This window comes from Ictidomys tridecemlineatus, chromosome 10 (assembly GCF_052094955.1).
Source record: "Ictidomys tridecemlineatus isolate mIctTri1 chromosome 10, mIctTri1.hap1, whole genome shotgun sequence".
NCBI classification, from domain to species: Eukaryota; Metazoa; Chordata; class Mammalia; order Rodentia; family Sciuridae; genus Ictidomys; species Ictidomys tridecemlineatus.
Window position 1 is genome coordinate 98,170,879 of NC_135486.1, and position 144,179 is coordinate 98,315,057.

Sequence of the window (144,179 nt, forward strand, 5' to 3'; positions counted from 1 at the left end):
GGAATCCCATCAAAAGCATTCTGTCTGTGGCCCTTCCCCCTCCCAGGGACATCTATTCATCTGTTAGATGAGTCCTTGCTGATGTGACCTTGCACAGATTGCACCCACAGCCTTTCCCCACTGACTAAGTATAGTCCAGTCAGTGTCCCAGGGGAGCCCACATAGAGCCAGCACTGCCACTGGCCACATTTTTTCTCCACTGGAAGTCAACCTGTTTATTTTATTTACTCTGCCTCCATTATTTCTCTGGCACTAACACGTATTTCCTGACCAATGATCAAGTTCATGCAGGATGGTAACATACAGTCTATGGAAGGGGAGCCTCCGATGGGCATGGGCTGGGTTTTGCGTCTAGTGATGGTCGCCATTAAAAAGTTTCTTTCTCCACAATGCCCAGGGGATAATTCTTCAGCAGGTAACAAAGTACTGATGAAGGTCATAATAAATGGCAATGGCAGGAACAAGCCACCATAGAGGCTGGGCTCTGATGCCCCACAGAGCTCTGATTTCCTCACTGATCCCATTTCTAGGGACAGTTCCTTCCCACATGGGCGTGGTGAGTGTGGTTTGTGTGGTTCTGAAGAAGTGTGCCTAAAAGTGGTTCTTTTCGAATGCTGTACCCCTCCTTCTCTACAGGGGAAGCTTGACCCACTGTCTTCCTCTATTTCTCCAAGGGGCTCTAGGACTCCCAAGGCTAGGGTTCCCAACCTTCCTGAAGCAGATGCCAGGAGTTCTTTGAAACATGCCCTTGGTCTCTGGAGTCCTGACTCTTAGGCTGAGCCTTCTCAATAGCAACTCTTTGGGATGTTGGACAGGCCACTTCAAAACTGTCCCATCCAGGGCCCCTGACTAAAAACTTTGCTTCTTTAGAGGTTTGCCAGGCGCCAAAAACATCTCCGGTGCTCCAGTCAGGAACAGCCAATGGAAACGGCAGCCAGGACCCCTCCCACCCTCCCCCAGTGGCATCCTGGCCTCCTGCCTCTCTCTTCCTTCCCTCTTGCCTGTCCTGCCTGATTCAGAGTGAGGACCAGGCGGGAGACAGCATCAGCAGCATTAGGAGCTGCAGAGAGACTCAGCTTCTACAAGGATGACTTGGCGACAGGTCCTTCTCCTGTCCTGCCTCTCGACCATGGTGCTCCTGTCTAGTGAGTATATGGGAGGGTTAAGGGGGACTGTGTTATCTAAATAATGGGTAAGACTTACCTTCCACAGGTAAGTGCTCTCAGCTGGCACAGAGAGGCCATTCTTGGTGTGTGTGTGTGTGTGTGTGTGTGTGAGAGAGAGAGAGAGAGAGAGAGAGAGAGAGAGAGAGAGAATATAGCAAAGAAAGAAAAAACCAGGAAACACTGTAGTTTGCCTCATGGGTTCCTAGGGAGATTGGCCCCATACCTGGCATGTGATGGACAGAGGACCCCACATGAGGCCTGGCAAGCCACTAAGCCTAGAAGGACTATTGAGGCCTTGCTCAGGGCCTGGGCTCCCCTCCAATGCTGGAGCCTTCCCTCTGTGATCTTGTCCTCCAGTGCTGCGGGAGGGGACCAGTGCATCAGTGGGCAGCCCTCAGGAAGCGGGAGAAGAAGCCCAGGAAGGTGAGTCTGGGGACAACCCTTGGGTTCAGGGCAGGTGGAGCCCACTCCCCCAACATCCCTGTCCCCAGTGCTGGTTGTGACAGGCCTCTCTTGGGTTTCAGGTGTGAAACCGAAGATTTTCATGCAGGAATCAGATGCCTCAAATTTCCTCAAGAGGCGCAGCAAGCGGTCCCCCAAATCCCGAGATGAGGTCAATGGTAAGGATGCTGAGTGGTCTCTTACCACCACAGGGGATTAAGGGTTGCAGCAAAGCCCTTGAACATCAGGATGACTGTAGCTCTGAAGTAGAAATTATAATGTTTCCTTGATGGTGGGTCACGTGTTGGGGCAAATGCATTGCTAGGGTGAGGACCAAAAAGAAACAGTGATGCATCAAATGTATCTAACAATTATGAGATGCATCCCTGCTTCAGAAAGTGAAAAATGTAAAGGAGGAAATGTTCTCTGGTCTAGAAAGCACCTAGCCCTTTAGTGGGTGTTTTGGAGTATTGGCAAGGTGCACAGTAGAACAACAGAATCACATGTAGGAAAAGATCCCAGGGGACAGGAGTGCTGAGAAATGTGGGCTTAGTGACAGCTCTGTTGCTAAGTGGCCTCAGCCACTTCCTGTCTGTGGTCCTAATTCCCTTACTTATAAGCCTCTGAACAAACTGTGTTTAGCCAGCTGTGCTTTCTTGAAGCTTTATTTGCAGTGCAGTTGGTGAGCACGTCTCCCTTAGAGCCTGGGGCCTGGGGTCCACACTGCAGGGCCCTCATGTTCTTAACCTATGGCCTTTGAACGCATTTGAGTTTCCTACCTCTAAACTTGATTCTTCTTAGACTCCGAGCTCAGGCTGTCCTGGCCAAGTTGACTGCTTGATTCTTTCCTTGTGTGTGTAGATGAATGAACTCTTTGTATCCCTGAGCATACGCAGTGAGGTGACTTTCTCAGTGAAAATAACAGGATTATTTTCAAATGATGAGAAAGATCAGAGGTGGAAATGCTTGGAGATGAGAATTTTTTTTTTAAATTGGATAAGTGTAGTCAGATTAGTGAAATCTCTAGACCTCACACAATTTGGGATTTAAATTTGGCAAAATCAAAAAACACTGAAAGGCTATGATGGATGTTGGGCCATTCTTGTCTGAAATCAGAGAAGCAGCTTTCTGCAAATTTCCAGGGGAAAACAGGCAACTTTAAGACAGACAAATATATCTGTCCTCTGAAGCTGACTCAGAACCATAAGATCCGTGATTAGGCTGAGTTCCCTGACCTTAGGCAGGAGCTCAGTGCCTCAGGCAGTTGTGGGAGGCCCAGGACAGCCAGGTGAACCCCAGGACTGCACGTAAATGCATCTGAGGATACCTCATCGATTAGTATAGATGAATGGGCAGAACTGACAGAGCTCCAGAGGCCCAGGCAGTAAAATCGCAAGTTCTACACCAGCCTGGATGAATTAGTGAGACCCTTTCTCAAAATAAAGACTAAAAGGACTGGTGATGCAGCTCAGTGGTAGAGGATTCCTCAGTACAAAAAAAAAAAAAAAAAAAAAAAAAAAAAAAAAAAAAAAAAACAAAGGAAAGAAAATAAAATGAAAAATAAACAGATAAATAAACAAACTTCTGGAGAATCTTTCCAGTGGTCCTTAAGTTGGGAACAAGGAAGGTGGTATTTTGAAGCAATTTGTATTGGAATCCAAGGAGATGGAAAAGTGACTTCTTTAAGTTTCTGAGATCCAGGCTCAATTTACTTTAGGGTGAAGGAGAATCTGAGGGATGCATGTTCTTGGCAGAAATGCATGTAATGCAGAAGGTGATACCTAGCATAGAAACACCGTCTTAACTGGGCCTGGTGACATAACCTGCAATTCCTGCCACTCTGGAAGCTGAAGCAGGAGGATTACAAGTTCCAGGCCAGCCTGGGCAACTTAGGGAGATCCTGTTTCAAAATAAAATAAAAAGGGTAGGGATGTAGCTCAGTGGTAGAGCCCTTTCCTAGCATTGTGCCAATCCCTAGTACCTAAAAACAAGCAAACAATCAAGAGTTAAATTGTTCTTCTTTGTTGCTACATCTAACACCCTAATGGAGGTGCAGGACTATAATCCTAGTGCTCATGAGACTGAGGCAGAAGACTCGGTTGAGTCCAGGAGTTCGGAATCATCATGGACAATACAGTGAGACTCTGTCTCAGATAGAGGGAGGGAGGGAGAGAGGGAGGAAGAGGAGGAGGAGGAGGAGGGGAACAGAAGTAAACGTCCAGTTTTTGGCACCTCTGAAAATGCAACTTGAGGAACCAAGGAACTAGGGGGTACTCTGGGCAAGTACTAGGAATCTAGTGTTCTAGCTCTAGCCTCAGCTCCACCCCAACAGGCTGTGTAGCTGTGTGACTTCAATGATGTCAATGCACTTCTCTGAGCCTGGATCCCCTCTTGAGAAATATGTGCTGTATGAAGATGGATTGGATCACAAACCCCTTATGCCAGACTAAGCTTTCCTTCAACTGTATAGGCAAAAAGGCAGGAATCTGGGAGAAACAGAGGACTTACCTCAGGGATTCTAAGACCAATTTACAGACATAGTGATTTTTAATCTGAGTTAAATATTATAATTTCAACATAAATAACTCATATTTATAGAATTTACTGATCAGTGTAGGCTCCTTGGATTTGAGGTGGTTTCTGATGTTACCATTGTGCATAGGAGAACTTGTTATTTCCTGAATGTGGGATGGGGCAGGGGCCATGGCCTCCCATGGTTCCTCTGCTTCCCTCACCTCCCCCACCTGCTCTTGCACATCAGAGTTGTGGGGACAACAAGAGCGCCTCAGTCCCCCAGGAGAATGTGAGGTTTCTGAGGGGCCTGTTCTTCCTCCAGTAGACATGACCCGCAAGTCTTTGTTGATTTTTCTAGTTGAAGAATGTGCCAGAAGTCCTTGAAGGTAGAGTTGTAGATACTGTCCTCCCAATAAGTCATGTTCTCCAGAGGACCACGGCTCTCATAGAGTTTAATTTCACAGCCAAAAGCTCAGTGAAACTTTTTTTTTCTTGGTGCTGGGAATTACAGTCAGGGCTTTATGCACACTGGAAAGCACTCTGCACTGAGCAACACTCCCAGCCCCTGAAACCTGCTTTGAGGGCTCTCTCCTCACCTGGATGACAGGCATCTTAAGTGGAGGGACAGCATCTTTCTTACTTACCTTTGTAATTTCAGTATTCAGTCTATATCCTGGTGTGACAGGTGCTCAAAAATGTTGACTAGACTTGAAGGTATTAATCAACTTTAAATTGGATAAGTCCTTCATGAAGTTTGTTTATTTACCTATTTATTTTTCATTTTCTTTTCTTCTCTTTCCTTTTTTTTTTTTTTTTTTGTACTGAGGAGTCCTCTACCACTGAGCTGTATCACCAGTCCTTTTTAGTTTTTATTTTGAGACTGTTAGGTGCAGGGCAGGCTGAACTAAGTTGTCCACAGGACAGGCTGAACAAATGTTAGCTGCAGGATAACCCATTAACTCAACCCCACTTCTAGCCCCTGCCCCACCCCGTCTGCCTGAAGGCAGATGACACTACCATATGATCCAATCTCCCTATGCCAACAAGGCAGCTTGCAGACCCAGAGACCCCATTAGATTTGGGCTATAAAAAACTCCCTCCTGCCGGGCCCCTCTCTCTCTTGCTCTCTCTGTTGCTCTCTCTTGCTGTTGATTTCTCTTCTCTTGCTTTCGCTCTCCCTCTCACTCTCTCCTCTCCTCTTCTCTCTTTGCTCTCCCCCTCTTTCTTCTCTCTTTCCCTACTCTTTCTTTCTCTTTTTCTCCTCCTTTGCACTGCTGCAATAAAGATCTCTTGGTCGCTTCAAGTGTTGTGGTCACTTTCCTTTCAGAGACAGGGTCTCACTAAGTCATCCAGGCTGGTGTAGAACTTGCGATCTTACTGCCTAGGCCTCTGGATCTCTGGGATGACAGATGTGGGTCATCGTACCCTGCTTGTGGAGTTTATCTCTGATTTCAAATGTCAAAGTGGCCTGGTGTACTTGGATTATACCACTAACTTGATGACTGGGGCTAACTCACTTTTTCCTCTTGGGGCTTCAATCTCTTCACCTGCAAAATGAGGTGATTTGGCCTGGCATGGTGTGCACATCTGTAATCTCAGTGACTTGGGAGGCTGAGGCTGGAAGATGGCAAATTTGAGGACAGCGTGGGCAACTTAGTGAGACCCTGTCTCAAAAACCAAAAACCAGAAAACAAAACAAAACAAAAAAAGGCGGGGCTGGGGATGGAGCTCAGTAGTAGAGTGCTCCTGGGTTCAATCTCTAGTACTGTTCAAAGAGAGGGGATGTGGCAGGGGGTGGGGGGTAACTGGGTAGGATCATCTCCCAGGTCCTTCCAGTTTAAAGCCTCTGCCAAGAATAAACCATTTCAGTGGAGTCTCCCAACCTAAATACCTCCCAAACCACTTTCGGCTTCTCAGGTAAAATGTTGGTGTTCCCCTAAATGTGAGCCCTCAATGCCCCCCTCTTGGGGGCAACTACCTCTTTTCCTTCCACAGTGGAAAACAGGCAGAAGTTGTGGGCTGATGAGCTACGGAGAGAATATTACGAGGAACAAAGGAACGAATTTGAGAACTTTGTGGAGGAACAGAAGGATGGTAAGGGTTCTTGCTCATCTGCCATTTATGCCCTGTTTGCCAAGTCTTGACCTTTCATCTCTTGTCAATAGATAAATAGTAGAAAAGGCAAGAGGGCAAGTGACTCTAACCAAGCAATTAATGTACCATGCCCCTGCCCTCAAGGCTCCTTTCTTCCCTCCAGCCTTGCTGGCTGCATCAGGGCTTCAGTAGGGAGTGGGTATGGATGGGGATGAGATAGAGGGAGGCTATATCTCTAAGCCAATGCCTTCTACCAGTGGGATTTGACCTTGCTGTCTAGTGTCATCCACAGCAGACATCTGTAGCAACATTTAATGAGGATCAAACCAGTAGGCCTGATTCTCATTATGTGCTGGTTTCTTTCTTTTTTGGTATTTCTCTAACTTCAAGATAGAAATGGTCCTGAGCAAGCTCACTTGGTACCTCCTGGTGCATATGAGCTTGGAAACAGGACCCCGGTTTGGGGTACTTTTGTTAGAGCCAACTCTTTTGTTTTATCCTGACTCCTTGACTTTGATGGACAGAGGAAGTATGATCCTTTAAGGGCATCCTCCAGTGGAAAGACTACTGCCACCAGGACCCAAGGGCTGCAGGCTGTGCCTATAGCCCTTCAGGTGGCATCTGGTTGAGCCCCACAAGCAGGTGTTGGGCTCAGATCCTAGCAAATCAAACTTTAAATTTTTTTTAGTTGTTGATAGACTTTTATTTTTTAAAAATTTATTTATATGCAGTGCTGAACCCAGTGCCTCACACATGCCAGGCAAGTGCACTACCACTGAGCTCCAGCCCCAGCCCCCAAATCAAACTTTTTTGGGAAGATACTGTGAAAAACTCAGGCTGTCCTAGCTTAGAGGCCAATGCTTATTACCTTGGTGGATAGCTTGGGAAGAGCTGTCTTAGTTTTAAGAAATGAAAATATGATTTTTAGTCATACTACTCATCATAATTTTTCTTTTGTGTGTATTTGTGTGTGTGATTTTTTAAAAAGTTTCAGGTCCAAATCTCTAGCACATGGGTAGAAATAATTTGCTGTTTTCTTTTTCATGATGAATTACGAAGGAGGTCAGGTACCTATAGGATGATGTGTCTTTTTGGAGGATGCTAAGATCAGGGTCCTCAGGCTTCATCCACAGAGATGGAGAGGCCATTTTTAGAAGAGGCCACAGGTCTTTGGGAACTGAAGTTATAGAAGCTGTTGGTGCAGAACACTTGTTCTGCCAGGTACTGTGCTGAACCATCTAACCACTACAAGCTTCATCTGAGACTGGACTTGTGAGTTTCATTTTAGAATTTGGAAAACAGGCTTAGAAAGGACACATGAATACACAAGGTGACATACTAACAGGCTAACTAACACAACAGGAGCAGGTCTAGCCTGTTTGAGGATAAAGTTCTGAAAAAGGTGGAACTTTTCTCAAAATTTCTTTCTTTTCCAGAACAACTGTTGCTATGGCCTGATTGCCTGGGGCCATGTTCAAAATCTCCATCTTCTGGGATTTTTTATGAGGCCCGTGACATTCCCCTTTCATAACCCTGGCTTTAGTTAGCTGTCTTATCTGACAAAGCCACGTGTTCTAAGAATAATTAATAGCAGTTGAATGTTCAACCTTTTTCAAGGTATTTACTTCATGAAAGGGATAGCCAATCAATTTCTATGGCAAAATCACACTCTCAAAGAGGAGTTGGTCCACTGAGCTTGAGCAATGTCTGAAAGGGCTGAAGGCTAATGAATGAGTTCTAGTCCAGGAGTTCCAGTCTATCTCTGGGGTACCAAGTACCTAAGAATATTTTTCAAGGGGAGCACCATCTCCAGGGTGCCATGAAAGGACCATGGTGCTTCAATGTGCAGTGGTAACAGGGTCCTTCCTCCTTGGTCCAGGCATATGGCTCTCACAGGTGCTAAGGAGCAGAGGGACATCCATTTTGTCCATACCACCAGTTTGTCCTATTAGCCCAAGGCCATAGAGAATGCTACTTTCATTAGCACCAGAATCAAGTTCATAAACTTTTTGGAGAAGTTCACATTTGAGACAATAGAGAGGCAAGGAAGACATTTTAAATTTTTAAACCTCGACATCATCTTCTGTCAGTATTTCCATCTTCACAATATTTTTCACAAATTCTTTTCTTAAAAACAAAAACAAAAACAAAATAAACAACTAGCATGGTGGCACATGTCTATAATCCCAGTGGCTCCAGAGGCTGAGGCAGGAGGATCACACGTTCAAAGCTAGCCTCAGCAATTTAGCAAGGCCCTGTCTCAAAGGAAATGTAAAAAAGGATGGGGATGTGGCTCAATGGTTAAACACCCTGGGTTCAATCCCCAGTACCGAAAACAAACAAACAAAAAACCCAAAACAAACTTGTGGTAAAATAGAGATAAGGGAAAATTTGCCATTTAAACTATTGCTAAGTATACAGGTTCATGACATTTAGTACATTCACACTATTGTGCAACTATTACCACTAGTTCCAAATGGTTTCATTATTCCAAACAGGAACTTTGTACCCATTATACAATAACTGTCCATTCTTCCTTCCCCCTAATCTTGGTAACCTCCATTATATTTTTTGTATTCATGAATTTTCCTGTTCTAGATATTTCATATAAATGGAGGACACAGTATTTTGTCTCATTATGCATGGTCTATTTCATTTAGCACAATGTTTTCAAAGTTTATCGATGTTGTGACATGTATCCATTCATTTCTTTTTATAGCTGAATAATTTCTCTTATGCATGTTTACATACGTATTTGTTTATATATCCCCATAAATAACACATTTTGTTTATCCATTCATCTGTGGGTGGACATTTGGGTCATTTCCACTTTTGAGTGACTGTAAATGTTGTTGCTGTGAGCATTCCTATATGTACACTTATCTGAGAGTCTGTTTTCAATTCTCTTGAGTATAAGTCTAGGAATAGAATTGCTGGATAATGTGGTAATTTTATTAACTTTTGGAGGAGTCTCACTAACCCTTTTCAAATATTGGAGGTCTTATGATATCTGCCAGTGACTTAATTGCAATTAATGGTAGCAGGCATCTTGAATTGGCACCAGGAGCCTAATTCTACAATTACAAAAAGGTGTTGTCTGGAAACATATCTGACCAAACACAAGTAAAATTACAGCTTTCTTAACTCATTAAAAACTTTCTTCATCCCTTTTCAGCCTTTTACTATGAAACACTTCAAACATATGGAAAAGGATCAGGTTAATGAGCCCCATAGAGCCAGTTATCTAAGTTTTCCCACTTTTAGTTCATCCATCCTTTTTCCAGTTAGTTTTAAAAATGGAAATTTATCTTTGAAGCTTAGAAAATACAGAATGGTATAGAGGAGAAAATCTGTAATAATTCTGTCATTCCAGATCCACAATAATTTCCATCCAGGAGCTTTTCAAGGCACAGTGCTTGGTCTCTGTGTTACCACATTGTTACTTTTAGTGCTTCAGTTGTCATCTCTTTGAGCCAGTGGCTGCATAGGCTCTTCCCCACATAGGCAAAGAGTTCAGATGCCAGACACTGGTCTCAGTTCTCAGCAGCCAGCTGTATGGCTCTGATCCACAAATGGAGGCCGCTGGACTCACATTCTCAGGTCCCTTCGGAAGCTCTGATCTCGGATGTCTCCAGGGCTCATAGGCACACTTGACTCATGTCACCTCAGGGTGGGCCATGTGGGCTGATGGCTGCTTGTTTTCAGGTCAGAGTCCCCTTCATCCTCATGTGACTTCATCTTTCCTCTCCAGAGCAGGAAGAGAGGAGCCGGGAGGCCGTGGAGCAGTGGCGGCAGTGGCATTATGATGGGCTGTACCCTTCCTATCTCTACAACCGCCATCGCATCTGACCCCATCCTGAAGCAACCCAGGAAGACAGAGCATGAAACATAGCTGCTCACCCGCGTGTACCAGCACCTCTTTCCACACAAATGCCCTAATAGGGACCTCAGCTTAGGGTGCGCTGTGGTCAACAACCCTGGTAAATACACATGCCTTTCATTCTGATGCATTAAATGTCCTGGCTTTTGCTTTTTTGTGGATGATTTTCCAAGGTGAGCAACTACCTGTGGCTCATCCTAATCCCTAATCTTCATTGGTTTCCCCTCACTTAGTCATTGTCTCCAAAGCAGATCTCCTGTCTGATTGGACAGGAGAATCACAGTAAAGAGAGAAATTTTGTGTTTGCTTATAGCTTACAAACAAAAACTCTGACTTAACCATATGTATTATCATCTCAAGTCTCCAGTTGAGCAAGGTATAGACTTGATCCCCGCTCCCCCCAGTGACAAGGTTAATGTTGCTGACTTGGTTGTTAGAAAGTTTGTCCTTGGGAGTATCAATCACTCCTCTATTATGTCTCAGTAGTTAGTTATGTAAGTGAAAAAAATACTAATACATTTGTTTTGGTAAAAGCCTTCAAAGGATTGCTGAGTCCAGGGACTTCCTTCTTCATCCCACCAAAGAGGGTTAAGGTTCATTCCTGATTTCTTAATTGCACCCTTCAGAAGCCAGAGTTACAGTAAGGCCAGTTATATATAACAAAATGAGAAACCCTTGGTTGGCATCATCTCACTTTTCTTCATAGTGTCTTATATTTGTTTCCCTCTGCTGCCATTAACAGAGTACCACAAACTAGGTGACTTGAATCAATGGAAATTTATTCTCTCACAGTTCTGGAGCTGAAAAGTCTGGAACCTTGGTGTTGGCAGGGCCACGTTCCCTCCAGAGCTCTAGGGGTATCCTTCCTTGCTCTTCCTGCATCTGAGGGCACCAGGCATTCCTTGGCATATGGTGGCATGATGCCACCCCACGTCAGCATCATATGGCTGCCTCCCTGTGTGCTTTCACATCACCATCCCTCTCATGTATGTCTCATGTCTCTTCTTCTAAGGACACCAGTCATATTGAATCAAGGCGTCACTCTACTAACTTTGTCCTAACTTGATTAGGACCTAAAAACCCTATTTCCAAATAAGATCCCATTCACAGGGACTGGAGGTTAGGATTTCAATGTATCAATTTTGAGGGGCACACAATTCTATCCCTTCCTTTCCTCTCAACCACTTTGCTTTCTGGTCCCAGGCTCATCACCCCTATTCCCATTGTTGCTCCCCACTGACATCCAGAAATTGCACACTAAGAATGGCAAAGAGTCAAAACAACTTAAGTGGGCTCTGGAAGATAAAGAGGACTCTAGGTGAAGAATAAGCACCCACTCTTCCCCAGATTCCCATCTCACCTGTGAGTCCTTGCTTCCCTGATGCCTGGGGTACCTGGTCAGCTAGCCCCCACCTGCTTTTGAGGTTGGGCTTCCAGGGCAATATAGGGTGATTTTATATAAGGGTTGCTGTGAGGAAATTTTACCTTCATGGTGGCAAAATATTCCACCAGAGCTAGGGTGATCTATCAGGTTAGGAGACTTAGTAACAAATGCATGTATTTTTAAGTTAGTTTTTTAAAAAGCCTATAAAGTCTTGAAAAAAGCTCCATTTATTAAGTGATTATGTGCCAGATTACCTCATATTTAACAATTAGTGCTATTATTTTCCTCCCACAAACTCCAAGAAAGAGCTAACATGACCTTGGGAAGATGAGGTGGGCAGTGGACAAACTCTCATACTAAATATAGTTTTATCTTTTTTCAGTGCTGGGGACTGAATCTTGGGCCTTGGTCATGCTAAACACATGCTCCATCACTGAGCTCTACCCCCAGTCCTATCATTAAATGCTGTTTGTTGTACAGAAAGATAGAAGGAACTCTAGGGTTCACAATTTGGAAACTAGAGCTTGAGGACAAGTCAAGTCTCAGCATAAGAAAGGGCAAATGTCACTGTTTTTGGTGGCATAACTAAGGAGAATATTTTGAGTTAGTCTTCTTTACCTGTGGCCCAGGTGTACCTTCCAGATACTTCTCTGTTGGATAACAGGTGCTCAGGAATTATCTGTGCTCCTGTTTTCCCTCTAAGGTCTATTTGATATTTATACCATTAGTGGCGGTACTGGGGGGTGAATCTTTGCTCCCTCCACATGTCATTGAACAGGCTAGACTTTGTTCACCCATTTCTTCATTAGTAAGATATAAGAAATGTGAGTTGCAACTTTTATGCATTTCAAACTGGCTGCATCAAACTTCCCTGTGAAGAGGTTAGGTGCTTACTATCACTGGGACATCTTTGCTAGTCTTTTTATAAAGCAAGCAAATTGAGAATATTTGCAGAAAAATTCATGGTTGGGGGCCCTTGAATTATTAACTATTTATGGATCCCCTTGGACCACTGCTGTTAGATTTAATCAAGTCAGATCTAAACAGGTGACTAGCGCTCACTCCTCTGCATGATCTGTGTATTTTTACCCTAACACCTTTGGACCTGGTGCAACAGAAAGTTTGTTTAGGAACTATAGTTGCTATAGTTTGGAGTTGGAAAGTCCTCGAAAAGCCCATGTGGTAAAGGACATGTCCTCAGCTTGGTGCTATTGGAAGATGGTGGAAACTCTAAGAGGTGAGGCCTAGTGGGAGATCTTCAGTTGTGAACGTGTCCTTGAAGGGGATTGTGGGATCCTAGTCCCTTCCTCTTCCTTTCACTTTCCAGCTACAATGTAGGCAGTTTTGCTCTATTGCATGTCTGCCATGGTGTGCTCCTTGCCCAAAACAATGGGGCCAATCAGTTATGGACTGAAACATGACTGTGAGCCAACATAACCTTTTTCTCCTTATAAGTTGCTTATCTCAGGTATTTGTTATAGAGATGAGAAACTGACTGACACCTCATTTCTGTCCACCCTCCCAGAGAGTGTCATTCTGGAAGAAACTGATATAAAATAAAAACTTGGAAATGCCTCGGCTTTTCATTGCTATTTTTACTGTTACCTGGTGAGACTGATATTACTTGGGAGGGACAAGGACTTCAATGTTTCCAAGCTTAAATCTCAACAGGAAGGAGCTCTGCTGCTTGCCTTCCATTGCCCTAGTCTCTGATCCAAACTAGAGAAAACAATCAGTTTGAGTACAACCAAGATGAGAGATGTTCCTTCCTGAACTACTGGTCAAGAGCCACACATGAATCTCATTTGCTTTGTATCCCAGCCCCTAAAATGAGACAGAACTGGAGCATTAGCAAGTTAGTGAGATATACTCCCAGCTCAAGGATATTCTAGGTCTGTTCTTTTGGGGCTGGAGCTCCTCAGCACTTAATCCATATCTAGATTATAAATTCTAAAGCAGCATGTGCCTATTCTAGATTGGCTATCAAGTGAAGTGGGCGAGGGTGAGTCCTCAGCTGGGGTTGGCATGTGAGCACTGGTGTGGGTTTAGCTCAGGTGATCTCAGATTCTGAGTCTGAACTGCAGATTTTCTGGCCAGTGGTACAAGCAAGGATGAACTCTGGCCACATGCAGTTGCCCTTGAGCCTGTTCAGGAGTGTGATGGGCCTTGAGGATCCTACACCTGTAAGGCTGGTATTCTAGGACAACAGGTGCTTTTTAAATAAATTATAGTCGTTCCTTGAAATCTGAGAGGGATCAGTTCTAGGACCCTCCTGGATACCAAAATCTACAGATGTATTCAAGTCCCTTAGGTATATGGCATGAATTTACATGTAACTTGCACATATCCTCTGGTATACTTTAAATCATCTCTAGGTTTATTAAAATATGAAACACAATGTAAATGCCAAGTCAAAACCTCTACTGTATTGTTTGGGAAATAATTACTATATAGACACAATTTTTTGGTCTGAAGTTGGCTCAATCTGTGATTACAGAATCTGTGCATACAGTAGGCCAACAGTATTTTTATTACTGTGCAATAGAAAAAAAAGCAAAGGACTGTTCTTACTTCAGCTGCAAATCAAAAGGAGCCACAATCTGGTTCATATCAGTCGGGATAAAACAGCCTATGCCTTCTGGTGAGCCACCTGCCTCTCCCTTGTGCTAGTAAGCAGGTGGATGGCAGCAAATAGATTCTGACTCAGGGCCACACCACACAGCCACCTGCCTGTTGTGTCTGTAGGAAGGAATGTTGGGGCCATACAGATGTCAAAACCAGAATGGTTTGGAGGAGAGATTGTTTAAAAACAGAACAAAGTAAGTTTGTCCTTGCCTCTTCAATGACCAAGCTTGGCAGGCTGGCTCTAAATATTCTAGCAGAAAGGGGCTAAATAAGAATTTGATTACTCGCTTGCTCCCATCCCTAACAAGGCCTCCATTATACTTCAGGGTTTTCAAATTTGGCCCAGAATTCCTTAGCTAAAATCCAAGCAAAGTAATTTCCTTGGCTGGGAGAAGGATGCCAAAGGTAACATGACCAGGAATTTGAGCAGCCACATTTAATAGGAAATTAATGACAGAAAAATTTGTATTTTTGGACACTGACCTTGTCCAAAGTGTGGCCTTTGGACATTCTTTTGCTTACTCTTCTGTTCTTTTACTACTATCCTGTTGTTCTTAAGGGCTTCCAGGTAAGTGGTGGCAAACAAATTTGTTAAAGATTAAATTTGTTAATTTTTTATCACCAGTTTTACAGAGTGCCCACGCCCCACCAACCGAATAATAGCTCAGTAAAGTGCGTGCTTAGCATTCTGGAGGCCTTGGGTTTGATTCCCAGAACTAAAAACAAACAAATTGTGCGTGTGTGTTTGCTTGTGTGTGTCTGCATGCATTCCAGGGGAAATTTTGCAACTTCTTATCATCTGCCTTTATTTACTTAAGGTTTTTTGAAAAGAGATGATTATTTTTGTGAGTTTCAGAATGATTTTTAGTTTTTGAAGTCTTGTTAGGAGAGTTTCATTTCTAATTTATTTTCAATGATATTCTAATGCTCCACAAGTTTTCTATAATTTAGAAGTTCTGTTTCAAGCTTGTAAAAGATTTGTCTAAAGGCAAATGGTGCCGCAGTCTTGGCTGGGCACTGAATCACGAGCCACCACAGCTTTGTAGATTCAAACAGCAATTCTTTATTCCCGAACTCACACCGGCCTCTACACATGTTCTGGGGAAATCCCTGTTCTGCCCGCCAATTCACATCCCAAAATACTTTCTAAATTCCAGGAGAACTCAAGGGGAACTCAGGCAGCAGGAACACCCCATTCCCAGAAGGAATAACCTTAAACCTGGAACTTCCCTAAAACCAGATTGTCTTAAACCGGGAATGCCCTAAACCCAAGGAGTGGGATACTTCCTCAAACCTGCAGGATACACCTTAAACCTGGATCCACCCTCGTCCTTGAGCAGGGTCACTTTTCTCAAACACACATGCAAGGTCACAGCGGATTTCCAAGGCAAGTCCACTTAACATGGGGTATGCTGGCAAGGAAATTTCGATGTGTCATTCCTACTTGGCAATGGCCCTCAGCAAAATGGGTTGAATATTAATGTTCTAGTTCACAGTTGATAACTTTGGCATACTCTGTGATCCTATAACATATCAAGACTTAAAAAAAAAAATCCAAAAGATGCCTATTGAGATGATTTCCTGCTCACCTCAACTCAGGGTGCTTTGGGTGCTGCTTCCTCTTGAAGGACCACCCTCCAGTAAGCCTGGCTTTTCTTCCTGTGAGTTGGCAAAGGACAGTGAAATGGGCAACACACAAAACTACCCTTTGTGTGGCTGAAGACTGGTGATCTTACAGCATCCTGGGCCTGTTGCATCTATGGAGGGGGAATGGGGCTCTGTGCCAGGTGCTTTCCTCTAGAAAGGGCTGAAGGAGATCCTTCGTTAGAGGCATGATATCTTGGGAGGTTTGTCACTGCTGGAAAGCTTTGCCCCTTTCCATATTACCTTTTTTAAAAAGTTAAAGTTTGAATACCTAGCATGTGTGAGGCCCTTGGGTTCGATCCCTAGCACCACACACAGACACACAATGTGAACAGGTAATCTACATACATGCTTTCAAACTTACAAAGGACAGAAAGGAACACACTAGAAAGTACATCCCTCTTGTCTCCAAAGGAAACCATCATTCCCACATCTTGAGGATTCTGAAGGTAATCTGTGTACACCTAAGAATCTACAGAAACTTTTTATTTTTTAAACGTTAAAATTCATTTTTGTCCAGTAATACCTACTTTACCTATTGAACCATTTCTTTTTTATCATATAAACAAGATGGTATAGTTAATTTATAGTTAAGCAGTTTTCAAAGTTTCCTACAGGAACAGCAATTTTTGAGGTTTCGGATATGGCTGGAAAATAACTGATATGAAAACTAAAGTGAATATATTTTCTAGACAACTCATTGATTTAGACAACATAATACTTTGGGGTCTTAAATATTATACTAGTGATTCTGAAATCTTTCAGTGTGTAGACTCCTGTCCTTAAATCTTTCCCCAAATAAAAACAATAACAACAATGTCATTATTATAAAGCACTGGCCTTGCAAAAACAATTTCTTTCTTTTTTTGGGTAATACTTGTGATTGAATCCAGGGTCTCACACATGCCAGGCAAGTGTTCTATCACCGAGCTACCTTCCCAATTCCATCTGGTTATTCTCAGGCAGGGGCTTGCTAAATTGTTGATAGGCTTTGAATTTGTAATCCTCCTACATCAGCCTCCCCGGAAGCTGGGATTAGAGGTGTGCACCATGGTGTCCAGCAAGCTTGTGATGTTATCAGTTCATGGTTGATCATTCATGCACTCAGCAGAATTATGGCACCAAGAGGCAAGATATTTAATATTCTGTAAATTTATTTACATGAGAAACAATCTAATTACACCATTAGATTGCTCTCCTAAAGTCATTATTGAAAAAAATAAAACAGTACAGAAAGGACAACCTTTCTTATGCCTTTAACACATGAACAAGTACCTGTCATAGTTTGGATCTTCAGTGTCCCCTAAAGGTCCCTGTGTTAAAGACTTGGGTTCTAGCCTGGTGTGATTGGGATAAATTTTCAGAGATGGAAAGAGTGGGAGGTCTTGGGTCACTGGGGTTGTGCCACTGAAGAGGACTGTAGGACTCTGGTCTCCTCTTCCTCTTTTTTTGCTTCTCAGCCATGAGTTGGTTTTGCTCCAACATGCAATCCCAACATGATACACTGCCTTGCCACAGGCCCCAAAAGAAGGGGGCCAACCATCCTCCAAAACCGAGCCAAAATAAACCCTTTTTCTTTATAAATTGGATATCTCAGGTATTTATTATAATGATGGAAAACTAACACAGTACCTGAATAACATACAACTAGACAATACTTCCAATTTGATATATTTGCTAATTATGTAAAAATAAATCAAAATAAAAAAACCCAGGAATTTACCAAACCCAGTACTTGAAATGTTCTCTCTCAAGGTCAAACCCACTGTGCTCAGCTGATTACATCACTCTGGGGAATTATGAGGAGAAAAAACCCAGACTATTTTCATAGATCTTCTGCCCAACATTACTCAAAACACTTTCATGATACTTAATGGTGAAAGAAAGCACTTGTATCCAGAATATACATAACTCAATCCAATAATTAAAAAAAAATATAAATGGATGAGTAGACATATGTCATAAAGACACATGAGGCTGGGCGTGGTGGCAAAAGCCTATAATCCCAGCAGCTTGGGAAGCTAAGGCAGAGGGACTGCAAGTTCAAAGCCAGCCTCAGCAATTTAGCAAGGCCCTGAGCAACTCAGCAAGACTCTGTCTCAAAATAAAAAGGTGTAGGGATTTAGCTCTATGGTTAAGTGGCCTGGAGTTAAAAAAACAAAAACCAAAAACAAAACAAGGACATGAATGGACAGTACATGAAAAGATGCTCAAATAGTATTGGTTACCAGGGAAATGCAAACCAAACCATAATAAGATGCCATTACACACACATCAGAATGGCTAAAAAGACAATATCAGGTATTGGGACAGTGGAGCAAACGGAACCCTTGCACATTACCAGTTGGTGTATAAAATGGTACAACCACTTTGGAAAACAACTTGGCAGTTTCTTATGAAGCTTCCCATATAACCCAGAAATTCCACTCCTAGGTGTTTGCCTGAGACACAAAAATACTTATATTGCTAAAATAATTTTAGCAGCTTTATTCATGATAGCCCCAAACTAGGGACAATCCAATCCATTATGAATATCAACAGGTGAATAAACAAACCATTTACAGGGAAGCCAGCAATAAAAAAGAAAAAAAATTGATAACACACTATAATATGGATAAATTTAAAAAATTATGCCATGTGAAAGAAGCCAGATACCAAAGTATGTCCTGTAAGATTCCATTTATCTAAAACTAGAATATAAATCTGTAGGGGCTGGGGTGCAGATTGATTGGCAAGTGGTTCAAGGCTACCTTTTGGAGGAGAAAGCAACATCTTGCTTTAGGTTTGTGGTGTGGCTACATGGGTATAAACACTTGTTCAAATTTTTCAACTTATACCTTAGGTATGTGCCTTTTACTGTATGTAATCTATACCTTAATATAATTGATTTTAAAAAATATTGTTAGCTAAGTCTTTGCTTAAGAAACCTTACTATGGCTGGGGTTGTAGCTCAGTGGTAGAGTGCTTGCATCACATGCATGAGGCCCTGAGTTCAATCCTCAGCACCACTTAAAAATAAATAAATAAAAATAAAGATATTGTATCCATCTACAACTAAAAAAAAAAAAAAAAAAAAAACACACACACACACACAATTAAAACAAACAACAAAAAAAGAAACCTTACTAAACTTGGTTCAAATAAGTCTCAACCTTATTTCTAAATTACTTAACCAATTTCTAATCTGCAAAATAGAGTATACCTGATCTGGTCGTATTTGAGGAAATACTATATAGTCATTGGTTATTTGTGGTTCAATGTTTGCAAATTCACCTAATTTGATTTATAGCTTCTAAATCAGTTCTTCAAGTGCTTTTGTGATGACTTGCATGCAGAGTAACATGTCCAACAGTGTAGCCATATTTTTAATTTTCAAAATTTCTAGGCTTTTTTCACAAATTGTCGTCAACCTAATAAGCTAACCGATCTCTTTTACCTTTAATGCCACTTAGTTTGTTGCTACTAGTGACATACCTAAGCAAACAGATCTGTGCTCCAGATTAGAACAAACAAATGTCATTAGACATTAATTAACCTGCTATAAACAGCATCAAGCTTTTCTTTTATCATGAACTTTTCCACAGAAATCCAGTCCATGCACTCTCTTCCTTGTCCAATGTGAAGCTTTTCATATTTTAGGTTCCCTTTGGGGAAAATTCTACACCAGCCATTCAGAAGTTCCTTATTTGCTATTCTGAATGGTTTTTACCTAAAATACTTGTTTTATTTTTGTTGTTTTGAAAGTGAAAACATTTTATCATTATAAAACTCAATGAAAGGTGATTTTCTATTAAAAAGCCAAGTTTTTTTTTCCTCCAAAAGGAAAAATGCACAACAAGAGTACCAAAACCAACCAAACAACCCCCCCCCATAAAACCAAACCAACCAACCAACCAAACAAAAACTATTGTAAAAATTATAATCTCCACACCAAGTTCTCCATAAAGGACAAACGGCTACTGCTCAACCCTGCTCCAATGGCCTGTAATGACACAATACCCTACTAATGACATGTTAAAAAAAAATTTAACACCTGTTAGGTTTGCATGAAAGCATTTAATACATGTTGATAAACAGGATTAAAAGACTGATCTCATTAGGAATGTTTTCAAGGCCTACAAGTAAGTTCCCCCACCTGTGCTGTACCCCTGGCCCACCCATTCATTGCTCAATGTTCTAAAACACCTCAAAGGAAAGCCCTCCAAGATTTAGTGTAACTAAGGAGTAACTCCAAAAATTTATGTGAATGCAGTAATGCGGTCATCTAAAGTGAGAACAGGAAAGCTCAGGATATCTTGATTTTCCACCGGTAAGTCAGTTATATTTGGTGTAAAATTAATACAACAGAGGAAAGTAATTAAGGAAAGTGGATGGGCTTATTAACAAGTTTTTGTTTCTAATGGTGTCAATCAGAAACATGGGCAATGCAGAGCGAGTCCCTTGCTTTTCCAGACTCACAAGAAGCAAGACAGATTGTGAAAAAAAATATCTGAAGTTAGGGTCATTTAAGGCTATTCAGAAATTTAGCATGTTCTTCTCCTCTTGGCAATAGGGTTTCTCCTCCAATCTTTGGACCAGTCTTTTCCTAGAAAAATGAGAGTACTTAATAAGAACAGGTTTAACATTATTTCCCTGGATCACTAAAATGAGTCACAAATAAACACTGAAGTAATCCACCTCTATAGTTGGATCTAATATGTACCCCAAAGACCCACATGTTTAAGACTTGGTTCTCAGCATGGCACTGCTGGAGGTGTGGAACTTTTAAACAGGTGGGGAATCACAGGAGGTCGTAGGTCATTGGGGTTGTGCCTTTGAAGGGACTATGGAACCCAGGCCTCTTCTATTTCATTCCTAGCCTTGAGGTAAATGGGCCTCCTCTGCCATGTATTCTCACCACAATGTGCAGTTTTACCACAGGCCCCAAAACAATGGGGCCAACTAGCCATGGATTCAAATCCCTAAAACCGAGCTGAAATAAATCTTTCCTCTTTTTCAGTTGATTAGCACAGTGGTTTGTTACAGTAACAGAAAGCTTATGAAAACACCTACCTTTAGCATTCCATCTCGTTCCCATTTGTAGAGGCCACAATTACTGAAAGAGAAAAGATGGATTTACTCAGTGGTGAGGTATATGCCAACACACTTAAATACAATGGGGCTTACTGTGTAATTAAAGAGAAAAAAAACAATAGGAAATTATCTATGTACTTTTAAGGTGGGGATGGGGTAAGAGAAAAAGAAAACAACTAGAAAAACAACAAAAACCATAAAAGTACAAAGCTGTGAGATTTAAAAAAAAATTCCCTAATGATTCAACTTATAAATCAATAGTTTGGGAATATACTTGCGATGATTAAAATTATATGGGACTGCTCTAGCCCTCCACTGAGCCAGCTGCCCGAAGGAAGCTGAATTTGTGTTGCAGTTTGGCGAAGACTCCCACATAAATGGCTTGAGGAAGTTCAGCAGAGGAGAGATAATGAAAAAAAGACTGAAGATAGTGGAGTAGAGAAGAACTTGTTACTGGCGTGACTCTCTGTGAGTGGTCGGACACTTTTCAGCATAGGAGCCCCCATTCACAAATTTAAGCTTCATGGAGCTTGTGACAGGATTTTAAACAGTGGTTTGTTACAAGGGCAGCCCAAAATGCAAGAAGTAGTTCTGTGCACAGAAGCCAGCCAGCAGCCTGGGAACCAGTCTGGCAGTGTAGAGACACAGGCTCACAGATCCTTTAAGATCAGAGTGCGCCAGACTTTGACCCAGGTCACTGCAGGGCACCAGACCGAGGACAGAACTCGAGGCATAGTGGATAAACAGCCTAGACCCCCACACCTCACCGGACACCCTGGTGCCCAAACGGGCGGTTGCCATCTTGGAAAATCTACCGCATCAGCTTTTGGCGGATGTAGCAGAACATCGAGATTAGCGAATGAACAGGTGTGTGATACCTAGCTGTGATAACTCAAAACCTTTTTTGCCAGCTCTCAGTGGGCATGAATTTCAGAGCCGAGTGAAACTGAAAAGGTGCCAGATCTCCCCCTCCCCCCCAGCTGTGATAACCTGAAACCTTTCTCTCCAACTCTTGGTGGGCATGGCTATCAGAGAGAATACAGACAGAACAGGTTGCTGGTTTCCAACTCCCCCTCTCCACAGCTGTGAAGACCTGGTAACTCCCCAACACAGAGGTAGCCCCCAGTTGATCAGGAGCGCGGGGTGGCCAGGGCGCCCTAAGTCCAGAGTAATCCAGGGCTGCAGAAAAGAGTCCCAGTATTTGGGGCCTGGTGGGCAAGAGAAGTGAGGGGGGATAGAGACCAGGATTGGAGAGGCACCCGGCAGGGCAGGGAGAGCTGCCCCATGCGGATTGCTTCCTATATCCTGAGGGCAGAGACTCAACCTGGAATGCACAACACCACCTACTGGAAGAGAAGAAAACAGAATTCTAAGAGTGCATTATTTCTTTCTTTTCTTTTCTTTTTCCTTCTTTTCTTTTTATCTTTCTCTTCTCTCTTTTCCTCTCTTTTTTCTTTCCTTTTTCTCTATCGCTTCCCCTCCCTTTTTTCTTCTTCTTTTCTTCCTCCTTCTCTTCCTCTCCCAACCTCCCAAATGTTATTACTTCTACTACATGTAAACTACTAAATGCAAATAGGTGATTATTTCTATGCTTCTTATTGTCCTCCCACGTACTTAGCCACCCTAAAATACCTCCTGTCTATTGTCCTGTTAATAACCCTCTTCATTAGAGTTCTCCTCCAAAGTAGCTAAGATATATTAGGCCCCATACCCTCACATCTTTCCCCCTAAACATAAAGTCCTATGACTGACCCTCAGTTCTCTATACGTCACCAGAATCTGTATGCCTTTGATGAAGCTAATGAATATATTGTAAACTATAATTGAATCCAACATCTGTAGACATTGTCTCCCATAACAAAGGAGAGATCTCGGAACTACTCAAGAGCAATACAAAATTATAGGAGAAAAATAATAACACAACAGTTAAACAGAGCTGGAAAGAAGTGTGAGCAACATGAAAAAACAAGGAAAAAAAGGGCCACAAACAATGCAGGACAACTAAAAAATAGAGGAGATAAAAGCTGCAGCAGAAAAAATGTCAGATAGCAAATGTAGTCTTTTTAGCAGGACATGTTGTCTTTCCAAACAAAACTGGGTAGAGGGCAGAATGGATAATGGAGTAGACCACCAACAACCTCTGCCACCTAAAGGATTCTAAAAGACACTGAGAAAGGAAAGTAGATGTATTTTATACAATAGATGTGTTACTAAAGATTCCTGAAAGCATATGGTTATTATTTTGTGCATGGAACCATAATCTGAATACATGGAAGTCCTATCAGGAATAGGCTGGTGAATAACTTTCTGAATTGAAAATACATAAAAATTGTATTTTGATTAATCTAAAAAAAAAAAAAAGATTTCAAGATATACATGGTTCAGATGAACTGGAGTCTTAAGGAAGACTTTAGACGGCAAATGCAGACAATGAAAGATCACTTTGACAATGAAATACATAAACAAATACAATAAGCAAAAGATCAACTCTACAGGGTAATAGAGTTTATACAACAAAAACCAAACAGAAATCCTGGAAATGAAGGAAATAATAAACAAATTAAAAACTCAAATGAGAGTATCACAAGCAGAGTAGAACACTTAGAAGTCAGAACATCAGACAATGAAGACAAAGCATATCATCTTGAATGAGCAACCTCTTCAATGAAATAATTTTAGAAAACTTTCCAGACATGAAGAATGAAATGCAAATCCAAATCCTAGAAGCCTACAGAACACCAAATGTACAAAACCACAAGAGACCCACACCAAGACACAAAATAATGAAAATGCCCAACATATAGAACAAGGAGAGATTTTAAAAGCCACAAGAGAAAGGAAGCAGATTACATTTAGGGGTAAACCAATTAGGTCAACGGCAGATTTTTCAACACAGACTCTGAAAGCTAGAAGATCCTGGAACAATGTATTTCAAACCCTAAAAGATAATGGGTTCCAACCAAGAATCTCGTATCCAGCAAAATTAAGCGTCAGGTTTGAAGATGAAATAAAAACCTTCCACAATAAACATTACATGAAGAGGAAATGAAAAATAACAATGAAAATCAACAGTGGGAGGTAGTACAGTAAAGGAAAAACTAATCAAAGAGGAAAAACAAATCAAGTCAAATAACAAAAATAAACAAACATGGCTGGAAGTACAAACCATAGCTCAATAGGAACCCTAAATGTTAATGGCTTAAACTCACCAATCAAAAGACATAGGCTAGCAGACTGGATTTTAAAAAAAAGATCCAACAATATGCTGCCTATAGGAAACTCACCTGATAAGACATAACACAGACTGAAGGTGAAAGGTTGGGAAAAATCATACCACTCACATGGACCTCGGAAGCAAGCAGGGGTGTCCATACTCATATCAAATAAAATAGATTTCAAGCCAAAATTAACCAAAAGGGATAAAGGACACTACATACTGCTAAAGGGAACCATTCACAAACAAGACATAACAATCATTAATATATATATGCCCCAAACAATGGTGCAGCTATGTTCATCAATCAAACTCTTCTCAAGTTCAAGAGACAAAGAGACCACAACATAATAATCATGGGTGATTTGAATACACCTCTCTTACCACTGGACAGATCATCCAAACAAAAGTTGAATAAAGAAACTATAGCTCAATAACACAATTAATAACTTAGACTTAATTAATATATATAGGATATATCAACCAACATCAAGCAGATACACTTTTTTTCTCAGCAGCACATGGATTCTCAAAAATAGACCATATATTATGTCATAGGGCAACTCTTAGCAAATACAAAGGAGTAGAGATATTACCATGTATTTTATCCGATCATAATGGAATGAAATTGGAAATCAATGATAAAATAATGAAGAAAAATTCCTACATCACACGGAGAAGGAACAATATGCTACTGAATGAACAATGGGTTACAGAAGACATCAAGGAAGAAATTGAAAACGTAGACACAACATATTGAATCTCTGGGACACTATGATAGCAGTACTAAGAGGAAAATTCATTGCATAGAGTTCATGCCTTAAAGGAAGAAAAAGCCAACAAATAAATGACCTCACACTACAACTCAAAGCCCTAGAAAAGGAAGAACAAATCAACAGCAAATGCAGTAGAAGGCAAGAAATAATTAAAATCAGAGTGAAATCAATGAAATTGAAACAAAAGAAACAAAAAAATTGACAAAACTAAAAGTTGGTTCTTTGAAAAATTAAATAAGATCGACAGACCCTTAGCCATGCTAACGAAGAGGAGAGAGAACCCAAATTACTAGCATACGGGATGAAAAAGACAATATCACAACAGACACTATAGAAATACAGAAGATAATTAGAAATTATTTTGAAACCTTATACTACAATAAAATAGAAGATAGTGAAGGCATCGATAAATTCCTTAACTCATATAATCTACCCAGATTGAGTCAGGAGGATACACAAAACTACAGATCAATATCAAGTGAGGAAACAGAAGAAGCCATCAAAAGATTACCAACCAAGAAAAGCCCAGGACTAGACAGATATACAGCCAAGGTTTATAAGACCTTTAAAGAAGAACTAATACCAATACTCTCCAATCTATTTCAGGAAATAGAAAAAGAGGGAGTACTTCCAAACTCCCAAACTCATTCTACAAGGCCAATATCACCTTGATTCCAAAATCAGACAAAGACACCTCAAAGAAAGAAAACTTCAGACCAGTATCTCTAATGAATACAGATGCAAAAATCCTCAATAAAATTCTGGCAAATCGGATACAAAAACATATCAAAAAGATCATGCACCATGATGAAGTGGGATTCATCCCTGGTATGCAAGGTTGGTTCAACATTCGGAAATCAATAAATGTAATTCATCACATCAATAGACTTAAAGAACCACATGATCATCCCCATAGACGCAGAAAAAGCACTTGACAAAATACAGCACTGCTTTATGTTCAAAACACTAGAAAAACTAGGGATAACAGGAACTTACCTCAACGTTGTAAAAGCTATCTACGCTAAGCCTCAGGCCAGCATCATTCTAAACTGAGAAAAATGGAAGCATTTGCTATAAAATCTTGAACAAGACAGGGATGCCCTCTCTCACTAATTCTATTCAACATAGTTCTTGGAACACTGGCCAGAACAATTAGATAGACGAAAGAAATCAAAGGAATAACTATAGGAAAAGAAGAACTTAAACTAGCACTATTTGCTGATGATATGATTCTGTACCTAGAAGACCCAAAAAAACTCCACCAGGAAACTTCTAGAACTAGTAAATGAATTCAGCAAAGTGGCAGGATATAAAATCAACACCCATAAATCAAAGGCATTCCTTTATATCAGTTACAAATCCTCTATAAAGGAATTGAGGAAATCTAATGCGCATTCACAATGTCCTCAAAATAAAAAAAAAATACTTGGGAATCAACTTAAAGAAAGAGGTGAAAGATTTACAACAATGGAAATTATAGAACCCTAAAGAGAGAAATAGAAGAAGACCTTAGAAGATGGAAAGATCTACCTTGCTCATGGATAGGTAATTGTAAGAATTAATATTATTAAAATGACCATATTACCAAAAGCACTATACAGATTCAATGCAATTCAGATCAAAATCCCAATGGCATTCCTCACAGAAATAGAAAAAGCAATTATGAAATTCACCTGGAAAAATAAGAGACCCAGAATATCTAAAGCAATTCTAAGCAGTAAGAGTGAAACAGGTGGTATCGCTATACTAGATCTTACACTATACTACAGAGCAATAGTAACAAAGACAGCATGGTACTGGCACCAAAACAGGCTGGTGGACCAATGGTACAGGATAGAGGACACAGAGACTAACTCACAAAACTACAACTACCTTATATTAGAGAAAGGTGCTAAAAGCATGCACTGGAGAAAGGATAGCATCTTCAACAAATGGTGCTGGGAGAACACTGGAAATCCATATGCAACAAAATGAAACTGAATCCCTCTCTCTCACCATGCACAAAAGTTAACTCAAAATGGATCAAGGATTTAGGGATTAAACCAGAAACTCTGCGTCTAATAGAAAAAAAATTAGGCCCTAATCTCCATCAGGTAGGGTTAGGCCCCAATTTCCTTAATAAGACACCTATAACACAAGAATTAAAACCAAGAATCAACAAATGGGATGAATTCAAACTAAAAAGTTTTTTCTCAGCAAGAGAAATAATGTGAGGTGAATAGGGAGCCTACATCCTGGGAACAAATTTTTACCTCTCACATATCAGATAGAGCTCTCTAGGGTATACAAAGAACTCAAAAAGCTATACACCAAAAAAAACAAATAACCCAATCAACAAATGGGCCAAGGACCTGAACAGACACTTCTCAGAAGAGGATATACAATCAACCAACAAATATACTAAAAAAGGCTCATCATCTCTAGCAATCAGAGAAATGCAAATTTAAACTACTCTAAGATATCATCTCACTCCAGTAAGAATGGCAGCCATTATGAAGTCAAACAACAAAAAGTGCTGGCGAGGATGCTGGGAAAAAGGTACACTCATACACTGCTGGTGGGACTGCAAATTGGTGCAGACAATTTGGAAAGCAATATAAAGACTCCTTGGAAAGCTGGGAATGGTACCACTATTTGACCCAGCTATTCCTCTTCTCAGACTATACTCAAAGGACCTAAAAACAGCATATTATAGAGACACAGCCACATCAATGTTTATAGCAGCACAATTCACAATAGCTAGACTGTGGAGCCAACCTAGATGCCCTTCTATGGATGAATGGATAAAAAAAAAAATGTGGCAATGGAATATTACTCAGCACTAAAAAATAATAAGATCATGGCATTTACAGGGAAATTGATGGCATTAGAGCAGATTATGCTAAGTGAAGTTAGCCAGTCTCAAAAAAACAAATGCCAAATGTCTTCTCTGATATAAGGGGGATGACTCAAAATGGGGAAGAGAGGAAGAGCATGGGAAGAAGATTACCTCTACATAGTGAAGAGGGGTGGGAGGGAAACGGAGGGAGAAAGGGAATTGCATGGATGGTGGAAGGAGACCCTCATTGTTATACAAAATACATGTATGAAGACGTGAGGAAAAAAAAAAGAATAGCATTACCCTAGATTAGGTAGAGAGAAGTGATGGGAGGGGAGGGGAGGGGTTGGGGAGATAGGAAGGATAGTAGAATAAAACAGACATTATTATTACTGTGTATATATGTGACTGTATGACCAATGTGATTCTGCAACCTGTATACTCAGAAAAATGAGAAATTATATCCCATCTGATTCAAATGTCAAGATCATTGTACTGTCATATGTAACTAAGTAAAACATATAAAAAAATTATATGGGACTAAGATCTTAAATATTTAAGACACATCTATAAATAAAGAAGAAAAAGAAGCTCCAGTAGGGTAATTAATAAGAGACAGTAACAGAAAATACAAAAAAGAAAAACATATGAACTGATATTAAAAATATCAATACCCAAATACATAAAATTTTAACAAACTATCAGAATGCCACTTAGTACTCTGGCAAAAATGTGTTGAAGACAGGGGGATATGGAGGCCACTGTGTAGGCCTGATGGAGGGATGACTGGCCTGGTCACTATGGAGAGCAGCCTAATACTATCTGGTCAGTTCTAATCCTGAGTACACGCCAAAACATCTCCTATACCAGACTCTATGAGGACCTAAGGGGTGAGTAAGGGGTATGGAAATCTATGGATGAATGTGATGAATGCTAGTCATGGAGCAGTATTATCAGTTGGTGGAACACACTAGAGCACAGAGAGAGCAAACAGAGGTATCCTAAAAACACCGAGTGAATAGAGACATTAAGATGAGACATTTAATATAGTGCCATTTCTGCAAAATAAAAGTGCATAAAAACAGAACATTTTACAAAAAACTAAAACATAATATTAATCATGTGAGAATGGTTGATTATGTTAGGAGGTGGGAAGAGGGGGTGAGGAAGGGGATAAAAAGAACAAATAAATAAGACGAGGAGGATGGTGAATGGACCAGAGATGGAGGAGGAAGGATTCCTCAGCCTCCCCAAGAGGATGACATCACCGTATATGTGACCCAGCCAGCTATGCCTTTGTATCTGAGCCTGCCCACAAGTAAACACAAAAACAAATAAAAGAACATTAAAACATGTATACTTTCTCATGTGTTAAAAGAGACTTAAAGTGAAGAAAAGAATCCTTGGAAAGAGAAAAACAGTTCTTTATCTTAGTCCCTAATAAGTATATATATTCATTCACCAGCCCAACCTATACATATTTCATTTATTCCATGAACATTTCTGAGAACTCTATGGGTCAGACACCACATTAAGGTTGGGGATATAGCAGTGAAAAGGAAGTGTCCGTGCCTCCCAGGGATTCCAACTGACAACTGTAGTCTTGGGGATATCCAGAAGTTCTAAAAAGGCATGGAATAATATTCCTCTGATCTTTTCAGCATCACATTGTAACACCAAAAGACTTAAGGAGCCCTGCATGCGACAGAAAACCCCAAGCAAAGTTCATACCTGCAGTGCTTCTTTGGGAGCCTGTCAAGGGAGATGCTTCTGTTTCCACAGGGACACTTGAAAAACCTCTTGATGCCATCATGCCAGTGGTAGTCATGTTGCTCACTGACACAGGTCTCCAAAGGTTTGAAGTGGGTGTAGGCGCACTGCACAAACCAACAGACCACATGTCCATGAAGAGCTTTTAAGGAGAAACTGGGTAGCCACCCTCTGTTCCAAGTACACGGTGTCATCCCCTTACTGCCCAGGTCAATGCTGGGGATGTCACCACTTTATCTTCTAGCTCTGTGGATCAAGTGATTTCTTGACACTCCCTCATATTGATTACTACTTTTTCTAATGTCTACTTGAACTTCTAGCCAGGCATGAAGTACCCATTAACTTCTGTGACATTAGGACAACAGTGATGGCCAAAGGAGCCCAGTGTTGTAAACTTCTCAACAGCTTAGGATGGTCTGTCTTAGACTCCTCCTTATGGGCTACTGATGATAGATGAGGCTTGGGACTTATTTAGAAAGGCTGATCCATAGCTCTTTCACTTTCTCCTATAAGGTCTATGAAAAATACATAAGCTTGTTATCACTCCAACTTTATAAACAAAACCAAAACATAATTCATCTTTAGTTTTGATCCCTGAAAGGAGTGAAGAGAAGAAATGGTAGAAAGTTGAAATGGGCACACTCACTGTCTTACACGTCACTACTCGACACTTCACTTCTCTGATGTTTCTCATCTTTTCTTCCATTTGTTCTTTTTTCATCAGTGGCTCGAAATAGCATTCCTGAAGCTCAGCTTCCAACTGAATGACAAAATAGTCAGGAGTATTTGCACAAATTCCAACATATGCTCAGATAGTTGTATAATAAATAGAAATGAGCTCTTAAAATGTATATCAGGGAGAACCAAAACCATGAAAGCATTTGGTGATTTGTAAAACACCAAATGCAAATAAAAACAGCTAACATTATTAACACCATCATTAGGTCCAGTGTGCACCAGCAGACAGTTATTTCTACTGTTCTAACAAACTCTATGGGGGGAACATGCTCGAGATCTCCAGTTATGACAGCCCCATTTACTAGGTACTGGTCCCAGATTGAGCACTTGGCAGAACTTCCTGGGTGCTGGGAATAAGAGAAAGGATGAGGGGAGGGAGGTGTTTAATATAGAATGTGGACACAGCTTGAATTGGCACAGCTGCACAAGGCAAAAGAGTTCAGTATCTGAGGCCCCATGAGGAAGGAGCTCATCTCTACGGCCTTTAGGAGTTGGCTCTGACATTTCAATTGCCTGAGTTTAAAGTCCAGTGGAAAGATGGTTTATAACCGTCTTGTTACTTGTTAATCAAGAGTGAAGATCATCAGGCATATCAGCACCAAGTGGAAACAACACTAGCCCCAGAGACATTTTGAGAATGTGTGTGGTGCTTTTTTGTTATTGTCATGATTGCTATCTCCACCATTGGCAGAGAAAAGGGATGCTATGCTGTCTGCAATGCACAGAACAGTCCCCTACAAAACAAAAGATTGTTCCTTATCCCATTTGCTTCTGTGTATTTATGGGACATCCATGTGCATGAGAAACCTAATTATAGGTTTTACATATAAATCCGTTTTATATATAACCCTAAGTTATTTGTGCATGGTTTTAACATACATTATATATTCCAAGAGCACATCTAGGTAACTTTGTGTACACTGAGGTTTTTCCAGGATAATTCACTGTTTAAAAAAAACAGGCTCATGGTACTTAACAAGAAAACATAGCTACTACGTGAGTTCTCATTTCCAGCTGTGTCATATACATTTATAAATTCAAGCCTCTAACTACTTCATTATTTCTTTTAGGGTAACCTATGCCCAAGCATTTCTAAAAACATTATTTTCCTCTTTTTAAAAATTTTTATATTATCTAGGATACCATACTAATATCTTTGAAATTTTAAGTATAGGTAATACATTTCATGAATTTTATTTTATGATAAAGAGCAATAAAAAAGTACTTCTGATTAAAATGGTCTTTGGAAGTAATGAGGTTAACTATTGATGTAGAGCATTTGAAATGTTAACATTAAAATATTTGAATGGAAATAATACCTTTCCATATTGCAAGGCAGAAAATATTAAGCAGTATCGGGCCATTTACACATAATCTCATAACCATAATTACATGAAAACAATTTTAGATACTGAAGTCTGTTTAAATAATAAACAAACTGCTATTCTTCAGTATAAGGACAAGAGCAAAGCTAAAATTATTTGAAAATATTCCTGCCTTTTAAAGCAAACCCAAACAAACTGCCCTAGTTATTTCTTGACATATGTACAAGAAAGTTCTTTGTTGTACAACAAAGCACCTCAGGTTTAAAGGACATTGACATCTTTCTGATTTGGGGGGTTCTTACCTCTTTCTGGATGCCTGTGTGCTTTGACTTTGCTTTTAGAATTTTCTGGAATTCCTCAGATTCCAGGTAAGAGAGCTGCTCTCTCCTTTTTTTCTTGGCAGGCTCAAATTCATCCTCAGCTAGAGCAGAAAGAAAAAATGTTAAATGTAACAGAGAAATCTGAGACAGCATAGCATCCCTGTTCCCTGCCAATGGTGCCTCAGATGTTTAGCTTCCTCCGACTCTCTATTGGGTCTTTCAACCTTGAGATCAAAAGCTCAGGGAGTGAGCCAAGCAGTAGAATATAGGGGTGATCTGACCGCTGGATCAGAATATCTCTTTCACTTTAATATAAGGATCTGATTATGATAACAGATAATAAGAAAAATCCTATTTATAAACCAATTAAAAAATGACATTACTAACTACAGAGTTTTAAAAATGAACTGCAATTTAAAACAAAGGATTTCTATTTATTTCAAAGTAAATTTTCATGCTAATGCATTCTGCAAAGATTCGTGAGGAATCTTTTTCCTGATGGTTCAAATTGTGTATTAATTTCATTCCAATTTAATGTGGTTATAAAAACACAATCAGTTTCAATCTTAAATCTTATGTGGGGGAAATGCAAGTGAAAAAATGACTTGGGCTGGGCATAGTGTTGCATGCCTATAATTCCAGTTGCTTAGAAGGCCAAGGTAGAAAGATTGCAAGTTCAAGTCAACTCAAAATATAAAGGGTTGGGGACACAGCTCAGTAATAGAGCGCTTGCTTCACATGTGTGAGTCCGTGGGGTTGATTCCCAACACCATCACCAAAAAAAAAAAAAAAAAAAAAAAAAAAAAAAAAATACTTAGCATCAGAGCACTGGTTATGGTTACTACCTTGAGGAGAAAATGTATTGTTCTTTTCTACACGATTCTTCACTTCCAGGACATTCTGGGAGTCCTTTTGTTTCTTTGTAATGTTATTTGGATCAGTTTTTGTAAGAATCTGGCCTTTTGCCCTTAATTTGGAGATAGCAGCCAACTAGAAAAAAAAGAGAAGAAGATAGGAATCTAAAGATGAAACAGGCACCCAAAGCATCTTCCCCTTTCCAGATATTAACCAGTGGAGTCTCTCTATTTTCTGATGGAAATTGACAGAGTATTTCTTCATCTTACCTAGAATTAGTAATAATTATTAGAATCTAATAACAGAGAGACAGGTCTATAAACTGATGAATGACATTTCAGTTTACTTAAATGAAACAAATAGCTTAATATCACAGACTACAGGCTTCAAGATCTATAAAGGGGATCACATGATCATTTTGTAAGTTTTAGAATCAGAATTCAGGTAGAATTCCAGCTCAGGCCCTGAGTAGCATGTAATATTACTTCATTTCTCAGTCTCAGTTTCTACATTGATAAAAGGGGATGATGATAGCATTGACCTGTCTTATTATAAGGTTCTACTTGTCTGGATTCAATGAGACAAGGCATATACCTGCACATAGGATGAGCATGGCATGCGCAGAGTAATATTACTCAATATGTGCAACTGCTGTTATTATTGATGTTACTGTGATTAGAGAAAAGCAGAAAGAAGTTCAATCAAGGGACTAGGGCAGTGTTCTATTTAGCTTTCATCTATTGACAGACTGGACTTCTGTATAAGGTTTTTTTTTAAAGAAGAATTCTTTTTTATTTTTTTGGTTGCTGGGATCAAACCCAGGGCCTTGTGTGAGCTAAATACACACTGTAGCACTGAGCTACACCCTCACCCTAAAGAAGGAATCTTTAAACCACTAGTTTTTAGTCTTGCCTCAAAAATTCTAATTTTTTCCCTAACAGCAATGTCTCTAGCTGTAAAGCAATATTTTCCTGGAGGCTATTTCCTTTAGCCTAATTAAGAATAGTTGAAACAGGACTCAATTTTCTTAGATTAAATGAATGATATGTGGATACCATTATCATTTAAAGTTCCTTTTACTCTATACAACACGATTGGTAAATAACCACTAGGAATCTAGTGAACATGAGTATATAGTTTGACACCCAAGCTGTGTCTTACGGAATGCAAAATCAAGCACTAAAGAAAATAGAAGCCAGTTACCTTTTTAGCTTCTGCAACTGCACTCAGTTTTGGTCTTGGTGGTGGTGACTCATCAAAAAAGAGAACATCTTCCCCTTCTGAGATGCCTCGGCCAAGCTTAGGCACTTGTGTGGCCACTGTGCCTTCCAGCCCTGGGAACTCAGCCCCTATTCTCAGAGACTGGAAAGTGGGAAGCTGAGATGAGCATGGAACAGCTGGTCTCTGGTCTTTGCTGGAGCTTTGAAGAAATCTTTAAAGAAACATGCAGAAATAAAACATACACTCGGTTTTACACAGATGGAAACTCCAGAACTCAAACTGGACTGAGAGACTCTAGGCAGGCCACCAGCTCATAACTAGTTTGTTTTTAAAATAATTTCTTCCTAGGTTAATCATTCAAGTTACACACAAGAACAACTCTAACACTTAGATTAATTGACTTTTCATTGAATAAGCTCTGACTGTTGTATACTTTAGAACTGATGAACTCTTTCACCACCAACTGTCTTTCCAATGGGTGTCTTCTGCAGGGCTCAGTCCTGAAGCTAAGGTGTGGACAGAATCCCAGCCTGTGGTTAGCTCTAGGACCTGGAGGACCTCACTGAATCCCTCTGCATTTTAGTTTACTCAACTGGGAAGACAAAAAACATAGGATGCATTTGGAAGTCCTTAATAGAGAGGCACTGTAACCTTTATGGTGATTACACATGGTTTTAAGAGTTATTTAAAAAGAGTGAATCTCCAAACTAAAAAGCTTCTTCTCAGCAAAGGTAACAATAATATGAAGAGAGAGCCTACAGAATGGGATAAAATCTCTACCATACACATCTCAGACAGAGCACTAATCTCCAGGATATATAAATAACTCAATAAACTTAACATAAAAAAAAAAACACACACATAACCCAGGCAATAAATAGGCTAAGGAAGTGAACAGATACTTCACAGAAGAAACAGAATTGACCAACAAACATATGACAAAATGTTCATCACCTCTGGCAATTAGAGAGATGCAAATCAAAACTACTCTAAGATTTCATCTCACTCCAGTCAAAACAACAATTATCAAGAATACAAGTAATAATAAGTGTTGGCAAGGATGTGGGGAAAAAGGCACACTCACACATTGCTGGGGGAACTGCAAATTGGTGCAACTACTATGGAAAGCAGCATGAAGATTCCTCAGAAAACTGGTAATGCAACCACCATTTGACCCAGCTATCCAACTCCTCGGTTTACACCCAGAGGACTTAAAATCAGCATACTACAGTAATACAGCCACATCAGTGTTTTATAGCACCTCAACTCAGAATAACAAAACTATGAAACCAACCTAGATGCCCTTCAAAAGATGAATAGATAAAGAAAATGTGGTACATACACAATGGAATATTACTCAGGCTTAAGAAGAATGAAATTATGACATGGCAGGTAAATGAGAAAATCATGCTAAGTGAAATAAGCCAAACTCAAAAAACCAAAGACCAAATGTTTTCTATGATAAGCAGATGCTGATCCACAGTGTGTATACATGGGCAGGAGGGAATGGCAGGGAAGGGAGTTTGGGAATAATGAAGGAACTTTGGCTTTTGCAGAGGGGAGTGAGAGGAAGGGAGGGAGTGTAGGGACGGGAAGGACAGTAGAATGACAGTCATCATTGCCCTATATACATGTATGATTACACTACTGGTGTGACTTTGCACCATGTACAGCCAGAGGAATGAAAAGTCATGCTCCATTTGTGCACAGTGTGTCAAAATGTATTCTACTGTCATGTAGAACTAATTAGAACAAATAAAAAAATTTTTAAAAAAACCTTTGGTAGTCTTCAAATTCTTTTTGTAAAATGCCCTTATGTTTTAAAAAAACAAACCTACAATTTAAGAATACAACAACATCAAAATAGTGAATCTCAAAAATCATTTCGTTCAAACTCTTCATTTTTAGATGAAGAAACTGAGGCCCAAGATCACATTGCTTACAAATAACAGACTCACAACTGGTAGCAGGTAATCTCAGACCAGTATTCCTTTCTCTATCAATGAGCACTCCTATGAGGTCTAAGCTAGTCTGCAAACCACTTATCAAATCCTGCCCGAAGGTTATGTTTTGTTTTGCCAGCAAAATCCTGAAAAATGCATACTATAATGCCTTCTAGCTGACTTGTATTATTTATTTCCCACCAGGCTCACAACCCAATATATTTTCATGTGCATATATATATTTATGTTACCTGGAGGCACATGATAAATAACTTCTGTAGGTATCCTATCAGAATCTCAAACTAAGCCGCCTGAGACCAAACCCTTCTTACCTTTCTCTTATTTTTCCAAAGAATTTCCCCTTGACTTTTAATTGAGTTTCCATGTAACCACCCACCTTTTTAGCAGCCCAGACTTTGGATAGCAAATTGGTTAAAACAGTGGAGTAGAATGGGTGGAGGCTGAAACCCGGCTGTTATCTTCAGTTTCATCATCAGTAAAACCAGGACCATAAAACCTTCTCAGGTTATTGTGAGGACTGAATGAAATGCTATATTCAGGAAGTGACTGCTTGGTGCATGTTAAGCACTTATAAACAGTGGTTGTTATCACTATCCAAACAACCTGAGTTCAGGAATTTCTGATTTGTCCACTCTCCCTATTTCCACTTGATTTTACTTCAAAAAATGATTCCTTATTTTTAGTGCCTCATTTTTCTCATTTATCTGAATAACTAAGTATAACAATTCACTCATTGGCTCTGCCTATATTTAAAAACCTAATTGTAACAAAATAAAAAAAACGAGAGCCAAATAAGTGAACATGTCTTCCCTTTCTATAAAAATCCTCTTCATGCTTCACTCCTTTCTCTTTTTCCACAGTGGTACTAACTAATCTATATCTGGTTTCAGGAGTCACTAGCCTAAGTTAGAAATGTAGAGCCTTCAGTGCTCTTCGGGTTATGACACAAACGTATCCAACCAAATCTGAAGTCACATTTTGAAATTGAAATCGATTAAGAAATTCAAAGGATTCCCAAGATAAGTTACCGAAACAGTGAATGTTAAATCTGCTCCTCTTACCGTTTCTGAATTTCTTCTGATTTCCTCTTCCTCATCTCCAACATTTTCTGCTTCTGCTGTTTCAGGAGGGCTGATGCTGAGATAGACTGGATGGCAGGTTTTGAGCTTCCCATGAACCCTGAAACACAAGCCCATCTTAGGGGTTCCCTGAGAACCAAGAACTAGGGCCCACACTGCTGCCTGTGAGCTGACTGTACCTGAAGCCTTGGCTTTCACTAAGTGTTCTTTTAAGTTTCTGGCTCCAAATGTTGGCAGGTCCATCAGTTCCCTGAACTCCTCAGAGCAAGACAAGGCCTTCTGGGGTATTCCTGGGATGTGCAAACATCGGCTTTAGAAAGGATCCAAAATTCAGATGGTTTGATGTCATAAGATGTGTCATTTTAAAAAACCTGTACTCATCACTTAAAATAAAGCAAATGGAATGTCAAGAGAAAATACAGAGCCCTTGACCCCTAACATCTGTCTAGGACTGCAAGGGTATCGTAAGTATGTTATTTCTAGTAATAACTAGAATATTAGGCACTAATATCTGTGGGGTTGTTTCAGACACTATTTCTATGCTAGGCCCCGGCCATGTTAAGACCAAAAGTACACAGTAGGCTGGCATTCTCTGATTTAGAATTAACAAAAGATAACTGATAGGACTAACCAGGAATTTAAAACCACTGATTCTAATGCTGGATATTATTAAGAGTCTGACCCAGATACATTAGGAAATCTTAAAGCACACAAAGCCAAGGCACAGCTAAGACCAACATGTACATTTCCATTATGTCTTGCTACTGGGCTTCATGCCTTTAGCTTAGGCCATATTATGCATTAAGTACAAGTGACGGCTGGATATTCAGCACTTAAGAGTATAAGCCAAATAAAACATATTTCAACTGGAGAAAGAAATTTATGAAGAAGAAACTAAGTTACCGAGTTTTTGCTGAGTTTCCTGAATGATCAAGTTTGTGCCCTTCACAACCAGATTACTTAGAGTAGTTTGAACCTTCTTCTTAGGAGCAACAGCCGCAGCACTGAAATGAAAAGAGCCACACCATGAAAGAAAAAGCACCAACTCCAATGCTCTGACGAGTAAAGGTCACAGAAATAAATATTCAATGTATTTACTACTAACTGTTGAAGTCTCTCAAAGCACCATGTAAGTAGGCTTTACTAATGCCATGACCTGGCAGTGTAACTGGTTCATGTGGAGACTAAGAGGCAACCTACAAATTTGCCTGAGCCCATTCTGGAAGGGCAAAAGAAATACAAAATATGTCAACATTCTAGAAGTCCAGGAATTTGTCTTAAGATGATTAAGCTTTGTGTCAAAATTGAGGAAAATAACTAAAAATTGAGGATAGCTTAGTTTATGATGTTATAAAGTAGAATCACCATAAATGTTCCTCTAAGTGTTTAAAAGAGCCAAGAATAAGAATAGCAGGTAACCACTAAAAATAATGACATTAAATATTTGACTAGGAAAACATTATTTTGTGAGGAAAAAAAGGATTCACAAAGAAATGTATAATATGGCTCACTTAATATTACCAAAAATTCAAACTTAAAAAAATAAAAACCCGGGTGCTTAAAAACCAAACAGCTAATCATTTTCTAGGTGATAGGATTATAGGTGACTTTTACTTTCTTCTTTTGGTTGAATTGCATATTCTTGTTTTAAAATAATGCACACATATTGCTTCTTAGCAATGTGGAAAAAAATACTGTAATTATTTTAAATCATAAAAATATGTTTGATATTATTAAATAAACAGGAGGTGTGAATCCTCTTGCCTAATTCCTGTTGTATTGGGAACAAAATTTGTTTAATGATAAACCAACTAAAGCTTCTTTGTGCCAAGTCCCACCTGTCATATCTTCTGATGTGCTCCTTACAATATAGTGACAGGGCCATTGACCATCTATTTCAGGGACTCTATAGACAGTCTGAGATCCCCAGAAAGGGGCCATGAGTGTCTGACTTGCAGCATCCCACCCCATGTGAGACTTCACAGGGTGTGTTCACTAAATTTAAATTGGGTTCTAAGAGGTCTGCAACCTCGATCAAATAGTCACAACAGAATTGACTCAAGGGCTATTAAGACTATGATGAGCTTACTCTTAATGGTATACCGACAGCCCCCACAAAATCACACCATTTGTGTTAGAAGCTAAAAAAAAAAAAAAAGTACGGGCTCTGTGTTAAAGACCATGACTGCTTAATCACTCCCTTTTGTATGCTTTGCTCTCTAAGAATAGAAGTCCTGTCTACCACATTGCAGGCAATAAACTATGAAAGATAAAACCTGGACAAGTATCCTAGGTCAGTTACAGAAAAGTCCAACCATTGGATTTACTCTTAGAAAACAAACAAAACTCTTGCCCCAAAAGAAGCCCTGAGAATGTCTTACACGGAAGCGGCATATGATGCAGAAGACACTCCTCCATAGTAAAAACCATCTTGACACAGGCGCTCTTTTAGACTGGCACCTTTGCGTGCAAATTTCTTTGGTATACGTCCTCCGGAGAAGGTGGATTGCAAATCAGCTCGCTTTGCACTGAGTTTCTTGTACTGAGCCTGGATATGATACTGACAGTACTCACAGTCATTCTGCAAAGAAGAGCAGCTGATGAGGACTAGGGTTGAAGCCCTGGGAGCTGCAGGCAGAAAGAGCCTCTTTTCAGCCTCACAACACTATCTACATGCAGAGTCCCCTAAATGTTTAGAGCAGCATTATTCATATCTGCCAAATGTAGAAACTCAAATGTCAAGCAACTGAAGAATGGATAAACAAAATGCAGTCTGTTCATGCAAGGGAATATTATTTAACCATAAAAAGAAATGAAAGAATATTACAATATGGGTGAAACTTAAAAGATGTGGTAGGCAAAAGAAATCAGTCAAAAAGGTCACATTCTGTTTCACATTCTGTGAATTATTTAGAATAGGCAAATTCAGACACAGAAAGTAGATTAGTGCTAACCAGGGGGTAGGAGAAGAAGGACTGGGGAAATGACTGCTATTGGGTATGGGTTTTTTTTTGAAGTAATGAAAGTATTCTGAATTACATGGTAATGATGGTTGCATAATTCTGAATACACTAAAAAATTACTGATTGTATATTTAAAAGGGTGAATTGTATGGTATATGAATCACATATCAATGAAGTTATTTTTGTTTTCTTAAGAGTCATAAGGAAGTTATATAACAGTATAAGTTCCTGGTATATTTCATCATTGTTGGCAATGATGAAATATACCTATCCTTAGCTTTTTAAACTGGCAATTATTAACCACACATTTCACTTTCTCATTTTGAGTATTCCTGTTAAGTAGGAAACTCTATTCCAATTTAATCATTACAGTTAAATACCTAAACTCTAATCCTAATCACTTTTCTTTAGCAGAAGCCATCTTAGGTTTGAAACCAACCAAATTAACAGTCTGTGTACAAGGCTCTCCATTTCTCTTCTTGGCTTTACATGTTCCCAAGTCAAGAGCTTCACCCATAATTAAAACCTTCTGAGGATGATCAATAGACAAGCACACCTAAAGGAAAAAAAAGGCAGAGTTAAAAGCAGACAAAGACAGGGTCTTTTAGTAGCAAGAATGGATAAAAGAATGGTTGGTACTGATTTAAGACTTTATTGGTCCAAAGGAATTTAAGACGGGGGCTCTACAAAAGAGATTTAGAAGTGAGAAAACATTCAGCTTTCTTCTCAGTAATGATCTCTTCCTTCTTCTTGGCTATCAGAATTGTTTCTTTGTTTGGACTTGCAAAAGCTCAGCCTCAGAAAAGGGATCCCACTTTGCTTTCCCAGCACTCCTTATAGCTAGTAATGGTCTAGCTTTAAGTCTTGAGACTTAGCCAATGAGATTTCAGCAGGAATTGGTAAGAAAGCCCTTGCTTTCCTAGTAGGAGATAGTGGCCGGCTCATCCTTCCTCTTCATTAGCTTCCTTGAATGGTGATATGATTGCAGGAGGAAAACCAGTTCTCTCCCTTCTTGTTTGCAATTCTCAGGCAGAATGTATTATGAACACAGGTCCTAATATAAGGAGGAACTGTCCTGAAGAGCCTAGATTTTATCCTTATAATATTTGAGGTTGGTGTGTTATACAGTCTAGAGTAGAGTACTTTTGGAAACTGGCTAGTTTTCCTAAGTCTTAGGGGGATCAGTTCACTATGGATCATGGGCTTCTATGGATTATTAGAACCTATCTATAAGTAATAAAGTTACTTTGCCTGGCTTGTGAGAGCATTCAGCATCAATGGACTCAAACTCTGGCAGTCAGGTTTGTGCATAAGCCTCTCTTGCCTAGCAGAAACTGGCAAGGTGTTTCGAGTCCTTTTCTGGGAGTAATATCTGATACAGTATTCTGCTCCACAGTGATGACTGTAACTTCAGTCATCTTGTAAGTAAGGGGGAAAGTCAGAGACTCATAGAGTCATTGCCATGACATTACTATACTGCCCATGTTTAGATTTTTATCATGTAAGAAAATCAAGCCCCACCATTTATTGTTAAAAAACAAACTGTAGTGAAATTTTCCTATTATCTGTAGATAAACACATTCCCAACAAACAGATAAAGATCTGATGCTATTCTTTTTGTTAAAAACAAGGAGTGAAATAACTTTTTTTTTTCCTTTCCTTACTTTTGAATTTAATCTGACATGAAGGCAAAGCTTGCTGGATGAGGGTAAAGAAATTACTTGGTGCTAATTCAACAAGTAATTTGTAATTTATTAGAGAAGCAGTGGATGGTACCAAAAAGTCTAATATGGCTTGAGAAGAGGCTTTGATTCTAAACTACAGTTATGACTGTAATAATTAATGGAGCAAAATTCCTTGAGGCTACCATGAAAATTTATAAGGGATCTAAGGAAACCTGAGCATAAGAGTTCAAAAAACTCTAGGAACCTTGGAACTAATTTGAAAAGATATAGTAAAGGTAGTTGTTACAAAACACTTTGGAGAAGGTAGAAATTCAGAACACTGTGGATGATTAACAAACACCAGATTAATGGAGACAATAATATAAAAGCATGACTCATTTTTGGGGGGTAGACCAATACAAACATTTTTTATAAAACTCAGCTAATTTGTAAAGACAATCAATCAATATAATCACAGACACATTCTTACCTCCTCTGAACCATCCTTGGGCTTCATGGGATTAGCATTTAGCAATCCGATGACAGTACCTTGCTCTGTTTTCCAGAGTCCTTTATGAACTTCCCCAAACAAGAATAATGACACATATCGCGTGAGGTCACGAAGATCATTTAGTCTCCAAATGCTAAATGTTTTCCCCTGAAAAGAATTTTTATTCTATTTTTAATTTGAATTTTTGAATTGTTGATTACCCTGTCTCTATTTATGGTTCAAGTGCTAAAGTACTCTTTTTGATACCAGGGATTGAATCAACCACTGAGCCACTTCCTCAGCCCTTTTATATATTTTATTTAGAGACAGGGTCTCACTAAGTTGCTTAGGGCCTTGCTAAATTACTGAAGTCGGCTTTAAACTCACAATCCTCCTGCCTCAGCCTCTAGAGCTGCTGGAGTTATAGGTGTGTGCCACCATGCCCAGCAGTTCAATTGTTTCATTGTAGGAAAATACAAAAATATAATGAATCCCAAAAATACAATCATCAAATGTCTGCTAATCCTATGCAGTGGGCACAAGACTGCCTTTTTAACCCTCACCCCCAACACACACCATTAAGAGGACAAGAAGCTACAGTGTTACCATTTAATAACTTACTAACATAAACTTTACTATGTAAACAACTTGGTATCTATTAGTTAACAAACACCAGATTAATGGAGACAGTAATATAAAATTAATAATATTATTAGCAGTAATAAAGAGGTTCTGCTGTATGCTACTAAATGTCTGCTTGGCTTGGAAGCAAAAAGCATTGTTTAACCTATTATGCCCATTTTCCCATTTATGAAACACCTAGAAAACCTAAATTGAAATGATGGTGAAATGTAATGATCATTACTATCCAAAGTACATGTATGAAGACATAAATTGGTGTGAATATACTATGAATATAACCAGAGATATAAAAAATTGTGCTCTATGTGTAATAAGAATTCTAATGCATTCTGTCATATATAAATTTAAAAAACTTACATTAAAAAAAAACTAAATTGAGCAACAAATATACCACTTATGGTAACTTTCACATAAATATTTGTTTTTGGAGATCCATTCTTTTGAGAAAAGAAAGTGAATAACTAATATCCATTAATATTATTGACATAGTTAACATTATTAATGATAATAAGGTATATAATAAGCTCTAGATTATGATTTCCAACCTATTTTAATGCTGCTGTGTCAATTTCATTGAAATATTCAAGAATTGAAAACCTGGGACTTAACTGGTTAAAGAAAATTGGCTGAGCTTTAAAACTTCACAAGTATTAGAGAAAACAACTCAAAATGTGAATCACTTATAACATGAATAACCTTCAAAGACACATTTTAAAAAAACAGAACTGTTTGAATAACACTGAAACAAACTATTTCATCAGGGCTGTCCCAGGACAGGTCTATAGGCTATAGTGAGTTAGTGCCTGTATTATTAAGCATTATAATTATTCTTCCATGGGTTCATGCAATGTCTTTCTTGGAAGAGCTGAGATAAACTTTCATATCTACTGTTTCAATGTCATTCTAGCCAGTGTGAAACAATTAAGAACTTAATTAAATGAAAACCATATTTGTTCACATTTATCACAATAGTAACAGGGCACACTAATCTAAAGCTCAATCTTGGTATCAGATCTTATGAACAATCCATGGTTGGAAAATTCTAAATTGGAAAATAATAACAGATTGGTCCTGATTAAGCACAGTATTTTAAAGCTGGAAGGGATTTTCAATATAACCAAAGCCAGGCTTCATTAAATGGATAAGAAATGGAAGTCTTTCAAGAAAGATTAAGGGTCAACCTGAGGATCTACCACTATTTAAAGAGAGAACAAAGCTTAGAACTTAGGTTTTTTGCCTTGCTAAGTCACAGAGTTTTTCTTCCACACTATGCCTCAGTCAACTGCAATTTTGAAACTTGGGAGATCTTTTGGAAGAGCCACCAACTTAAAGATACCATATTGTGATGGCATAGGCCAGAGATTTCAGCACTTTCGTGATTGATAATTTGCATTTACAGGGATCTCCAAAAGATCTGTGAATTCAGCCTCTCTGATCACTTGCCCTTCTCTCACCCACAGGAAGGATTACAGTGTCACATGGATGTTCACATGTATAAAATATTATGAGAATGATTTGAACAATGAAAAGCCCAAGAAACCTATATAATTAGCTTTTTAAAAGATAAGGCATTCTTTACCTATTCTCCTTTATACCAACACAAAGGATGGTGAACTAGATTTTTCAAAGTGAAATACTGACAAATAAAAAGTTAAAGATATAAGTTCCATTATCAGTTTTCAATGAAGTAGCTCAGAAATCAATAGCATGGCTTACATTGTTAGTACTCTGTGGAGTGACTTTCTTCACTATAACTCCAAATGTCACCCAGTCCATTTCTTCCAGTTTCTCACTTGCTATCTTTTCCTTTATCTGGGACAGTCTGATTAATTTTCGGCCAGTCATTTTCTTGTTCATTTCTGTGGAGGATACTCTAGGTCGCCTAAGTTAAGAAACCAGCAATAAACAGATTATAATTCTAAAAAGAGATTATCTGGCATTTTAACCAGGTGATAAGAGGAGGTGTTATGGGCACACACCGCTACAGTTTCTCAAGGGGTTAAGTTATATAACATAAACAATACACACATTTTTACAGCAAATAAACAAAAATCAGATAGTTTTTAAAGTGAGGTTTGCCTTTCTCCAAATATAGATCTGGGATTTACATAGAATAGGAAAAAAAAATCACAAATCCTTTAAGTGCTAATAAGTTATAACATGTTATAATATTCTTTTTAAAATTTTTAGAAAACTGAATTGATATTTAAAGCTCATCAGTTCTTGAAGAATTTCAGTTTCTACAATTTCCAACCAAACTTTTTAAAAAACAAATACTCTAACAACAATAAAGGCTTTTGAATTTAGCTTTGATGAATACATTCTCTTTTTTATGGTATTGAGGATTAAAGCCAGGGGTGCTTAACCACTGAACCACATCCAAGCCCTTTTATATATTTTATTTAGAGATAGGATCTTGCTAAGTTACTTAAGGTCTTGCAAAGTTGATGAGGTGGGCTTTGAATTCTTATTTCCTCCTGTCTCAGCCTCCCAAGTACTTGGGATTATAAGCATGGATCACCATGCCCAGCTTGATGAATATATTCTTATTCCTAATCATTAGTCAAAATCTAGTTAATTTTCAAATTGTTCTTCTCTAATAGAATATGAACATCTATTCTGTCTCTGACCATACTATATATTCATATAGAACTCTATTATCCTCATTCACCTATATATCCTAATATATTTTTAAAAATCTATAACCACTAGTACAACAAAAATAAAATGTAGACTAAATTATACCTAAATAAAGATGAAAAAAAAAACACCTCAAAATAGTGAATATCCCTGTTCCACCTGTCAATTTCTGATTAAATATATTTCCATTTTCTTCTTAACAGATAAATATTCTTTATTCATCATGAAAACAATAAGTCTTCCTTAAACATTTCATATGCAACTGTCCTGAGTCAAACCAAGTGCTACTGTTGGTCTTAGTGCCAAGTTTTGTTCAGCTCAAGAGCTGTTGGTATTCTGTCAATCTGCTGCACCAACATGCTACTCCTAGAAGTCTCTGTCTTTTGAGCAGAAGAGCCACCTAGTGGTGCAAATGAGGGAAATAAGAGGATTGTTATACATACTGACCTGAGTCGCAGGCCAGAGAAGGCTTCCACAGAGACCTGCTGAGCTGGTAGTGCTCCAGAATTCCCTGGTGTCCCCAAGCTCTGCTCTCTAGTTATCCTACTGGGTTTGTTCCCAGGAACAGTTTGGAGTGGCTGGGAGGGTGCACTTGTCATCCTTGAAAATGAGCTCTTGGCCTCTAGAAAGTTACCTTAAGAATTCAGTAAAAAGAAAGCCATGTGGATAAATGCAAAATTTGTTTTTAGTTTCTTTTTTAATTAACTAATGCAAAACAAACAAAATGAAGCCCGCAAGACCATTTTTAACCTACCCCCAAAATCTCTGCAAAACAGCCCAACACAATATGATGGTAGCCACCAGTTACAGGTAGCCACTGATTACTTAAAATGTGACTGAAATAAGTTTCTAATTTAAATAGATACACGTGGCTAGTGGTTACTGTATTAGAATGTGCAGTTCTAAAATACCTATGTAATGATACTTATTGAGTGTTCATCATATACAAGATTTCAGTAGATTCCTTTCAGAAGTGAAAGCCTTCCTTTAGGAATAAATAATTATAGAGATCTATGCACAGATCAAATTCTAACTTGGGGATATCTAAAGTTAATTTCCCTTTTGATTTTTTTGTGTAATTTCATTCCATTCCATTCCATTTGTAAGACGGGAGAAAAGGGGGACGAGGGTATTCTGATTATTATTTGCATTAAATATCCCTGATGTGGTTACTTTTTACATTTTGGAAGTGTTTGTAATGCTCTCAAAGATCAGAAAGCTTGGGTATATTCCATAATAAAATTTCCCTTGTTATATAAGATTGTGTCAAAGGGACTTTGGATCATTGCTCCCAAGCTAGGAGTCAGGACAACTCTAGATAGAATTAGAAATCATGTCCATGTCCTACCTCCTCAAAACAAATCTTTGAAAACTGCCTAATGAAACATGCTAATAATGCCAAAGGTCTCAAGAGAATGGACAATTTTCATGAGTGAATAAACTCAATATAGAACTTGCTATCAAATTAATATGACCACTCCAAGACTGCAACTATTCTCCACTACCACGTCATAGATCAAAGCTATTCAAAAGGGCTTTTGAACAAACACGGCCAATAATTGCTGCTTCATTTAGGCTTCTTTATCTCCAGACCATTTTGTCTCAAGTTTTTTTTTGAAGAACAATCACTTTGGACAAACTGAAGCAATAAACCGAGACCAATATAGGGTTTATAAATTCTTTCCTGTGTGTGTGTGTGTGTGTGTGTATTTGCTTACCATTCTATACTCCTGGCAAAGAAGTTTTATTTTTTTAGTTCAATGGACCTTTATTTTATTTGTTTATGTGGTGCTGAGGATTGAACCCAGTGTCTCACACATGCTAGGCAAGTGCTCTACCACTGAGCCAAAACTCCAACCCGGCAAAGAAGTTTTTTTCCCTAAAGAATAAACATTGGCTTAATACAACCCAGTTTCAAATAAAGCTTTACCATTTTAAGGGCATATATGCCTTACTCCCCCAAGACTGAAGATTAAATTTCCATATTCCCAGCATGAGAACTTGATCCACATGTTATACTTACTTCAGTCCAAAGTACAACTTTAAGATTACATGGTTAAAATAACTCAACCTGTTAACTATTCAGTAAGCATTTATTTCATACCTAAGGGTTTTCTAAATACTTTGAGATGTACAAGAAAGGCACAAAATATATCATATGATTTCCATTCCCAAGAAACTTACTTTTCTCAGTGGGGACATAAGACAGACCAAAAGACTATAGATAAATAGACAGACAGACAGGCACACACACACATGCACACAGGACAATGCCAAAATACATTTTAAACATAGCGAGAGCAGTGGCAACCACTGAGGCCTTGAGTATCACACCTGTAGAAGTCTTTGGTTTCCGAGCTACTCGCTTGGTTCTTGGTAGGGCAGGGACATCAAGCTCTGCAGAAAAGCATGTTGATTCTTGAATTCTCTGAACTTTCTTCTCCTTAAGAGGGGGCCGTGGAGACTTACTTTCTTGATTAAAAATAAATTAGAAAAACCAATTTAGGAAGAGGTTCCAAGGCTGTTTTGTTAGGAGTTGAATTCAAAGAATAATGTTACAATTTCTTAAAGGCAGAATGCATACTATTATCAGAAGTATAGTCTTATTACCAGGGGATTTATGTGGAAGGGCTGAACTTGAAGACTGTTTAAGTGATGCTGCTTTTAGCTGTTCCTGTAAGGACTTCATTTGCTCTTGCAACTTCCTTAATTCATCTAGGAAAGAAAAACAGATTTAAGAACAAGGAAGGAAAAAAATGGATACATGAGAAAAATGCTGGCAATACATTGTCCCCCACCCCAAAACCTTGAGACTCTCAATATAACCACATACTTAAAGCTCATGCTTAAAGAGGTCCCTCAGAGAAATACTTTTCATTTCTAAGCAATTAAGACTCTCATATCTAAGCTAGTTAAGAATTTGTACCACAGATATTATTGATGCATATGTATAGTTAATTTTTAGAAGCAAAGAAATAATTATACAGGGCTAGGGTTGTGGCTCAGTGGTAGAGTACTTGCCTAGCATGTGTGAGGCACTGGGTTTGATCCCTGGCACCACACGAAAGTAAAAACAAATAAAGTATTGTATCCATCTACAAATAAAAAAATATTTTAAAAAAAGAAATAATTATATTTATTTTGTAAGTTGAAATATCATAGCTAACATAATAAATGCTAGTGCTAGTATTAGAAGAGACAGTAAACCCCAGAACTGTGTTATGACTTAAAAATATGCCAAGAATAAGACAAAGTTATGCCTCAAAGTTTCTGTTTGGGAACAGCCCCCTGCTTACACGGAATGTGTGATACCTTTGTAGTCTTATCCCTGGCTTCAATGCACATAAAGTATGTAATAAGCATGAAAAGAGCCATTCTGTGGAGGATCAATTATGGCTGGCTGGCAATGATCCAAGGAGGCCTATGGATGCTGAAACAGACCTTGAGTACCTACTGTCTTAACTACCTACTGAAAATATTTTTATTTTTTACAAAGTCATTTATCTCTACCCTTGAATCAGCAAGTATTTTGATGAAAACTATCTGTTTTGTGGTTTTGGAGTCTGTTGGCAAATGGTTAGAGCACCTTGTAACTCCTGATTGGTTTTCTCTTGACTAGGTGCAGGAGCCAGGAGGACTTTGTTTTCAGTTGTTTGCAATGTAGGAACTTCTTCCTCATCTGTTAAGTCCTCCATGTCCCCAAAGAGAGTGGCCAAATTTTCTTTCTGGTCTTCCATCTTTCCCACTTCATCAACAGCCTCTTCTGTATACGATTCACCATCACCATCAGCATCAAAGAGTTCGTCGAACGTGTCAGGTTTACCATCTTCCTGGGGCAAGGAGTTACCTTCTTCTGAATTACAAGCCAAGGCTGACTCATTTTCCTCCAGCAGAGCTGTCAGCAAAGACAAATCATCTTCCTCCACTGGAGGAAATAAAGGAGGGAAATTAAGCCTACCTGAGAAATTGCTCATGACAAGCATAGTTAAATATTCAACATAACAAAACTATTAAAATCAATTTACAGATTCACCATTTTGCCTGATTCATTGTTCTCCTTGTATCTACATTTCCTGGCCTCAGATACTTCTTAGAGGGCTTAAGACTAATAATTAAAAAACAGTAATCATAGATTCAGGCCTTAGCTGTGTATGCTTCCTTACTTTTTAACTAAATTTTGAGTTTTTTTTTTTTTTTAAATACAGAAAAGTATACTAAAAGTATTCATGTCCCATCATCCAGAATTAGCCATCACTAACATTTTTTCTGGCCTTTCAAGTAAGTAGCAGGGATCTATCATGCCAGATCTTTTCCCAACTTCTTACCACTCCCTATAGCAATCACTTTCATAATTTGGGGGTATCATTCTGGCCCATTTCCATACTTTTACATAAATATATAGGTAGTAAGAGTCAATACATGATATTGTTGTCTTAAAAAGAAACATAAATATTTCACACTGTATTTATTACTCGGTATCCACTGGTCATTCTATATTCCTTGTAAAATTAAACCAAATCAAAATAGTTCTAGTTTATTTCTTTTATTTTTTGTATCATATTCTATAGTAAGGCCGTATCAATAATCCATTTGGCAATAAATAACATTAGGTTATTCCCAATTCTAAAAATGATTCTAAAAAGATATATATATATCTTCTTGCACACGTGTGTTTCTTGGAAGTGAATTGCTGGATTGTTGGGAATGTACACTTTCTATTTTAGCAGATACTGCTAAGCTATTCTCAAAGTGGAAGGACACCAGTATCTTGAATTTTTTTTTTTTTGCCAAAGATGACTTAAAAATTATCGCACTCTTCTGACTGGCATTTCCTGGATTACTGGTGAGGTCAAGAATCTTTTATGATTACTGGCAAGTTGTAGTTCTTCTTTCTTAATTAGTTTATTTTCTTTGCTCATTCCTTCTTCCCCACATTTGGGCACTATTCCTTTATAAAATCAGAGGTATTTAGAGCAAAATGTCAAGGATATCTGACTGATTGCCCTCATTTGAAAGATAAGGGCTGGAATGGGTAGGAACTTGTTCAGATAAACAGGAGACAGGTCAGTGTGGCTAGTAAGGAGTTCTCTAGATCAACAAACCAACCCCTTCTACCACTCTATACTCTCATAGCAGATGGAAAGAGCAAAAGGCTAGTCTTATATCCTAGAATGTTCTGACAAGCCTAATGTTTAAGAGTCAGATGTCATTTAAAAATTAGTTTCAATTATTGGGTCAACAAAGACTTCAAGACTGCAGCGTGTAGCATGAGAAGAGAGGTGATCCTAGCTCCCTGTGCTTCAGAGAAATTGCAACATCTCTAAATCAAAGCAGAGAGGCCTCTACTACCTCTCATTTCTAGCTGCCAAAGAAAGTACATCACAGGAAGAGGGCTTGACTCTTTTTCTTTCTTTTCCATAGTACTGGAGAATGAACCTAGGTGCATGCTAGGCAAATGCTCCCAGTGGGCTATATCACTAGCCCTCAAAGACTCTTAATTCCCATGCTTCTCTCACATATTCTCAAGTTCCCTGACAAAATTTTAACCATGAGTAAACGACTACCACCTCTACACTAGCACGCTACCTGGTCAATATTACTGGGAAAAGACATGCTATCATGCTAATTGGCCTACATTTAAATTTATGCCAGCAATAATAAATAGGCATTCAACAATGCTCAAAAAATGCTTCCCCAATACATTTCCTTTCCCTTTCCCTACTTCACACAGCCTTTCCTCAAACCACCTATATCCCCACCTCTCTTTACTCTTGGCTGATGACCTTGATTTATATTTATCTTACTCCCTTGATGAAAATGTAAGGAGGAACAAGGTTCAACAGTGTATCCCCAGTACCAGTAAACTTTTTATTCTCTCTAGGTTGGCCAAATTGTGAAGCCATGCCAACCAAATTAGTTTTTCCTACTGGATACTATGATTTCTTAGCACATATCCAAGCACCTCTTATTTTCATGTCCACCTCACAGAAAAAGTTATGGTTTGTGTTACATAAACTATTCTATAGTTTAATGATTTTAGGAAAACAAGAAACTATCATCATACCATAGTGCAATGAGTTTCATGTATACCACAGGGTAATGAATTTCAACATTTAGTTTTATAATCTTTTTTTCCTTAAAAAGTATAATAATCTTGAATTTTTTTTAAAAAAAAATCTAATTTCAAACAATGACCTCAAATATGCAACCAGAAAAATAATGCATTTTATTTGTCAAGGTCCCTTTACAATCAATACAAGTCATTTTTATGCTGCTTCAGGCTAAGCTTTGCAAACTCTTTACTGACTTGTACTGTGCACACATCCATGAAAAAAATGAAAGTTAGAAAGGACTGTTAAGAGTTGGGGATGTAGCTCGGTAGGACAGTGCTTGCCTAGCGTATATGAGGACCTGGGTTCAATCCCCAACATTGAAACAACAACAGAAAAAACTGTTAAGACGTTTTAACTTTGAGAGATGCTGTCCTTGGGGGTGGGAGATACCCTGGGGATGTGGCTCAGTGGTTAAGCACCTCTGGGTTCAATCCCCCACTATCATCCCCCTTAAAAGAAGAAAGGACAGTCAGAATTTAAGTCAGATCTAGACTAAGACTAAAACGATTTCAACATATTTCCACATCAAATGCAAGCTCTTGAGATCTGACTTCCTGGTTCAAATCCCTGATCTGACAGTTTGACCAGTGACAAGTTACTAAATATCCCTGACTTCTTTTCTATAAAATACAGTGGCTATGAAGATTAAGTAAGTTAATATATGTAAGGATCTTAGCAAATGCTTGCCACATTTTAAGTACCTGTCAGCAAGCAGTATTATGAAAGACAATTACAGTTGCCAGAGGGAAAAGAAAAATCTCACTTAGTGAAAACAAATAACATTCAGAGACTAAAATGAGATCTCTTTTGAACCACTGAGATAATATTATGCTCAGGGTAGGAAAGCATTTTCACTATTTTGTAAGTAGAATAACAAGTCCATGCAGAAAAGTGTGGTTTTCCATGAAACAAAGAGAAATTAAGAAAATAACCAGGTCTTACCATCCATGCTGTCAAAAGAACAGTTGTGACCAGGAACTGAAGGAGGATTAGATGGCCAAGAGGATGAGTACTGTAGAATCTTGGCTGTGTGAAATCAACACAAGAAGTCACCTTTGATTCTTTTTGGTCTAACAGTGTATATCCAACAAATCCCATGGGCTATAACCTTAGAATTCATCTAGAATCTGACAATTTCTCATCTTTTCTCTGCCCACAGCCAACACTATCTCCTCTTTACACGTAAACAATCTTCTTTTTCTTGTCTTCACACTATGATTACAGAAATCATACATTGGTGAAATGTAGTAGAGTAGTTTGTATAATACAAGGTGGTAGAAATGAGACAGACTATGAATAAGAATCATTGAGGCTGGTCTAAATATTAGGGCTGGTATCCCATATTATTTATTATAATGCACACGATGTTGACTTTATCCATAGTAGCTTAGTGTGTAATTACTTAGTTCCAGCCTTTGTCAGAATTTTAATTCAATATTAGTTAGCAAAGCACAGAGGAGCTTTTTGAGAGAAAAATATATCATTCTGTGTGCTCTCCTTTTTTTCATTTAAAGTGACTTATTAAATTGCAAGGTTATTTAGACTTAACTTACGTATATGTCACTTTCACAAGTACAATGTCAAGATATTGATTATGGTGCTTTCTTTTTATTTATTGAACAAACATTTCCATGTACCCTATCGCATGTAATGTAGGATGTTATTCACTAGGGAATCCAGTGAAGAGTTAGGAGCAAACTTGGTTCACTGCTATAACCAGCCCCTGCCTTCTCTCAGAACATACTCACTCTCATATCCAGGGCCATTCAACAAGTATTATGGGTTTTATTGCCAAACTATTGCTCAAATCTTTCAGTTTTCTCCAATCTCACTGACAAAACCCTAATATGAGCCACTATTAATCTTTTGTCTGGACTATTATGTTAGCTTCCTATATTGGTTTCTTTGCTTCCTACAATCTGTTTTCCATACAACAGTCACCATAATCTTTCCCTAGTAAACATACAAGATCATAGTATTTCCTTAACTGAAATTCTTTAATGGTTTTTCATTGCACTTAAAAACAAAATTTACAAAGCCTGCGAGGCAATGGATACTGTCTCACCTTGTATTTCTACTTCCTCATCTTTTCTGTGTATACCCCATCCAACTCTACCCACTTCCCAAACTATGCTCCAGCCAGACAGGCCTGCTTTCAGGCCTCAGGCACTTTTGTTTGGAAAGCTCCGCCAGAGCTTCTCATCCTCACTTACCTCTCCATTTTTCTAAGTTTTCCCAGACCAGCCTATTTGCTAAGCTTCCTTCTATATCCCTCTCATCATAAAGGAAAGGAAGATATCCTTTCGTCTATCTTATGGCACATCATCCATCACCGTGAACTTGTTTGTTAATCTATTTTCCTCCTTAGACCGCAAGCCTCCTCCTAAGGGCAGACATCACGTGTCCGGAGGTCGGCAAATGCAGCTTTCAGTACTGGTTAGGAAATTAAATTACTGATTAGACAAACAAAGTAACGAATCAATAATGAACAAAAGGCAATCATTTGGCAAGTATTTTTAAAGGTTACTCTTTAAAAAACAAAACAAAACTGATTTCTTAAGCAGGAGACCCCGCGCCCAGGCGGGTCTTCCCCGCGGTGCCGCACCCTTAGCGCACCCTCCCCAGGCCGGTGCTCAGCAGCTCGCCCCCACTGCAGGCCGATCCCGGATCTCGCCCACCCAAGCGCCCAGGGTTCTGCGCCTCTCATGCTCAGACTCCTCCAAGTCCTCCCACAGACGCGCAGGGGTCACCCGCACGCCCAGAACCCGCGTTTCTTACCCGGCGCCGGCTACAAGACCCAGTCTACCGCGGAACCCGCCAAAATTAAAACTCGGGCCAGCCCCTGCTTCTGACGTCAGACGCATGCGGCCGCAGAACCGTACTGATTGGCTACGCTAGAGCTCTCCTAGGCGAATACCAGGGGAGCGAGCGAAACACGGCCCCTGCGCAGAGCAATCTGATTTGCTTACGTCACCGGGTGCCCTCTTTGTTGAGGGCACCGCAACTTCCGTGAAGTTCTTGGATGGACCCTGTAAAATAGAGTCTGACGCCCCCCAGCGTCAGGATGTCTTTACAGTATTTTTATACGCGGTCCAAACTCGTTTCTTCACCGTTTTAAGGAATGAATGATCCAGTTCTTCGCAACTGCATTTTCTCCTTTCCACGAGGTGGAGGCTAAGAATTGCCTCAGAGAAGCCCCGACATTTGCCAAACGCTTACTGCTGCGCTCACAAATTTCCTGTGGGGTAAGTAGATATAGGGCGAAACAAGCTGGTTGATTATCTCACTTAGCTTTGCTGGCCTTATGTCCAGTTGATATTCGAACTCAAAAGCAAAAAATTCTATTTTTGACTGCAACCTTCGGAAAATAACTTTTATTTTTAGGTTTCCTTTCATTATTTGTAAAATGAGGGAAAGGCTAGATGACATTCCTTGACTTACAAACCACTATTCCCAGATAGTTCTAGGTCCACAGGTTTTGAGAATTGTAACAGGTGTCAGAGTTCATAATAACTTGGCAGGAAGCCATATTTTTCACAGAACACTGTAGTAAATTCAGATCTCTTGGTGAATTTACATTCTAAAAATAGTGTTCTGGGCTGGGGTTGTGTTTGGTCTCAGTGGTAGAGCACTTGCTTAGCATGTGTGAGGCACTGGGTTCCATTCTCAGCACCAAATTGTGGTATATATGTGTATTAAGAATTGTAATGCAAATAAAAAAACAGCACATGTATAATGGCATAAAATAAAGTTCATTGACAACTAAAAAAAATTTTTAAAAAAGGTGTTTGTACATAATATTAAGAATACAGTTTTTAAGTGCAGACTTATCTTCTACATAAGTTCAAAGACTTCCGAGCAGACAAGTTTTTAATGGACCAAAATGATCATGTCTTTTTTTCTCTTGAGGACACTATTCAGGCATGGTATTCCCCCAATGCATTTGATATAAGATGTTATTTTGTCCAATGCATCTACCTTCATTTTAGAACAATTAAAACCAGCTTTAAGATGACTGATAAACAAACAATCCCGACATCATCTACATGGATTTTTTCCCTCCGTGTATTAATGCTCCACTTATGAGCTCAACCTGGGAGCAATACCTTTTGAGAACTGTGAGTGCTGAAAATTTCACAGTATTGAAGAGACTACAAAAAATCAAATTGAAGAAAGGTGTTTAAATGTATCACTGCATCTAATTATAAAAGTTCATCATTGATTTAGTTTTAGCCATCATGTAGAAATTCCTTGACAAATTCTGATTGGTAGTCTAGAGTTGGTTTCTTCACCTTGACTTTTAGGTCCTCTTTGCATCCCATGCTATGCAAGGAGTAGGAAACAGTACCAATCTTTAAGCCCTCAAATCTTCCTTGAGTGAGGGAGCAAGCCATTCTTATGGGATTTAGAATAGTGGCAATTTTGAGGAAAGAGATGGGATTGATTTTGAGAAAAAAATGAGAGCAGATTTAGGACCCATTGAAAGTGGGGATATTAAACAAAAAGAGGGTGAGGATTACTGATAGATTTTGGATTTATGCAACTGGGTGTTTTTTGAGGCAATGCAATGAAATAGGGGACACAGGAAAAACATAACATGTTTAGAGGAGTCAATAGATTCTGTTTTCAATTTCATAATGAGATGTATCTAAGATACTGATTAAGAAAGGCCAAATAGTCAGCTTAATCTCCAGTCTGGGGTTCTTGGGAGAGGTTGATGTCTCCTTAGAATAAAAACAGAGGCCCATGAACAATAGTTTTGAGAATCATAAAAAAATACCTAAAAATGAGATCTAAACAGAGTTTATATTACAGGGGTTCTTAATCTTTTGGCGGGTTTGTGATATCACAAACCTCTTTGAGAAAATACTGAAAGTGATTCTATTTTTCCTCTTGGAAAAATATACACTCAGAATCTGAAGATTTTGCATACTTTTTCAGGGGTTCACATATTTTACTGAAGTTCATCCATAGACATCTCTCAGATTAAGAGCCTCAGGCATAGAAGGTCAGAACCCTGGGGAGCACAAGAATTTGAGGGGCAAGAAGCAGAGGTAAATAGGAGCAGCCAAAGACAGAAACTGAGCAGGAGCAACCAGAGGGGTTAGGAAAGTGAATGATCCTATTTTGGGTGTGATGGTGCAGGCTTGTAATCCTAGCAATTTGGGAGGCTGAGGCAGGAATATCAAGGCCAGCCTCAGCAACTTAGTGAGGACCTGTCTCAAAATAAAAAGGGTTGGGGATGTAGCTAAGTGGTAGAATGCCTCTAGGTTCAACCTTCATTACTATAAAAGAGAAAAAAAAAACAAACAAAAAATTGAACTACTTTTATCCCAAGGCCATAGGGCACCCTGACCATGTCCTTTACATGCCCCTGTTCTCTCCCATCCTTCTTCCAGCTGTACCCTTTCTCACAGGGAGATGAGCCCCAGGACCAAGGGAATATACCACCAGGATCATGGGCAACCCCCTATAATCAAAGCTCTATGTCATAGGCCCCTGGAATTTTCTAACCAATTGATCTAAGCCTGTGTCAAGGGCCTTACTTGGGCCTCAGCCTCTGGTTGTCCTTCCAAGGGCCAATCCTTTGTCTAAGATAGTGGCTGGGGTAAGGGTGCAGGAAGCTTGAATAGCAGGCTGGGTGTCTTGTTGCTTGTGAAAGAGGCACAAAACAAGGTTGGGAGGCCTAAGGCCCACTGTTCATATGCCATAATTCAGTGTGAAACCCTAGGAGATGGTAAGTTTTAACCATAAATTTTCAAATGGTACACATAGAGTATACAGGCCTCAGTTTATATTCTTGCCCCCAGGTTTTCCCAGTGTAAGAGATGGGTCTGCAGAAAATGATGGCATAGAATTCCAAGAAAGGAGACTTTTAGGAAGGAAATGGCTATTGTCAGTGCTATAAAGCAGTGCTTCTTAAAGTCTAGTCCCTGGACCAGCAGCATCACTATTACCTGGGAACTCATTGGAAATCATATGCTTGCCGTTCCTGCGGTGATGACCTCCCCACGAGAACATGCCTCTCGCAAAAAAATCTCCTTCATCCCTCTCCAGAAGAGAAGAGGAAACACAAGAAGTGGTTCCTGGTGCAGAGCCCCAATTCCTATTTCATGGATGTGAAGTGCCCAAGATGCAATAAAATCACCACAGTTTTTAACCATGCACAAAGAATAGTTTTTTTGTGTGTTGATTGCTCCACTGTTCTCTGCCAGCCTACAGGAAGAAAAGCAAGACTTAAAGAAGGATGTTCCTTCAGGAGGAAGCAGCACTAAAAGCAGCCTGAATCAAGATGAGTGGGAAAACATACCAATAAACACTTTTTGGATATTAAAAAAAAAAGAAATCACATGCTTGGGCCTCATATCCTATCTGTTGAATAAGAAATGCAAGATAAGACTGGACATTTCTCTGTTCAGCCTCTGTAATATCTTTCTATAGCACTGGTTAGAGTGTATCAGAATCACAGTGAGGGCCTTTTAAAATATATCACAAAACAAGAAAGGGAAACAAAAGAGAAAGGTTAGTCTCCAAAGGGCATAAATGCCATGAGTCCATTATGCTGCTGAAGTCCTCACTCACTGTGTCCAGTTACACAGGCTCTAGCTCATATCTCCTGAATCTTTTCTCTCCCCTACATCCTCACTCTTTAGTCTCTCATCATCTTTCATCTTTAGCTATTGCTGATCCATTTCCAGTCTCACACTATTCCTATCTATTTCTCTTGTTGCCTCCATTTATAAAACAATCTTGGCATCGCTTTTCCCTGAAAAAAATCTATCAGTCACCTCTCAGTTCCTATAAATTTCAAACTTATAGACTCAACTTCCACCCACTTTTTCAATAATCTGAACTCTTATCTTTCCCCACTAAAGTAGTCTTTTTTTCCAACTACACTGAACTATTCCTTCTTCCTCAAGTATTCCAGGCACTGGCATGCCTCAGAGCCATTTACATGTAAATACCTCTGCTTGGAATGATTTCAACCATTGGGTCAACATCAACTACTACCTGGTCAGCTTCTACTCATCCATCTAAGCTCTGGCCAAGCATCCCTCCTCTGTGAAGCTCCTCTGGATCCCCTGGACTAAACTTTCCTATTTGGTATTTCCTTGAGCTCTACACTAGTCTTGTTCATAGAACTTGCCATGGTGCTCCCTAATTGTTTGTATCTTTTTCTTCCTACTATAATGTGAGCATCTAGAGAGAAGGGAACCATGTTTTGCTCATCTTCCTACATCATCCTCTATTTTCTCTCACTGCTACTGTCTGGCGCACAATGTTTATGGAAAGGAAAAACGAAATAGCACATTTTTTTTAACAAGTTACTGATCATTTGAGGACAATGTCTGGATTAGAAGATTTTAGGGAGGATCACATGAGAATATCCAGTACATTTTCACACAAAAGAGCCATAATAGTCCATTGCCTTATGTAGAAAAGTGTTAGGCAAACATGTGATTCCTGTTCCAGGTTTTAACAGTGTAATATGGGAGATATGACAATGCATAAGAGGTAAATAACAACAGGTGACTACCAATTTTGCTAGAGGGGCAGGAACATATAGAGAAAAGGAGGCAGAAACATTAAAGGAAATATGTAGAAACTAATTATCTGGAGGATGGTAAACACAGGTCAAAACCTTTTTTATATATAGTTTTAGTTATACATGGATGCAATATCCTTATTTTATTTGTTTATTTTTTTAATGTGGTGCTGAGGATTGAACCCAGTGCCTCACACATGCTAGGCAAGTGCTCTATCACTGAGCAACAACCCCAGCCCCCAAAACCTTTACTTATACATAATAAAAAGACATGTTTGAGCAGATGGAAGAGGAAGGTGGATATACAGAAAAAAGATAAGGCTAAGTACTGAGACTGCATGCAACCTTGAAGATTGCATGATTTTAACTGCCACTTACAACTATGGAACTTTGGATAAGTTACTCCTCAGTGACTCCACTTACTTCTCTGTTCAGTAGGGATTATAATTGTTATTTCATAGGACATTTGAAGATATTTAAATGGAAAAACTTGAAAATATATATAATGTGCCCGGTACATGGAAGCATTAAACGTGTACTAATTTATATTCTCATTACTCTGTAAGGAGATTAATCAGAAGATTAATCAGAAGGCTTAATCTTCTTAATCAGAAGATTAAGCCTATTAAAGATGGTGCTCAGGAACTGAAACACAAGACACTAGGGGCAGAGAACTTGTTAGAAGGTTGTGACAGTCACAACTATGAGAATACAGAGACAAATGGGGAGCAGGTGAAGGTAAACCTATCTGCTTTGGTAACTGACCAGAGGAAAGCACCTGTGGTAGGAAAAGGAGAAGACAATGGCCAGGGTGTTACTACCTGGGAGACTGGCAGAACCATAGAAATACACTAGAAACCTAGAGAGGAGCTTGTTTTGGATAGGCAGAGATGTGGTGTGAATTTCAGCAGGGTCTTTAAATTTGTGACTGAAGCCAGGAGGATATATAGCCAATACCCCAAACTGTATTTGAAACCTTTTAAGTTTAACCTCTTAAACAGTTTGAGGTATTGGCTAGTGAACATAGTTGAGTTCTCTAAGTAGACAGACTAGAAGTGTATTATCTTTGAGTATATTTACCTAATTAATGAGCCAAATAATTAAACCAGTTCTTCTGTCCTGACCCAGGAGGAGGGAATTCTATTCAAAATGAGACCTATTAGAAGTAAGAGCCTGGATGCCCTGCATCCCTCACCTCCCTGTAGGCATCAGTTTATATCTACTTCACATCTCTTATCCTCTGTGGTATAGAATTTTCTACAGTCTTATCTCAAACCTGAATTTGTCCAATGTACTGGACAAAGATGCTTTACTGAGAGAAATGCTATGCTTGCTCAGCAAAGACCCTCTACTTAAAGATGTGTGGCCTTTCTGAGAAAGAAGAAAACTAATCTCCTTAATTGTCATAACAGAATATTCCATTTGTTGCTCAAATAGATGTTTATTTCCCTTCAACCAATGCAGCAGTTACTTTAAACAACAGGGCAGAACCCTCTATCTTATGACTTCAACTGGTGTTTTGCAAAGGGAAACCAATAAAATGTCTAGTTGCCAGGTGTGATGATGCATTTATAATACCAAGTTTCCAGTACAGTACAGAGAGAGAGAGAGAGAGAGAGAGAGAGAGAGAGAGAGAGAGAGAGAGAGAGAGAGAAGAAGAAGGAGGAGGAGGAGGAGGAGGAGGAGGAGGAGGTTCAGTGTTCCAATTAATCCATAAGAATATTAAACATATTTCTTCCTTGGTTTTGCTGGATAAATAATTGTGTATGTGTGTGTGTGTATGAGAGAGAGAGAGAGAGAGAGAGAGAGAGAGAGAGAGAGAGAGATGAAATAACTTTCACCCTTGATTATAGATCCATATATTTAAAAGACAAAATGGCTACAGAAAGTTCACTAAGAGTTCTGGAATCCATGCTTCTTGTATTATATACTTCATATTTCTAATTACTTAGTTAAAAAAAATCAACAATGAAAAACATTTTCCTGAGAAGAGTACACAATTTATCTCAATAATTTTTAAGCCATGAACCATGTAAGTCAAAGGATGTCAAAGAAAATGCTAAATTTATATTTCATCTGCCTTTCATAGCAAAGTAATTTGGATATTTTTTGTTGTTTCATTAAAGCATATGGAGATTGGTCCATATACTTGATTCCTGTTTCACTTAAAAGCTGCACTAGGTGTCATATCAGATTTCCACCACTGATTTAATGATGGCACAGTAAGTTTGATTTTGTATTAAAAATAATCCCAAGTTATCCCTTTCATTAGGGTCAAATGGAACTCTTAGCCAATCTTCACAACAATCTTGATTTTCTGATGCACACAATGAATTTTAGGATGTTCATACTAAATAATCTTTCAGTTCAAAGTTATTTTTTCATTAAAATTGGTGTCAGTTTTTAGAACACCTTTAGGATTATAGAAAAATTGAGTGGAATGAACAGAGAGTTCCATATAGCTGCTTCAAACAGTTTCTACTATTATTAATATCTTGTAATAATAATACACGTGGGACATTTGTTATAACTGATAAACCAATATTGATACATTAACTATAGTCCATATGTTATGTTAGACTTCATATATTCATCATCACTGTATCATAAGAATACTTTCACTGCCCTAAAAGTCTCCCGGCTTCACCTATTCAGCCTTTTCTCCTCCCAATCCTGGAAACCACTGATCTTTTTTCTCATTTCCATAATTTTGCTCAGACCAGAGTATCATATAGTCGGAATTATAAGCTTATAGTTTTTTTTTTAAGACAGCTTCTTTCACTTAGCAGTTTGCACGTTAAGGTACCTTCATATATATATATATATATATATATGGCCTGCTATCTCATTTCTTTTTTTAAATATTTTTTTTAGTTGTAGTTGGACACAATAACTTTATTTTATTTATATGTGGTGCTGAGGATCAAACCCAGGGCCTTGCATGTGCGAGGCCAGCACTCTACCACTGATCCATTACCCCAGCCCCATCATTTCTTTTTATTATTGAATAATAGTTCATTGTATGGATGTGCCACTATTTGCTCATCCCTTCATATATTGAAGGTTATCATGGTTGCTTCCAAGTTTTGGCAATTACAAATAAAGTGGCTATAAACATTCATGTACAGAATTTAGTGGCTGTAAGTTTTCAATTCATTTGGGTAAATACTAAGGAGAATAACTGTGTAAGGTAAGTCAGGTTTGTTTTGTAAGAAATTGCCAAACTGTCTTCTACAGTTGCTATACATTTTTTCATTCCCATCAGCACTGAGAGTTCCAGTTGCTCCACATCCTCATCAGCATTTAGAATTGTTATTGTTTTGGATTTTAGCTATTCTAGTAACTGTGCAGTGGTATCTCATTGCTGATGTTATTTGTTTTTGTTTTTGTGGTACTAGAGATTAAACCTTGTGTCACTCTACGTGGAGCTACATCCCCAATTCTTTTTGTATTTTGAGACAAGGCTTCAAATAAGAAGTTTCTAGGGCTGCCTTCAAACTTCTGCTCCTCGTGCCTTTGCCTTCCAAATATCTGGAATTTCAGGCATGTGCCACTGTGCCTGCCTCGTCTGCAATTCTTCAATAACATGTGAGGTTGATATGCCTGTTTTCCAGCTCTATATCTTGTTTAGTGAGATATCTGTTCATATCTTTTGCCTGTTTTAAGATTTGACTGTTTTCTAAATTTTAAGGGTTCGCTGTATATTGTAGATAGCAGCTCTTTATGGAAATGTGTTCACTAAAGACTTTCTTTCAGTCTATGACTTTTTAAAAATAATCTTTTTTAATCCTTTATTTTTATTTATTTATTTTTATGTGGTGTTGAGGATTGAACCCAGTGTCATGGTAGATAAGCACACTATCACTGAGCTACAAACTCCAGCCCCAGCTTTAATTTTTATGAAAAATTTAAGGTCTATGTCTAGATTCTTCCTCTTCTTTGCCTCCTCCTCTTTTTTTGCATGCGTATGAACAGTTGTGCCAGACACATTTATTGAAACAAACTTCTTCATTGAATTTCACTTATTCCTTTTTCAAAAATTAATTGATTATATTTGTGTGAATCCATTTCTGGGCTTTCTGTTCCATTGATCAATTGGTCTGGGTTTTTTTTTGTTGTTGTTCTTTTGTTTTGCAGTGTAAGAGATCAAATTTGGGGTGATACACATACTAAGCAAGGGCTATATCCTCAGTTCCTCTTCTGTTTTTATGCCAATATCACACCATCTTGGTTACTATAGCTTTCTAGTAAGTCTTGAGGTCAGTAGTATCAGTGTTTTTACTTTATTCCTCTTCAATACTGCATTAGCCATACTCTTCTCTTTCCCTATAAAATTTAGCTTGTTAATATCCATAAAATAACTTGTTGGGACTTTTAATAGAGATTACATTGAATCTACACATCAAATTGGAAGAACTGACATTTTTAGAATATTGAGTCTTCCTGTGCATGAATATGATCTCTCTTCATTTATTAGAATTTTTTTCCATCACAGTTTTATGGCTTTCCTCATAGGTTTTGTGTATATTTTACTAGGTTTATACCTACATCTTCCATTTTTTTTTTTTGTGTGTGTGTGTGTGTGTGTGCGCGCTGCGCTAATGTAAGTGGTACTGTGTTTTTAAATTTCAAATGAGCATTCCTCATTGCTGGTATGCTAAAATTGGTAATTTGTCTCTGCTTTCTTAATCTGGCTATAGGTTTACCAATTTTATTGATTATTTCAAAGAACCAAACTGGTTTTATCAATTTTCCTCTATTGATTTCCTAGTTTCAATTTCATTGCTTTCCACTTTTTTCCCTCCTCAGGGAGAGAAGCTGAGAGCTAAGGGTTTTCACCTACTTGTCCTGCACTGAATTGGGGGAGAGTATTATGGTAACTGAGTGTAATTTCTGCTATAATTTTTTTCTTTTCTTCTGCTTATTTTGCATTTAATTTATTATTCTTTTTTCAGTCTCCTAAGTGGAAACTTACTGACTTTAGATACTTATTCTTTTCTGTATGCCCAATCAATGCTACAAATTTCCCTCTCAGCACTACTTTCTCTATATATCTTGAATTTTGACAAAGTGTACTTTCATCTAGTTTAAAATATTTTAAAGTTTCACAAGGAAAAATGGGGGCATGCCTGTAATCTCAGTAATTTAGAAGGCTGAGGCTGGAGTATCACAAGTTTGAGGCCAGCCTCAGCATCTTAGTAAGACCCTTAGCAACTTAGTGAGAACTGTCTTAAAGTAAAAAATAAAAAGGACTCAGGGTGTAGCTCAGTAGAAAAGTACCCCTGCTTTCAAATCCCCAATAGCAGAAAAAAAATAATTGATTTCAGTTCAGACTTTTTGTGTTGTTTTGGAGATGAGTGATGACTTCCAAGTTCCTCACATGCCAAACTGGATCAAAGTTATTTTTAAATATAATAGTTAATTATTTAATATTATTAAATGATTTAGTTATCTGATTTTCATTAGTTCATTAATATTTCTTAGTTCCCATATTTCTATTGTTCCCATTTCACAAAACTTAAGAATATAGCAAGGTATGCCTTAAAAAAGGGACCAAGAGCCTGATGCAGTAGCACATGCCTGAAATCCCAGCAGCTTGAAAGGCTAAGGCAGAAGCATGTTCAAAGCCAAGCTCAGCAACTTAGCGAAGCCCTGAGCAACTCAGCAAGACCCTGTCTCTAAATAAAATATTAAAAGGGATGAGGATGAGGCTCAGTGGTTAAACACTCCTGGGTTCAATCCCGGTATGAAAAGAAAAGAAAAGAAAAGAAAGAAAGTAAGAAAAAGAAAAGGGGCCATAATGCCTATAAGGGAGATGATGACATCATCAAGATGGCAGCATAGGAAGCCTCAAGCCCTCCCTCCCCCTAGAGAGATGCTGACTTAACAATACATATATCAGTTCCTTTTGTCAGAAATCAAGAAGATAGTTAAGATGTTCTTATACCTGAAGTGAGTATAAAACAGACATGTAGGCAAATTTGTGGCACTCTATTGCTAGACAGAGTACCTCCCCCTGACTTAGTGTAACATGATCAAGAGAAAACTCCCAGCTTCTGAGTTCTCCCTGGGGTGGCAAAGAAGAGACTGAATACACCCAATATGCAAACTTTCCAAAGTTTTGCCTGAGGGACTGGTTTCTATCTTGTCTCAAGCCCAATACTGAGAGTGGTGGGGGGCAGGACTGGATGGACAAGGATAGGACACACAGGACATATAACACGACAGGAGGCTGAGAACTTCTGAGAACAAAGAAGATCTGGATTAGCATATACTCAGTTAGCATAGTACTTTCCCCCAATTCAGTGCAGGACAAGTAGGTAAAAACCCTTAGCTCTCAGCTTCTCTCCCTGAGGAGGGAAAAAAGTGGAGCATGCATTCAGTTTTTAGTTAGAGCTGCCCAAGAGACTAGTTTTTGTCTTGCCTGGTCGGAGTGCTGTACAGAAACTTGTATACTACAGATGGGGGTGGGGGTGGAGTGGGGTTCTAACAATGAGAGTTGAGTGGCTTGCTGCTGCTGTAGAGGATCTATATCACAGTAGACACAGACCAGTACATGTTGGGAGCCCCTCCCTTGGGAAGAGAAGAGTGAAGCACGTGACCATTGTTCCATCTTTGCTATCATATGATCTAGTTCTCTTGTGTATAGGTAGTTATAAGAGAGAGTTCTACTCCCATATTCATTGTAGCATCACTCATAGTAGCTGAGAGGTAAAACACCTGAATGTCCATCAGTAGATGAATAGATAATGAAAATGTGATATACATATACAAAGAAATATTAGCAACCTTAAGAAGAAAATCCTGCTATATATAACAACATGGATGAACTTTGAGGACATTGCTAAGTGAAATAAGCCAATCACAGAGCAACAAATACTGCATGATACTCTTATGTAAAGTATTTACAATAATCAAAATCATAATCAAAATCATAGACACAGAAGGTAGAATGGTGGTTGCCAGAGGCTGGGACGGGGGAAAATGGGAATTGTTGTTTATAGGTACAGAGTGTTAGTCATGCAATGTAAAAAGTTCTAGAGATATTTTGACAGTAATGTGCCTATAGTTAGCAATACTTAGAAATTTGTTAAGGGTAGACACTATTCTTTGTGTTTTCATCCCCCCACACACAAGATTTCTATGAGGAGTAATTAACTGATAATATGGAACAAAGCGTTTGAAGAGATATCAGAATAAATAAATTAGATAAGACATACACAGAGCTTACATGTTGTTTACTAAACTGGTGGATTCCCTTAAAACAGCCTTAATGTTTTTTAAAAATATACAACGCATTATTTATTACAGTCACTATAAATTTTGTGTCATATATCACTAAAGCTTATTCCTCAAAATTGGAATTTTGTTCCCTGTGATCAACATCTCCATTTTCCCTACCTAACCCCTTCCCCATCCACTAGTAACCACCATTCTATTCTCAACTTCCAAGAGTTCCACTTTATAGATTTCACATATGAGTAATACCATATGGTATTTGTCTTTCTGTGTCTGGCTTATTTCAATTAACATAACGTCCTCCAGGTTCATCCATGTTATTGCAAATGACAGGTCTTCCCTCTTTTTAAAGGCTGAATAGTATTTTCATTGTGTATATACACCACATTTTCTTTATTCATTCATCTAATGAGGGACACCTAGGGTGCTTCAATGTCTTAGCTACTATGAATAATGCTGTAATGAACACAGGATACAGATAACTCTTCAACGACCTTAATTTAAAGCAACCATAAGAACTTGCCTTCATTTGTAATACTTTTAGTTATCAAGCAAATGATTTGGTCATAAGCTTAATAAGCTCATTCATATGGTTATTTTAGAGTTTAGATCTCCTGGATATCTATATTTGAACAAAGTAAAAGAATATCCACAATAACTTAAATATGAAACCATTTTGTTTTCTTTTCTATTTAGGATTCTATTGAAATCTATTTTATCCAGTATAAAAGGATAAAAACATTTATATTAGAAACTATAAAGAAGTAAAGAAAAATTTCATTATAATTTTAGAAATGTCTCTAACAAACATTCTCCCTGGGATGTATGTATGATAATCTTTTAATCTAGATTAATAAGGTGTACAGTGTATTCTTATTCTCTTGGCATGAAGATAACCATAAATTGCATAATATGTTCCTTTGGCATGAATTAACTATTTTGATTCATATTTAAATACGCATAAATGCATACATGCATATACATATGTATGTAATCAAGTTTGTCTAGGAGATATGGTAAATACAAAGGAGATCTTTTAGTTATCTCTTAAATGTTTTAGGAACTGGATACATAAAGATATTGTTAACTTCTATGGCTTGTGAAGTACTAGTTAGTAAACTACAGGTCTAAAATAAGGCAAATCCCTATCTGTTCACCTTCTTAGTAAGAATAACTCTCTAATTCAAACATGTGTTGGTCTCAACAAAAGGATCTTGCTCATCTTTATCAAATTAATAAAATATATCTTACTAATTAAGCTTATATTAAGCTAAATGAGCTTAATACAGAAAATGCATACTATGAAATCAATTATATATGAACAATATAAAAGATTCATAAACAAAATTTTATTTTTCAATAACTACTTCTTGTGATTATGAAATTTAACACTGTGAATGATAAGAAATCTAGTGAACTTAATCCCAGTGACTCAGGAGGCTGAGGCAAGAGGATGGCAAATTCTAGGCTAGACTGTGAATCTTAGCGAGACCATCTCAAAAAAAAAAAAAAAAAAGTGGGGTTAGGAGAAGTGGGGCATAATGTAGCTTAGTGCTAGAGTGACCCTGAATTCCATCGCAAGTTTCCTTTTCTAACACATATGGAGAGAGAAAAAAGAGAAATCCAAGGAACTTAATGTCATGTATGCCAACATTTTTTCACTTGTCCTAATATTAACTGAAAGCTCACCATACTAGATAAAAAGTGGTATGTCACAACTTTGGCTACAATAAAACTACAACATATACAAAAACACATAAACCCAAAAGATCCAGTTTCAAAAGATAAATAATAACAATAATTTGCTTTAAAACTATTTCAAAGACATTTTTCCTGATTAAATCTGTGACCAATTCATTTTTTTCTGCCTCCTTAAAAGATTCTTAAATTTATCAGTGAAGTTTCTTATAATTCCCTGAGCCTTGTCACATTACATCTCATGCTATTTAACTGTATGAATAGTGTATTTGCCCACATGAACAGAACATAAAAACTACTGAATTTATTATCAGAAGAAGGGCAGTGGTTAAGGATTCCATTTTGTGAGCTCATGGAAATCCACAAAGTGTTCTCTTAGAATTGATACATCTTTTTTTTTTCCCCTCCTAAAACAAGCATAATGAGGCAAAATATTTGAGTGAAAACAAATAAGACAAAAGTACAAGTCTTGGAGGAAAAAGCTGACATTTACCAACAGTTTGGGGGAAGGTGAAACATCAACACTTAAATGATGCAGTCCATCACATGAATCTGTAATGTATCTATGTCAGGCAGAACTTCTCCACATTTGGGACAGGAATGAATTGGAATACTCTGTGATTGCTCTTGCCGCCAGTTCCTATCCTCAGCTCCTGGGAATAAGCAGGAAATGAAAAGTTTCATTAATTCCACCTTGAAAAGAACTTCTGCTTGATTTTAATAACTTGGTTAATTTGGTCATCTGTTAAACTTGATAATCAATACCCAGTGGGATACCATTCCCAGTCCTTTTTATTTTTTTTAATTCAAGACAGGGTCTTGCTGAGTTGCTGAGGGTCTGGCTAAGTTGCTGAGGACTGGCTTTGAACTTAGGATCCTCCTGCCTCAGCCTCCAAAGTAGTTAGGATTACAGGTGTACATCACCACACTCTTTAATGGAAGACATCATTGTATGCACAGAGAAATCTCCACAGATAGTATCTGCTACTTTTCTATTTTTCAGGATTTAAACTGTATTCCAGGTGTGAGTCTTTGTAAAGACATAGTTTCAGTTCTAGGTACAAGACAATATAGGTTCTGGATAGAAGCAAAAGAGGGAGAGAATATGAAGGAAGGAATCATGAGAGTATGGGAGGGGTCTCCTGCAACAGTATGCACCTTTTTAGAAGCAAAACACTCACTCCCATTTATTCAGCAGATATTTGTAAGCCCTCACGGATGTGCAGGGTACTGACAAGGTGGGGAAGCCAGGTAAGAGAAGGGGCAGTGGTGGTGTGGAAGGGGGAGAGTGTTAGGCACTGTGGGGTTGGGTAGGAGTAAGAAAAGAGCCCTGGGCTGGGGATGTGGCTCAAGCGCGCTTGCCTGGCATGCATGTGGTCTGGGTTCGATCCCCAGCACCACATACAAAGAAAGATGTTGTGTCCACCAAAAACTAAAAAATAAATATTAAAATATTTTCTCTCTCTCTCTCTCTCTCTCTCTCTCTCTCTCTCTCTCTCTCTCTCTCTTTTTTAAAGAGAGAGTGAGAGAGGGGGGAGAGAGAGAGAGAGAACTTTTAATGTTTATTTCTTAGTTCTTGGCGGACACAACATCTTTGTTGGTATGTGGTGCTGAGGATCGAACCCGGGCCGCACGCATGCCAGGCGAGCGCGCTACCGCCTGAGCCACATCCCCAGCCCCATCTCTCTCTTTTTAAGAAAAAAAAGAAAGAAAGAAAAGAGCCCCAATGCCGAAAGGCCTCCTGAATGAGTAACCTATGAGAAGAGCCTTGGAAAGAATATGAATTGCCCAAGGAAAATCAGTGAAGAGAAACAACTGAAGAATGAATCCTGTTATTACCCCCATTTCTGAGTTAGGTTGAAGTTGAAACCTAAATCAGAGAATGTCTGAAACAAGCTCTTATTCTGGGGAGGTCCTAGATCAATACAAACTGTGATCATTGCTGAAATTTACTTCTGTCTCCTGGGCATCTCTCTGGCCTGACCTTTCTGGACCAGAGCAAATCATTTTATATTTTTAGAGTCTCAGCCCATACTTTGGTTCATCCCCAAAACTTTGTTTTTGGATCTTTACCATTGTTATTTGCTTCAAAATATATTACTGAATTCAATAACATGTAAGACTTTCAGACAAAAAATAAACTTAAGAAACTTTCTATTTTCTTTACATTTTTTCAGTGCTGAGACCCAGACCCAGGTCTTTGCATACTGGATGAGTGCTTTACTAGTGAACTACATCCCCGGCCCAAGAAGCATATTTTACTATTGTATTCATTATAAAGTATGATTTTTGAAGCAGGGCTTTCTAATTGTCTCATTGCTTGAGATTAAGGGTCAACAAACTTCTGTAAAGGACCAAAGAGAAAATATTATATATACCTTGCAAATCATAAATAAAATCTCTGCCACTGTAGCATGAAAGCAGCCAAAGACAGGATGCAAACAAAAGGGCATGATTACATCCCAATTAAATTGATTTGTAAAAACAGATGAAAGGGGGCTGGGGATGTGGCTTAAGAGGTAGCGCGTTCGCCTGGCATGTGTGGGATGCTGGGTTTGATCCTTGGCACCACGTAAAAATTAAAAAAAAAAAAGATAAAGATGTTGTGTCCACTGGAAAAAAAAATTAGAAAATTCTCTCTCTCTTTAAAAGGAAAAAAAAAAGATGACAGGCCAGATTTGGCCTGTGGGTTGTAGTCTGCCATTGGCATTGTTGGTTCTGCATTGTTGCCTCCATGTGTGCTTTTTTTGGTGCTATAGCAGCCTGCTCAAGGTTCCCTCTGCCTCTTGCCTCTCCAATCCATAAAAAGCTTAGTCAGTCGCCCCCCCCCTTTTTATTAGAGAGAGAGAGAGAGAGAATTTTTTAGTATTTCTTAGTTTTTGGCGGACACAACATCTTTGTTTGTATGTGGTGCTGAGGATCGAACCCGGACCGCATGCATGCCAGGTGAGCGCACTACCGCTTGAGCCACATTCCCAGCCCCTTAGTCAGTTTTTATTATCAACTGATCACACTCATTTCTGCCTTTGCCCTTTTACTCTCACACTTCACTTATACAAATCCTAGCTTCAAGGTCAAGGTTAGAATCATGTTTTTTCAAGGCTTTTCTTAACTCTCTGTGCCTTTATGATCAGCTTTTTCTCTTATCTTCACCATTATTCCTTTTATTTACCTACATGCTATCTTGTACATGAATTTATGTTTTTATGTGCACATTCTGTCTCCAGCTATACCACAGCCCTTAAGGATTTGACCACACCTTATGCCTTTCTATTCCCTGTCACTTAACCAAGTCCTAGAACAGAGCACACACTGAAACGGCTGCTGCTGATGACAATGATGAGACTTGTTTAAATCAGTTTTGTTAAGACACTGAAAAAATCTTATGACAGTCTTCTGGAATATTTTTTATGACAAAACAGCTTATTTAGACAAGAATAAATGTATATATAGAAAAAGATTTTTAGATTATAAATATAAGTCAGAAACTGACTAGTCTTTTTTATGTAAATAGTTTTTTGCCTTATAAAGAAAAACAACCATTCCTTAAGACATCCACGTGCAAGAGACTGACCTTTTTGTAATGGGTTCACTTGATGCTTTGACTAATATCCCTTGTGGCTTTGAATCTTACATGTTTTTTTTTTCCCCTCCAACCTTTTTCTCCCTGATTTTCTCCTTCCTGATCTTCTTTTCCCTAATCTTCTCCTTCCTGATCTTCTCCTTAATCTTATTTTCTCTGAATCACCTCTTTAAAAATCCCCTGTACATTCTGATGGGCAGAATCACAGCCTTTGGGACAGGAGTCGGCAACAATTTGACCCCAGACTACCTTGTTGGACATTTCTAGAATCAGACACAAATAGACAGGCATGGTAGTGACAGATTCAATCTCCAGTACTGATGGGGGAGATGGGGGAAAGGAAAGAAAAAAGAAAGGAAGGAAGGAGGGAGAGAGAGAAATCAGATGAGTGGAAAGAAATCAAAGGAGTGGGCAGCTGTAGGTCTGAGAAAAACATAGCTATACCCACTGATGCTAAAAAATGCCTCAGGGTAATATTTTTTAAAAACATTTATTCTTTAGTTGTGGTTGGACACAATACCTTTATTTTATTTAATTTTATGTGGTGCTGAGGATCGAATCCAGGGCCTTATACATGCTAGGTGAGAGCTCTACCGCTGAGACACAACCCCAGACCTAGGGTAATATTTTTGTTAGATCAAATGGTAGCTTTTCTGCATTTTCCCCATGAATAATCCTATGTATATTTTTAACCTGAATTACTACCTCTAATGTTTAATCTTTTTGTTGTTGTTCCTGTAATAGGACTTTGGCGGGTGGGGGAAGGGGAGAGATAGGAAATAAAAAAAGTTACTCAGAGAAATTTCCCTGAGATTTATCAGTTCATTATATGTGTTAATATTGTATCCTTACTGATGAAAATATTGCAGTTCCATTTCAATAGTTGTTGGTATGTGAAGAGACTTAACCTGGTAAAATATTTACAAACAAAAATGTTAAAGCTTTTTTGTGATATTTAAGGGGGATCCTGAACTCAGACTCTACTTGATGGCACTGACATTAATTTATTTTTTCTAGCTATGTTAGTCTTTGATCTTGGAATTTTATTTTTTAATACCTAGAATTAAGGTTAATATTTTCCTTTCAGTGATTCATTATAAGTTACAGAACATTATTACTAGCATATTATTAGTGTATTATACAAGTATAAAATCATGTACTAAATAGAGCACCACTCTTTTAAAATGTATCATGATAAGTTTTACTTAGGAAATTAAAATCTGGATGTATTACAAAATTAAATGATATCTGTTATACGCAGTATACTATGTAGTAGTCAAAGTCAGATAACCTTTGGTTCCTTTTCCAATTCTGCTCCCAACTAGCCTTATAATCCTGGGTTACTTAACTTTGTCAAAATTTTAGTTTTATCTTTTTTAGAAAATGATAATATAGACCTCATGGAATTTTTTGAAAATCAAATTAAATAATACAGATGAAGTTAGATCAGCAAAGTGCCTGAACATAGTACACTCTCAAAAAAAAATGCTAACATTATTATGTGCAAAACACCAGGTATTGGGTGAAAATATATAGTTCACAAGCCAGGTATGGTGGTGCACACCTGCAGTAGTAGTGACCTGGGAGCTGAGAGAGAAGGATCACAAGTTCAAGACCAACCTGGGCAACTTAGCCAGTGCCTTTCTCAAAATAAAAAATAAAAAGGGATGGGATGGGAATGTAGCTTAGTGGTAGAGCACTCCTGGGTCCAATCTCCAGTACTAAAACATGAAAATGTACTGTCCTGGGAGCTCATCATTTAACAGAGGTCTTAAATACATATTTCAACATATAAATACTTAAAAGATAGCAGAAGAATGAAGTATTTTGGAAGTTCAGAAAGGTGACAATTTGGAGACAGGAAAATATGAAAAAAAAATTTGGGGGCCATATTGAGGATTGAACCCAGGGGTGCTCTACCACTGAGTTACATCCCATTCCTTTTTATTTTTTTATTTTGAGAAGGGGTCTTGCTAAATAGCCCAGGTGGCCTTGAATTTGTGATGCTCCTGCCTTAACCTCTCAAATTACTAGGATTATAGGAGTGTGCCTGTCTGAAAAGGGTTTTAAAGATGGGGTCAGAATTAATTGGAAGGAGACTATAAGAAGATAGGAATATGCATATGGAAAGGACATCTACATGAAGGATATTGCACAAATAAATATATGCAAGTTGGGGCTTAAGATGAGTTGAAGGGGATGATGCAGATCGCCTAATATCTGTAGTCTACAGCATGGGGTGAAGAGTCAAGCCTGGTATTAGTAATGGATAGAGATCTGAGTACTAGGGGAATAAGACTGAAGGGTGCTGTATTTTGGGTAGCTTAATTTGAAATCCCTTTTATAGAATATAGTGGGATTTTTTTTCTTTGGGTACCTTCTTAGTAGGATATTCCTTGAATATCCTAGACTTGAATGTGACTCACCTCTTTGGATGAGGTAAGCCTGCTGGTCTGGGTCACTTGTTCTTGCCCCATGCCGGCTCTGCATTTCCATCAAGGATTGCCTACTGGGATTAAAAGCAATACTATTTGTGATGTTGTGTAACTCTGAACCATGACAACATGAAGAAGTCAACAAAAGTATGGGGGAAAAACAACAGTGTCAAACAACAGTGTCAAGGTTCATAAAAATCAGAATGTGAGATTAAATTGATTTTTATATAATAATGGCACCAGCATACTATGAGGTAAAAGTAAGATCTTTAAAAATCAACTAGGAAATAACCAAACTATTAATTGATACTAGAATGGATTAGAAATTAAGTTACACATTTCAATACTAAGACACTACACAGGTATTAAAACAATGAATTAAATCAGCATGAATCAAAATAGACAGCATTTGAAGTTACAATGTTACATAAAATTACAGAATAATCTCTACACTGATTATTTTATAATTTAAACAAAGAGAAATAATATTGTTTTAAAATATTATATTGGAGTGTGTGTGTACACATGTATAATATAGATGGGAAGGCTACCCACTAAACTCTGTTTGTACAAAGCAAAGGAAGAGGAGAATAAATGAAGGATATGGAACAAGAGACTTCAACTTTATCTAAAGCTCCCTTTAATAAAAAAAAAAAATTGGGGCTGGGGATGTGGCTCAAGCGATAGCACGCTCGCCTGGCATGCGTGCGGCCCATGTTCGATCCTCAGCACCACATACAAACAAGTGTTTCCGCCGAAAACTAAAAAATAAATATTAAAAACAAATTTAAAAAATAAATAAATAAATAAATAAATTGAAGCCAAAAAAAAAAAAAAAAAGATACACTAGCAATTGTCAATTCAGGATTGTGTATATTTTGCTGTGTATTATTTTTTTTCCTCTGTATTTTTCTAGAATTTAAAACTTTCCCAAGATGAAATTTTAAAAATCAGGAGAAATTTTGGAAGTATTTTCTTTCAAAGCACATTAAAAATTTAAAGTGTATAGTATATTTCACTCACGACTAGCAGGGTAACATTGGGACACATAAAACATATTTTCACAGCTTTTCTCAAAGCCAAGAACTTGACTGGTTTCCTACAAGTCTTTGTCCAGCTTTGTTAATAAGCCAATCTCAAGTATAGGAACACAAGTGTAGGTAGAGTGATTCTAATAGCTCAAATTAGGAAACATCTTTGACAGGTAACCTCTCCTACAACCCATGTCATCATATGTTCTACCTTTCTCTTGCTTTACCTTACCTGCCTCCATCTTCAAAAACGTTGTTCTCTTTTAGCAAAATTGCCAGCTGCAATGCAAGTTGCTCCTTTTCTTCATGAATCTTCTCTCTTGCTGCTCTTTCAGCATGAAAATCAGAACAATAAACCTCCATCTGTTAGAGGAAAAAAGTAAAGAAGTTTCTACTGAGATGAATGTGGATTCCCTGCAGATCACCTGTTTATTAGGTTGACAGTGCTGCATCCTCAGGTAGGCCTTGTGAATGATAGGTACATACTCCTGCTAGAAACTAGTATAACAATCACAACTTTCCAATGCTTTCAAATAGTAGATATGAACTGTGTGTTCATGTGTGCTTAAACACACCCTGAAACTGCATTGATATAGGTGGTTTAGGCAATATATGCAACATTAATTTAGTAAAATACTCCCGTTTCTTTTTTTAAAAAGATATTCAGAACTAATATAATATAGTAAGTGGCTTATTCACTTTGCTAGATAAACTTAAGAATGCTGCTCTTAAGCTAAATTTAAAATAATAGAAAGATGCGATTTATTGAATTCCAGACACATGTGAAGTCTCCATGTAGGATGTTCATTTCCTATATCAAAAGTTCTGGGATTGGGGCTGGGGTTGTGGCTCAGTAGTAGAGCAATTACCTAGCATGTATGAGGCACTGGGTTTGATTCTCAGCACCGCATATAAATAAATAAAATAAAGGTCCATCAACAACTAGTAAAATATTTTTTAAAAAGTCCTGGGATTGTAGAATTGCTATCCTTATTTTATAAACTAGTTTCATAGCTCTTAATCTTGGGGAAAATGGGCCATATCAGTATATGAACCTAGACAAAATTCCATTTTCGCAAACTACTTCTCTGCCCCTGAGATGGCTCCAATGATCTCCATCTGTTGATATTCATACCCTTCACAAGAAGAAGGAGCAAGCAGAGCACTTAAGATGGATTTTTACTAAATGGAACCAAGACACCTGGACACATAGGAAAAAAATATAAATCCAAATTCTTATCTCACTCTCTATATAAAAGCCAATTTCTGATACTTCAGAGATCTTAATGTAAAAGATAAAATGGAAAAGTGTTTAGAAGACAACAGAAAGAGTATCTTCTTGGCCTTGGAGTAGTCAAAGTTTTTTAAATAGGACACAAAAAAGATACTAATTATAAATGGAAAGACTGGTATCTTGGACTACTTTAACGTTAAGAACCTTTCTCATCAAAAGACTCCTTTTTGAGGGCTGTGGCTGTGGCTCAGTGATAGAGTGCTTGCCAAGCACATGTGAAGCACTGGGTTTGATCCTCAGCACCACCTTAAAATAAATATATAAAATAAAGGTATTGTGTGCCTCTATAACTAAAAATATTTTTAAAAAGACTCTTTTATGAGAGTGAAAAGGCAAAACAATGATAAGGGCTTATATCAGACTATATATGGAATTGATAAAATCAAGAAAAAGCCAGACAGACCTAAAGAAAAAATGAGCAAAGTTGTATTAGGCACATCACAAAAAAGAATACCTAGAAGACCAACAAACATTTGAAAGAGTACTCAAACTCATTAGTCATCAATGAAACACCAAATAAATGTGATACCCATTACATACCACCAATCAATAAAAGTAAAATGACTGATAATACAGGACCGTAGAGCAATGGAAACTCTGTGGATGGGAGTGAACATTTCCAAAGTGGTACAACCACTTTTGGAAAACTGTTTACTTACTACACTGAGTAATATGCATAGCCTGTGAACTAGCAATTCCACTCCCAGGTGTGAACCCAACAGAAAATGAGTGCATATGAGAACAGAGATATCTACAGGAATGTCACAATAGCATTAATTATAATGCCACAAATGAAAATAACCCAATTTCCTATCAGTTTTGGAACATAGATAAATAAAATTCATTGGAGCTGTGCACTCTGCAGACTGGGGGTATAACTCAGTGGTAAACATTTGCCTAGCATGCGTGAGACCCTGGGTTCAATCCCTAGCAACACACACACACACACACACACACACACACACACACGACATTGGCACACTTTTTATCAATTTAAAAGTTTTTAAAATTTCACTGGTGGGGCTGGGATTGTGGCTCAGTGGTAGAGCGCTCGCCTACCAAAAAAAAAAAAAAAAGTTTCTCTCTCTCTCTCTCTCTCAAAAAAAAGAAAAAATTTCACTGGAGGAAGGAATATAAATAGTGTGTGTGTGTGTGTGTGTGTGTGTGTGTGTGTGTATTAAACACCATCACTTTTGTATTTGCAAATCTAATTGGGGCTTATCCCAGTCAGTTGAGGTTCCACAGCATTTCTTACCTGAGTCCTAAGGACACCCATGGTTTCCAGATCCTCCTCCTGCTTGGCAATGGTCTGTTTCATCTCATCCATTTGAAGCTGCTTGGAAGCCAGTGCCCTCTCTGCCATTTCCAGTTTTGCATTTAGTTCCTGCAGCACTGCCCTGTCCACTTTTTCTGACTACAAAAGACAATTTGATTCTAGAAATGTAGCCTACGTTAGTAAAATGTCAGATAAACCTTTAGTTTTTTTTAAGAAAAATAATTAGTTTTGTTGGGCATAGTGGCTTACACTAATAATCCCAGTTACTTGGGAGGCTAAGGCAGGAAGGTAACAAGTTTGAGCCAAGACTAAGAAATTTAGGGAAGCCCTGTCTCAAAAGGAAAAATAAAAGGATCTGGGGATGTTGCTTAGTAATAAAGTGCCCCTCTCTAGTACCAAATAAATACATAAGAAATAAAAAATAAAATAAATAAAAATCATTAGCTTTAAATTAGTCTGTTCATTAGCAATACCAACTTACTCAGAAAATTGTATTCATTTAACATATGGCTTGCAAATCATAGTTTCCTGATTTATTTATTTATTTAAAATATTTTTTTACATGTAAATGGACACAATATCTTTATTAATATATTTATTTCTATGTGGTGCTGAGAATGGAACCCAGTGCCTCACACATGCCAGGCAAGTGCTCTACCACTGAGCTACAGCCCCAGCCCAGTTTCCTGATTTAAAACAACAATATTTTTAAAAGATAATACTGAAATAGAGACATAATAACCCCCTCCAAAATTGACGAACTCTAGATAGGGCAAAGGAGTGGGAGGAGAAAGGAGGGAGCAGGGGGTTAGCAATGATGGAGGAATGTGATGGACATCATTATCCAAAGTACATACATGAAGACATGAATTGGTATGAACATTCTTTATATCTCCTATATGTGTAATAAAAATTGTGATGCATTCCACTGTCGTGTATTTAAAAAATAAAAGCAATTAAAACAAAACAACCCCCTCTAAAAAAGAGTATATTTATAAGAATATAAATTCAAAGACTTTCTAATTCAAAGTTTCCATTGTCTATAAATTATCACACCATGCTGGGCATTATTATCAATTTAAATTGCAAATCAGTGAGTCCAGGGTTCCAAGTTCACTGCAGGCAGGCAAACTGGCCTTGTACAATCGCATGTGAATGGCCCCTCCAGCCCTAGCCAGCTGTCTTACTGTACACTGTGCACATAGGAGCCTATGCTGTTAGCTCTCCTACAGCTCTCTCTTCCTACTCTGAGAAATACAAATGCTTACTTTCTGATGGTGGGACATGAACACTACCTTTGTAACACAAAGCACATTGTACATAAGTGAGAAGTTGTAAATATTATGACACAAGAAATCAATTATAAACTGAAAAGCAACTTTTGAAATGGGACTTAGTCAAGGATTCAGGTAACTTTTTTTAGGTATAAAATGTTCAACAGTTTCCATTAATCAATAATCTATTTTTGTATGAGTACCTCTTTCCTTATTAGTTCCTCAATTGTTTTCAATGCATTATTATGTTCTTGAAGAAGCTTGTTGTGTGTTGACTGTAGAATGGCTAACTTGGACCTATTAAAAGAGATATTAATAAACAGAATCTTGCAGGAGGATATCACAAACTCAAAGCCTTGCCTCCAAATCATCTTCTGAACACTCCAGTAGCAAAATCTCCTCTTATCTTTATAATTCCACCATTTACTAGCATTTTCTTACTCTCAAAACAATAGTTTCTAGAGAAAAAAACAAGCTAGATACAAAGAATAATTTTGTTATAATAAACCTTTAAAATTTTATCCCTCCAAAGTATCTCATAGTACTCTTTCAGATAAATAAAAAACAAATTTTGTGAATTTATTCTCTATTCCTAATTCCAATCTGTATTTTTAAAAGGTATTCTTTTGGGGAAGCTTCCATTCTGCACAGTGTACTCACTTTCCATCCTCTGTTTTAGCTTGCTCCATTTTGATTTCCGATCGCATGCTTTCCACTTGCAGCTCTAGCTTCTTGTTATTATAAACGAGCTCTTGCTTTTCATTCAGCTCTGCTGGGGTTGCAGAATTTTTCCTTTCAAGAGCCTGGCATCTAAGAAAGATGAAGATAAACAATGCAATTTCACTTCTCAGTGGCTTTTCAACACATCCCAAGAAAGGTTAAATTCAAAGAAGTTTAAGGACTGTAAGATTTATGAATGTAAAGTAAAATATTTTATCCATCTGCTTCTTTACTAGACATGTCCATATCTCTGAACTTTTATGTCTAAAAATAAATAAGTACAGATCTAAGGTGATATGAGGTAGTGTCATCTTTGAATAATTGGTGTATATAGTCATATTTTTCTTAGCTAAATACAGACCAAAGTAGAAGTTGGTTAGCAGTGATTCTCATATAGTGATCCATTGGTACTTTTTATATTTGAAAAAGTTCTGTCAATCACCAAAACTTGGATTTCTAATAAAGACTCAACAAAGGAAAAAGGAAGCCCCCACAGGTTCTTTTAAATATCAAAAAGAGAATTTCCATCTGGGGTTGTGGCTCAATGGTAGAACACTTGCCTGGCATATGTGAGGCACTGGGTTCAATTCTCAGCACCATGTATAAATAAATGAATAAGATAAAGGTCCACCAACAACTAAAAAAAAATTTAAAAAGAATTTCTATATAATACTAGCAAAACAAATAAATGACAGCTATGTGCAAAGCATTAAAGCCAAGCACATTAAATATCTTATTTAATTTGGTGTACACTAGAGAAATTATGACACATAATTTACACATGACAAAACTTAGGTACAGAGAGGTTAAATAAATAACTTGCCCAAGATAATAACACAAACAAGTTACATTTGCTAGATTTTGGGTAACTTCTTAGATCAAAAGAAATAAGCAAATGTAAAATTCTCAATTTATATGCTAGCTTTAATGATTGATTAAACAATAGATTGAGATGGACTTTTCCCTAAACTTCACTCAGTCTCTTTTCAGCTTTCTTTTGTGTGTGTTCACATCAGTGTTGTCACAGTATAGGAAATCTGGCTTGCTACTTTGCACAAGTGGCACATAGGCTAGTATACTTAGAATCAAAGTCCCCATTCTTTCATATTACAACAAGAAGTTTATGCTCATACATTAACCTGTACATTAGTGTTTTCTGAATTCATATTTTACTTAGGCCTGTTTCTTTTATTCAGAAACATAGTAACATACATAAAATTATAGTAAATATACAGTAAACATAATAGAACTATATTTATATATAGTAACATATTTTAAAAAAATGTGTATTTTTCCAAAGAGGATAAAAGCAACCTCTTTCTCTTACTTTTCTTGAAGTCTCTTCTTCATCAGCTCGGCTTCACTCAATTTTGTATGAGCCTCTTGAAGCTCCTTAAACAGCGATGTCACCTGAAGGTTCAACGTTTCTACTTCGCTTCCAACCTATCATACAGGAAATACCAAACATTCACACTTGATTATCACAAGATTAAATGGACTTCTTTGTGAGAAGAGTCTCAACCATGGTATGGAAATAAGACTGACTGGTAAATGAATAAAGTTTTCACAATTACAACCCCAAATATCTTGCATGAAAAGAAATATTTTGGATACAATTCTACTTCCTAATAGAGCATTAATCAATTTGGATGCTCTTCTGATAATGATTTTTTATCACTAAAAAGTAATCTTACATATGGCTCAGTGATCATAGAGATTATAGAGTATCAAAGCATATCCCTATTTATTGTCTAGCAATTCATCTACATATTTCCTTGCTAATTTGTGTTTCTAGTTTGCACAACATTTTCGTTATACAGCCTTTTCCCTAGCAGTCTGTAATTCATAAATGAGTAATAGATAGATAGTTGAATTAGTTTTTATCAATAGAGTGCTATTACACACTAGAGGTCTCTACATCTGTTTTCTAAATAGTCTCGATTCTCTTGATCATATGGCCAACAGTAGGCATTTGATAAATAACTTGCCAAGGATAATAACACAATAAGTCCATTAGTTAAAATGGCTATTTTATATAAGTAACTATCACATGGCTATCATAACTTATGGTTTCATTAACTCTTTCTAAATTTAAGACTCTTCAGACTGAAAGATACATCTCTAAGTTTCACACAATAGTGAATACATGGACCTTTCTCATTCCAACTACTTCGTTCCTACCATTAGAGGCATACAACCAGGGTCTTTGAATCCTACAATTTTCTGAGTTATATCCTCAAGTGATCTCATTATAAAGTAGATGAAGTTCCTTTTTAATGTAGTGAGCTTTCTCACATAAGGATTTAGGAGACAAGAAAAGGTATAGGAATGATTTTGTAGAATATTGATTGGAATATATCTCACTATAATTAACACTGAGTGAAGCTCAAACCAGGACAAGAAATATTAGAGAAATAAAAATATTTTACTATTAATATTATTTCTACACTTTTTTAAAGCTAATACACATTGCAGCCACTGTACTACTCTTTATCCATTCAGTGTATCAGCAGTCTTGGAATCTTAGTACCCACAGTTTCTGTGTCTTTCTCCTCTTCATTCTCTTTTTCTTTGCTGCCCTCTGTCTGGGTCTCAACTTCAGAATGATCATTTGCTTTATTTTCAAAATCTGAAATTCTGAAAAATTACAGAATGTTAAAAAGTTACTTTCGACTCAAAAGGAGTAGCAATTACAGAAGCACTCCAAAGAACACTTCAAAATCTGGGTAAAGAATCAGGGTTTTTCAAAAATCTCTACATTCACTGTATCAGCATTAGTTTTGTTTTTTATCCTAAGACTGCCTAGAACTGATGTGATTTAAGATATGAATGTATGTAGAAGTAAAAGCCAAAAATAACTCATTTTGAATACTGCCTGTTTTCATGTGACTGGACTATCCAAAAAGATTTTTTAAAATTTCTTGTGTGTGTATACACATGTAGATATGTGTGTGTCTTCCATGAGTGTGTTTGTCTCACTTATAAGAAACTAGCAGAAGGAAAGACTTTTCCTTTAGGATCCATCTGAGTTTTTAAGTTCCTTAGCAAACAGACACAGCACCATTTTACACTGAGTCATAATCGCAGGAAAGCCAACCCAGCGCAAATGAAAAAAATGGAGACTGGTTAAACATAGGAGGTCGAGTATGTGCATATAATTCTTCTCCTACCCCAGATGCTATGAAAATGACTTTCAAAAACCTATGTAACTATAAGAACAAAGAGAAGGTGAAAGCAAACAACAAAATTTAGAAAGCACAGAACTGAGTGGGGACAGGCTCAGCATTCCAGGAAGGTGACCCTAAGCCAACAGTAGAGAATAACATGATTTACACTGTGGAAACTCCAAAAAAGCTGGGGGTAATGGGTACCTCTGGATGTGGTAAAGGTGGAACCTGTTTAAAAAGTGTTGGAAGATAAAACATAAAGGATTCTGGACTCAGAAGAGTTAAGCAGAGAGATTGGGTCTCCTATTTAAAAGGGAACGATTTACATAGATCAGCTGAAGGCCTCAGCCTTCTTTACCTACTCATCTCAAGAACACTGGAATCTAGAAAAATGTGCTTTAGGCAGGAGGTTAGAAGCATCTTCTCAAGAGAATCTGACCAGGAAAGGGAAAATATTTTAAGTTTCAGACTTGGGGTTTCCCCAGAAACCTCCCAGCTTATCTCCCTCCAGATACTCACAAAACTTCAGGTAACTTCTAACTCTTACTTACTCTTAAATCTCATCAAACAGCCAAGATTTCCAGACAAGATTACCTTAAAATAAAACAAATATTTTCTACTGAAAGTAAAATATGCCAGTGGGAGGTGGGGGGTGCTGTCCCCAGAGACATAGGAAATATACTACAGCCATTGAGAAAGGAACATTAAAAGCAAGCAAGCATGTGCACATGTGCACCCACGCATGAGCACTTCCCCAATACAACAGAAATGAAAACTGAAAAAGGAAAATGAAAAAGAGATGCCAAAGATGGGCAAAAGTTAAGAAAATCAGATGATGAGTCCAGGAGATCCAATTTAAAATAAAACAATAGTAGGTTCTAGGAAGGCAAATAAAGGAAAAAGAAAATTGAGGCTAGGAAATAATCTTTAATTTCAGATTATTTTTCAAGAAATGAAGGTCAGCTAGGAGTAGTAGGATACATCTGTAATCTCAGTAGCTCAGGAGACTGAGGCAGGAGGAATACAAGTTCAAGGCCTGCCTCAGAAACTTAGTGAGGCCCTGAGCAATTTAGCAAGACCCTGTCTCAAAATAAACAATTAAAAGGGCAGGGGATGTTGCTCAGTTAAGGTCATGAGTTTGCAGAATTAAAAGGTGCAAGGTTAAAAAATAGGCTCACACCCAGAGCACATGTGAAATTTCAGAATACTTGAGACAAAGCAAAGAACTTCCAGAGAAGAGGAAAAACAAAAAGTTTTCATACAAAAACATAAGGATCAGAGTAGCAATAGATTTCTCATCAGTAAATCTAGAAGCTAGAATATAATGAGGTGATGCTTTCAAAAACTGGAAAGAAAATAATGTCCAATCTAGAATTTCTGTATCTAACCCAACTATCCATTAAGTATAAAGGTAGAGAGATTTTTTTTGATAAGTAGACCTCAGAAAACATACTCCTCATATTCTCAGTATGGAGATGTAGTGTACACTACTTAGTAAAAGAGTAAGAAAGGCACTGGATTAAGGAAATGAGATCCAACACTGGAGAGCTGAAGGAATTCCACAGGATGATGCCAAAAGATGATGTTGAGATGACTACAATACAGCAGGACCCAGAAGTGACCACGTGAGACTCTTGGAGAAGATTCTGTAAGAAAAGCACACTACTATGCTATCAATGTTTCTAAAGCAATTAAGAGATTTCCTCATTGGAAGAGAGTACATGGGGAAACTCAGTGCTAGGGTTTGAAAGTTGCCCTCTGAAACTGAAACTTAATGTTGATTAATTGCCATTGGCACCATAACAGTATAGTCATGCATGGATTAAAGCTGCTTTATGCTCAGGAGTGAGAACCTAATAAAACAATGACAGTAGCTCTGCTTTTCTATTGTGCATGCTTGCTTGCCCTTCTTCCATGTTATGACATAGTAAGAAGAACTTCAGCAGAAGCTATCTTGAACTTCCCAGTCTCCAGAACCAGGAGCCACATAACTTACATTGTTTAAGATGTAAGCATCTATAGTAATCTGGCATAGCAGCAGAAAATGGACTAAGATTTAAGCAAAAAATAAAGCAGTGCTAAGGTCCTTGTGCATGCCAGGCAAGAGCTCTACTACTGAGCTCCATCCTCAATCCTTTTTTAAAATTTTATTTTGAGATAGTCTTATTAAGTTGCTAAGGCTGGCCTTGAACTTGTAATTCTCCTACCTCACTCTCCTGAGTAGATGGGATTACAGGCTTGTGCTACCACACTCAGCAGCAAATTTTCAAAAAAGAATTATACACAGAGGTTAAAAAAAGTTTTGTCAAAAGGAAATGTGGTCATGGCATAGAATATAGCTCACCTGTGAAGTGTGTGTGTGTGTGTGTGTGTGTGTGTGTGTGTGTGTGTGCCCTAAATAATCATCTTAACTAAATTTCAATATAATCAATTTCAGAGGCAGAGAAAGGACAAAATGGAGGGATCTAAAAGCATATTTGTGTGGTGTTGATGATGTGTAAGAGAGTTAAATCTTCAACATGCATAGTGGGAGATTAATAGATTATGTATAAAATGTTTAAAAAAATTTAAATAACAATTTCAGCCTAATATATGAAGGTAAATATCAATAGAACCAAGTAAATATGTTGAAAGTGTTTAAGAAGAAGGAAAAAGTAGCTGGAATGGCTTGTCAAAGAACTGTTGTCTTTCTTTAAGAAGCTTATAGAACAATTTATTTATGAATGTAAAACTGATTTTTAAATAAGGACCTAGTGATGATAAAAAGTAAAATAACACTGGATTCTGTTAAATTTTGCCAAGTCTAATTGGTGTACAGGCACTGTCTCTGGCTAAGCCCAATAAATGGGTTAAGTACCAGATGGTGGGGGGCAAGAGGTAGCCTTTACACCACCACTCACGCAGGACACAGATTTAGTTACAACTTTTTTTTTTTTTTTTTTTTTGTGGTGCTGGGGATTGAACCCATGGCCTGTACATGCAACGCAAGCACTCTACCAACTGAGCTATATCCCAGCCCCCAGCTTTCTTAATTTAAAGAAATATATATTTATTTTTTAGTTGTAGTTGTTGGACACAATACCTTTATTTATTTATTTTTATGTGGTACTGAGGATTGAACCCAGCACCTCCCATGTGCTAGGTGACTACTCTACCACTGAGCCACAACTCCAGCCCCTCTTAATTTTTAAGGCACTTTTAAACCTTTATTTTCATTTACTTATTTTTATGTGGTGCTGAGGATCGAACCCAGTGCCTCACATGTGCTAGGCAAGCGCTCTACCACTGTGCCATAACCCCAGCCCCAACATTCTTAAATTTTTTACCTTGAGCTGACTTTTCATTGCCACCTTTTCATTTTCCAGGGCTACATTTCCTATAGAATTTCCTGCTTCTTATTGGCTATCAGAGTATGTTTAGAAACACACAGATTACATGAAATATTAATCTTGGCAGAACTGTAGTCATCTACTATTCACTTTCCCCATAAATCACCTAAAAAATTTTCAGAGTAATTTTTAGGGTATGTACATTTAGAACAACTATTTCCTATGATTAATGAAAATGCTTGAAAATTGACTTGTTGACATGTGTTTTTATCATATCTGTGTATAGTGTGTGAAAATCAAGGCAGGTTGTTCATGTGTCAGTGATTTTGTTCCTTGGTTTCAGACCTACCTTATCTAGGAAGAAAACATCCTATGCCCACAGAGAGAACATCATTCTCAGCAGCTAGTTACTGACTTGTCAGTTGTTAAATATTGAGAGAAAGATGGTTACAAAGCAGAAATTGAGAGTTATTGAGAAAGACACCTTTACAGGGTGCTCATGTGGGGCATAAGGACTTCATCTCAGAGGCAAGCCTGACTCATTACCTACAATCTGAAGAAATAAATACCTCTAAGCATCTGGGTAGAAAGCTATTACTTTTTCAAAAGTAGGTAATATATACTTCATAAGAAAGATCATTATTTATACCTAGCAAGTTCCTAAGTTTATACTTCCACTAATAAGGCCAATCATATTGGTTTAAAGATGAATTGCTTATTAAACTTGACTTTTTGGAATGGTATATAGAACTTGAAAAATAAAAATATGCCTTTAAAATACAAACACACTGATTACTCATTGCTATTAAAGGTCTCATTCACAGAACATCTTCTTTTAAAACTCAACTATAATAATAAAAAGAATGCTTTTATTTGTACTACTTACTATGTTTTTAGATTTACTGAAAATAAAGGATGAATATATTTCCTCATTAGAAGACAATGGAGGTAGTAGGTTCCTAGACATTAACTCTGAACTTTTCTGAATAGTAGAGTGTCGGGTAAAAACCTAGATGCCTCCATACCCTTTTCACCTTTGAAAAGAGTTGATCACCAAATAAGACACTGGACAAATATTGACATGCCTTTCATGTTATTTTTTCTATCTGGGAAAAAAACTTATATTTAACATTTAAGAAGAGATCTTCTTATAGTTAAAATTCTAAACTGTTTCAACTGGAAAATACTTTCTTTTTTCCTAAGAGAGGATTGAACCTAGGACCTCTCAACATGCTAGGCAACTGCTCTACCACTGAGCTACATCCCCAGCTCTGGAAAGTATTTCTTAAAGTGCTGCAGTATAAGATTAAGCCAGGCATGGTGATGTATTCCTATAATCCCAAAGACTTAGGAGGCTGAGAAAGGGGAATCAAAAGTTCAAGGCCAGCCAGGGCAATTTAGCCAGATCCTGTCTAAAAATAAAAATAAAAAAAGGGCTGGGGATGGAGCCCAGTGGTAAAGTGCTGCTGGGTTCCATCACCAGTACCACAAAGGCAAAACAAAACAAAAAAGCAACGTATAACGTCTGAGAGAATTAATTATGCCATAGTATATTATGATTAAATGTTCCAGTCACAAGAACTCTAAAACTATTTATAACCTCCCCTTTATCTTACACTATATACTTTGTATTGTAAAAAGTATATTTATAAACAGAACTTACTGACTTAAAAATGCTTAAGACACAAAAATGTACCCCTGAAACCAGTCTAAATGATTTTGTTTACAACAGCTTTGTTGTAGCTATTTCCATATAAAAAGGTTCATTGGATATTTTTAAAAGTGTATGCATCCAGAGGAGGAGGTACCATTTCTCAATTCATTCTATGAAATCAATATTAACCGAGACCAAAACTAGACAAAGATATCACAAAAAAACTATGAATTAACATCCCTTATATATAGAAATAAAAATCCTCAACAATATACTAGCAAACTGAACCCAGCAACATATAAAAAAGATTATATATTATATGACAAAGTGGGAATACAAAGTTGGTTTAACTAAAAATCAATTAATATGATATATTATATTAATAAAAGTTTTTCTAAAACCATATGATCAACTCCATATACACATAAAAAGCATTTGAAAAAATCCAAACCCCTTTCATGATAAAATTACAACAAACTAGAAACAGAAAGGAACTTCTCAACTGATAAATACCCACGGCCAACATGAGATTTAATGGTAAAAGATTGCAAGCTTGGAGTTGAGGTGTAGCTCAGTGGTAAAGTATTTGCTGAGCATGCAACAGGCCTTGGGTTCAATACCCTGTACCACTCTTCCACCAAAACACACACACACTGAAAGTTTTTCCCTGAAGGTTAGGAACAAAACAAGGATGCTACATTTCTAGTTAATACCACATTACAAGTTCTAGCCAGGGCAGTCAGGCAGAAAAAGAAATAAAAGGCATTCAGATTAGAAACGAAGAAGCAAAACTATCTCTATATGCTAATGATACAGTCTGATTCTGTAATAAAAAAAATCCTGAGGACTCCACTAAAAAATTAGCACTTAATAAATGACTTTAGTAAGGCTATAGGACATAAAATCTACATACAAAAATTGTTTGTTGTATTTCTATGTAATGCTAATGAGAAAGCCAAAAAATAAGAAAACTATTCCATTTACAATAACATCAAGAAGACTAAAATATTTGGGAATAAATTTTGCAAAAAAAAAAAAAAAAGCAGGATGTACTGAAAAGTATAAAACAGGACTTGCCTAGCATGTGCAAGGCCCTAGATTTAATCACCAGCACTGCAAAAACAAACAACTCTCCCAAAACAAACAAAACCCAAAACCAAAAATCCCTGAACTATTAAAAATACAAAACATTATTGGAAGAAATTAAAGAAGATGCAAATAAATGGAAAAGCATCCCATGCTCATGAGTCAGGATATTGTTAAATGATAATACAGCCCAAACTGTATCTACAGATGCAATGTAAATCCTAAAAAAAAAATTCCAATTGACTGTTTTTCCCCCCCAGAAATCATCCAAGTGATTTTTTTCTTTTTTTTTTTTTTTTGGTACCAGGAATAAGACTCAGGGGCACTCAACCACTGAACCACTGAGCCACATCCCCAGCTCTGTATTTTTATTTTATTTAGAGACAGGGTCTCTAATGAATGAGTTGCTCAGGGGCTTGCTATGTTGCTGAGTCTGGCTTTGAACTTGTGATCCTCCTGTCTCAGTCTCTTGAGCCACTGGGATTACAGGCGTGCGCCACCATACCTGGCTTATCCAGGTGATCTTAAAACTCAAATGGAGGGGCTAGGGTTGTGGCTTAGCAGTAGAGTGCTCACCTGGCACATGTGAGGCACTGAGTTCACTCCTCAGCACCATATAAAGGTGTATTTTAAAAAAACTCAAATAGAACAGCAAGTAACCAAGAACAATAACCAAAACAATCTTTAAAAAGAGCAAAGTTGGAAAACTCATATTACTGACTCCAAAGCTTACTATAAAGCTCTCATAATCAAGACTGTGTGCCTGCATAAGGACATATAGATCAATGAAACAGAACCAAGAGCATAATGAAATTAGCCTTCTATATCACTCCATACACAATAATGAATTCAGAATGTACCACAGACTGAAATGTAAAACTAAAACAATAAAAATCTTCAGAACACAGAGTAAAACCTTGTGATACTGGGTTAGACAATGATTTCTGAGATACCGTACTAAAAGCATAGATGACAAGATTAAAAGAGAGAAATCACATCAATATAAAATTTTTTTCTTGCACTGCAAATAATATCATCAAGAAAGTGAAGGGTTGAGAATGTGGTATAGTGGTAGAATATTTGCCTAGCATGAGCTGAGTTCAATCCTCAGTAGCTCAGTAACATGAAGGAAAAAAAATGGAAAGGGAAAAGGGAAGAATAAAAACAACCCACAGAATGAGAGAAAATATTTGCAAATAATACTTTAAATAAATAACTAGTCTATTTGAATAGCTATTTCTCCTAAGAAAATTAAAACATGAAAAGATTCTCAGTAGGGAATTAGAAATCAAAACTACAATGAGATGCCAATTCACATCTACTGAGATGGCTAAAATAAAAATGGTAGACAAGTGTTGATATGGATGTGAAGAAAGTGGAATATACATATACTGCCGGTGGTAATACACAATGGTATAGCCTCTTTGGAAAATGATTTGGTAGTTCCTCAAATATTAAACAGACTAGTAATTCCATTCCCTAGGTATACACCACAGAGAATTAAAAACATATGTCCAAGCAAACACTTATATCCATATGTTCATAGAAGCATTCACAGTCAGCAAATGTTCATCAAGTGATAAATGGAAAAATGTCACATATCCAATGTAGAATATTATTCAGCAGTGTTATGGTTTGGATGTGAGGTGTCCTCCAAAAGCTCATGTGTGAGACAATGCAAGAAGGTTAAGAGGAGAAATGATTGGGTTATGAGGGCCTTAACCCAATCAGAGAATTAATACCCTGATGGGGGATCAACTGAGTGGTAACTGAAGGTGGGTAGGGTGTAGCTGGAAGAGGTGGGCATTGAGGTGTTGCTTTGGGGTATATATTTTGTATCTGACAAGTACAGACTCTCTCCCTGGTTCCTGATCATCATATGAGCCTCATCTCTACCACACTTTTACACCATGCCTTATCTGGAGCCCTAAGGAATGGAGCTGGTCTTCTATAGACTGGGATCTCTGAAACCATGAACCTCTAAATAAATTTTTCCTCTTCTAAAATTGTTCTTGTCAGGTCTTTTATTCACAGTGGTGAAAAAGATAACTAAAACAAGCAACAATAAGGAATTAAGTACTGATATATGGTACATTGTATATGAACCTCAAAAATACTATGCTAACTGGGCATGATATTGCACACCTCTAATCCCAGCTACTCAGGAGCCAAGGCAGGAGGATCACCCTGTCTGGGCAATTTAGCAAGACTCTTTCTCCAAAAATAAATAAACAAACAAACAAATAAATAATAATTGGGGGCTGGGATGTAATGCACTGATAGCATATGTGAGACATGTGAGGCTCTGAGTCAACCCCGAGTACTAGGAAAAAAAAAATCACTATGATAGGTCAAAGAAGCCAGTCATAAGAGATCACAAAAGATCACATATTTTGTAATTCCATTTATATGAAATGCCCAGAATTGGAAAATGTATAGAGACAGAAAGCAGATTACTGGGAGGCATGGGTAGTATAGACACACTAATGGGATTTGGATTTCTTGTATGGTATGAGGGAAAAAATGTTCTAAAATTATATTGTGGCAATGATTGCACAACCCTAATATCGAATATTGCACAATATTCTGAAAACATTAAAATGTAAATTTTAAATGGAAGAACTGTGTGGTATCTCAGTTATATTTTAATAAAGCTGCTAAAAAACAGTGTATGCACATTTCAGGTCAAGCTATCTCATACCTTTCTTTGGCTTCTTTGAGTGCAATTTCAAGTCTCTCCACCTTCTGGTTTCCTTCCCTTAGGCAAAGCAGGAGCTGGCTCACAGTTAATTCTTCAAATTCCAAATAATTCTTGGCACCTTTGGCAGATTTGCTCCTATATTGATAACACCACCACATTCAGTATAAAGGTTAAAAGGTTTTTTATCAAAAAATGAAAACCAACACTTAGAGTAACCCAATATAACTGAGACCAGCTTAAACAAATTGTTTTCCAGAACATTCTCCAATTAATTCTCATCTACTGACAGATGGATGGTCCCAAGACCCATAGTGCTATGCTCCTCCCTACTTTCTGGGGAAGGTGTAGGGACTGACAGTGAGACTCCAGAGAAGCTAGCCTTAAAGTATAACTTGCTGTTTCTGAATGGTCACTGTGTAAGTAAGACCCCAAAACTCGCTTTCCAGAAATCTAGTCTCAAAGAGAACTCAGCCAAATAAACTACACTGGCCTTTCTCCAAATCTGAGAAAGTCACTTTTACTTAACATTTTTTTTCTTTTTGTTTCAAGTAATCAAAGAGAAATATAGCCAATGTTGTCAAATATTTTTCTTGACTTCAAAATATGATTGAATAGAGACATTCTAATGACAAACAAAACCATGGCTACCACTCTAAAAACATTCAGGGACTATGATGACCATGGCAGGCACTATTTTAGTAAACTACTGGAGCTCACAAATCTAATAAAGAACCAACACTGAATTCCATTACTAGGACTCCAAAGCTCAAACTCTAAATCTAGAAATCAATCTCAAATTTCTTCTGATTCTCATAAATAATATAGGGTTGTTATTGTTTTTTTTTTAAATAGCACAGTGGCTTAAAAGAAGAACTGATCTTTGCATGTGGTATGAATGAGGAAGAAGTGGCTTAAAATTGTCAAACAATTTTCTTCCTTCCCTATACTTCCAGGAAAGTCTTCTGATACCAAAAACAGAACTTGGGGAAAAAAGTTTTAAGAAGTTTTAACTTTAAAAAGGGAATAATATTCACTTATACCAATAGCCATTTTTGATGAAAGAATATTGTCTAATATTTTCTCTCTGATATAAGGGCTTAGAAACATGATTGGAAATTTTTTTTCACCTTTTATAAGTCATTATCTATGTACATTCATCAAGTTATAGAAAAAAAGATTTTAAAAGTCTATGAGGCAATCTTGGGATATAGCTCAGTGGTACAGTGCTTGCCTAGCATATGTGAGACCTTTGATTTAGTTTCCAGTACCACCAAAACAAAACAAACAAACAATCTATGTAGTGCTGGACACAGTGGCTGTAATCCCAACTACCTAGAACGTTAAGGAGAATTGCAAGTTTGAGGTCATCCTCAATTTAGCAAGAACCTGTCTTGCCCTTTCATTATTTAAGATGTCTGTTTCTCAGTATCTACTTGGTTCAGGTAAACTTGAGACTACGCAGATATGATACCTGGGCACTTTCAATAAACTCCTACAGTGATAGCTAGCATTAACAATAATTGTTAGAGAAGATCACCAGCACTGGTCACTCTGGCTTATAACTAGGGATGAACAGGGAAGATAAAAGTGATACATCTCATTTATGGAAGCTTGGCAGCCTGCTCCAAGTCAGACAGCACTGGTAAACAAATTAGCAAACATGGGTCTTTGGAAAGCAATATCTTCTTTTTATGGAGAGCAGGACTGTTTTCACTTCTTACCTGAAGGAGATGAAATACCTACAACAGAGTAGTCTGCATTAGTCAGCCTAAAAAAGGCACCAAACATTGTTTTTATTCTCCACCAGTTTGGACTATAACATTAAATAGCATTCAAACTGAATATTAATGAAAGGTCCTACAATCAATAAAAAGTTACTTCTCCAGCCCATCATGTTTGATCTCCAGTGACAGATTCAAAGGGACAAGACTGCCCCGTCTTTCTGCCTGACAGCTCTAGTCTTTCATCACATACATGTCAATGGAGTCTGTTCTTGTAGGCTCAAGATTATTCTTGATTTCTTTTAATGTTCCATCTGCTTCTCCTTCCTGTAAAAACAGAAATGAAAGGGATTTAACACAATATATCTACAAGACAAATTGTTTGTCAAAAGAAAAGAAAAAGGGAAAAGATCAAGAATTTTGATGATACAACCCAGGAAACTACGCAACATTTGAATGTGAAATGATTAAATTGGGTCACTCAGTGGAATGGAAATTTACTCTTCCCTCAGTCTGCACACCCTGTCAGGATTATAAATATCTAGGCCAAGGCATAAAGGTCAGACTCTTCTCATTGAACACACTCACCCTGACTCCATAAACACGAAAGCTTATCTCCTATCTCTCCTTTTTCCCCTAGGTTAAGGTCACACAGCTAACAATCCCACATATCTTTCTTATACAGCTCTCTAAAATGTAAAATACTAGAACTCTATGAATTAAAGTTGACAAAGAGGCAATTTTCTTTGGATGAGGCTTACCTACATTTTTTTTTGCCAAATTAGGTCCTGTTAGAAATTTGCATGTACCATAGGCCATTTAGGGATGGAGAAGGTTAAGTAAGACTAAAGTAGTACTTGCAAGGCAGTTATATTCAAATAAACTAATAGGGAAATCTTCAAAAATTATAATAGATACTGTAGATATACTTCCTACATCTTTTTTTTTTTGATATCACACTGAGCCACATCCAAGCCCTTTTAATTTTTCTATTTTGAGACAAGTTCTCATGAAGTTGCTTACAGCCTCACTAAGTTGCTGAGGCTGGCTTCAAACCTGCAATCCTCCTGCCTCAGCCTCCTGAGCTGCACTTTCTAAATCTTGTGCAGTATTTTCAAGTTCACAGCAGTGAGGCAAGCACAACTGTCCCTTATCTGTGAGGCAGAAGATGATGTTAACTGTAAGAAAACAAGCCTAATTTGGAGAAGTCTGATATACTCTTTTGGCTTCCTGAATTTTATCAGTTATTTGCAGAAGGTTAAAGCTCTTTGATCAAATTTCTGTTTCAGTAATCTTCCAGGAAGGACACTCTGGTAAAGGAGCCTTTTCAAACCTAAATTTCTCCTGATTTTGGCATGGATAGTAAGGTCACTAAGAACCATTTTCCAACTCTATTAATCTTTAGTGTGGTAAGTGAATAAGGAAGACCCACAGTAATATTCCAGAATACCTAGTAGATCAGCTGTTTTTCAAGTTGCTCCCCACTACCCCTGACTGATCTATAAAGTCCATTTCCTTTTTCAGGGCACAATTTATCTCTTTTCCCGTATCAGATCTGCACTTTGACAAAGCTCAAATGACCTTCTATATTACAGAGGATTTTATCCTTGTGTGTTTTTCTCCTTCACTGTCCAATCTTTTGTAGTGTCATGTAAAGAGAGGCCCCTACATGATCTACGTACCCATTCTGCTCTTTAACAGGACTATGTGTATATCCAGAAATAGCCATAATAGACACTTCACAAGAGTTTAGGGATCAATAAACACCACCTTGCTTAGCTCACTTCATTTTGGGTTGACAGGAATTTGACTTTGACAGCACTGGGTTCAAACTCAGTTCTCATATACTCCACAACCTGTAACAGTGGTCATGTTATGCTTTGAATATAATTCTTACTGCTCTGCCACTGCAACTTATTTTTTAAATGGACATGTTTCTTTCTCCTCCTCTCTCCTGGGTCCTCCCTAATCTCAGGGGAAACAGGATTACCTTTCTTCCCCATCCTAGGCAGAGTACACACTCACCATAGGAATGAAGTAATCCAGACTTTGGGGATGGTACCAGAAGTTCTCAGAAAGGTCTTATCTCCCAAATGAACAAGTGAATTACAACTCCAGAGAACACACAGAATGTAGCCTTTGAGTCACCTCTTTACAAGCCCCCTGTTCTTGCTGATGGGCAGAGTCACGGCTGTTAGGACAGGAGTCCCCTGTGTTTCTCCTCTGCTAGCAAAGCAATAAATCTTCTTTTTCCTTTTTCTCAAAATCCTGACCTTGTTATTGGATTGGCTTTTCGGACAATGACAGAGATTTTGGCAACAAATCTACCACCAGAACAGCTCTTCCCTCTCTTCTCATTTTTAATTTCCCTAGTTCCTCATAAGACTTTGAAAAGAGAAACCCACAACTAAAAAGTATTTAAAAACCATTGGTTTACTACTTGATCACAGTTCCGCTCATCTGAGTGAACTGGTCTCACGGCTTTGAGACCTGATTTAAAAAATGACCAGAAAGTTCATGCTTTATGTTTTTTTTTGTTGTTGTTTTTGAATTGTTTTTAGGTCAGTCACAAAAACATCCAATTTGCCAAGACAAGTTGGGGAAAATGATTATATCTTTTGTCATAAAAGGTAATTTATATTTTTTCATTTTTGCTAAGAAACTCTTGCAAGCATTGTACTTAAAAAAATGGGAGCTAATTTATCATTGCTACACTAAAATTTCCTCATTATTTCACTTCCATTGTTGGCCAAAAATAGTAGTAATTATTTCCTCTGTCTAGATGAGGCTTTGTAGTTTGCTTAAAACAAGACCCAAAACAAAACTCTTACAGCCATCTTGATTTCAACAAAGGAGTCTTCTGAGGAGCCGCTGGCAGTCAGCTTGAGCTGTAATTCAGACACGATGCCCAGCAGGTCTGCCTTTTCAGCCTGAAGGCGTGCCACCTGGGTCTTCAGCTGTTCCACTTCCTGCTCTGCTACCACCTTGGGAAGCCTAGAGTCACCAGTGGGGTCCTGGAAATGACAAGGAGTAAAGCACATAAACAAATCAACTAAGGGCCTATGCATCAAAATTGAATGTCCTCACACTCATGTACAAGGCTGTTTTCAATATCTTTGTACCCTGGTTTAAATAGAAAACCCAGCTCTTACTTGACATTTATTTTAACAGAACATTTAAGGTGGAAATTTTTACTGTGTGCGCGCTTCTGGGTATTGAACCCAGTGGCTCTCTACCACTGCGTTACATCCCCAGTACTTTTTATTTTTTATTTTGAGACAGGTAAGTTGCATAGGCTGCCCTCAAACTTGAGATCTTCATGCCTCAGTCTCTGGACACAATGCCAAGCATTTTATATTTTTTTTGTTGTACTCAAATAATAGAAATTTAAAATGACTTCATGAAAGAAAGAAAGTCTTCCATAGCACATTGAAATATGGATATTATGAAAAGAACCAACCAGATTTTGGCAATGGTAAATTAGACCAAAACTCTAGAAAACAAAAACAAAAAGAAAAAAACTCCCACCTTTTTTCCTCCCCAGAAATGTCCACTTATCCCCATTCTCCCTATACTCATGATATCTAATTAGAAGCCAAAGCACCAAGGATATTACTTGGTCCCATAACAGCAAAACACAGTGAAATGACACAAATCCTCCCAATATGTAAACTGGTGGGTACAATATTCTATGTTGGTGTTTGAAAGTTGGTAAAAATAAATCTGGTGAGAAATAGGAAATTTAAAATTCAGAGATTGGTACCAAAAGCAAATAAATAAATAAATAAATTTTAGCCTATAAAAACAATAATTAGCACTAATATCCCACTAGTACCTACTATGCATTGTGTTCACCCTGTTGCAATGACTGCATATGTCAACGTCACAGGAGAAAGACCCTTTTCAGGTATGGCATTTTCACTCGGGAATAGGGAGAACAGATCTTGTCTATACTCTGTCCATCACTGGGGGTATGATCTTGAACAGAATCCCTGAAATTCCTGGTCTCAGTTCTCTTAGGTTAGAAGGGAAGATGTGACACCACATACTTGGTTCTCTCCCTAAGAAACCTCCAAGGTTCTTATGTGCATGACAATATGCTTCATTTAGTTCCCTTTCCAAATTGGAAGTATAGATGCTTGAGAGCACCAGAAATTTCAGCATTCCCTGCATCTTAATAATTCAGTGAAAAATAACAAATTCTTCAAACCAGCCTTTAAAGTAAAATCTTAATTCTCAGAAACTGATAGCATAATTAACTATTATCAACATGATCTCTAAACAAATAATTTAAATAAGTGATCCATAACTTGTAGTCAGCATTGTCTGAGTTTTATCCTTTTCCTCTCCCAACCTCTCTAAAAGATTTTCCAAGAAACAAAGAACAGGCCCAAAGATTCAGAGTGGAACTTTAGCAGTATAAGAAAGACACATGGCTGGACCACAAACCAGCTAGTCCATGAGGTACTGACTTGTTACCCGATGGGTCTCCCGCTGCCCAGGTGATACTCTGCCTTCAGCTGGAGCAGTGCCATGCTGGGAACTACCACACATTCAAAGGAAAGCAGCTCAAAGAACCCCAAGAAGCAAGTTCCAAGGAAAGGTTAGAAGCTGTGCAAATTCTCTTAGCAGTGACTCACACAAAAGAAACAAAGGTGAAGAATGAAACAGGAAAAGCATAGATATACCTCACCTAGAACCAGGAATGAGTCTAAGCAAAACTAGCCTTTTTTAGGAATCATTATGTGTGCCCTCTTGACCTCTCTAAGGACATTTTGTAGAAAGCATTTTTATGCACCTTAGTATAAGGAGAGAAGTTTTAAACAAGTGTTTGAGGATCAAGGATAAAAAACTGACATTAGAATCTCAGATTATTTGTCTAAATTTTCTTTTTCACAATTCCCTTAATTGTCCTCAGGAAATAATAAATCCAATTATTTTTCCATGAAACTCCTTATAAGATAACCCTTCAAATTTCCCTTCATTTACTACTGAAATCCTTTCATTTGCTTCCTGGGTTAGCGCTTCTATGGTTTATCTCTGATCTCTACTCCAACTCCATTCTTTGTTACTCTCTTTCATCACTTCTGAGCCCTTACCACTGACCTTCATGTGACACAATTTGTCTTTTCATGTATTTGTACAATCTTTCCTCCCACTGTCCTGAAAATGTGCCTAAGTTAATATGCCATCTTAGAATCCTAGAAGGATTCTATCTATTGACCCTGCATAGCCATTTGTACAATTAAGGTAGGAAACACTCCCTGGAGATAATTTTAATGCATAATTCAGTGAAATCAGACAGAACCTCTAGTGCCTGGCCTCATGAGGATCAGAAGGTAGACCTCCAAGGGAGATCTCTGTTCATCCTCATGTGGAGTTTGTGTCCTGTGATCACTTGCCTTGAAAGCAGCTGTCCAAAGCTTCAGCTTCTGATTTAACTTCTTCCAATTCTGGAGCCTTCTAGGAAAGCCCATAGGCAGATAGCTTAAAAAGACAAACTGCTTCTGGAAGCTGCTATCTTGGCTTCAGTGTGATAGGCCCCAGCTAGCTAAAGCCAACAATCAGCTCACATTCCAAAATCCAAGGAAGCAACATAATTTAAGATATTTTCTTCCAGAGATTAGAAAATCATTCATATATCTTAAGTGATCATTTCTTCAGAGAATTTTTCCTCAACAATATTTAGATAATGAGAAATTCCTGGCCCCCCCAAAGAAACAACTTCATGCTCTTTGTACAGTAAGACAAGTTGATGGTTCAGGCATGATAAATCTTACCAACAATACAAATATAAATTTATTCAAGCAGAATATTCATCATTCCATGAGCAGGATGATGAGTAAGATCATTGATATGAACTGTAGTATTTTTGTAATCAACTTCTCATGTTTTGAATTATTCACCCCCCTTTTCCATTATTTTTAATTTTCTTTCTATTCCTTACCCATTCAAAAAAATAGATATCAACAAAGTTCAAAGTAAAAAGCCTCAAGAAAAAAATCACTGATAGGTAGAATACATCCTCCCTAATACAACCAAGTACTTCATCTTCCAAAGGATTAAGTGCCAGCTTGGAAGAAAATGAATAGCAGATGTCCACCCAAGTGAACAATAACCAGTGACCCTTGGTATATTGTCAGGGACTTCAAATGTGTCCTGGTTTGTTTTTCACTAACATCTTTGACATCTACTCTCTAGTATGAATACATTTCCCAAGTTACTTGGGTGATATGTCTCTTTCTCTTTAACCATGGCAACTCTATAGCCAGCCCCTCATCACAACGTGGCATTTGACAAGTCATTTTTCAAAAGGAAATGTAAAGTGAATTATCTCCATTTTAGATTAGAGAAAGGACAAAGTCAATAAGTAAAAATACTGAATAGTAGATGTTTTAAATGTGATTTTTATCAGAGACATAATCTAAAAGACAACAATTGGATGGTTCAAAGCAGAGGTCCACCTGCATCGCTGTAATGAATATGAAACACTGATTTATCGCCTCAGTATTCTTTGGACTACAATCAACATGGTTAAAGCCTTTCAGATTTCTTTTCCCCAGCAGAGATTATACAGGCTTAAGCTGCAATCAAGGGCTGGGGTTGTGGCTCAGTGGTAGAGCGCTTACCTAGCTAGCATGTGTAAGGCACCGAGTTTGATTCTCAGCACCACATATAAATAAATAAATAAATGTCCATCAAAAACTAAAAACATATTTTAAGAAAACTGCAATCAATTTTTTTTCACCAGAAACACTTTATACAACACTAGTTCAGCCTGAATCATGAAAGGTTTTCATCTAGGAGTCTAGACAAATAAGATTCTATTGAAAATACTAAGAAACAACATCATAATTTATCAGTCTTCTCACCTCAAATGGTCTTTCTGATTTCCCTTTTAGTTTTCCAAGCTCTTCCTTCAATTTTTCATTTTCATGACTCAAGGCCATCAGGCGCTCTTTGGCTTCTTTGCTCTGTATCTCAAAAAACTGGCGTTCTTCCTTCTGTTTCTCTGTCCAGGCTGAGAGCTCCTCAAATCGCCCTTTCATAGCTTGATTATTTAGCTTCATGGCTTCTGTATGGGGGTCAGAATGAGGAAGTCACACACACCAGGAGAATGGACCAAATGCGCCCACAGCCCACTTCACCACTTGGCTCTGGATCTAAACAGGCCAGCCTTGGCCTGGGCCCAAGGGTCAGCAGGAGAAAGATTATATCAAAGTGAGTGGTTTTTGCTTTCAGACAGGACTAGTGAACATTTCTAGTCCTCAAAGTATCAAGAAAAAAAAATTGATTTGGATACCTCCACTATAGCCCAAATTCCCATTTCTAACTAGGAGACTAAGGAAGGTCCTATCACTCTGTGATGAGAACACCCTTTCTGCCAAAAGCCATAGTTTGACATATCAGAATGCTTCCTACGAATAGGTAATATTTAGGACTAAGTCTGTATTCAAAGAAGCTTTCCTTTCTTTTCCCCCTTTATAGACTAAATGTCACTATACTATTTCCCTGAGATAGAATTTTTTTTTCTTTTTCTTTTTTTGCAGTGCTGAGGATCCATCCCAGGGCCTTGCACATGCTAGGCAAGCATTCTGCTACTGAACAACATCACCAGTCCCTGACAGAATATGTTTTATTCTTACGTTATCAAGAGGTAAATAACAGAAAGCATTTTAGCCCTACCAAAAGCCATCTGGGCTCATGTAGGAGACTTGTTACAAAGGAATTATGTTTCATAAAGGCCCCAGGTGAGTGGAGAATACGGGTTGGGTGGCTGCTCACCTTTCAGCTGGTGGTTCTCAACCAAGAGCTCCTTCATCTGCTGCAGCAGCTCCTCTGGGGTGAATGTATCCAGGCTGGGGTGAGCCAGAATGGGGGGTCCATTTCCTGTGGTCTCAATGGGACTGTCCCCCTTTTCAGTCAGGCAGCTGAGAGGTTGGTGGGACATGGCAGAAGTTCCTATGAAAAAGCCACAAACTGAAAATCTAGCCATGCCCCCTCTACCAAGGGTGTCCTTGAGTCTCACAGATCCATTAATAATTACTAATATTTATTTCCAAAGTTGCCAACTTTCACCACTTGCATTTTGAACTTTTTAAATTCTTTTTTTGTTTTAAACAAAAAGGCATATCCCAGTTTCAGGAAAACATGCATGCGTGTATACATGAGTGTACAAAGGAATACAATAAGAGACTGGAAAATGAGAAGGAAGGGTATGTGTAGACATGGGCAAAGCATCATTAAATTTTCCCATGTAGATCTTTAAGTTCAAATCTCCTTACTTTGAGTGAATTATATGGTATGTGAATTATATCTCAGTAAAACTGTTAATTTTCATATATTTATTTTTCATAGTTTTGGTTAAAAGGGAAGGGGAGATTTAACATTTTTTTCAATGCTTAATTTGTGTTAAAACACCACCCAAACATGTCATTGCCTCTACATTCTTCATTAAAAGTCACCCAGGTAGCTATTTTACTATGAAGAAACTGAGTTCACAGAGGTATACAGCTTGTTCATGGCAAAGAAGTGGCACAAACAAGTATCAAAAGATGATTTCCACACCCACCCTATTATACAATAAAGGTGCTACTAAATACATGGCCTTCAATATCATATTTTGCAAAACATATACCCAAAAATTTTAAGACATCTTTCTATTTTATATTCTGAAAATATTTCTATCATATGACTTTATTTTGTAAATGGGTCAGTGTGGACTTAAAAATACAAGATACCAATACTTACCAACTCTATTTCTTTATTATATACCACCCAGACAAACAAGGACATCATTCCATGACTGGATATATGCTATGTGAAAAGACTTTTATCTTCACACTTTTTTTTTTCCATCCAGAACTGATGTGGATGGATTATAAAGCTAAACAAAAGCCACTGACACCAAAGAAGGCCCTAGGATGAAGAAGTAAGCAAGCCCATTTTTAATGGGAGAAAGACATTGCTCTCAGACCCATCAGCTCCTCATGATTACAGAGCCTGTGTGGCCCCTTTGAATTGTGCATGAAATCAGTCACTGCAAGACAAGAGGCAAGAGAACTGCCTTCTAAAATATAACAAGAGGCAAGGGTTTCAACTCTCTGCCTGTGCTTTGGAAATGAGAGGATGGCACACTGATTTTGGTAGGGAAGAACTTGTAGGCAATCAGAGACAATGCTACCACCAATAGAGACAGCAGGTCCTGCAGTGCCACTAGCCATGTGACTTCTACCTAAAGCAGTCAGCACAAAGAAATGCATACTCATGAACTAGTCCCGAGAATGGCAACTTTATGAATGGAAAACACTGATAAAGCATTTTACTCAATTCTGAACCTCTTGCATTTATGTCTTACACAACTAAATTGATCTAGAAAAAAGATATCATGCCAAAATGTTCCATCATTTAGCATCAAGGAACTAAAGCAGACTGCTCTTCTAGAAGGAAGGGAAGGAAGGGAAGGAAGGGAAGGAAGGGAAGGAAGGGAGGGAAGGGAAGGAAGGGAGGGAAGGGAGGAAGGAAGGAAGGAAGGAAGGAAGGAAGGAAGGAAGGAAGGAAGGAAGGAAGGAAGGAAGGAAGGAAGGAAAGAAACTGCCAATGTCTATGACTTTCCATGAATTTATTTCTGTACAGAATGATCTTGGTGTCAACATTTCATTAAAATGAGGTTTTTCCTTTTTTTTTTAATGGGGTTTTCTGATAACAGTGTTCATACCTATTTTGCAGAGGAATAATAAACTTCCAGGTAATAGGCCTAAATGTGTAATTCATCAGCCAATATAAAATTTCCTTAGGTATTCCTCAATTACATTATAGTTTGCAAGGGTGCATCTCTCTCTCTCTCTCTCTCTCTCTCTCTCTCTCTCTCTCTCTCTCTTTCTCTCTCTCTCTCTCTCTCTCTCTCTCTCTCTCTCTCTCTCACACACACACACACACAAGGGTGCATCTCTCTCTCTCTCTCTCTCTCTCTCTCTCTCTCTCTCTCACACACACACACACACACACACACACACACACACACACACATATTTTTTTTTCTCTTAGTACTAGGGATCAACTCCAAGGCCTTGTGCATGCTAGGCAAGTGCTTTATTACTGAGCTACACCTGCAGCCCAAAATATTTTTTAAAATATCTAAACACTTATCTAGAGATGTTCTCAGTTTTGTCTTTTCATATGAACAAATTTTCCCTTAATTGTTGTTCCAAGGGAGAAGGAGTAGAAAGGGAAAGGAAAAGGGGAAGGGAAGGGAAAGGGATGTTCCCTTGAAAAGTATTCAGATGTTTTCCTCCTTGACCTTCCTTGACACCTTTACCAAGTCTACAGATAAACCATAATAAAGGTAAAACCAGTTCTAGTTGTTATATCAGTGCTTCCAGCTTTTTCAGATTGTCCAGGTTTTATAAGGATATTGTAAACAGCCGGGTTGTGCTAAAAGAGGCAGTAGAAAAGCACTTATACCACTAGCCAAATGTGTGGCCTTGGGAAGTCACCTGACCTGTTGTGATAACTCACTGACTGGTATAGCAGATGATATGCTTCATTGTTGCTCTCAGCTCAGCAACCCTGTGAAAGGTATTCTTTGGTTTCTAAGATTATAGTCCTACTTTCCCCTTCAACATAGACACACCCTCATGAGCATGTCTCTCACCAATTCATATATCTTTCCTAGTTACAGCAAACTATTTTTATCCAATATTGTTAGGAAAAATTAGTTTTTAATTCAAATGTTATAGTAGATAAGAAGTTAGCATGCACGATAACCATAGCATATAGATTCTATCAAAATTTTACTAACAGTAATTTAATATAAAATAATTTTGGATGACTCAAAGGGCACTTTATTATTTTAGAATGTTCTGGAGGAATTATTATGAGTGATCACTGTAGAGTGCACATGTGAAATATCTATTGGTAGAAATGCCAGTTAGGGAAAACTGAAAATTAAGTTTTAACATCACCTTGAGAAACCTTCAAGTGGGCAAACACAGAGGTATATTATAAATCTTTGCACATATATTCAGAGATTACAGAAATTGGAACAATGTCATTTAGTCCAAGAGTCTATCTAATAACATATTTTCTCATAATAATCTAAATGACCTCAATCTGAAGTGTGTCAGTTCTCAGAAAAAGTGATATTTAATAATGGAAGGATTGAGCACAGAATTTGTCAAGATTTCACCAGTAAGGAAGACTGAGAACTACCCGGTAGGTAGAAGGTCAAAAGCAAAAATCAAGATTTTATTCTTAGATCTGCTACCTGAATTCCTAACATCATATTCTTATTTTTAATTCCAGAATATCAAGTAATTATAGAAATGACTTGACCTTAGAGACATGGATATAACTCTCATTCCTGAGTTGGCCTTAGAGATAATTTAGTCCAACTTCTTATTCAAAGCAAGAATGTCTAGTTTCCACGATGCATGCTCACAAAACAGGTTTGAATATTTCAATGACAGAAATCATGAACAATAATTCAAGTTGTGGGCACTGTGTCTTCTATTACAGGATGGCTGATGGCCAGAAAATTGTAATGTGTTAAGTAGAATTTACTTTACACTGGCTTCTACCCACTAGACATTAGACACAAAATAAGATTAGGCCCTTTCCCTGATGCAGTTGTGCCTTCAAATTTGCTACTGAAGTATTCATGGGTTCAATTCCTACATGGATAAATCACATTTTTTTGTTGTTGTTGTGTTTGTTTTTGGTACCAGTGATTGAACCCTGGGGTGCTTAACCACTGAGCTACATCTCCAGTCCTTTTTTATATTTTATTTTGAGACAGGGTCTCACTAAGTTGCTTAGGGCTTCGATAAATTGCTGAGGCTGGCTCTGAACCAATAGCTGCCTAATCCTCCTGCCTCAGTCTCCTGAGCCTGGGATAAATTAGTCTTAAAGTAAAAACTTGTTTCTTGATCAGAGATAATAGTTGGCTCTTGGAAGTATAGTTGGCTCTACCAGTATGTATTCACAGAGGGGCTAAGATTCCAAGGTTGCATCAGCTAAACCCATCACCACACTGGAAAAAGAACTTAAGAGTATTTATAAAAGAAGGCTTACCATTATATACTAGAAATTCTAGTTTGATATAATATCTTCCTATTACACAGAAAACAGAAACAGCTTTAACTTAGTCACCAAGATAGGAACCTGGGAGTGATGCTTGATACTTTGAATTCCCTCTTCTGTCAAGTATAATGGATCCTCAAATAGTAGTCTTTCCCACCCACTGAATGCTTCTCAACCTCCTCTCCATCCCCAAAAGCTTAGCTCAGGCCCTTCTTAGTTTGCCTGGACTTTGGAAATTCTGACCACCATTGAGAACAGGATTTTTTATTTGTTTTGTTTACTTTTTGTCTACTGCTGTACCCCCAGCCCTGAGGACATTACATAAAACATATAATGAAAGGTTCAATATATCCTTATTGATTGAATTTTAATAGCTGCCTTTAAATGGTCTGACTTTTATCTCTTTCCATTTCAGTTCCATTGTCTCTTCTATAACATGAGGTCATTACCTGAGTACAACTATTCTTATAAGACAGAATTCTGGCAAGACAAATATGGCCTTTCAGGTCCAGGCTCAACATACCTATTCACGATGTCATCTGTCACCAAACTACTCATACTCAAGTACACAGAAAGGCTCACAATTCTCTGTGTTCTTAGCCTCTGCACCCTTGTCTCTCTTTTGTCATTTGCCTTAGATCTCTGACTCCATCTCAAATATGATGTCCTGTATCAAATAAACTCTTTCTTCTCTTAAGCACCCAAGAACAATTTGTGTCTCTACTTCCTTGGCCTTCCTTCCCCAAACTTACTGTTATCATCTTATGCACATCTATTTTCTCTCTGTTATTCTTACTAAAGACTGCACACAGCAGGCTTCCAAACAATGTTTGCTGAAATGAAAAGAAAATACAGCATAATCAAGTATTTTTAAGTCTAATGCCTGTAAAGTGTTTTCTGCTGTATAAATGACAAACCCCACATGCTGGTATTGTTATGTTTTCCTAGAGTTCTATGGCATTCACTTCCAGATTTCTTTTAAATCAACCTTAAAACCAATTTTAAAAATCAAAATTGCTTTTTATATCACTGCAAAGGCATCAAAATACTATCTCATAACATATTCTCATGCTCCATTGCAATACACATGTTGAAGTGGAAACAATGAAAACTTTTAAAATGGATTTTATTTTTAAGATTTTAATTTTTTCCCTTTGCTTTTTGTTTACCAGTCTATAAATTCTAAAGAATTTATTAAATAGGCCAACTCTATAAAATTCAGATAAGCAGGTTTGAGGATCACTGGGTATTTTTCATGGTGAGAACACCTACGTGCTACTATTTGAGAATCAGAAAGAAAGTAATACACTGATCAATTCCTTTCAAGTTTTTTTGGAGGGAAACCTCAATTCTGTATCATAATATGCAGGTTAAAGTTTTGTTGTAACACAAAGACTGTGTTACTTTTATAGTGTTGTACACACTATATAAAGATGTCCTAAAACAGATTCAGTGAAAAAAACAGATCAAATACCCTTCAGACTCAAATCAGTCCTTGTCCACTACAAACCACACTCAAACTGCACTTGTCTTGTCCATTCCAGGGCAGTCCCTGGCCTTGGCTTCTGCTCTGGGTCCTCTCTAGTATAATACAAATAGGCGGGTCCTGGGAGGCAGCCTTGGCTCCCCACCTCTTCTTTCCCTAGGTCAAAAGAGCCAGGTGGCTGGCTGCTCTTGTCACAGTGCTGCTCTGCTAGTCAATTCTTAAGCTTCTGGGCATCCTGACACTGTCTTCTGTGTTTTTCTAAGTCTTTCCCTAAGGCTTTAATTGTCCATTTCATCCTTAAACACCTCTGTGGCACACATTTCCATAAACAGTACTCTTGGTAGCAAGGCCTGGCCAGAAGCTAGGTTTCATTTCTTCTGAGCCTGTTTATTGCCTCATCTTACACATTTCTGACTCTAAAAGCAATTCCTTTGAGATTGTCAGCTCATCAAATATTCATCCTCTCTCCCTCTGCTGTATATCTATCTGTATAGCAACATAAAGTAAAATCTACATATATATGTAGATTTCAGAGAGAGAGACACACACCTTCCTAGACACAACTGTTTACGTTGACTCCTCTGAGCTGACCACCTCAGAGAGCCCACCACCTTGGAGAGGGGTCACTACTCTTTACTGTTCCTGGAACACCTCGTTGATAGTGTTTTCATGTCTTCCAAGAGTGCACCTTTAACCACTTCCTCCTACAAGAGGACATTACCCCCAAAACACCTCTGTGACCTGCAGAGGAAGTCACCTGCAGCTAACCAAGCCACTGTTTTTACTATTCCGGGGCTCAGGGACCCTCTGGGGTGGCCGCATCGCATCGGTCGCCCTTTCACAGCAGGTCACGATCCGGGGCCTGAAAACCCTCGCACGGCAGTTGTCCCACAGGAGGTGTGCCCCATGGCCGCCCCAACCCTCGTCATCCTCACCCGGCAAGCTCAGGCCTAGAGGGGGGAACCGCTTCCAGGGCGAGAAGCACTCCCCAAGGAAGGAGCCACCCCCCGCCCAATCCCTGTCGCTCCCTACCCCAGCTCACCGGCCGCCAGCGATCGGCTTCTCTCGATGTCACTGACCCCTAGGCATCGTGCCCCTGGAGGAGAGCTCCCGGCCCGGATGTGGACGCCGGCTGGGAGACCGGCCAAGGGCGGGGACCCGAGCGGCTGGGCCCGGGGACTTACGATCGGCCTCGCGACCCGCCCGGCGCCGCTCAGCTGACCACAGCGCCAGCTCCCCGCCTCTGCCGGGGAATTTCCCAGGCTCCGCCCAAGGCACGCCTGTGGCCACGCCCCTCGTGGCCTCGCCCAACGTCCCGCCCCTCTCTCTCCTGCTGGTGCCCAGCGTTCCACTCTCACTGCTTTGGTGCAGTGCCAAGCTCCCCACCCAGGGGGTAGGAAAACGCTTAGGTGACAGACAGATGTCCTTAATTAAGATAAAGTACGAATTAGAAGAAGCGGGTGGAATCGGTCTTCCCTGATTTGCTTCTTGCTCTGCAAGACCAGAGCAGCAGGTCTTGGAAAGAGGAAGAGGGTCCCAGGCAATGTATATATATGTGTGTATATATCATACACACACACACACACACACACACACACATATTAGTTGGACACAATACTTTTATTTTTATTTATTTTAATGTGGTGCTAAGGGTCGAACCCTTAGCAAGTGCTAGGCGAGCGCTCTATGGCTGAGTCACAACCCCAGCACACCCCCCACCCCAGGCAGTTTCAAAATGAAGCCTTTATCTGTTTTAAATCAACCTTAAATCTAGGCATAGTTAATAGCATAACAGCTTTCCATCCCAAAGACACCTCCCCTTTTGCCTTAATTGAAAAGAAAGTGTTCAGGATGCTAATTGGGCTCTTATTCTTCCAGATCTGTTAACACCTGGATGCTTCAGATGCCCCAGGCAGGTGGGATTAATGGATTGATCAGGATCATAATTGTGAAGCAGTCTTTGCTGTTGTGGGAAGTATTGATCTATTATGCCAAAGAGGGGAAGATGCTTCTGCATTGGACAGTAGAATTAAAGGGTTGAAAACAATAGGAGAGAAGATCTTTCCTGGTGCAATCCAAACACCGGAGAAAGCATCAGTGAGGCATTGTCATAGGACCCAGACTTCAACTGATCACAAGGGCAAGGACTTGGTCAAAGTGTTGAGACCAAAAAGGGGATCCCAGAGCAAGACACGTAAACAAATTAGGGTGGGATCACAGGTGGTCTGGGAAAGCGTTTGTGAGCAGGTTTGTATTTAAGGTAGAAAAGAATGTCATAACAGGGAAGAACTTGATCTAGGAATACAAGTGTTGACTGTGTTACAGTTAAAAGCTTCATCCTAGGGTTTTATAAACTGACTTCCAGACCACTCACATATAATTGAATCAAGTCTTTATTGAAGCACACCGATGGCGGCTGACCAGAACATAAAGTTGTTCCCCTGATCAGCCCCGAACAATTGCAAGGGCACTCCTTATAAGCCTGAAAACCCCAAAAGGGATGTTGGGGGGGGGGTCTAGACAATGCAAGCAAGCCAGGTTACAGAAGCGGGACAGTGCAGTCAAGCGGAGGGAAACCTAGCCAATCACAGTTAGCCCAGTCACCCCAGTTACAGAAATAGAGCCCCATTACCCTAGTTACAGAAATAATACCCCATTAGGTAGTTTTGTGTTCTTAAAGGTTCCTATAGCAAAAGGAATAGAACATCTTGCCCCAGTCATGACTCTTTTCCTTGGCATGGTTGTTTTATAGGATGAAGTCATAAAACAAAATGAAGTCACATTTGCTCCTACTATCACAACTGTTACTCACATCAGTGGGAGTAAGCAGCGCATGTTACTAATCTATGGCTGCTCACAAATGGGAAATAAACAAAATCCTAATCATTGCCTGGAGCCATTGTGCATGCCTATAAACACAGATACTGCAGAGGCTGAGGCTGGAGGATCACAGATTCTGCTGGCCTAGGCAGAATTAGTGAGTTCCTGTCTCAACTAAAACAAAAAGGGATGGGAATGTGGCTCAATGGTAGAGCACTTGCCCAGTATGTGGAAGATTCTGGATCCCATTAGCAGCAACACACACTCACAAGCCCTCCTAACCCAAAAAAGGAAAAAGGCAGAAACACCCTCTCCTCGTGTACTGCAAAGGTATAGCTTTGCTGTGTAGATCTCCTGCTGCCTGGCTCTCAACAAGCCCCTGGTGTTAATTAACCAAAAGTGGGTTGGGGTCTGAGAATATAGGACAAAAACACAGTTTCTCCCATCCTCTTACTCCACAATCAACACAGAAGAGTTCTATGACCTCTGATCACCAAGAAGTGTGTGTATGTGTTGAAATGCCCCCCCCCACACCAACAACCAGCTCTCTGGGTGACATTGGCTGGGTGTCCATTAATTCAATTATAACTCTATCTACCTGGATGTGGTGGCACATACCACAGGATAAGGATTCAGTCCCATGGGACTGACCCCCACTTCCAATGCCATTTGCAATATCTAGGTTGTTTGACAAGAGTTTCTGACCAACTGACAAACTAACAATAAATTGGGGTTTCCAGGAACCCTTTGTTTAACCCCAGGGCTGCAAATGTCACAAACATACTGTTTACTAATCACAAAGAAAGAAATCAAAGGATTCAATGGAGGGGGGTTTGGATATTACAATGGAGGGCTGCATTGCATTTAGAAGCAGGGGAAATGTACAGGATAGGGGGCATATCTACTGCCCAGGTGGACAATCTAACATTTCCTTAGATGTTTTATAAGTACATTTTTCTACTTTACAACCAAAGTCACTGCTTTGATCCTTATCTAAAGATTGGTGACAAGGCAAGTGTCTAGTTTCCCCTCTCTATTTCCATTATCACATTCTTGAGAGTCCTTCATAACTACTTTTTGGAACAGCAAACTTTCTTAGGTACTAACTAGTGTTTACCCAAACACTCCACTCCTTCAGTGCCTCAGAAGCCCTTAAATGTACTGCCCATGTCTTTTGGAAAGTCCTTGGGACAGAGCTCTGGAGCCCTGCATCCATATCTTACTAGGGCAGTACAAAGAGCAAGAACCTATCAACAAGGATGTTAAAGTAATGAAGATTGCAAGTCCATTTCATACCCAGGGAAGTTCTTCTGCTGCAGGTACACAGAATTCTGAGTAGATCCAACAGTGGGTCTGGTTGGCATGATGTGCAACTTCTGTTGCCCAGTCCAGGAAAAGGTTACTTGTTGCTAACCTATGGAGAATATGACAAATGTTTAATGGGCACCAATAATGGCAAATCAGCTCCATTAGGCAGTATACCGGTTACTGTGTGATCTTGATGTTAGTAGAGGACCTTGCACAGTAGCCCTGCCTAAGCAAGTACACCATGCTATCTGTTTGCACTCTGGGGGCATAGAAAGAATAAGACACTCTGAAATGTAACTGCCATAAACTGATACAAAGTGTTCCTCAGATGTACAAGGGTGACATCGCTGGTACTTGTGAGGGCTAGGTTCCCCACACAGTGGGCTTTACTTGTAAGTTTAGGCTTGCAAGTAAACTTTAGACCCACAAGGGATCACAGTAAGGCAAATCATCGGGGGCTTCCATGATCAACTAATACTCCTTGTCTCTGATATGTTTTCAGGTGTCAGCAACAGTAAATTGTTACTTGTGTTCCCAAGCCAATTTAAGAAAATGTTCAGTATATTTTTTTTAGAGTTGTAGATGGACAGCATGACTTTACTTGTTTATTTTTATATGGTGCTATGGATTTAACCCAGTGCTCACACAGGCTAGGCAAGTGCTCTGCCTCTGAGCTCAGCCCCAGCCCATGAGTGGACATGAGTGAGTTAACATAGAAAAGTCTACATGCTGCTGATGTCTGGGTTTCTCATTTAATGCCCTCAGTGCTTCAGGCAGATGAGCATTCCACCCGTGCACAGAGTTGCCCTCAGTCCTTAAGACTTTTTTCAGTAGGCCATTCATTCCAGTTAACCCAGCTCCTTTTAAATAGTGTGGCAGATGGAAAATCCACAATATGTCTTGGTTTTGAGCCCACTGTTATATGTCATGGCCTGTGAAACAGTCTCCTGGTCACTCAATTACCTGTGGTGTGCCATACATGGAACTCAACAGGATCAGTCCCTTAACAAAGAGCCTTTGAATTGACTCTTTTACTGGGGAAGGCTTGCATCGAGCTTGTAACTGTGTCCACACAAGTCAATGCATAGCAGGTCCCTTCTGATAATGGGAGAGGGCCAATGTACTCTATCTGCCACTGCTGAAGAGGGACAGCACCTTGTTTGATATGCCTTTTGGTGGCATCCAGTCATTGTGAGTAGTGCTGACAGCAAGCAAGACATTGCTGGAATGCAGTGACCGTATCAGATATCTTCATGTGCAGTCCCCAGAATATTATAGCTGGAAACATAGTCTTGTCCAGTATGATTAATCTATGATGTAACCAAGTGGCAATTTTCTCCTCTGTGTCTTTCTCCAGCCATCTTATGTTTGCTAGTTGTATGACCTTGACTGGTTCTACTCTGATGGTTATGGGCTTTGTGGCAAGAAGAGTAGCACAAGTAGCATACAATTATTTTTCCAACAAGTAATAATGTTCCCTTATCCCTTTCTATAACTGTGAAAAAATCCACAAGAAGTCTCATGTCCCTTAATCCAATGCCAGAAGCCCCAACCAAAATTATTTAGGCTGACATGGACAGTAAGCTCAGTAGGTATCAATCAATGTGTCTATTGTCCCAAGGGCATGCACCTGTTTTGTTGTTCATTTGGCTTGATAAATAACTCAGTACTCTAGTCAGTCCAGTCCTATAATGTACCCCTCCTGCACAAGTTACATAGGGATCATTATAACTGACCCAGATGAGGGAATGGAAGCCCTCCAATGGCCCAGTAGCCCCACAAATTCTTGTATTTGCTTACTATGTTGGGAGGTAGACATATTTGAGCTTCATCTATAACAACTTGAGTTATAACCTCTGTTTTACTTGACCAGACAACACCAATAAGCCAGGCTCCTGCATTTTTTCAGGATTTACAGCTATTATCTTCTCCTTTGCAAGTCAGTCAAAAGCATGGGGGTAGCCTTGATGTGCACTGAAAGAAAATCAGATATGATCATTATGTAAACATTTTTACCAGTGGAGGGTTGGGACCAGGTTTATTACCATTTTATGAAACAAGGTGGGGATATCCTTGAGGTAATATGGTGAAAGTCCATAGTCTGCTTTCCCACATGAAGGCAAATGGGTCTCAACCCTCAGAAGTTGTATCTGTGCTAAAAGGGGCATTATCAAAATCTAGCACAGAGACTTTGCTGTGCTCTTCTCATGTGGCTATGATGAGAATGACTGCTTAGAGGTATCACCCTATTTAATTTCCTATAGTCTACTGCCATGTGCCAAGTTCCATCCTGCTTTCTTACCAGCCAGCTATGTAAGGGTTAAAAGTACTTTGGAGCTGGGTGTGGTGGCATATGCCTATAATCCCAGCACCTCTGTTCTGGAGGCTGAGATAGGATGATGTCGAGTTCAAAGCCAGCCTCAGCAACAGCAAGGCACTAAGCAACTCAGTAAGACCCTGTCTCTAAATAAAGTACAAAAAGAGGGCTGAGGATGTGGCTTGGTGGGTTGAGTGCCCCTGAGTGCAATCCCTGATACCCCCTTCACACCAAAAAAAAAAAAAAAAAAAAAAAGAACTGTGGATTGTGTGAATTATATTTACTTTAGCTAATGCATTTATGGTCTCTGTTATCTCTTACTGGCCTCCAGGAGCTCATCTTGTTTGGTAGCAAAAATTCAGCAGGAAGCCAGCAAAACAATAGGGAGATGTTTAGCACTCTCTCTTAATATTTCTTAATATTTACTTTACAGATAACACATTCTTAACAGCTGACACATCTCCTGGCAAACAGGCAGGGCTCCCCTATTGTGGTTTGTAAATGTTTACCCCATAATGTATCGACACCTATACTGTATACAGGATGGAAGCTATGAATTCCAGGTATGGAGTGGGTGCAGGTGTTCAAGGGGCAACATCAGTGTTACAACTCTCTCACTGTTTCCCCATATCCATCAATAGCAGTTAATCTGTTTGAAAATTTGTCAGGATTACCATTTATCAATGTGCCTTCATTTCTCATGTCCAGTGCTGTTATCTTTTGCATATTTTTTGAAGATTAATGTGTTACTCATTCTCTGATCCAGAGACATAGCTCAGACCCCTGAATTTTGACCTTCTCTTAGTTGTCCCACAATCAAAGGGTTCTAGTGTGTGTTGGGGGTGACGGTGTTGTGGGAGATGCTTGTCTTTGTCTCCTTTTGAAGTAGGAGTCCAGTCTACCTTTCTGACCGCCTCCCTTTTCTTTTCCTTATTGAGAGTTAATGGCTGAAACCATTTGTCCTTTTTAATAATTGCTTCCATAACTACCAGGATGGCATTAGGCTATTTATCCATTTTCCTTTCATCTAATACTGCTGCTATTAAGTCCACCCACATCCATTTATGGGAGACTTAGAGAGGTCCTTCCAGTTTGGGTTGAGATACAGACTCCCATTTTCTCTCTCAATCTGTCTCCCCTAGATCTGCTATCAATTGTGCTGCTTGCTGGAGAAGCTGCCCTACTAATGGGGCACCATAAATGAATGAAGGGGCTATGTGTAACACCATATCCGTCATCCTGGCAGTGAAAGTCATACTGTCCAGTCCTGGAAAGAGCTGCACCTAAATAGCATGTTTCATCCCCAGGTCCTGCAAACAGATCTGTAATTCTTCCTTAGAAGCCCAGGTGCTTCTGGGCATAGGAGTATATCCTAAATTTGACCAAGAAGCAGCCAAGCTGGTAATGACCCCACACTTACATCAGCAGCACTGGCCTAAAGTCACTGATGCAAAGCAGCGTGAGCAGTTACTGAAGTCATTTTAGGTAGTTCTAGGCCATTCAATATCATCCCCACAAATGAAGCAGCCATGCTGGTGTACTTTTTTTTTTTTTTAACTTTCTGCCTGAACTTGGACCCCTGTCCCACCAGCTCCACAGGGGCAGTGGGGGGTATGTGGTCTCTTGGCAGTATGTAAATATGGATTTGGAGCTGGAAATAGATGTGGATCTGCATCCTCAGGCCATTCCTGGTGAGTCTTTACCTTTTGGACAACTACCACTCTAGCTTCCATTATATCTACATCCTTCACAATAACTTCTGAGTCACTGGAACTAGCAGAGTCTCTGAGTGGGTCCTATGTCTGAGGGCCCAAGTATTTGCTAGTCACCAATGCCCAAATACAGACTCTGGATCCATGGTGTCTACTCATTTTATCATAAGGGCACTCCATGACTTGCAGGTGTTTGTCTGCAAGTTCTAAATGCCATGACAGCCCATCCTTGCTGTCAACCTGTGCTAAATGGACTTCTCTTTCTAGTTTTAATTCTTTCTGTACTAATGTGAGTAGCTAACTCCCAGATTGTGACTAACTTTAATGCGCACATCAGAGGCTTTGTCACCAATGCCTGACATTTTTAATTTCTCTTTCCCATGACTACTTTGGATGTTCTTCCAAAACTTGCAGCACCTCTATTTGGATTTTCAGGGTGTCCCTGATTGTATGCAGTGGTCCCCACCCATCCAATAGGGAAACCACTTCTAACCACATCAAGACTTATGGCCAGCCTGGATTTTCCCCACCGACCCCATGCCCCTTGGCAACTATGGAGTCAACATGTTCCTCTTTGAGTTCCTGCCAGTTACACCAATTTTCAACTCTAAGGATGTAAATGCCACAAGCATTGTGTTTCCTGATTCCAAAGAAAGAACTTGGAGAATTCAATGGAGAGGTTTTGGACATTTTATAACTCTCATGCTCCTTGGGGAGAGGAGAGTTAGAGAGGAAGAGGGAGAAGGAGAGAGAGAGTGAGAGGGAGAAGAAGAAGAAGAAGAAGGAGAGAGAGAGAATGATAATATGAAGTTCTTGAGGTTTTTGTTGTTGTCTAACCACTGGGATAATTCAAGCATCAGAGACTTGGTTACAGCTGTCTCCTGGGAACTGTGGAAGAGAATCCCTCTTGGACCTGCTAAGTGTACCTGGTATGAGGCACATTTCACTTGTTAAATAAAAATTACAGAAGGATGCTTCTTTGGACTAATTTTTTGCATTAGGCTCCAAAAGACCAGACTAAAAGTCTAAATAGATTCACTGAAGCTAAAGTTCCATTCACCAAGTTTAAACAAGCTGTGGGACACTGGATCTGATAGCATAACTTATTTATCCCACCTGAGATGTCAGTGTTGCAGAGCAAGGCTGTCTACAGAGCCAACATGGCCATAGATGTCTTCAGTCATTGGTTCTTATGCTAGAAAAATTTCAGATGAGTCATTCAATGGCAATCATGAGTTTATTAGAAGGAATAGGAAAAAGGAAACACTTTCAAAGGAGAAAGGGAGAGAGTGGTTCCTCTCAGAGAGGAGAGGGACAGTGTGCTCTTCTTTCACTCCTGTTTCATTAGGGGCTCCAGGGAAGTTTCCATGGAATCCTGGCCAGGTCCACCTCTTCACTTTTGACTAATAGAGGATCCACTGTGTATCATCTTACCCCATGTAGAGGAGATTTTACTATTACAATGACATGCTAAAGAGCCGAGTCAATTCTGTGTCACCTTGACCTGTGCTGACTTGTTCCAATTCCAGCTTTTTCTTATAAATTTTATTTTTGGAGGCTTCACTTCTAATTATCCTGTCTCCCTAAGTCCTGGAATCTGGTCTGTGTAAAGGTCATAAAATCCCCCTTCAAGGAAACCCATGCACTTCTTAATGGCAGGTAGGAGTCCTTGGGCCTGCATTTCTCCTGCAGATAACAGGTTATTTTCTGAGGAATGTAGAGTATCCCGCTAACTCAAGCCAGGCAAGGCCAGAGTGGCCTCAGGCAAATGTCCTTCAAAAGAAAGCATGTGGGTGTCAACACAGTTCACCCAGTCCACAGAACCATCTTCCCAACCTCACATTGCCACACTTAATGTATGTCTGCCATCTATTTATCAGGATTAGAGAAAGAAGAGACAAATTTCCCAGTCTAGATTCAATTGATATGATAATGAAGTGTCCTAATTTTTACACAGGAAAGTAAACTTTTGTTGACCAATTATTTATTTAATGTTTGTCTCTCTGTCCCTGCTTTATACTGAAAGTAAGTTTGAAATGGCCAATTCACTTTTTGGTTTTATTAGTTTGTTTCTGGTTTTCAGTCTTTTTTTTTTTTTCTGTCTAGAAAACTAATCTCTTCTACTTGGCTCATCAGATCACTTACTCTATTTTTTGGTATGAAGTGTTGCTGATTCTAAAGTCAAAAATAAAGCCAAGCTGGGTGCCATGTCACACACTTGTAATTCTGGCAGCTCAGGAGGCTGAGACAGGAGGGTTGCAAGTTCAAAGCCAACCTCAGCCAAAGCAAGGCACTAAGCAATTCAGTAAGACCTTGTTTCTAAATAAATTGTCCAGCTGTCCTTTAACTTGAAATCCTTCTGCTTAGCCACCCAAGTCACTAGGATTATAGGTTTGCACCACCAAACTGGCTGATTATTTGTTTTATTGAAGGAGCGTTAATTAGTTTGTATGAGAGCTGCTTCAAATCCTCTTGGAGTGTTATGTGATATAAATTAGATTCATTATACCTTTCTAAAACTCTGAAAGTTCTGAATTATGAAATAGAGCTTGCTCCAAAGGTTGCAGATAAGGGATTTGTATCTGGAGTACCTGCTGCCTGAGGACATCGTGCATGTTAAAGGCATAGTGTGCATAAGGCACTAGCAGGAGACCTGGCACCTAGTGTTTGCTGCTATGATCTTTGCTAAGCTCAGAGCCAGCAGTCTCTCAGCCTGAGTAGTTGGCTAGGGGCCTCCATCCTCCTCACACTTCATAAGTAGCTGGAATCCCAGTGCAACTCAGAGGATTAAAAGTCCTACATGATTTACTGCCTCACTGCTGTGGATTTGTGGTAGGTAATACACAGTAGAGTATGGGTATTAATGAGATGTTAATGTGTGTGTCAAAGTTTTTTTGTTTCTCCCCACCCTGGTCTCCTATATTGAGTTAGTAGCTAGTCCCCTTATGTTTCCTATCTCAAGGGCATTTGTAGGATTCTGAGCAACAGCTATTAGAAGAAAAACCTTTCTTGTTGTCTTTCGAGAAAACCCAATCTCAGTAGGTACGTTATCTACCCCAGGTGTCCTGGGGGGAGAAGGGAGAGAGCCAGGGTGGAGTGGGGGATTTCACAGCAGTTGGAGGGAGAAGGGACTTCTTCAGCTTGGGAATGGGGAGAGGCTGGTGGTCTCATGCACATCCAGGACTCACACTGTTGTCCCTGCTGTACCAGGACAGATGGTGATCTCTTGGAGGTGGCACAGCCATATATTGCATCTATTAGATGTCTGCAACCTTTGGCAGATTCTGGTGACTAGGCTTGTCATGGGAAACTGCAGGGTAGCTTTCTCTTTCCCTAGAAGAATGCCCTGTTGGATTGAGGGCATTAGCAGTGAGGTTGATGGGCTGACAAATAAATGACACTCCAATAGGTCCCAAAGCCCTATGGGTTTTTTTTTATTCTCATATCTTTATAGGCCACAGCTAAAGCTACCCCTGATACAGCATTTTTAACCTTTTCCCATCAGAATAAAAAAAATGAGCATTACAAAAGCAAAGAAGTTTAAGGAAAAAGTAAAACAGTTCAAGTTTTTTGGGACGGAGAGTTTTCCTAGAATGTAAGATTTTCAGCACTAAAACCAGGATGACTCTTGGTCACTGTGTTAGGCCAAAAAAAGTGTCCTTCCCCCAGTATCTATAGCCTAATCTCTGGAACCTATAAATGTTACTTTATTTGGAAAAAAGACTGTGTGGATGTGATTTAGTTAAGGATCTAATCTATCTCTAAGGAGATAATCTTAGGATTATCCAGATGGACTCACAGTAACATTAGAAGAGAGAGGCAGGGAAATTCTGCACAGAAGAAAAGGAAAGATGGTCATGAAGGCAGAGATGAGGTTGCTGTGGCCAAAAATGAAGTTATACTAGTGAGCATCAGAAGGAAGAGGCAAGAAGATTCTCCCCTGGAGTCTCCAAAGGAGTGTGGCCGTGCTGAACATTGAATGTTGACCCAGTGATGTTGGTTTTGGGTTGCTAGCCTGCAGAACTGAGAGAGAATAAATTTCTGTCCCTTTAAACTACTAAGTTTGGGGTCACTTATCACAGCAGCTATACAAAACTAATAGGGTCATCTTACCAAGATTCCCTCACTCTCTTGTTGGAGTTTTTGGTTGGAAACAGAAAAACTCTGACCACCTTAAGGAATAAGTGAAGTGGAAATCCAAGTGCTGGGGACTGAATTAGACCAAATTATATTTTGTGCTTTTGTGATTATGTTCATATCCCATATCCTAATATTATGTATAACTAAAAAGAATCAACAGAAATACTTAGGGGAAAAAAGTGAAGAAAAAAAAAGAAAGAAAATTCAGAATAAGAAATCTAGCTAAGCTGCTGCAGCTGAGGGAAGGTGAGACTCTGACTGTCAGGTGATCCATGACTATATTCAGTGGTGGAAAAGGAGTTCATTGGAGCCAAAATCAGAGATGCAACACATTATGCCTGGTTCTTAAGTATGGCTCCTATGATTAGCAACATGAATGCCACCTAGGAACTTATCATATGTGTGGATTCATGGGCTCCACCTCAAAACTACAGAGTTAGGAACTCTAGGTTAGGCACAGAAACTCAAAAAGTCCAGGTGAAGTTAGATAGCCCCTCACCTTTTGGGTGGTTCTGAAGGAAGCCAAACTTTGAGAACTGATGATTAGATTAATCAAGGCTTGCTTATCTTGACCTAAATACCTTTATCTTCCTCACTGCTTTTCTTCTACATCCTAATTTAAGGTAAGCCTTTAGTGCCTCTTGCCTGGATGATTTCCATAGTGTTCTAATTCATCTCTATGTTCTGCTCTTTAATTTCCTAAACATTGTTCAGAGTAAACTATATAAAATACATGCATGATCATTTATTCCCTGATGAAAATAATTTAGTAGCTTTCCTGTATTTCCAGTTTTGGCAGTTCATCAGGATAACTGGGGAACTTTCTATGATACAAATTCTGTGTGTTTTTTTGGAGCAGGGGTATTGGGCATTGAATCTGGGGTACCATCTCCAGCCCTTTTTATTTTTTATTTTGAGATAGAGTTTCCCTAAATGACCTAGGCTGACCTCAAACTTATGATCCTCATGCCTCAGCTTCCTGAGTTACTGGGATTACAGTGCCAACATGCCCTGATTTATGAAACAAACTTTTGAACATTATTTGAAACCTAGCTAGGTTTCTGCAGATGAGAGAAGGTGGGACTCTGACAACAGGTCCTCCATGACTGTATTCAATGGTGGAAAAGGAGTTCATTGGAGCCAAAATCAGAGGTGCAACACATTATGCCTGGTTCTGAAGTGTGGTTCCCATGATTAGCAACATAAATGCCACCTAGGAACAGTGAACACTGGCAAAGCCTAGGAGTCTAACAATTATAAAACAGGCAATCTGTAATTGGTCCATAGACCAGTATTTGGAAACCAGTTCCTTCAGATTAAGTCTAAAACTCTCAAGAGCTGCCCCTTTTCCTACTTCAGCCATTTGTCTCCTACCAATGTCTGCCTTACATCATATGTTTCAGATACTGAATGACTTCTCTTTCTTTTACCTACTTAGTGTAGAGTAAGTAACTATGACCACTTCTGAAATTTTATGACTAGCATAATACATGACATATTTGTGGAATAAAATGGTGTCATTTTGTGTGTGTGTGTGTGTGTGTGTGTGTGTGTATGATTATAATACATTATATATGGTGTGATTAGCAGTTTCTGAGACATCATTTAAGCCAGACAGGCATATAAACAAAGAGTAGTATTTAAAAAGCAGTGAAATAATTATATTCAGAGTAACTAAAAGTGGGGTTCTAACCAAAACTGTCAGACTCTAAATTCTTTTGCCTTTACCACTTTATTTTTTCTTTCTTTTCTGTTTATTAGCAGTTGGTTCTTACAGGAGAGGAGATGCCTGGCAGATAGAGCATAATGTATTACCTGGCACACAATAATAGTAAATTGAATTGAAACAATAGCAAAATCTAATGATAATGTTTTTGGGAATTTATGAGGCAAAAAAGAAATGAATAGTGCCTCCATTAAATCAATTTTTTATTAAAAAGATTCTGCAAATTCATTTAAATTACCATAGATCAGTCTACAATTATAGTACTGATTTATTGAAATAAATAAATCGAACTCCTTATTTGGGGTATTTAGAAAAAAAATAGTTTAAAATAACTATTTTGGGGGCTGGGGATGTGGCTCATCCAAAGTGTTTGCCTAGCATGCACAAAGCCTTGGGTTTAATTCCTAGCTCAGCAGAAAAACAAAAAAGACCATTTTATTTTACTTTTCCAAAGGATTTAAACAGCTGGTTTCTGATGTAGGGTGCAATGCTAAGAAGTGAAGAATGTCTTAAAACATATTGAATGTGGCTTTTGATAGCAACTTCTGCTGAGATTGGGGGTGCAGAGGGGACAAAGGCAAAAAAACATCAAAACTCCTTGTCAGGCACTGCCATCTTCTGGTCAGTTCTCAAAATGCAGCCTTGAACTCATTTCTCATTAAAAATATAATTCAAAGCCAGGTGCCCTGATGCAGGCCTGTAATCCCTGCAGCTCAGGAGGCTGAGGAAAGAGGATCTTAAATTTCAAAGCCAATCTCAGCAACTTGGTGAGGCCCTAAGCAACTTAGTGATACAATGTCTGAAAACAAAAACAAAAACAAAGGGCTGGAGCTGTAGCTCAGTGGCAGAGTGCTTGCCTAGCATGTGTGAAGCATGGTTTCAAATTTAGCATCACATAAAAGTAAAATAAATAAATAAAATAATAATTATTAAAAAAACAACAACAGAGAATCGGCTGTGGATGTGGCTCAGTGGTTAATAACCCCTGGTTCACTCCCTGGTACCAAAATATATAATACATATATATTTTACCTCTATCTATCTGAAACCCATACCTTGGCTACTGTGAATTGTGCTGCTATAAACATTGATGTGGCTGTATCATTGTACTCTGTTGATTTTAAATCTTTTGGATATGTATTGAGGTGTGGGTATAGCTGAGTCATGTGTTGGCTCCATTCTTAGTTTTTTGAGGAATCTCCATATTGCTTTCTAGAGTGGTAGCACTAATTTGCAGTTCCATCATCAAGGTAAGAGTGTTTATCTTTTCCCTCACATCCTTGCCATCATTTATTATTATTTTCAGTCTAGATAATTGCCACCTACTCTGACTGGAATGAGATGAAATCACAATGTATCTTTTTTTTTTTTTTGCGAGGGGATTGAACTCAGGGATACTCAACCACTGAGCCACATCCCCAGCCCTAATTTGTATTTTATTTAGAGACAGAGTCTCATTGAGTTGCTTAGCACCTCGCTTTTGCTGAGGCTGGCTTTGAACTCATGATCCTCCTGCTTCAGCCTCCTGAACCACTGGGATTACAGGTGTGCACCACCACGCCCAGCTCAGTGTATCTCTGATTTGCATTTCACTGATTCCTAGAGATACTGAGCATTTTTTCCATATATTTGTTGGTCATCTGTTTTATTCTTTTGAAAAGTTGTTTAGTTCTTTTGCCCATTTATTCATTGGGTTATTTGTTTTTTTGAGTTCTTTGTATATTCTGAATATTAATGCCTATCTGAGGAGCAGGTGGCAAAGATCTTCTCCCATTCTGTTGGCTCTTTACACTCTTAATTGTTTCCTTTGCTGTGAAGAAGCTTTTTGATTTGATGCCATCCCACTTATTGGTTTTTAATTTTATTTCTGCTGCTTTAGGAGTCTTGTTGAGGAAGTCTGTTCCTGAGTTGACACTTTGAAGTCTTGAGCCCACATTTTCTTCTAGCGGTTGCAGGTTTCTGGTCTAATTCTTAGGTCTTTGATCCACTTTGAGTTGATTTTAGTGCAGGGTGAGAGATAGGGGTCAAATTTCATTATTGTACATGTGGATTTCCAGTTTTACCAGAATAATTTGTTAGAAAGGCTATCTTTACCTCCATATGCAGGTAAATGGATGGAGTTAGAGAGGATAATGCTAACTGAAGTTAGCCAATCTCAAAAAACCAAATGCCGAATGTTTTCTTTGATATAAGGAGGCTGATTCATAGTGGGTTAGGGAGAGGAAGCATAGGAGGAATAGACAAACCCTAGATAGGGCAGAGTTGTTGCAGGGGAAAGGAGGAGGCATGGGGTTATAAATGATGTTGGAATATGATGATCATTATTATCCAAAGTACATGTATAAAGACACGAATTGGTGTGAATATACTTTGTATACAACCAGAGACATGAAAAATTGTGCTCTGTAAAATAAGAATTGTAATGCATTCTTCTGTCATATATAAATAATAAATAAAATTAAAGAGAGAATAAATATAGACTATAGAGTTAAAAAAGGCTATCTTTCTCCCAAATGTATATTTTTGTCATCTTTGTCTAGTATGAAGTAATTGTATTTATGTGGGTTTGTCTTCTAACTCTTTCATTTGTTTTCATGCCTGTTTTAGTACAAGTACGATGCTTTTTTTTTTTTTTTAAATTTGAGGTCTGATATTGTGACGCTTCCTACATCACTTTCTTGCTAAAGATTGCTTTGGCTACTCTGGGTCTCTTATTTTTCCAAATGACAGCACAATTCACAGTAGCCCAGGCATGGAACCAACCTACATGCCCTTCAACAGATACATGGATGAAGCAAATGTGGTTTATATACACTATGTAGAATTACTCAGTCATAAAAAAAGAATGACATTATGGTATTTGCCAATAAATATATGGATGAAACTGGAGAGTGTCATGCTAAATGAAATAAACCAGTCCCAAAGCATCAAAGGTCAAATGTTTTCTCTGATGTGGAAGCTAATCCAAAATAAGCAGGAGTGATAAAAAAGAAAGAGAGATAGAAAGGGAAATAAAGGGAGAGGGAATTTCATCAAAATAGAGGACATATCAGTAAAGCCAATGAAGGTGAATGAGGGAAAGAAGGGACAGTAAAAGGGAAAAAACTGTGGAATGAATCCTTCCAACTTTGACATGAGCATACACAGATGTGGCCCTGTGGGTCTCAGCATCAGGTGTATCCATGGACACCAATGAAAAAAACAAAACAAAATGAAGTATAAATGGATTGAAGACGGATGGCTGGAGTGGAGGAAGGCGAGTGGGGGTAGCACGGGGCAAGTGCTGGGGACTGATTTGAAGCAAGCTGTGTTTCATGCTTCTGTGATTATTTCAGGGTGTATCATTGTGTTTTATATAACTAAAAAGAATAAAATGAATATATCTGTATATGTGTACGTAGAACTCAGTGTTCCAATTTCCTGTTATTCAAATGTATGTAAAAACTGGGAATCATAAAACAACTATGTTTGAATATTAATCAGGTATAAATAAAATTTCAAGCTATTGAAACAATGGAAAGAATATTTTCCTTATAGTTTAAAAGACATGCTAATTCCATATTTAAAAAAAACCTGTTAAAAATGGTGATTGCTATCATTTAACCACCTGCATGGGGTGAAACCAACAAATTAAAGAGCCCAGAGGCCTACCCTCTCCAAAGTTGACTAGATTTGAGATAAATTCATTTAATTTTCGCAGTCAAGGGCTCATCACAGTGCTTTCTCTGCACTTCAGATGAACACATCATAAAAACTGAGTCTTGCCTTTGCTAGGGATAGTCTGGAGCCCCTTGCTATCCATAGTTAGCACGTCCTGTTCTGCATCTGATTCTGACATGGTCATCAGCAGCTCGGGGCTTAGTTCCTGCTCAGCCTGGAAGGAGCCATGGAGATAAATGGCAGAGGGAGTTGGCTTTGTTGTGCTGGGTGTGCAGACCAGGGAGGCCAAGCCAGGATGGTGCAGGACCATACAGAGGACCATGCAGACTGCATTTCCATGGGACATGCCCCAGCCAATGGTTAGTGTGAGTTTTCTGGACTGGACTTCTCCTGCCTTCAGATTTTTCCTGTGTTGCAAAGCAAATGTCCTCTCCCCAAGGTTAAAGAAGTTTTGCTGATAGTTGTGATAATTTTCTTTCGTGTTCTGCAGTAGTCTTTTCCTGAGCGTGCTTTCTAGCTCCGTCTTGGTGTTCTTGGGTTTGTATTGACAGTTACCACTTGAGAGACGCCAGGATGTTTGAAGCAGTCTTGGGGCTAAGCAGATGTGTTTCATCAACCTAGCCCCTTAAGGGACTGATGCTGGTGACTCTCTGAGTCTCTTTCTTACTCAAAATTTCTTATCTTCAAGTTCATATATGACTTTACCTATGGACTTACAGGGTTCCTGAAACTATATAGATCGTGTGTGTATCATGGCATTATATATATTTTTTTGTTCCCAAAGTATCCCTAGGCTTTCACGGAGTTTTCTAAGTGATTTATAGCTTCTCCCCATCCCCCAAATGCTTAAGACCATCTGTGATTATGCTATTAGATGAAGATTCTAGTGGTACACAATTCCCAGGTCGGTTATGGTGATAAATTAGAATGGACAAAAATCACAGGAAGAACATCTGGTGCATGTACATGTTAGTTTCAATGAGGGGATCAGATAGGGGTCAAAATTATTCTGAAAACAAGAGATACAGTGTATGCAATTAAGATGAACTCTGAATGGATGTACTGCCAATCACATAGTAATTGGCAGCATCCTGCGTCACTTGAAACAACCAAAATTAACAACAAAACCAAGCAAACTTGAACAATGCTGGAGAAAAATGTGACCCTACTAAATTATATTTATGTTATTTGATGCAGCAAAGGAATTTCCAAAACCAATATTCATACATACCATTTTATATATACATAATTTTTTTTACCTTCTACACTGACTTTGGAACCAAACTACCACAAAAAGATATCTGCTGCACTTTTCTGCACACAGAACTATTCTAGAAACATCTCATAGAATTAACATTCCTCAAAACACACTTTGGAAAACTGATTTTTTTGTATAAAGTCAACACTCAAATTGAATGTTCATTATCAATTTTGAGTGATACCATGCTGAAATTATAATATGATTAAATTTCATATAATTGCATTTTAATTTCAAAAAGTTGAAGCTGTAAACTGTAAGGATGTATTTACTAGGATTACAAAATATTATCTCAAATTAGAAGATTCATTACACTCAAAGGAAAGTCATAGCACAGATTCAAGAGAGAAGATAAAATTGTCAAAAGATATGATCTACATTCAAGACATTCCTATAACAAAAAGGTTAATTCTAATACCAGGTATAAAAATGCTTTTTAAATTCAATCAAATAAATTAAGTAAATAATAGTGTGATAGTAGGAGCAAATGTGACTCCATTTTGTTTTATGACTTCATCCTGTAAAACAACCATGCCAAGTCATGACTGGGGCAAGATGTTCTTTTCCTTTTGCTATAGAAACCCTTAAGAACATGGAACTACCTAATGGGGTATTGTTTCTGTAACTAGGGTAATGGGGCTCTGTTTCTGTAACTGGGGTGACTGGGCTAACTGTGATTGGTTAGGCTCCCCCCCCCCTTGATTGCACTGTCCGGCTTCTGTAACCTGGCTTGCTTGCATTGGCTAGACCCCCTGAACATCCCTTTTGGGGTTTTCAGGCTTATAAGGAGTGCCCTTGCAATTGTTCGGGGCTGATCAGCTTTATGTTCTGGTCAGCCGCCATCGTGTGCTTCAATAAAGGCTTGATTCGATTATACATGGGTGGTCTGGAAGTCAGTTTATGAAACCCCTGAACAAAGCTTTAACTATAACATTAGTACCCATAAGAGTTCACTTTATTTTTTTCCATAGCCATAATCTAAATTTGCAATTTAATTTTCTCTCCTACAATGCCTATTCCTAAATGCTATTATAACGCTCTTTCTAAATCACAGGTCTTCTCATATTGTCCTCATAATCAAACACTTGCAGTGGCTTCTCATTGTACATTCAGTTAAGACTGACCCCTTTAAAATACCATTTAATATAACCCATAGCCAGACATCAACCAATATCCATATTGGTATCCCTCAGCTCCCTTTGACACACTCTGATTTCCAACAAAAATGTCTGAGATTCTAACATGATTTAGGCACGATGGTAAGTTGTAAAATATTCTGTTTCAAGCCAGGTATAGTGGAGCACACCCATAATTCCTGGGTATTCAGGAGGCTGAGGCAGTAAGTTTTAATATCTTAAAAATTCAAATAATTAGAAAATTATGCCAAAAAATAAAATCATGTCAAAAGTTTTATTCATAATTCAGATCAACAACATTTTCAAACATCTATTCTGCTTCAGGATATTACCAAAGTAATTTTGGACAAAATTGAAAATATCAAATTGCAAGAAAATTCCCGTTACTTTTAATTTTAAAATGAAATTTACCCTTTTACATTTGGAAAGTCCAGATGTGGCAAAAGTTTTCTTTTAAAAGGTCCGGGGAAAGTTGAGAGCAGCCTTTCCATGTTACAAGCACAGGCCTTAGGCTAAGGGCCAGTAAATCTTCCCAAAGGGTCCAGGGCTTGGAATTGGCCAGTTAGGGTTTGTCTGCCGCCTTTTCTCTCCGGTTGCGGAGTGTCTGCTCCCACTCCAGGATCTCTCAGGCTTCTGTCCATTGTGGTGAGGTCTCAACGACCCGCAAAGCAGTTGCCCAAGGCGCTACCGGCGGCCGCTGTCAGGGCGTCCTCTGCCCTCCCTGGGCTGGAAGGGGCTGACAGCCTCCGCTGCGCTCCCGCGCCGCCCTTCCCACCACCGTGCCTGTCCTCTGCGGTGGCCTCGCCTGAGCGGGACAGTCTGGGCTAGGAGACCAGGCAGCGCAGGGTCCGGCCCCGCAGGGCTCCACCAGACTCAGCCGCGGGGTCCTGGAGAGCCTGAGGCCACCGTGCTTTACAGTCTGGCCCCGCCATGTGCAGCCACAGGGGGGCTCCCGGGAGTGGCTGCGCTTTTCCCATCAGGATCACTGCCGGACCGCAAAACAGACACTCGAAATTCCCGTTACTTAATTTTAATTTTCTTATGTCAGATTCAGATTGTGGCCTCAATGCCTTTCCAGATTTAAAAAAAAAAAAAAAAAAAGCACAGTACGTAGTCTTCTGGCGCTGGGTGCAGAGCGCTTTCCCAGTATGCACAAGGCCCCTGGTTCCATTCCCAGCACCAAACAAGCCGAAGTTCTTGGGTGCCTAGTAGGTCATTTTACATTTAACCAGTTACTCTAATATTCAACAGATTTTCTTTTTCCTGTGATCTGTTTAATTAGTGGGCTCTGAGTTCAAGTCTCCAACTGAAGGTGTGTTTTATTCAAATTCCATACACAACCTTCTGCACATGTTGAAGGATGAGCTGGATTAGCAGGAAACCTTGATCTAACATAGACGGTCTGTTCATGACTCATAAACTGCCCAGAGTTACTTCCATAGAAAATCCTCTTTCACAGCTGGGCTGGCTGACCTTCGCCACCCAGAAGGACCTAATGAAGATGGTGCGGCCACCCTACTCATACTTGGTGCTCATCGCCATAGCCATCCACAGCGCAAAGGAGGACAACCTCACGTTTGCCACATCTACCAGCTCCTGGCCATTAGCTTCCCTTTGTACCAGTGCAGCAAGGCTGGCTGGCAGAACTCCATTCGCCACAACTTGTAGCTCAACGAATGCTTCAAGAAGGTGCCCCGCGACGAGGACGAACCCAGGGAAAGGTAATTACTGGACTCTGGATCCAAACTGCAACATGATGATGACAATAGAAACTTCCCTCAGAAGCGAAAGAAGCGTTCTGAGGCCAGCGGCAGCTCTGTGGCAACTGCAGGGACTTCCAAGTCAGAACACCTGTCTTCAGGATTGCGGACTGGAGTGGGTGGCACACCGGAGGGATACCCACCTCCTCAGTGCTGTGGCCAGTCGCCCGAGACTGAGGGCGCCAAGAATCCCGTGTCCCCTCAGGGGGCCCGGTGCTGGCCTCTGGCTCCTGTCTTAGCGCCTTCTTCAGGAGCCTTGGCACCCTTAGCAGGAGCATCAAGCGCGCAGGCCCAGTAGCTACTATCTGGGGGTCCAAGGCGCTCAGCTGCCCTCAAGCAGTGCCTTCCCCCGCGACCTCCACCACTGAGGCCTCCGCAGACACCGTCGCTGAGCACCAGCAATGGCAGCAGTCAGTGATCTTCCTACAGCCCCTTCCCTACCAGCACCCCTGGGCGCCAGAGCATCCCCTTCAGTAGACCCCTGTACAACTTCGGCATGGTCAACATCTATCCCTGGGAGGCCTCTGAGGTGTAGGGCCGTGCTTCTCAGGTTTTCACAGCACATCTGAGGTCGCTGCAGTGCAGATTCCCAGTGCTGGGTCTGGGGTGGGGCTGAGATTCTGCGTTTCTCCTGGGTGATCCTGTTACTACAGTGGAGGAACCATGTGGAACAGGGAACTCCTAGAACCCAACAAGCTTTTACAGATTTCCTGGAGATGAACCTCTGGGGAGAAATCCATCAGCATTCCGATCCAGGTAGCCTGTGAGCCCTGTGAGGGCAGGGACTGGGTCTGTCTAGCTTGTGGCTGTATGCCAGGTGGTGGGCTCAGAGGTACTTAGGTAGTTGGAACAAGCCCCGAAGTCGCTAGGTGGGAAACGAAGCAGCTGGCACTTGGAGCAGGTGGTTGGACCCACCAGTCAAAGGCTTGCAGAGCAGCTGTTTGGCTGTCTCCTGTCTAGCAGCTTTCTGATTGTTCTAGAAAAGACAGGTAGTTGGCTCTTTATTATGAGACCTCCAACTTTGGCCCCCAGGTATGGTTTGTATCAGGTGTGCCCATGGGAAGCACTACAAATCCCAGCTCACAGGTCACGTCTGGTACTCCCGAAGTACTAATCGCAATAAAACCGTGCAGTCAGGCAGCCTGGGCACCAATCTTTAGCCCACGGAATCCTCACCTTGCAGGAGTGGCAGGGAGAGCCCTGTCCCACGCTTGCTTTCCATGCAATGGATGTGGAATTCTGAGATAAGAAATGACTTGCTCAAGGTCCCAGAGAGGAAATGGTGGAGCTGGGCCCTGGCTCCAGAGCTGGTGCTGGTAACCTGTATCCTAGCTGCTAAAACAAACTGCATCATCTGCAGACATAAGTAAGTAGGCATAACAGAAGCTGGATCTCGCTCTACCAAAGACTCTGGTTGAAATAGCAATCCCTGGTGATATTCCCCTGAGCAGGAAAGGGGGACACCCACCAACTCTGCCTCACTCCTGCTGCCTAAGTTCAAGGTCTTCGGTGACTGCTTAATCAGTTGATGACATCCTGTCCCTCTTAGCTCCTGTCCTGGGTATTTCATTTCTCAACAAAGTATTGTTAAAATTTTATTAAAAATAGTTTTTAAATGGAATTTCATAGTTTTTAATATGGTTTGTATCAGTGTGCGGCCATTTGTGGTCAAAAATTTTAAAAATAATAAATGCTTTTATTATCTTAACACTCCCTTTCATTTCTTGGAGGCATTTTCCCTGAATAACTCTCATGGTCACCCTCCCAGTGCCCAGCAGAGACCTGGTACATTACATGGCAAACATTGGGCCATTATTTGTTGAATAGCAAGTTATTTAAAAAGTGTTAATTAAAAATGAATGGTTAGGGGCTAGGGTTGTGGCTCAGCGGTAGAGCACTCACCTAGCATGTGTGAGGCCCTGGGTTGGATCCTCAGCACCACATAAAAATAAATAAATAAATAAATAAATATTAAAAAATTAAGTGGTTGTTGGATTTATGGGATCAGCATTCCACTCAGATGGAGATAGCATCCAATGAGTTACCTTTGTGTCATGTTTTTAGACTTTGATGTGAGCATGTTTTAGACTGGGGTTTGGAATTTTTTAGAAACAGAATCACATGCATATAACAAAAACTACTCCAACCAAACAAACAAAAAGCCTTTTCCCTATGTAATAGGGAAAAGCAGAATATTATCTTTAAGATAAAATATTTTAAAAATCTTTATTTTGAAATAGGATGTGGAAAAAATCATTATGATTATGTCATCATTACTTTTTAACCATTATGCAGAAAGACAACCAAAAAGACTAGCTACTCTCCTACTGTGTGTACAGAAAACTGTATCTAAGGATATTTTGAATGTGAGCAAGCATATGAACTTTTATAAATATTGTTTCTAGCACAATTCTATATTTATAAATTTATAATGTGAACCAGAACAGCAAAGAAAAAAAAAATTCTAGGAAAGTAAACTGCATGCTGAGAAGGATCACATGAAACAAACTCTAAGTGGGATTAAAAAAAAAAAAAGAAAGAAAACCCTCTGTCATGTTGTGCAATACTATGATCAGGTCTTCTCAACTTATAAAATACATGAAAATATATTAAGAATTGCGCAGTCTGGCTGGGCACAAATCACCAGCCACTGAAGCAGGAACAAACTTTATTTTTGAACTGCAAGAAAAATCCTCACACAGCTCCTGGGGAATCCTCCCGAAAAGCCAGTGGGGGGGAGGGGCCGGGGCTCCTGCAGGAACCCCCAGCCGGAAATAGCTCCCCGCAAAATCCCTCCTCCTACACTTACCAACCAATGGGAACTCCAGGGGAATCCGGGAAATCCCCATGAGAACTCCAAAATAGCGCAAGCAGCCCCAAATAGCTCCAGAACTCAAAAGTAGCAGAAGAGGCGGATATTAATGCCTCGCCTGTCAATCAATACTGTTGGCAAAATGCCCAGGAGCCATACAGACTCGGCCGTGGCTCTCAGCAAAGAATGTAATATATATATGTATATAAAATGTAATATATATATTCTTATATATAAGAATGTAATGTATGTGTATTACATTCTTAATATACTTTCATGTATATAATATATATAGTATATATTTATGAAAATATATAAAATGTTATCTATTTTTTGCAATATTGGAGATTCAACCCAGGGCCTTGTGCATGCTAGGCTCCACCACTAAACTACATTGGTGGCCCATTTTAAAATTTTAAGAAGGGTCTCCTAAATTGTCCAGGCTGGCCTTGAACTTGTGATGCTTCTGCCTTAGCCTCTCCAGTAGCTGGTATTACAGGTGTACACCACTGTACCTAACTCAATTATATATTTTTTGATAGTTTAATCTATTTTATAGAAAAGAGAAATAGATTGCTTGAGATCAATGTAATTGAAATCATGAAAGAAAACTCTCTTGCCCAGCAAAATGAAATATGGCTTGGGATCTTTGAGCCATGGAAGCCGCTCCTTACCTCCTTCCTACCCTAACACACACCCAGAGTCACTACATAGCTGGGTAGGGAAGACTCAAAACTTTTCTCCAGATTTTTTAAAATTTTGGAATTCAAAAAAGTATTTTGAATTTCTTTTCCATTTTTTCATAGTAAAATACAAAACACAAAATTTACCATCTTAACAGTTTAAGTGTATAGATAAGTGTCATTAAATACATTCATAATATTGTACAGCAATCACAACCATCCCATTCATGATTTCCCCACATGATTTACTGAAGAGGTTATCCTTTCCTATGGTGTGTATTATCAGGACCCTGTCAAAGATGACTTGACCATATTTGCATTGCTTTCTTTTGGGGCTTTCTACTCTGTTACATTGTTCTATTTGTATATATTTATGCCAGTGCCTGGCTTATTTTGCTTAGCATGACATTCTCCAGTTCCATCCTTTTACCAGCAAATGCCATAATTTTGTTCTTATTTATGGCTGAGTAGTATTATTCCATTATGTCTCTCTCTCTCTCTCTCTCTCTCTCTCTATATATATATATATATATATATATATATATATATATATATATCTCACATTATCTTTATTCATTCATCTGTTGTAGGCTACCTATGTTGGTTCCACAGCTTGGCTGTTATGAATTGAGCTGCTATAAACATTGAAAACCAAAAGCAGAATATTCTTTTTGATACGTGGATGCTAACCTACAACAAGAGAGGGGAAGATTAGAAGTTCATCAGACTAGACAAAAGGGACTGAAGGGAAGGGAGGAGGGCTGGTAATGGGAAAGATAGTTGAATGAATGGGACACAACTTTCCTATCCTCATATCTCATATATGAATAATACATGACCAATGTAACTCCACAGCAAGTATAACCACAATAACTAGAACAAGTTATAGTTATTTTATGTATGTATAATATTTCAAAATATACTCTACTGTCATGTAAAAAATAATAAAAATGGTAAAAAAGCTAACCCCCCCACTTGTCACTAAAATGATATAAACAATTTTATTCCTAATTAGCATAAAGTAGGCTAGTATATGTAATACCTTAGAAAAGATGCCTCCTTGATATTCATTTTTGACAAATGAAATCAATCCAAAATATTTCAAGGTAAAAAATTTTAAAAATAAAATTAAAAAATTGTTTTTATTCATGCTAAAAAATTACATCTTTACAAGATATACGCAGACATTTTCTTGTCATTATTCTCTAAACAACATAACAATTATTTACATAGCATTTACATTGTATTGGGTATTGTTAGTAATCTAGATATGATTCATATATATAGGAGGATGTGCATAAGCTGTATACAAATACTATGCCTGTAAGGGGCAGGAGCATCCCATGGATTGTGGTATACATGGGAGGTCCAGGAGCCAGTCCCCCATGGATACCAAGGGATGATTGTAGTTTGCAATCAGGAAGTTGATGCCTCCAACTCTATTCTCTCTTTTTAAGATTGCTTTATTTATTTGTGGTCCCATATAGATTTCAAGATTTTCTATTTCTGTTAAAAATCCTGTTGAAATTTTGATTGGGATTTCACTCAATCCCAATATGGCCATTATGATGATATTAATTTTTTCTAAGTTGTCAACATGAGATATCTTTCCATTTATTTATGTCTTCTTCAACTTATTTAGTCAACATCTTGAAGTTTTCAGTATACATATCTTTCATCTCATTTTTTTCCCAGATGTGCAAATTAGTATGGCCTTCTCTAGGTCCTTGGGAGAGCTCCTGCTGGTTCCCTGGATGGGTCCCTGCCCTGGCAGACTGGCTCCAGACTTCAGCAGAGAGGAGATAGAACTGAGTTACAGTGGTTACAGCATTGCTTCAGCTGAGATGAAGGCCTGTTTCTGAGAGCACAGGTGGGTATACTACCTGCTGGTTTCCTGGGCAGGCAAGGGCTACCTCTGGACTACAGCTGAGCAAGTCTGGAACTGGGACATGGTGGTCTAGTCTGACCACAGTTGGCTGGCCTGCCTCCAGGAGCATAAATATATTTGTGTCCCTGTCAATCCCTGGTGAGCAAAACAACTTGTTCCTGGTCTGTGGCTGGGGTGGGTGTTGGAGCCAACTTGTAGGGATGGAGCTATTTGAGGCCCTGTTAAGGGACAGAGCTGCCTACTGGCTGCCTCTTTGGACACAGACATGACTTCCAGTGGGTCCCTTGTTGGTCAGGGTTGCTCTCAGACTGCAGCTAAGGCAGACAGGGCTGGGGCTAAATTACAGGACTGCTTCAGGATACGCAGTTGAAACTGAGGTTGGCAGGCTAGTCACTCAAGAGTGGGCATGACCCCTCCTAGAACCCTTGGCAATGGTGCTGGTAGTAGAACTGAGGCCAAGAGGGCCTGTTGTTCAATGTGCAGGGATTCAGGCTGTTACTGGGTCCATAGCCAGAACAACATTTGGCAGGCCTGCCACTTGGATGTGAACCCGTCCTTTCTAAATGGTGTCCCTCTGTCTTGGATTCCATAACCTACAACATGCAGTTCCAAAAGGGCACTTTCATTTGTAGATGGCTGCCAAATTCTAGCTGCTATGGGTGGGACATGAATAGGTCACTTGTGGTCCACTGTCTTGCTGATATTACTCTTCTTTTATTCCAGATCTGGGAATTTAACTCTGGTGCTCTATGACTGAGCTACAGTCTCATCCAATTTTACTTTTTTAAAAAATATTTATTTATTTTTTTTAGTTGTAGTTGGACACAATACCTTTGTTTTTATTTATTTATTTTTATGTGATGCTGAGGATCGACTCTAGGGCCTCGCACACACTAGGCAAGTGCTCTACCACTGAGCCACAACCCCAGCCCCCAATTTTACTTTTTATTTTGAGATTAGGGTATCTTGAAGTTGCCCAGGTTGGCCTCAGACTTGCAATCCTGCTGTGACAGTTTCCTGAGTAGCTGAGATTATAGGCTTGTGCCACTGTGCCATATTACTCTTCTTGAACTACTACTTATTAGTGGAAAAATTTCATTTAGCTTTTATGAATATATGAATGGCTAAATTACATGGTTAAATTATATTTTGCATGTATTTCTCTGATGGAGATGGAGATAAAATTTCCTATACATTTTATTTTTTAATTTGTGTATAGTTTAAAAAACACCCCAATTGAATATGAACAAACTTATTCTTCCAATCAACACTTCTCTCTCTCTCTCTCTCTCTCTCTCTCTCTCTCACACACACACACACACACACACACACACACACAAACACACACACACACACATCTGCTGTGAGGCTTTGAGTGCACTCACCTGAAAATGATGTGTAGGTTCAATATTTTTGGTTTGTTAGAGATACTATTTAAAAAATACCACAAACTGGGCGGCTTAAACAGCAGAAAATGATTTTCTCATCATTCTGGAAGCTGAAAGCACAAGATCAGGCATTGGTAGCTTTCATTTCTAAGGTCTCTCTCATAGGTTCACAGAAGGCCACCTTTCTTACTCTGCACTCACATAGCTTTTTCTCTCTGTGGGTCTCCCTGGTGTGTCTGTCAAAATTTCCTCTTTTTGTAAGGACATCAGTCAGATTGGGTTAGGACCCTCCCTAACATCCTCATTCTAACTTATCCTCCTTTTTAAAAGTGTTCAAATATAGTCCCTGTCTGATGTACTGGGGGCCAAAACTTTATAACATTTGAGGGCACATAATTTGAATATAGCAAATATATATTTTCTAGTTTTAGCTATTCTGACATTTATTCTTCTTAGTGTTCTGAGTTTCCTGGACCTATAGTCTGGTGTCTGACATTAATTTAGGGAAATTTTTAGTCATTTTGCTTTAACTTATCATTATTATTATTCTTATTTCTGGTGTTACTAGTGATTGAACCCAGGACACTCTACCACTGAGTTACATCCACTGTCCTTTTATTAGTTTATTCTTCATTTTAAGATAGTATCTCCCTCAGTTGTCCAGGCTGTCCTATAATGCTTCTGCCTCAATTTCCTGAGTAGCAGGGATTATGAGTGTGTGCCACCACCCCAAGCAATTTTTATTATCAGGCTTTTTTCCCTTTTTCAGTTTTGAAATTTTCTGCTGATATATTCTCAAGCTTTCTGGTCTTTCCCTTCATCAAGTCTGGTCTACCGTCAATCCAATGAAAGGCAGTTCTTAATTCTGATAGAGTATTTTGACATCTAGTGTATCTTTTTGCTTTTTCTTTGACTACTCATATCACTGTTTATATTATTCGTCTGTTCTTGCATGTTGTCTACTTTTTTTCTTTAGGGTCTTTAGCACATATATCACAATTATCTGAAATTTCTAGTTTGATATTTCTAACATCCCTGCCTCTCTTGGTCTGGTTCTGACACTTTTTCTGTCTCTTCAATCTCTGCTTTTAGTATTCATCATAAAGCTGGTTGTGACTTATAGGGTAAGGAACTAAGGCAGAGATACAGACAGTAATGTGGTTGTGAGAGGTGGGTGATGGGAGGTGCTATACACTGCTGGGATGAAGTCTCAGGCTTTTAGTGAACATCTGTCACTGGGTTTGTGTTTTGTAAGAGCTTCCCAGGTTTGACTTCCTCTCAAGTGGGATAGGAAGGATCAGGTGGGCTGGAGTTGGGCATTTCCTTCTCTCGGATAGTTGTTTACTTGAGTAAAACCAGTTTTTAAATTCATGCATGCTGAGGTAGAATATTTACAAAACCAGACATATTTGTTTGCCTCAAATGAAATGACTTGTTTTGGGCCATTTTGCAAACAGAAGGCTCTGCTCATTGATGCTAAGGCTGGTGCATCTGCTTTTGAATCCATTCAGAAGGAGGCTCTGGAGTTCCCAAATTGGCATCCTCTAATGATGTATTTCTGAGAGGATCAAAAGTGGAGAAGACTTTTGTAGAGTTTGGATTCTGAGAAGAATAGAGAGAAGTGGGGAGGCTAGAAAGAGCACTGAGACTTGCAAGAAAATGCAAGCAGATTCTGCAGTAACAACAGGCAACTGCCCCCATCTCCCCCATCAAATCCTTGAAATGAACACAGCTATGTTGAGTATTAGGAAAAATTAATAAATAATATAATTAATATTTACTGAATATTATCTCTGGGTGGGGGCCATCTCATCTCCAATACCAACCTTACTCTTCAAGAGAGTAATTATTGCTTCATTCCTTCAGCTCTGGGAAGTTGAGGCCAAGAAATAGAAAATGAGCTGGCCAAAGATAACAGCTTCCCAGCTCTGAACTGGGATGTCCACAAGAAAGCCTTTGCAAGGCAGAATGGCCTGTGGTGCTTGTTGAAAACGCAGGTCCCTGGCCCCCATGCTTCTCATGTCTGACTCAGTAGTTCCCAGATGGGGCCCAGGAATGCTTATTTTAAACAAGTTTTTGTGTGATTCTAATGGGCAGCCTGAACATAGCACCTCTCAAGGCAACAGAAACTCTTCAAGCAAGCCAGTGTCAGGGTTGGACAGGCCCACTTTATAAGTATGAGCAGATAGACATGTAGGAGTTTTGCTTGAGAAGCTTAGAGAAATTGAAGGAAGCAGTCCTACAGCTCATCCCCCTGAGACTGTGATTAGTTGGCTGACATTTTCCAAAGGAACCAGGAAGTAGTGTGAGAATGGGAGCAGGATTTAGGGCATGAGAAATGCTGGCTCATGGGGTAAATGGAGTTGCCCTAGATGGTACTCAGATGTATCAGAAAAAGAAAATTGGGCAGAATGGATCTATTTTTCTGTGGACATTTCCCTGATTCCACACATTGAGACAAGATCGCCTTTCTAATTAACTCTACCTTTTTGGCCTAAACCCAACTGAGAATGTACATTTCATTTTGTTTGCAAGGAGATATGAAAACTGCTAAACTTAGAAGTCAAAGATGGGAATATTTGCTGATCTGGGTAAACAGAGCTAGACAAAAGAGGTAGACTCAGGATTCAGAGGTGGCCTTGGGTGGTATGTGAGTTAGCTTTCCATCACTGGGACAAAGTACATGAGAAAAGTTACTTAAAGGGAAAAATTTTTATTTTGATTCATAATTTTAAGAGGTTAAAGTCTGTGGTTACTTGGCCCTATTGCTTTGGGCCTCTGACAAGTTAGAGCAACATAGCAGGGAGCATGTGATGGATCAAAACTACTTACTTCATGGTGGCCAGAAATCAGAGTAGGAGGGTTGAGAAAGGGGATCTGGGAAAAAAGTCAAAATGTACCCTTCAAGGGCTTTCCCCCAATGACATATATCCTCCAAATAGGGCCCACCTCCTGACTAATGTCTCTAGTTACTAGAAGTTTCCATCACCTCCCAATAGCCCACAAAGTTACAAATCCATCATGAATCCTCATAATTCATTTATGACATCATAACCCTTATGATTGAGTCACCTGCCCAAGGCCCTAGATCTGATCATTGTTGCACTGGGGAACAAGTCTTCAACACATGGACTTTGGGGAGACATTTAAGATTGATACCAGAGCATTCCGCCTCCAATCTCCAAAATCTGATGTCCACCTTATTTTGTGACAATGCAAATTGTATTCAGTTCATTTCCAAGAGTTCCTATGAATCAATAGTTCCAACATTGTTCAAACATCCAAGTTCAAAGTCTTCTTTCAAACTCAAGGCAAACTCTCTGATGTGAACCACAAAGAAAGTTAAATACTCCCAAGATACAATGCACAGGCTAAATATCCCCATATCCATAGGAAGGACTAGGTAAGTGATAAGGAGGAACTACTCCAAAGTAAGACCAGAACCCCAGCAGGGCAAACATCAATTCCTGTAGCTCTATGTTTGGCATCTGGGTCACATGGTTGCATAATGTGAGCTCTAAAGGACTTTAGCAGCCCTCATCCCTATCACCTTGCAAGACAACTTTTTTGGGCTGGTTATGCAGTCTAACTACAGCTTTTATTGGTTTTATGTTCCTGGCATTTCTGACTAATGTCTCTAATTACTAGTTAGAGAAATTGAAGGAAGCAGTCCTCCAGCTCATCCCCCCCGAGACTGTGAATACTGGCTGACATTTTCCAAAGGAACCAGGAAGTAGTGTGGGAATGGGAGCAGGGTTTAGGGCATGAGAAATGCTGGTTCTCATGGTCTCTATTGCAGCTCACTCTTCACTCTTACAGCTTCTCTTATCACTCTTTTATTGGCTGTTCTTAAGGATTCTGACCATGCCATGCACTGCCTGGCCTCCAAGGCTTTCCTTTGCTATCTTGGTGGAAGCCTCCAGAACCCTGTCACTTGTGTTTTTTCCATATCTATAAAATGAGCACCCTGCAAAAGATTCCAGGGCATGACACTGGCAGGAGTAATAGCCAGGACCATTTGGAAAGTGGCTGCAGCAGCTACTGAGTTGCCTGGACAGCTGGACCTTGAGGAATGAATCCCCAGGAAATAATTCTCTACACAGCCCTGAGCCAAAAGAGTGCCCTGGGGTTTTCTTCCTAACACAAAGTCTTTGAAATGGGTTTAGACTTTTATACACATGACTAGGATGGAGGAGTATGGCCAGTTCCTGAGAGATCCTCAAAAGTTCTTTTCTATAGTTGCAATTAAAAATAGTTGGTTTCTCTTTAATGGCACTAATCTCTTAAGCAACCACACCCTCCTTGGGCTCAATCTGAAACCTTCTACTTTCTCTTGCCAAACTGCATGGCTTAAAAGTCTTTCTGCTCTGTAAACCTGGCTAAAATCAGCTGTCACTACCCACATTACTACTGTGCCTGATCTTATCTATTTGTTGTTTCAGATTACTAGTCCTGGGCATGAAAATCTAGCTAATATGTCTGATTACTGTACCTGGTCTGGTTAGTACCTTTGGTTCCTGCTCATTGTATCTGCATATTGTTTCTATGTCCTGTAGCTGAGCTGTCTGGAAATTTTCTTCACCAGATTATTCTGTGACATTGCAACTCAGCCTCACAGAGTTTCCCAACGCACAGTTCCTTGCTGGAATGTAACACGAATGAAAATGCCTCTATTCCTATTCCTAAGTCCTTGTTTCCATTCAGAACCCCATTGGCACAGTCTTTACTCTTGTATCCCTACCAGCGTTCTGTTCTTTTGAGCCACCACCAGTCACCTATTAAGCTTCACTCACAGAGTTCTAAGATTTTTCTAGCCTGCTTCTCCAAACTTTTCTAAATTCTTCCTGCAACCCAGTTCCAAAGCTTTCTGACATACATGGTCAGATAAAGTTAGAGCAGTGATCTTATTTCTTTGCCAATGGCTTAGGTTACTGAATCTGGTCACAGTATCAGGCGAATGTCTCTGTTTACTCTACCTGTCACTGTATATGGCTAATGTCTGTGATTTTTCTATCTGGTTCCAGTATCTCCTTAATGTCTCTAGTACTGTACCTAGTCCCAATAGCTTGCTAATATCTCTGTTGACTGTACCTGGTTATGCTATTTATTGTTTCTGTTTACTGTATGTGGTCCCTGTAAGTGACTAATGTCTCTGGTATTAGCAAGACTAATGTTTTGCAAATGTCTTTGTTTACTGTACCTGGCCACAATAACTGACTAATGTCTCTAGTTACTTTAAGTGGCCATGGTACCAGGATAATGTATCTGGTTACCATATCTGGGTATTGTCTCTGTTTTCTCTACCTAATCTTAGTACTTGGCTAATATCTCTTGTTCCTGGTCCTGGTTGTGCTCTTTGACTAATATCTCTAGATTCACAGAATCTAACTAATGCATCTGGTTACTCTACCTTGTCCCAGCATCTGGATAGTGTCTCATCTTATTTTCCTAGTATTATTTCCCAATATCTAGGGATTATCTCTACCATACCTGATCAAGGTATCTGGCTAATGACTCTAGTTAGTGTACCTTGTCAAGAACCTGTGTTTTGTCTCTGATTACTTTAGTATCTGATTATTTCCTCTGGTTACTGTGCCTGATCTCGCAATCTATTTGTTGTTTCAGATTACTAGTCCTAAGCATGAAAATCTAGCTAACATGTCTGATTACTGTACCTGGTCTGGCTAGTGTCTTTGGTTCCTGCTCATTGTATCTGCATATTGTCTCTGTGTCCTGTAGCTGATCATAGTATCTAGGTATTGCCTCTATGATTGTACCTAGGCACAGTATCTGGACAATGCCACAGTATCTGAGTGTTGTTAGTGTTTTCTTTACCTGGTCTCAGTGTCTCTGTAATATCTTTGGTTACTTTTCATGGTCAGAGTATCTGGGTAGTGTCTCTTGTCACTGTGCTGAATAATGGTACCTTTGTACTGTTTCTGTTTATTGTCCATGGGTACTTTGACTGTATTGGTTTGGGCTTCTGGCACATTAGGACATTATGGCAGGGGGCATGTGCTGGAGCAAAGCTGTTTACCTCATGGTAGCCAGGAAGCAGAAACTAGGAGGGGTGAGAAAGGGAGCCTGGGATAAAATGGCAAAATGCACCCGCTAGGGTATTTCTCCAATGACCTATGTCCTCCAACTATACTCCCAGCTTCTGAGGTTTTTCACCCTTCCAAATAGCCCATCAAGTTATGAATCCATTGTTAATATCATAAGCTATCTATGAGATCAGAGTTCTTATCATTCTGTCACCCGCCCAAGGCCACAAATGTGAGCATTGCTGCATTGGGGACCAAGTCTTCAATACATGGGCTTTTGAGGGGCATTGAAGATTCAAAACATAGCTTGGCTGTTGTAAGTTGAGCTACTTTAGATTTTGATGTGGCTGTGTCACTGTAGTATGCTGTTTTCAAGTCCTTTGGATATAGACTGAGGAGTGGGATAACTGGGTCATATGGTGGTTCCATTCCAAGTTTTCTAAGGTATCTCCATACTGCTTTCCATAGTGTTCGCACAAATTTGCAGTCTCACCAACAATGTATGAGAGTGCTTTCCTCCCCACATTCTTGCCAACATTTATTGTTACTTATATTCTTGATAATTGTCATTCTAACTAGAGTGAGATGGAATCTCATTGTGGTTTTAATTTGCATTTCTCTAATTACTGGAGATGTAACTCTGCATCATATACAACCATAGGAATGGCATCCTAGATGGAATAAGTTATACTCTATGTATGTATAATTTGAAAAATACATTCTACTGTCATGTATAACTAAAAAGAACAAATAAAAAGGGATTCAAAACATAACATTCTGCCCATAGCTCCTGAAGTCTTGATGTCCACCTGATAATACAAACTGTATTTGGTTATTCTCCAAGATTTCTGTAGTGAATAGTTTCAACATAGCTAAAACATCCAAGTTCAAAGTCTCCTCTGAAATTCAAGGTCAACTCTTTGATGTGAGCCACTGTAAAATTTAAAGCACAAGGGCTGGGGCTGTAGCTCAGTGGCAAAGTGTTTGTCAAGCATGCATGAGGCATTCGGTTTGATCCTCAGCACCATATAACAATTAACAAATAAAAAAAGGCATTCTGTCCATCTATAACTACAAGAAAAAAAGAAAGTTAAAGCGCAAGTAACATACTCCTCAGACACAAGGCACAGGGCAAAGATCCCGTTCCCAAAGGAAAGATTAGGAAAATGGTAATGAGGAATAGTCCAAAGCATGACCAGAACCAAGTGGGTCAAACATCAATTCCTGTAAGTCCAGTTCAGCATTTGTGTCACACAATGGCATGCTTTGAGCTCCAAAGAGCTTTTACAGTGTCCCATCCCAATTACCTTGCAACACCACTGTCCTGGGCTGTCTCTGCTCATTGCCTTCAGCTTTCCTTGGCAAACATTCCACATTCCTGGCATCTCTAACTTCCTGGGATCTCCACTGCTGCTCACCCTTCATTTCACAGCTTCTCACATCGCCCACTTGTAGGTTATACGCAAGGGTTCTCACTGTGTCATGCACTGAGTCTCCTCTTTGGCTTTCCTTTGACATCTTTGGTGGAAATTTGTGGGACTCTATAACTTTTGCTTTGCGTATACCTATAAAAAAAAGCACCATGGAGAGGACATCATGGTCTGCCACCATAGAAGCAATACCCACCCACTACTTGAATGTGCCTACAGCTGCCTCAAGTGTCTAGATACCTGGAGAATGGGAAGAAAATTCTAGGGCAACAATTCTCTACAGAGCCCTGTGCCAACAGGGTACTCTGGGGCGCTTTCCTGGAACTGTCTTTCAAATGAGCTTATACTTTTATGTTTGAGTGGGATAGAGGGTGTGGCTGGTTATTAAGAGGTCCTCAAAGGAGCTTTCCTATTGTCCCAGTGTATAAGCTATCAGAGGACCTTTAAGATCCAAACCACAGCATGATGCATGCATACTTTGCTAAGAATGTGGATTCATTGCAGGCATAGGATCAAATGGTTCTCAATTCAGATCCATTTCTTCCACTTACTCTCAAAGTTGTTGTGCAAACTGGATATGACACTAAACTCCACAAGCCTCACAGTTCATTATCTTTCAAGAGTCTTTATTGAGCACCTGTTGTATTTATTTCTATATCCTAACCCCCAAGGGCACACCAACCCATGAGATAAAGCAAATTTCTGCCTCATGTCAAAATGGAAGCCAAGATTTTAGCCTCACAGCCAATGGACTATGTAAATGAGGTGGATCATGGTACAGCATGTGACATGTGGAAACATTCAATTAGCATTCATTTCCTCCTGCTCTTCTTTGTTCTCCATCACCTTAGTCTCAGGAGACTCAGCTCTACAAATGTCGACAGATGGTCTGAGGTAAACCATGGTGTCTAGAACAGGATGTGCTAGTCCAGCTTGGAGAGTGCTCCCATGCATGCTTTCTACTCACTCAGGTTCAGACTGTGTCTGGGGCATTCTGGAGGGCCTTGTTTCTTTCCTGACACAGGAGGTAGAAACAGGAATCAGACTCAAGTCAAATTCAAGATGACCCAAACAACCATCTGACTAAGTGCTTTAGAGATGTCCTCTGGTGATTCTTTAGACAATAGGCCAGGGATATTTGGTGGAGTAGGCAGCCTACTGATGTACTTGAGGGGGTACTGCACTGAATTACTAGTTATATTAAATCAGCCTGTCTGAATATCTATGTGTATTGCAATCATCATCTTCAATAAATAACTAGGAGGCAGGTAGCTCCGTGTATGTGTCAGTTTGACCTACTACTGTGTACTGGGGAGTGAGGCCTCTGAACTCAGGATGTGAAAGAAGGACTGAACAAGATGGC

The 144,179-nt window shown here is 38.9% G+C and overlaps 3 protein-coding genes, 1 long non-coding RNA gene and 2 pseudogenes across 9 annotated transcripts; 4 read left to right on the forward strand and 2 right to left on the reverse strand.

Moving 5' to 3' along the window:
- The first annotated feature begins 493 nt into the window (after positions 1 to 493).
- Ucma (upper zone of growth plate and cartilage matrix associated) lies at positions 494 to 10,438 on the forward strand. Its single transcript, XM_078023526.1, has 5 exons — positions 494 to 1,145; positions 1,524 to 1,589; positions 1,691 to 1,786; positions 6,117 to 6,215; positions 9,967 to 10,438. The coding sequence occupies exons 1-5, from the start codon at positions 1,088 to 1,090 to the stop codon at positions 10,062 to 10,064; spliced, it is 417 nt and encodes a 138-aa protein (XP_077879652.1). The 5' UTR covers positions 494 to 1,087; the 3' UTR covers positions 10,065 to 10,438.
- A 9,346-nt stretch (positions 10,439 to 19,784) lies between these two features.
- Positions 19,785 to 52,494, reverse strand: Mcm10 (minichromosome maintenance 10 replication initiation factor). Of its 2 annotated transcripts, none has more exons than XM_078023527.1 (19): positions 52,356 to 52,494; positions 48,887 to 49,225; positions 47,911 to 48,015; positions 47,635 to 47,772; positions 45,748 to 45,934; positions 44,377 to 44,542; positions 42,019 to 42,186; positions 40,304 to 40,420; positions 39,283 to 39,482; positions 37,805 to 37,905; positions 37,081 to 37,191; positions 36,884 to 37,001; positions 33,841 to 34,069; positions 32,628 to 32,772; positions 31,765 to 31,883; positions 30,046 to 30,159; positions 29,361 to 29,506; positions 20,801 to 20,843; positions 19,785 to 20,333 (listed from the first exon to the last, which is right to left on the reverse strand). In XM_078023527.1, exons 1-19 carry the CDS (start codon positions 52,360 to 52,362, stop codon positions 20,250 to 20,252), a joined length of 2,637 nt encoding a protein of 878 aa, XP_077879653.1. In that variant the 5' UTR covers positions 52,363 to 52,494; the 3' UTR covers positions 19,785 to 20,249. The 2 variants fall into 2 exon arrangements, with proteins under 2 accessions (XP_077879653.1, XP_077879654.1); XM_078023528.1 differs by lacking the exon at positions 52,356 to 52,494 and adding an exon at positions 48,322 to 48,395 and having other exon boundaries at positions 48,887 to 49,024.
- Optn (optineurin) lies at positions 49,180 to 107,989 on the reverse strand. Of its 5 annotated transcripts, none has more exons than XR_013426747.1 (16): positions 107,777 to 107,988; positions 100,953 to 101,129; positions 100,040 to 100,242; positions 95,999 to 96,181; positions 93,421 to 93,494; positions 91,447 to 91,581; positions 82,044 to 82,146; positions 80,837 to 80,952; positions 79,450 to 79,599; positions 78,993 to 79,086; positions 77,495 to 77,653; positions 75,178 to 75,308; positions 73,906 to 73,988; positions 68,390 to 68,549; positions 52,356 to 52,439; positions 49,180 to 49,225 (listed from the first exon to the last, which is right to left on the reverse strand). XR_013426747.1 is itself a non-coding variant. In XM_078023531.1 (15 exons), exons 2-14 carry the CDS (start codon positions 101,116 to 101,118, stop codon positions 68,422 to 68,424), a joined length of 1,725 nt encoding a protein of 574 aa, XP_077879657.1. In that variant the 5' UTR covers positions 101,119 to 101,129; positions 107,767 to 107,989; the 3' UTR covers positions 53,916 to 54,651; positions 68,390 to 68,421. The 5 variants fall into 5 exon arrangements, 3 of the variants coding, with proteins under 3 accessions (XP_077879657.1, XP_077879655.1, XP_077879656.1); XR_013426746.1 differs by lacking the exons at positions 49,180 to 49,225; positions 52,356 to 52,439 and adding exons at positions 53,916 to 54,651; positions 57,371 to 57,629; XM_078023531.1 differs by lacking the exons at positions 49,180 to 49,225; positions 52,356 to 52,439 and adding an exon at positions 53,916 to 54,651 and having other exon boundaries at positions 107,767 to 107,989.
- On the forward strand, positions 57,527 to 57,767 carry LOC120887637 (small ribosomal subunit protein eS27-like pseudogene; annotated as a pseudogene).
- Positions 75,280 to 106,032, forward strand: LOC144367398 (uncharacterized). Its single transcript, XR_013426748.1, has 3 exons — positions 75,280 to 75,403; positions 100,718 to 100,824; positions 105,664 to 106,032. It is a non-coding gene; the product is annotated as an uncharacterized LOC144367398 (long non-coding RNA).
- A 20,202-nt stretch (positions 107,990 to 128,191) lies between the features above and the next one.
- Positions 128,192 to 129,148, forward strand: LOC101955280 (forkhead box protein I3 pseudogene; annotated as a pseudogene).
- The last annotated feature ends 15,031 nt before the right edge of the window (positions 129,149 to 144,179 follow it).

Excerpts from the sequence above, each read along its gene's own strand:
- Ucma (XM_078023526.1), top strand. The coding sequence starts at position 1,088 with ATGACTTGGCGACAGGTCCTTCTCCTGTCCTGCCTCTCGACCATGGTG. Across the intron at positions 1,146-1,523 it reads GACCATGGTGCTCCTGTCTA|TGCTGCGGGAGGGGACCAGT; the intron begins GTGAGTATATGG and ends CTTGTCCTCCAG. Across the intron at positions 1,590-1,690 it reads GGGAGAAGAAGCCCAGGAAG|GTGTGAAACCGAAGATTTTC; the intron begins GTGAGTCTGGGG and ends CTTGGGTTTCAG.
- Mcm10 (XM_078023527.1), bottom strand. Across the intron at positions 48,016-48,886 it reads AACCAATCAGGAGTTACAAG|ATGAATTAAGGAAGTTGCAA; the intron begins GTGCTCTAACCA and ends TTTCTTTCCTAG. Across the intron at positions 20,334-20,800 it reads AACGAGATGGAATGCTAAAG|GAAAAGACTGGTCCAAAGAT; the intron begins GTAGGTGTTTTC and ends TCATTTTTCTAG.
- Optn (XM_078023531.1), bottom strand. The coding sequence starts at position 101,118 with ATGTCCCACCAACCTCTCAGCTGCCTGACTGAAAAGGGGGACAGTCCC. Across the intron at positions 77,654-78,992 it reads AGGAACTAATAAGGAAAGAG|TCAGAAAAAGTGGACAGGGC; the intron begins GTACTCATACAA and ends TGTCTTTTGTAG. Across the intron at positions 73,989-75,177 it reads GTTTTTGAAGATGGAGGCAG|TAGGCAATCCTTGATGGAAA; the intron begins GTAAGGTAAAGC and ends TTTTAATCCCAG.